Source organism: Micropterus salmoides, unplaced genomic scaffold (assembly GCF_014851395.1).
Source record: "Micropterus salmoides isolate LMB-PRFRI ecotype aquatic unplaced genomic scaffold, ASM1485139v1 Ms_hic_scaffold_7, whole genome shotgun sequence".
NCBI classification, from domain to species: domain Eukaryota; kingdom Metazoa; phylum Chordata; class Actinopteri; order Centrarchiformes; family Centrarchidae; genus Micropterus; species Micropterus salmoides.
Window position 1 is genome coordinate 27,279,824 of NW_024044459.1, and position 144,179 is coordinate 27,424,002.

The window sequence follows — 144,179 nt, forward strand, 5'->3', positions numbered from 1 at the left end:
AAAAAAACAATGTATAGCCTGTTCTAGCGATGACATTTATTACCTAAAATTCCAGACTTCATATTCAAATTGTAGGATAATATGATTCTGACTGCTGTGACACGATATCTACTGCCTAACAGTTAGGATTTTCTTTAATCTGAATGATGTAAATCGTTGCAAAACCTTTGAATACTCAAATAGGCTACAGCATGCATGGACAAAGAGCTCTCTGGTGGACAAACAATAGAGGAGATTCAGAAGTAGCTAGTATACTGAGGAGGTGATACTTTAGAATCGAGACGGCTGGCTCATAAGAGAATGACACGGGCTGTGCGAAAACTAATAAGCAAAAAGTCTTCTGCCCAGTTTGTAAAAAACCCAATGACGCAGCGCTGACATTTAGGCTACAATTGCTCAGGCTGTCTCCTCGGTGTCCGTGCACGCGCTCAGTTGTGCCAAGGACGAGCGCGCGCAGGCAAGTGCAGTGAGCTTAGAGAAATATACAATTATCACATCATTGAAAATAGAAGACAGACATTACCATTTAAGTCTCTCTCTCTCTTTTACAAAACTGCATTTACTGTGTGATCTTCACAGAGAAAGCTTGTTCTGAATCAAACGTTCTAACTTACCTCCAATTTTACAAAATCCAACGGTGCTGCTGCAGTGACTTCGTGATTGGTTGCGTGCGGCCTTTCTATCAAGTTGATGGGATGTTTTCCAGGAGGGCAAACTTTCTGCAATCAGCCACAGCAAATGCAGTCCCTATAGGCTACTCCCCTCGTTATTGAACCTTGCTCTTAAACTGTTCGTGGCTCAACACCAGTGGTCAGGCTGGCTCACATAAAGATATTCAAAGCCACAGGAGGCTGTTACCCCACCTACACTGGGCTCCTCGATCTAAATAGTAATATTTAGCCTACTTATCATTTATTCTAAAATATTAGAATATTAAGTTACTTAGGCTACAAGGTGCTCCCTTGGAGCTTTAACTGTCCACTCATCGTCTCGGTTGTATTTCACACGTTTTCTTCACCAGGATACACACACCTTCGTTTACCTTTCAAAAAATGGAAATAAACAAGCATAAATGATTAGTAAAGTGTGTGTACGGTTTTTCTAAAGACAAAACCAATCCAATATTCTTCCAATAAGATATTCTTTATTTTCGTTTTTAATGTGAGGTTTTTTTTATAGGAAGGGGTCGAGAAAGGTGGTATGAAGTAGATAACTTAACAGAATTTAACCTCATACTCTTTCGATTGGTGGAAGTAACCTTCTCACTAAAAAGAAGGTTAACTCATTCGTTAACATCATTACTTTCTGGGAAACTTAGACATCCAACATATCACATGAGCTCTTTATTCACCTTTATTTATTAAAACCACTATATTCTTGACCACAGTCTGTACAGGTCCAGAGTCTCTAATGGGGGATGGAGAGGCAAGCGGTCCGCTGTTCATTTGAATCATGTATAGGAGAGACATAATTTATACACACCGGATATTCTCCTTGTTCCTGTTGATTAATTGAGTTAGTTGCACGTATAATGGATCTGTTTTTAGTGGTAACAGAGCCACCAGGCCGCCGGTTCGAGTCACAGAAAAACAACAGTTTTTTACATTCCAAACAGATGAGACGATGTGGTTGAAAACAGAGACAAACTAAACGAGACAGTTTTCTTTATTAATGTTTTTTTTATTTTTTATTTCTAGGCCGCATCAAAATGCGGAGATGTGGAGATGTAATGTAACATAGCCTAATACACCGGCTAAATATTAAATTTAAAACGAGGCAAGCAAAACAAACGTGTGCCCTAATGTTCTCATCAGAAATCATTTGTGAGGCATATTTTTCAAATTTTAGGCCACACATCACAGCCTACCATGCAGTTTGTAATAGGAACAGTCGAGCCTTGTCGGGCACTGAAAGCTGTATTAAGAAATTGGCGTAATGAAACACCTCCAAGTTAGGCGGCCAAGCTATTTTCAATAGCATAGCCTCCTTGTAGTTAAAGAGATGTGAGGTATCTCCAGCACAATGATGAACACTGTTTTTTCCTTATAGTAGGCTAATAGGTGACAGAATGACGTCGATAGCTTAAGTGCGTGTGTTCAAGCTTCCATGGTTTAAAAATATTTTCAGGCCTATTATTGTAAAACGAACAACAATTATTATCGCTCTGTTTTTATTTTATATTGCAGAGTGTCCTCTTTTTAAAAATAATCGGATCTTAATCAATACTGTTTGGACTGAAATGATCAGGGAGGAATATTCTTTCTCACACTGACACCAAAAACGTTCGTGGAGCACTTGGTAGAGTACACATGCTCATTTATGTCTGGTCGATCTACATGAACAGCTTTGGAGGCTGAGAATGAGGAGGGTGGAGGTTAGGGAGGTTTTGACTAGACGACTAAATGGTGACATCTAGTGTTGAATTTGGAGAATGTTGATGATGAAAACGTGGCCAGCCTCGCACGTGCTCCTGCTGGCGCCGCCACCACCATCTCCTCATACAAATGAAACGCGTGTAAAATTTCCGATACAATGCCTGTAGGCCTACATGCAAAGTATTACAAGACTAAGACAGTTGTCTTTTTGTTGAAAGCCTAAATTGCCACAGTCCGGTTACATAGGTAAAACGTGACTGACGTCCACAGATCCTTCAAAATGCGGTAATTATAGCCTCCAAGCCTAAACTGGAAAATGAAAGGATATTTCTGTGTCTGCTGAGGTGACTGCAGTGTTAAAACATCTTTTCCACCATTTTATTGGCTGTTAGTATGTGAGTTCAAACATGCTTTTCCGATTTTTAAAAAAGTCGACTGAGATTTTAATGTGCTTGTCCTTTCATATTTTCAGACCTGTTTTTATTTGCCTCCTATAGCGTCTAACAAGAGATTGATCAGACTCAAGCAACCTGTTTGCCAGTTCAAACGGTCACGTGTTTTGCATCAGTCTGACCTTTTCATTAAAGGTGAGAACTGCTGTCACAGCAGATTATTTCTGACAGATAATAAATTATATTGGTGTCCGCAGTGACTGTATCAGGCTTCTTCACCACAGGCTGCTGGAATTAACTATTTTAACTGAAGGCATTAAAACGGCTGGAAGCAGCAGAGGGACTTCCTGCAGTGCGGCCTAATTAAAACCTGCGAAAACTATAACCTAGAAGAATTCATAGCCTACTGCGGGAACATTGTCGAGACAAAAATGCTATAAACTATAAATGTATGAAACTCACTGTTTAGCAGCGCAGACACACATATCCCTATCTGAATATTGTAGTAATAGAGCAACTAAAATATACCGTTACAGCAATGTCATAGTAACTCTGAGTGAATCAGAGTATTACGGAGTGTTTTAAGAGTAATTATAAAATGCTCGTTTGCAGCCTGTGACCGTGAAAGGATTTCACTGGAATTATGATTTCCCTATCTTCGATTTTGTGCACATTCAGTAGCCTAAACAGTTGTAATGATAAAGTTGCGTTTTTTGTGTTTGTCTACAATTACATTTTGTCTGAGATTAAAAACACTCTCCAAAATGGGTTGAATCTAGGCCTACTTCTTTGAGGCAACGTAACACTAGTTTTTATTTCTGCTAATCGACTCCAATCTATAGACATGTGATAGTGAAATATATGTATGACTATTAACTTTGTTTTCAGATCGAAAATCTAACTCCCAAATTATAATGTAATAGGAATAATCGCAACAAACTCACAAAAGACAACCTGAGTTTGATTATGATATTTCGAAAGAATATGCATTGCCTCATTGTATTGCTTTTAAAATGTAGTAGGCCTGCATTTACAGGTAGGCTACTTTCAGCACAGGCGTCATAACACACCGTTTCTTTTCTTTTTAAAATATTGTAATTGATGGGATTGATTCAATTAAAAACAAAAAGCTGCTCCCCGAGTTTCTAAATATGTGTCCCGAACCTGAAATGATTAAAACGAAGAGACGATGTTTTTTCACTTCAAGCACTATTTATCTTCTGAAGACTCCGCCTAACACGAGGAAGCTTTGGTATGAATGGCACCTTTGGTGTGAGCCTGGACCTTCAAAACTGAAAAACAAATTACGATATTGCCTAATCCCATAAAAAACACGCATATTACATTATGTAAAAACAAGCAATAGGGGTGGCCTTTTTTAGGAAAACAGAAAAGCCTCAAACGGCTCGCTATCGAATTTCAAGATACAGGAAGTTTCTACAGGAAAACATCTTTTTGTTTTGCTTGCTTGGTTTTATCGCAATGTAAATGATAAGGTGCACTTAAAAGAAACACTTGATGATTTGTAGGTAAAGAAAGAAATATCAAAACGCGAGTGATGCTGTAGGTAGAAAGGAGATACATAATCAGGAGAAACACAAAGGCCTAACACCCTACGCGTCAAAATCCCAGTTGGGATTTTTTTAAAAGAGTCTAATTTTTATACCCAGTGTTTGAGTGCTGACAACTGCAATCACATCGTCATCTCTTAATAAATGTGTAACTGTTGTTACTGATTATTGTATTTTCAGAAGTAAAAAATGCGTCTTCCTCCTCCATTATAATTTAATACACTGTTCTTAACAGCTCTACCGCAATTTCTGTACGTCGGATATTTCCACCTCATTGTTGCTTTGGAACCGCAAAAAAAAAAAAGAAAGAACCAAACAAAAATTGTAGATTTTATTGAATTAGCTCTCCCTTTCTTTCTTTCTTTCTTTCTTTCTTTCTTTCTTTCTTTCTTTCTTTCTTTCTTTCTTTCTTTCAGGAATGAATGAGCACTGGAATAGGATAGACAGATGTGTTGTTAAGGGATTTTTTTCAAAATCACTCTGATTAGTAGGAGCAGGCCATTGTATTTGCATTGCTTATGAACATGTGTTTTTCCCTGTGATTTTAAGATCCATGTGTATTGTCTATTGCATAATGTATCAATGAGAAATATTATACCACTGTAATGTTAAGCATGATGAACCTTGGCTTTAAATGTCAAATAAATGTCTTCAGTATGAATACTTATGTTAAAATGTCACATTTAAAAAAATGTAAATGGAAAGAAACAAATGTGAAAATGATGCCACTGTCATTATTTCAATGTCATACAATTTATATTGTCTTAAAGTGAAGCTGCTATGGCACCATGCACTGACTTCCATTTGTGGAAGCTTTTCATGTTGATGTGGTTTTTCAAGTCAGCATTGTAACGTAACCACAGTTTAGAGACGCATGCAGAAACAAGTCAAACACAATGAAATCACACGAAGTCACATCCGAATAACTAAGAAAACCAGTAACTTTACTGAAATCTCTGCAAAATACAAATAGCCTTTCCCTCCAGCAGAGGAGACTTTTATTTCATCCCTATACGTTTTCACTACATACAGCTGAATCAAGTCCCTTGAGTTACAGAGATGTGGATTTAATTTAATACCATCTTAGTCTCAAGTGGCGACAAAGGCCAGCTTATGCCGCTGAAAGCCGCTCTTGCGTTCCAGAAAACATTAGTTCCAAACCTCCCCCACTTTCAGGTTTATACAAGCTACATGTGATACTACAGACTGACTTTTTAAGCATTGTAACATAATACTCTTTTTAAAAAGATCCTTTTCAGCCTTTGAATACAACTTAAATAAACCACAAACACGGTGGAGCAACAAAGAATCCCATGTGAATGTAGGGACCTTAAGCACTGGTATTACATGGTTATTACACATGGCTGTACAGGTGTATGGTCTCCCCTTTTCACTGCAAGTGACTTATCAAAACATCAGCTGAGGTACTGCTTGGGTAAATTTTGAGGTACCAACATTTAGCCTATTATAATAATGTAAAAGAACAACTGATCAACAGGTGATGCAAAAGAATGGCTTCAAATTTAACAAACACAAGAAGGAAAAAAACAAAGATCTAAAGTTTTCTCCATGGCTTTAGTTAATATTATTGTCAAACCTACAGAACTCAAAAGAATCATCAGGACATGTTGGCATGTTGGGCAAATGAGCAACAAAACAGGTACATTTTTGTTGTGGGTATTGACTATGCAGCTTGATATCTAAAGCTACATTTGACTGACTGAAATTGAAATGTGAAACCAATTGTACATTTGAGCAAATTCTTTTATTGTCTTATTTCAACGCTTGCAAAAACCATAAATGAATGTGAAAATAAAAGTTGAGTTTACAACACAGAAATGCCACTGGCTTTGGTTTCTCCACACTTATGCTGCCTGAAACATCATGTTTATTTTTTTTTCTCAACCTTTTTGTATTGAATTAAAAAAAAGAGAATAACACCATTATAGAGGCTCTGCCTCTGTTTGACTACACAGACTGTATACAGTAACAACATAGTGAACCTTCATGAAATATGCACATAGAACACTTAAGTGACAGCAGATATGGGAGTGGGAGGCAGAGAGATATGTGGCTAGTTTCATTGTTTAAAAAAGAGAAAATCAAAACAACAATTTATTTAAAATAAACAATTGTGCTTCTTTCAGACCAGCATGATCAATTTGTCCTTGCGTATCTGACGCTGAACCGTCAGGAACATGTGGCAAATGATGTGGAACCCTGTTTTGAAGAGTGGAACATGAGGAGTCACAAGACGGCACAGAATTAAATTAGGTTTGCAAATGATCAGGGATAATTATTAACAAAAATGTGTTCAACAAATGATATTCCATAAATATGATTAAAAAAAAAAAGTGTAGATTGGGTCATCTTGAACACAAGCTAACACTGTGGTGAAGATTTGAGATGGAGCAGAACACTGATTCCAAAACATATTTTATGAGATTATATTACTATATTAGATAATTAAGGTTAAGAATATAATATCTGATGCATTAAAATGCATCTAGACATGGATTGAGGGTCAATCATTTCACTCGTCAGAATGACAATCATGTGTCAACATTTATTTCTGTGTCATCCCCAGTTCCAGTCTCATGACATTTTCCACTAACAGGTTGTTTTTCAGCATTCTGGCCTGTCTTTCCTCCGTGACACAAACCCTGGCAATGCTTTCCAGCTGGTTTTTAAGGTTAGACTAAATACACCCCTGAACAGCAATGTTCAGGGCTCAAATTAAACAAACCAGACAACATGTGCAACTGCACATAGAAACTCCACTAAGAAACCAACAAAAATCATTAGTATATATTTATATATTAGAAAGCTATACACAAGCATGTTAATTTCACAGATTTTTTTTTTAAAGATTCTTAATATTACCATTATTATATATAATTAGAAATACACGTTTAAAAACAGACCTCTACAAAGATAAAACAGTTCAGCAAAGCATTGGATCTCAGTTTTTCATGGCTTAGGGCTTCGAAGCCCTGTCATTTCCCATCTGGGCGAACTATCCATCTCTTATTAGCAAAGCTATCAAAAAACACATTCTGGCTTATAGAAACTACAAAAAGCCACAAAAATGCTTTGCATTGTATTCCTTTCATATGAAAATAGAAGCAAGTGTATCGTACAATTGTTTTTAATTTTTTCCTTTTTTGATTATCAACATTGAATATTAATACTAGATCCAGAGTTTTCTTGATTACACTAACGTAGCTCTTAGATCAGAGGGTGGTCCTTGCTCAGCTCCATTCTTTAAGGGGAGCACTAAAATCATCAAGGGTTCCACACATTTAGCATTGGGTCTGCCTGTTTACCTGTACAATCCTTCAAATGTTGCATAATAGCTTTTCATTTAGTGAGTAAATAAATCTTGTAATGTCTGGCAACTTTTGACCCCTGCCCTTCCCCCCTTGACCTTCTATTTACATAAATACGTTGAACCTGCAACATGACATCATCTAATGTTAACACACATTTTTGCAAGGGAGAACTGCAGAGAAGGTATATAGCAATGAAACTGACACTGTACACATGTATTGTTTGTCCAACTCAAGTGCTAAGGTGTTTTTCCACTGGACACACTCACTCTCATGTTAATGTTTTTTTTCCTTTTTTTGTCTCTAGTCACTGATATATCGCTGAGGCAAAGTGTGAGTACGTTTTATGAAACAGAGTACCTGACTATTTTTTTTGTTTATTTGTTGATATGCATATATGTACACATACACACACGTGTAAAGATATATGCATACATGATTCTTTTTATCCACACACAATACAATTTATGCATAGTTCCCCAACAAAAATACCCCTATATCCCATCCCAACCGACACCCACCCTCCCAAACCCCCATTACAACACCCCACTGGTTTATATAATGTCAATATGTATAGCACACACACAATCAGCAAAAAGAAAAAGGAAAAGAAAAAAACGAAAAGAAAATTCAAACATATTTTTGAAAAGGGCTGTCCCTTTTCTTTCCTTCAGCGTTAAAGAGATAAAAGGAGAGAGGCCATGGGGTTGGTTGGTGAGTGACTCGTGATATCGAGTGAGAGGAGGAAGAGGAGGGAACGCCGCGTTGTCGGGGCTCAGGGCAACTCGGGGCACTGCCGGGGAGTGGTCAGAGCTATCATGTCGCCCATCCTTCTGACAGGCGCACCCGTTTGATGGAGGGGCTCTCGCGCTCGTCCAGGGCGGGCCGGGCCAGTCCCAGAGGTGAGTGGAACTCATTCCTGTGCTCATCACGGTCGCTGCCCTCATGGGAGCTGCTACAACTGCTCAGGCTATCAACAGGGGAGCGTCCCGAGTCCTGGCGGGACGAGGGGTTCTGGGGAGGTGGTATTCCGCCACCGTAGCCCCCCGGTGTGCTGCTGGTGCGATCTCTAGGAGGAGAAACAGGTTCGGACTTGATGTGCAGGCTTTGAGCAGAGGGCAGGGAGAGATTTGAACCCTGACATAAGTGAGAGCTAGAGCAATTTCTGTAGGAAGGAAAGGAAACGCAAGGGGTTACAGAGTTACAGAGCAAGAAGCAAAGTGATTCTGAAGTCAGTGTGTCACACGCAAACATGCATGAAAGCACGTATTTACACACACACACACACACACACATATACACACACACAGAGTCATATTCATGAAAACAGGGAGGGAGGTGTCACATTTGTGTTGGACCTTGCAAGTCAAGGTTGAAAACAGTGATAATTTATGTGTTACATCATGCATTTAACAACACCTCAAATTAAGTTCAATGCACTCACCCTAGCTGGCCAAGGGCTGAATGCTGCATGTTCTGAAGGTGTTGCTGTTGCCACCCGCTCATTGAGCCGAGGTGAAGGGAGCTGCCGCTGTTGAAGCCAGACAGGGAGGACAAGTCTGCACTGTTCAGGGAATACTCTGTGTACAAACACACAGGGGAAGGAGGAGAAGGATGTAGATTAAAGGTTGTTCAAAGAAGTTCAAACAAAGTTGCAAAGAGAATGCAGCTCGGAGGAATGCAGCTGTGATGTTACATGAATATTTTCCGTGTTTGTTGGTGTGACAATAGCACCCTCTGCTGTTAGACTGTTGAATAACACTTAAATCAGAAAGGAGGCTTCAAAAGCAACATGAAATGAGTCAAATAATAATTTTTACAGATGCACAACATCTCAAATAAAGCTTGATTTTTGTTTAAAGTTATTTAGGTACAGTACAGGTTACCTGAAAACATGTTGCATTATCTAAAACATATACAAAGTGATTACGGAGAATGAGCCTTAATGGACAAATGAGAATTTAATGTATAAAGATCACACAGTGCACACACTGTGGTACATACCGGTACCATAAGAAGTAGAGATGGCAGATGGGTAACCACCCATGCCTTGTCCTGGTAGAGTGGGAGTTGCTACTGATACCACTGGGGTGGCCAAGGACTGAGCAGACTGAGAGTTGTTTATTCTCTGGTTCTGTGACAGAGGAAGAGAAGACACAGAGAGCAAGAGAGAACATGAAATCAACTCCCAGACAAAACAAACAAAAAACTGCAATAGACCAAGAAAGTTTTTTTGGATTTTCTTTCTTTCACTCAACAGATGCTGAGAGAATGAATGTGGTGCCAACTTCTGAGGAAATTAATCACTTGACATGCGGCACGGCTGAACCCTGCCAACCCTATCATTTACCACCCTTACCGAGGGCCCACTGTCGCTATAGTAACATTGGTCTCCATGGCAACGCAGGGTAGCCACGGCAAGGGAGAGGCACTTTACTGTAGCAGAGGGGAGGGTTTGGCAGAAAATAATGGAGAGTTGATGCTAAATGAAAGTGTACTCTTTTGTTGCCCTTCATGTCTGCATTCTGAACGCAGCACAAGACTCTATAAGCAGGTACAAAGAGGAATTGAAGGAAGGGAGGAGTAAGATACACTTGGGTTGAGGCAGAAAAGAGGCCAGGCTGCTTTTACTCTGACACACCACTGGATGGCAATGTGTGCCCTTACAAAATGTAATGTAAGGCGTCGGAGTCTTCAGCAGAGTCAGCAACAATAAAGGTGAAAGTTACTCTGGAGTCCGGGCGCTAGCAAACTTAACGCAAATTAAGAGGTTAGACTCAGGTGACTGCAACGCTCTTACTTCTACAAGGCACATTATACTCCCAAGAATTACATTAATCTGTTTCTGATTAGAATATCTATCTAGGTTTATTTAGAGATGTTTTGATCTCTAAATTTGAGTGGCAGTCTGACTTACCAATAGCAGATCGACATCCTCAGACTGACGGCAATAAAAGGGGAGGGTAATAAATTAAAATTAGTGAGTGAGAGTGAGAATATAGAAGAAGGATCTAGGGATGGAGCTGCTGTTGGATTGAGCCAACCAAAACAGAGCTAATGTGAAAAGAAGATGCTAGTTACTATTGTAACTATACTAACTTAACACACCTCATCAGAAAGACAGGAGAAAGAAATATCGGGGCCAACATATGCACACAGACGCAGCAGAGGAAATATATCTGACAGTATATCAGACTCGGGCTAAAAGAAATTTAAAGAAGGGTGTTGGTTTAAGAAGCTGCCAAGGCGCATGAGAAAAATAACAATGTCATGTACCTAAAGTCAAGCTTATCACAAACATAACCTCATCAACCCAAGTCTGATATAAAGAGATGAAAGCAGCGGAGACGACATGAAAGGAAATAAACAATAGCAAACAAACCCGAGAGACCCCCCATTGATAGGAAGACATAGGCTACAGTAAGGAAAGGCGGAATGAAGACATGAAAAAAGGGATAGAAATATGACTCACGATGGAGGGCATGTTGTTCTTGGCGCCAGGGGGGATGAGCACACGTAGGTCAGGTTTGCGGTTGTTCATGCCTAAGTTCATGGGTGGGGGAGACTTAGCCTGCATGTTCTTGTTCATGCCACCGGGAGAGACCAGCAGACCTGGTGAGTTGCGGTGGTTGCCATATCCATTTCCTGAGAGCAAAGAAAGGTTGGGGAGAAAGAGGCAGAGAAACATTAAACATACAGATGTTCTTGAATGGTATTTGAACCAAAGAGCTAATTCTAAACCTGTTTCAAAAGTTTAATGAATCTTTAAAATCCTGCTGTCCATGACAGTGTAACCTAATGAAGAACTACAGGAATCCATTTTCACTTCCTGTGGTAGAAATTGTATTAGCTCACTATTCTGAAGAGACTTGTAAATTGTGTTTTAAGAAAGTGGTAGACACTAAAAAGAGTACTGTTTTTGTCTAGATGATCACCACTTTTTGCATGGTGGTGATTTGCTTGAGAGGACCTCACCCTCCACCTCAGTCGCTGTCAGTTAAGGCTACATGTGCCATGCAACAGCCAGTGAATCGTGTAAAAACATCTAATTACGGGTAGCAAGACCACAGAGGGATGGGACCCATCATTTGGCCATCAGAGCTAAACACGAGCGGTTCTTCGAGACAAAGACCCTGCCTCGGGGTTGCCACCAGATCTGCATTCCCCTAAGTACGGTGGGCCAAGTGCAGCACCCATTTCCTCCTCAAAAACCGGTGGGGCGGAATCCCAGCTACATCATTAAAAAAACTGAGAGTGGAGCATTCTCGCAAGCAACATAGTCTTTGTTTCTAACCCAATCCCGCAGGCTGTTTTTCCCCTTACTTCTCCTTCCTTCTTCCAAGGGGTAGAACACAGGGCACTGTGTGGACGTTCCCACTTGAAAGACGGGCAGGAATTATACGTTAGACATAAATGAATTTCCTAATCATATACTCCGGGGGAAAATGAGTCGCAGATGTCTTCCTGGGCAATTTCCCTCGCTGATCTTTGTTTAATTTGAGAGCGAGGTTTTTGTTGTTTGGAAATGAAAAGTCTCAAAAGCTCAATTTGAACAATCTGAAGAGTAAACGACCGCTAGCGGTGAGAGAAAATGAGGCTGTCTGACATAAAACGAGAAAAACAGTGTGGTGACTGCTAGTGTGTGTAAGTGTTTGTGCCTCTGCTGGCATGTGTGATGTATAAGCTTGCATAAGTTGATGTTAACAACATTGACTTTGTGTGTTATTGTATTTTTTGCTGCATACAATTGTTCATGTGCATGATTCTATATAAGCACCATTTTTCTGTCACATGACTGCTTATGCATGAGCCATGCATATGGATGCACATGTGTGTTTTGTATTGGACCCTCTTAGTTCCAGTGTCAATCTCACATTAGTAAAGAGGCAGCTGCCTCTTCAGTTTTCCCGCTCTCTCATTCTCATAGCTGGCCCTTTGTGAGATTGAGTGGGTGCATGTGGAGATAGATGAATGAGACCTCACACACACAAAACAGACATGCACACCACACACATACACGCACTTTAATAAATAACACAGCAGGAAGTACATCACTGTTTCTGTACAGATGAATAAAAAGAGACCGAGCCATACAGAGACATTAATACACACTTTGCTCAAGATGACATGGACTTCATCTTGGTGACAGTTAATCAGACATCTGTGTATTGCCACCCTGTGGAGATGGCTGCAGTCCAGTCAATTATCTGCTAGATGACTATGATCATGAAAGGCATAGGCCAGTCCTTAAGCACTTCAAAAGTAAAATCATTACGTAATTAAGCTAATGAAGCAAGCACTGTGACTCAAATCTTCCTATTCTGTAGCTTGATCACCCTGATTGTAGGACAGTTGCATTCAATAGCGACACATTGGCTGGGCTAATGTATCTGTCGAGGACACGACAGAGTTTATTTCTACTACCCTCCTCTAAGGCTACTTTGCACGGTCAAGCTGCAGCACTGGCTGGAATCGACCGTTTAGAAGAAGTGACAAAATTATATACAGCCCAGACAGGAGTAAGTTTTGCTGCTGTATAAAAATCACACATAGAGCACAAAATCTGATCTCGGATTCAGATAAGCTTTTTGCTATTTATGCGGTGCAGGGGGGCAGCTGAGTTCAAAGCTGAAGGATTGCAATCTGTCTCTATAGGTGCCATGGTAACAACTTAGTGCACTTTGAGATGCATGTGTTTTACAGGGCCCTCCCTGTGCTCATTCTCTCTCTCTCTCTCTCTCTCTCTCCCTCACTCTCTCTCACACACACAGAGAGACACACACACAAAAGAGAGGTGTGGTTAAACTCATGTACATTTTACTGTTACTGAACAAATTTCTGATGTCCTGTTGTGGTCTAACAGGCACGCTCCATTCTATTCCCCATACACACACACTCTTCCGTTGCGGTTTGGCCAAATGTGCATTCAACCCTGAATTCTCCAACTGAACTAAGGTGTCACACTCACACTTACAACTTGTACAGTTGGTATGCGGTGCTGCCAAGATTGAGACACATATTGTTTGATCTACTGAACCTGACTTGTTGTCGGTTCTTGTATGAATGCTTTTTAGCTTGTCTTTCTGTGTGATTTTGCCCAGACATGTCTTAAAGATGTACCTTGTTTGTAATTCATTTGAGGGAGTAATTGGTGTGTGATCAAGGTGAGAGGTGACAAGAGTGTCTCGTTAATTCGTTGGTGAGTAGAGTGCTGATCGGAGCGACAGCTACGTAATTGCACGAACGGAGGTTTTTACAAGCCAAGGCCTTGGTCCGGAGCTCCCTTCATCAGCTCTCTTTCACTCATGTTCTGTTTCTGTCCTCACCTTGCGCTCTCGCCTAGCCAGCAAAGGAGTTGACAGACTGAACACATACTGTATATAAATGAGCGAACATACACATGCACGTTCACACTTCCCACAGTATTTCCATAAAAGAGACATGATGACTCAGCCTTTCAGTAACATGCCCTATTTGCACCGGACTAGAATTACCTGGGGACCTTATGTGATCTAGACTTTACCCCCATGTCTGGATTTCATGCGGCGTATTTGCACAGGATAAAGAAAAAGTGTATGTTTCAATTAAATTTACAGGATGATCTCCAGATGTGAGTGAAACACATTGCATCTTCGTGCTTATGCAGCAATAAAAGGGAAGTCTAGTATTATACATGTTTGAAGTTCATGTAGTTAAAAGTCATGAAAACACTGTAGCTAGGTAACTAACAGGGAAAATGGACTTGTTCCCTTTTAAAAAGGGTGAATGATAGTGTGCTTATTGTAACTTCATAATTATTATAAATACAAAATACAAAAAAAAGTTACTTGCACGCTATGACATTTTTTAAAATGTCAGGTTGTGTCACAGTTAATAGTCAGAGCGATTAGAACATGTCCACTTTCAAAGTCATGAATACTACATCAGCAGGTTGTTCAAATGGACTACTCTCACAAGCATGAAAAACTTGAACCCATGGCACCACATAGGCTATAACTACATAAATCCACTGCATTTGCACTTATAAATCTATCTATTGTAAAATAAAAAATATATACAAGGCTGAGACAATTTACTGAGATGACAATTTAAGCTAAATCCATCCAAATGATCAGAAGACCCGTGCTTGGTGAAATATGGTAGGTAATCACCGGTGGCGTTATAACTTTACAGACTGAGCACATCGCAGATTCTTGCGGGATTAAGAAACAAACAACTTCTGCAATCCTTCAAAACTACAGTAAGGTACTCCAGGTATGCTAATTCCATGTGAATTGGGCTTTAAAAGCTGTCATTTTCTTTCTTTACACACAGATGGAACCATGACATCTGAGGCACAAAGGAGGTGTTTATGTGCATGTATGAACCACACACACACACACACACACACAGACTCCTCTTATGTCACTTAGTATACACCACTTAAGACACTCGTACACTGGCCAGACAGCTACTTGTACAATCATCTTATCAAAACTTACCGTGAAGAGAAGAGGAACATTAAAACAGTCTTTGTGGTGCCACAGTGGCTGGGCCACCTCACACTGAGTCACTTCGAGGAACATCATTAAAATGGCTGACCAAGTTCACAGAACACTTCCATCTGTGTTCCCCCACTGTTTCTTCTTTGCACACATGCTTCCACCATCAGTGGATATTCATCACTGGGGTTTCCCCCCCACACACTTTTTCTCTCTCCCCCTAGATGAGATTTAAGAGAGCCCTGAATGGAATCTTTTAGCTCCCACATGACTCTCTCTCCACGTCGTGTTTTTCGCTGCTGCTGAGCGACACACAGCTCTCACAGAGCGCCTCTGTTCCTTCGGCACGGTGACACAAAGCCTACATTTGAAGCATGCTCTGGAGCACGCCGTCGACGGAACACACGCCACAACAAATGGTCCTGTTGTGTGTGGGATGAGTTACCAGACAGAGAAACCAGGCATTGACCCCTTGTGATGGAGCCCTAGGGGCCAGACAAGGCTGCCCAGCTGTGCCCCACTGACCCCCCCAACTCTTCATTTTTACACTCTGCACTGTACGTCAAGGCTGTAAAATTTAACCCTTTAAAAGGGAGTCTCTTTGCCATAAACTTGGTCCTGACATGTCCTCAGGGCAAACCCATTGACACACAGAAGCCAGCACATAAGATTCCTTACACATGTTCCTCAAACATGGGTTACTCCACTCTCTATGGGATCATTATGGCCATTCCAAACATTGAATTAATTTGGTTGCAGACATATGATAGCAGTTACTGTGTAGCAAGTTTGTGTGACAAAACTGGGTTAATCCAAATATATGGATGATGTCATTTTGAATTTACGTCCAAGTCCAAGAGGTAGTAAAAATAAAGAAATGGCTCATCAAGCAGAGAAACAGAGAACATTTAACGGTACATTCAAAAGTCTAGCATCTTGTCTAGCAGCCTGTCAGTCAATCTCCTGCTGCTAAACCCAGGCAGGATGTATCACAGCCCCAGCACTGGGCAAACATTCCCAGGTGAAACTCTACAACCACTAACATCAACACATCATGGACAAAATCTCCTTCTTGGGTTTGGGTTACTATTAGTCATGGATTTTATGGCCCAGAGTGGGTGAGTGGGTGCCGTGTGTGTGTGTGTGTGTGTGTGTGTGTGTGTTTGTGTGTGTTAGCAGACAACTATGTGTGAGAAGAGGAGGCCATTCTTACCAGCACTGGTGCCTGCGCCAGTGGTGAGGTCAGCACCCATGAGGCCACCTGAAAGATGAAAGAGAGAGAAGAGCAAAAGAGAGAAAGCCATTAGAGGATAGACACCCACATAACATCCACTATGCTTCCTGTCTCTTACCTTGCTGGCCTTTCAGAAGCTACCTCAATTTAATCACAATCTGTGTGTGTGTGTGTCTATACATTATATGTGTACTGATTCCAGAAGTAATATTGCTTCCCACTCAAACCTTAACACTCTGAACAACTGGACACTGCAAGTGGATACCTTAAGCTGCTGTCCAAGAAAAATGAGACATTATTATTTTTAAGCCATGTGAGGTGGAAGAGTGGGAGGGTCTAGAGCGTGTGCGGTTTGGTGTGGATGCTGTGAGCGCCAAAACTCATATTTAGTTTGTGCTGGCGCTCCTAGCATCCAGTTGTAATGACAGGGTGAGGGTGTGGGCAGCAGCCTTCAGACCAGAGGGACAGAAAAAGGACTTTGGACAACAATAACAAACCAACAGGCCTGATTTGCTTATGTCACCAGCAACTCAATGCCTATACATAAGTCCAGACATCCCATGTGTAGAACCTCACACTAAATCATCGAGACCGTAGGCTGGAATATGATATTAAATCATCAACTTGCTTTGAACAAAATACTGAGCAGGCAATATGTGACTATACACCGGTGGGGGAAGACTTCAGATTCATTCACTGCTTTTGGAATATTATTATATATTGCGGGTAGCTGTCATACAATAAATCATGCATTTCATTTGTGTGTATATTAGCATGACAGACAGGAACACACAGGTGAGAAAATAGACAGATGGGATAACAGTGTGTACATGGGTGCATGAGTGCATGTGAGGCTCAGCCTGTGTTACCTGCACTGGGGGGTCTGTGAGTAACTCCGGGAGACATGCTGTTTCTCTGTAGGCCATGGTGTGCCAGTGGCAACAGGTTGTGGTTGCCTAGGGAACCACCAGGATGGCTGTAAATGAGATTGTTCTGGTTGCTAACAGGAATGGACACAGGCATATCATAGTTCGATGGGGGCACGGCCTGCTGAGAAAAAGAGCGAACAAGAGAGACACAGACACAAATTTGATTAGATTAAGGATACCGACAATTTCAGTGACTGAACAGACTAAAACAAAGCCCTCGAGTAAAGGAATGGACACAGACACAGAGAAAGAGACAATTCAGGGCCACTCCAGCAACACAGAGATATTTAAAATCCTTTGACTTTCTACAGTGTTACTCCAGAAGTAGTCAAAAGAAAAAAGCCAGAGACGACCAAGTTCAAAAGGACAAATGGACAACTATCAGTAGAATGCATAGATGAATGGTACAAAGATCTACTTCTTACAGCAAAGAAAACACAAAAACATAAAGGTTAAGCGCCTAGAAAACTTCTTTTAGAGTTACTCGGATTGTCCCCAAGATGATATGGGCTGCCATTACTTTGTTATTCAAGTTTGATCTAGCATAGGTAGGCTACTTTGGTGGCTCCCAATATCTTTCTGTAAATAATTCAGGTTTCATCCCTTACACTTTGTGACATTTGTAACTGTAAAGGCAAAAGGTTGACCTGAGGAGATCTTATCCAATAGTGGCAGCATTTATATTCCCTGATTCCTGTTTTATTACATTAATAAAGAAATTAGAAGGCAATGGTTTACTGAGGAAGCCAGTGGCATCCCACTATTCTAAAAGAGCTTAACATAATTCAGTCTGTCTTCACCTCAAACGTGTTACTAGCAAAAGTAGTCACATGGAGCTAATGCTAAGAGTTTAGAGGTGGTAGACTCAGATCGGTCTCATCAGGAACATGAGCAGAGGTAGTCTGCTGGCCCCAGGTGTCTAGTTTGTCATGTTTATTGTGTCACTTGGCAGAAAAGCTTAACCTTGGGAGTGCCCTGGAAGTGGTTGATCCAGCCTGTTAGCTTTAGGAAGTAGAAAATAGGGCCCTAAATTACTGCCATGTGTCTCAGAGCCATGGAGCAAGAGCATCAGGGGGATCATCAGCCTGAATTGCGTGGATATTGAAATGTACCCTAGCACTGCTTAGTCTTCTTCAATTTTCTCCTTTTTGCTAATGTTCTTTTTGCAGGCCAAATATTATTTCAAAGTACAAAGATGGTTACTTTAACCATATTTCATTGTGGGCCTCTGCACATTTCGCTTTTATTGCAACTTTACTCAGGAGTGGGCTAGCCAAAAGCTATGCATGCTTTCTTGTTTAACCAGTGAGGGGATGTCTCTGGTTCTGTTTTCTTTTTGAGACTTTCAGTAATTTCTTCCATCTCGGATTCCTTGTTGGAGCTTTTATACCTCATGACTTCTCTGTGCGGTGTTTTGTAAGAGCGAAGGGGCTGTCTCTGTGTGCACATTTGCGCGTATACACACCACATCACTGGGTGTAAGGGCCCCGTCTGTAAGCTGTCCTTTAAGCAGTGCCATCCTTCCTGTTTTCACTCATCTTCCTCCTCCACCTCTCCCCACAGTCCCCTCAACAGTCTCCTGCAATCCAGAGGCCCAGTGCTTGGCAGCCACCCTGACCACACACTGAACTGCCACTTGTTGAGCCTCCCCCCAACACCACCACCCCTGCTGTTCCACCCCCATCCCCACCCAGCTCCGATCCCAAACCCACTCCACCCCACCCCGCCACGCCACCCCAGCTCACCAACGCCTGCCTTGCTTCTAACCACATCTCCCCAGTCTCCGTTCAGCTTAGACACTACTGTTCTCCTCTGAATTATCTACCATGGAATTATCTCTTTCTCTGTAAGGCTAGATCGCTAACCATTCCAATATGTTGCTTTGTAAATGAAAGGCAGGCTCAGTTTACATAGAAAGCAGCCTTTATTTTGTGTTTTCTGGCAGCTGGTAATCGATTGAATTCTTCTGTAAAATGAACACTGTATGATATAAATCCAGCTGCTGACAGGTCTTGACCTATCTACGTCTATTAGCAAACATGCTGCCTTTAAATATTTCGGCTAGGAGAAGACATAATTGAGTTTTGTGAGCTATAGAGATATGCTCAAGCATTTTTGAATGTCTGCTGCTGTTTCATTGCCCCAGTGTCTGTCCTTGTTGTCGCGGGTGACTGAGCGGTGTGTTTTTGTGCAGGAAAAGGAAAAGCACATGCAGACCACACCTCCCCTGAGAGCCAGGCAAGGCATTATGGGTAACGGGTTCAAGGAGGGAACCCACTAAGGTTAAAATTTGTCATGAGAGAAAGTCTGCAATTACTATAGTGAAAATGCCTGCTAGTTATGGTTGCAGTTATGTCAAATTAGAGGACTGTTCCTCAGCTGTAAGCAAGCAAAATCAAAGAATTTTTTCATTGTAAGTACACAATATAATCTCACTCTAGTCTTACTCTCACTCTCACTTTGTGTATTTAGTTTAGTGATATACAATAGTGGTTAGCTGGGTTAGCGCAACAGTTACCGGCTAGTCAGCATTTTGTTAGCCTTCTGAGGGTGCGGCGTAGCGTCAACCCAGTACTTACAGATATCGTATGAGTTTTAATCATGTGATCAAACTCCTCGTTAATCTGTTTGTATTTCTCCTCAGTGCGTGGGGTGAGGGTGAGAGTAGACTCGAGCTCCGGGCTCTCGTCGCCTTTGTTCTCCTTCTTGCTCAATGCCTGCCAGGTCCCACAACCACAGAGACGGACGGATGGATGGACGGACGGAAACACAGGTGAAGGGATGTAGAGATGGGTGGTAGGAAGAGATGATGAAAACGAGGAGATGAGGTGGAAGTGACAGAAAGCATGGGGGGGGGAGAAAGAGAGGAAAGAAAGGTGAGAGGAAGGCTCTAGGTTCAACAAGAGGTACTTACACAAAGTCTCTGTCTGCTGATCATCAGATCAATATCCTCGTTTATTTTCCTGTACTTGTCCTCGGACTCGGGGCTGTGGCCGACCGAGTCGTCTGCGTCGGGGTCTGGGCTGTCACAGCCGTTTAGGCCCTTCTTTCTCAATGTCTGCAAACAGAGCAGTTGCACAAAATTGTTGAAGGGCTTTGGGGTAGGGATGGGGGTATGGTGATGAACTGTGAGGAGGCCCCTTTTAGAATTGATCCTGATAGAAGATGAAGTTTGGAAAACCATTTAGAGGTTTCCTTAACAGTGGCATTTCTTAATATATTTAAAATGAATAGACTTTCAATGAGTTTGTGTTTCAATGAGAAATTGCTCTACAAAAGATCTTTAACCTTTTCAGTGGATCATTTTGGCAGGCTCCATTCTAACCTCCATCAACATGGGGTAACACAAGGATACACTGGCTGCTTCGTGAACAAGTAAACATGCAGCTAAACATTCAAGATGGCACAAAGGTTTTAATCCCATCCAATAACAAGACATAAGAAATGATAAAAGTCTTGACAGAATGACAAATCATGGGACCTTAAAACCTCATAATTACACAGGAAAGGGAAATGTCATAAAAGTAAAACACATTTTACAACCATAATCATCAATGGGACATGAAATAGAATTAAAATACAGCTGAGGTGCTTGAGTTCATGACTCTGGTATATGTGCTATTAAATGTGGCAGTTTCTGTTTTGGCCACCTGATGGCCACCTGCCCCCATTAGAGTGGCCAGAAAACAGCAGGCAGGCGGAAAAGCACACTATCCACTGCTCACCACTCCCTCTGAGTGGAAGAGAGACACAGACAAAGAGAGCGTAAGAGCGAGAGAGAGAGCTGCTTCTGTCCTTTTTTAGATATTGTTGACAACCATAACAACAGGGATACTTTCAGAGCACATTACTGTGTGTGATAGCACGCAAGTATGTTTGCTTGAGCAAGTAGGCATGTACCGATAGGTGCTGTGTTCATTTGCCATGTAAAGTGAGAGACAAAGACCGAGCGGAAGAGAAGAAAAGTGCAGTAGCTGACAGTTAGAGATCTCATCAAAGACATCCCCTCCTCACCACCCCCCTTTCACTCTCTCCCCTCCTTCCCTCTCTCCTTCTGGCTTTAATAAAGGGAGATTAGTCTACAGGAGGAATATCTCAGGCCTGCTCCTGTCTGTGCAGTCGTCGCTTCACACCGCGCTCTCCTGCTTTCATCTGAAGCTCCATATCAGACAGACGTAATTAAATTTACTTTAGCACACCCTGTATTTGATGCTGATCAAGTGTGTGTGTCTCTATCTCTCTCTGTAAATGTTGTACTGTGTGTATGTGTCTACTGGTGTGAGTGTGTGTGTGTATGTGTGGGAGGGGGAAGAGGGGAATGAGTCTCTGTTTGTGTGTGCATGTGTGGGTGTGTGAGAGTGGGTGTTAGCGTCAAGAAAAAAGAAAGAGAGACTGAGCAGGAGAAAGGAGGAAGATGGATGCTAAGATAAGTTAATCTTAGTGAACTTCTTCCTCTCATTTGTTTGTCTCCGTCAGTACTCACTCACGGAAGAGATACAAGTGCTAGCTACTCCATCACAACCAGTAGCAGAAGTGACAGGGAGCGATCTGCCTGCTTAGAAAACAAATAACAATCGAGTCATCTCTCATGTCAGCACAACAAAGGGCTGTTTTGAGTGTGGTTTTAGTGAACTTAGAGGGCTTCTTTTGTGTGTGCGATAACTGTTTGATTCCTGAGGCGTCTCGTGGCGAGGCAGCTACTGTAAGCGTGTCAACATTTGCTGGCTCTCCTCTTCTCTCTCTGAATCCTCACTTGGCCCCTAGAGTGGAAATCTGGAATTCTGAATTTGAAAGCTTCTCTCACATCTTTGACAGTCTTCAGGAAATCACACCAAACAAATCAACCAAGGCGATGCAGGAGATCTGACTTCTAACAGACCTACAGTGAATCAGGCACTCTTGCTCTAACTGAGGTGGATGAGTCAAAAGAACAAAGGGGTTGCAGAGGTTTAGCATGCTGTCTTTTTTGGCAAAGGCGTGAGATGTAAAACTTTTGCTATTTCTTATGTGTAGTTTCATTCTGGTCTTAGCGATGCATCATATCGAACTGACAAGAGCTGAACCACTGGCCTTTTACTGCTCACATGAGAATGCACGCAAGGAAAAAAACAACTTTTCTTCCTACTTGCACAGATCTCCACCACCTACCACCACCAGCACAGAGTGCATGAGGGATTCACTTCCATTCTAGGAAGAATACCAGAGGGGTATTGCTAGGAGAGGAAAAAGCAAGGGCTGGGGTAAAGGTGACGCCCATATGAGGCAACTGAGCTGGTGGTCTAGCAGGGTATTGGGCAATAGTTGTGTTGGGTGTTGATGGGGTGCAGGGAGCCAGGGCCTGAGTGTTATATGACTTTAAAGCATGTGGCCCAGACTTAGCTTTCCAGCAGGGCTCAGCACATTGAGGGTGCGGTACAAGGGCAGTATGCCACTCATCCCAGTTATGCCCACCTGTTTAAAGACATCACACCTGTTGCCAAAGGCTGACACACAACCCAACAACCAATCAGATCTGTCGGAGTGCTCATATAGCCATAGAAGGGTCTCTCATTCTTGCGCTCTCCACCTCACCACCCTGCCGCCCTACTCTCGTCATCCTATATATTTCCCCCTTCTCTAATAGCCCATTGCTTTATCTGTGCCCTGAATGTGCTATGTATTTTATGGCTCTGCTCAATAGAGTCATCAGCTGCTGCTCCAAACAAGGCTTTAAGTTTTCAGTGACATCATCACCATATAAGACACATCAAAGACATATATTTCGAAATGACTGAGAATAATGATCATTGGTAGTAGAGCTGCTACCCTTATATTGAAAGAAGCAGGAGGATTGGTATGAAGAGCTGGCATGAAAATAGAGTCTTTGGGGAATATGCTAATAGGATGAGGATTAAACAAAAACACTTTGGTGCAGTTCACTTGTGCCAAGAATTGTATGCACAAAAGATTCACCCAAATTATCATTCTTATATTAAAATTATTCAATTTATATCACTTTTTATAAAGAAATGCTCATTATTATATTCTTACAAAATGAGTGCTGGCATTAAAGGAAAACATTTCATAGAGAATTATTTAAGTATATAGCTATATTGTTGCAGCTATTTACAAAAGTGACATTTTTCAGCATCCATTTATTAATGATTTTTTATCTTTTCAGAAAGTCAAACAGTTTATTTTGAAACTGAAAAGACTAAACAAAGTTAGCCTTACTCCCATTTTAGTTTAACACAAAAGAAAAAAAAAGTCAAAATGTGGACACACTGTTATGGGAGAAAACTGTTCATAAGAGAGATATATTGATGGAGAAATGGAGGAAGAGAGGAAAAAGCTACAAACTACTTCAATGTGAACTATCTCTGGGTATGCTACAGAGAGTGGGTACAGTATACTGTATGTGAGAGTTACAGAGAGGAAAGACTGCAAAAAAAGCTGTGTATGCTTGCTTGGCTCTGTGTCTTTCTCTGTGTCCCCTTTGGAGGCTTGCTCCTAATTAAACTCCTTCTTCATGATGCTCCCTCATGACTCGACTTGTCACAGGGCCTGTGTGAAGCAGGCACAGCATAGACACGGCGTCCTACATACTTAGACACCCGTCTCATCGGTACCCTTCAGCTCTGAACACTCAGCTAGGCTGGACCAGACCAGGGTGGGCCAGAGGACTACAGTGAGAAAGGCTAACCGAGGCAACCTAGGCTAGATTAAGACAATCAGAGGATAAGTGATGGGAGCTTGAATTACAAGGGAACTGTTTCACATTATCTCTTGCTTGGTTAGTACATCTACCAAAGATTTGAGTTCTCTGATGTTTGAATTGTAGGAACAACTCCAGCCTTATACAAATTTCATAGTTTGAGCTGTGGGTGATAACTGCATGTAGCTCTTCAAAAAAAACAAACTGTGGAGGATATTTGGGTGTGAATTCTGGGTGGCTCCAGGGGGTCTGCTAGGGACAGCTGACGCCTGCCCAGAGCTCCTACCATACCAGAATCCGTCTGCTCGGCATTCTGCCACCCTGCTCACCCTCTCTATCCGTCTTTCTGCCCCCGTCTTTCTGTCTCAGTCTGCTGCTCAGTCTGTCTCTGTCTCCCTACCTCTGTCCTCTTCCTCTCATTTTTGCAATACTACCACTTCTCAGCAGAAGCTTAGGCAAAACATTGTTGGCTTGATGGGCATTGTTATCATCTTTATATCACGGGACTCAGGCTAGTTGATGGGTTGTGTTTGCAAAGAGCTTCATTGCTGACCATTCCCCTCTGCAGTTATCTTGGCAGTGGCTGAAGGGTCCGACACATTCAATATTGTGTTTATGGCTATTGGCGACAGCCAGGCCAGTGAATGTTTCTCAATGTCTTCAAACCAATGGCTGACAGCAGCAGTGCAAAAACCCTCTACAAAAACAGCCAGTTTATAATAGGCCTTTTATATCTTTGCCAACACTCTATGGTCTTCCGAATACACATACTATTGTAAGCAAAACCAAGACTTATGAAAGAAGATAGTATAGTACCAGGGCACAAAGAGTGTTCCCCAATAAATGCAGCAGTTTATGGTTTTGCATTATATTTCAGCAGTCGATGGAAAACAAGTCACTGACAGACGAGCACAATATAAAAGCATTAATAACTGTGCCACTTATGGTTAATCATGTTTTCTGTGCTGTTAAAATATAATAAAATGGTAGTGAAATAAACAGCTTTGCCTGGCAGGGTCTTAGCCTCTGTTTGTCACAATGTTAAAAACACTAGAGAACATATTGATTCACTCTGACTCTTAGAGATACTCCTTGAAGACATGACAGTATGTAAATTGTACAGATCTGTCTTCAGAAATTTGTGTACGTATGTGTATAGATTGATTGTGACCATAGGGTGCACCTACAGTATGCACTACAGTCTTATCAGTATCTGGTTTAGGACACAAAACTGAATCACAATGGAATTTAAAAGGATTCCCAAATAATCTTCAAGAAAAAGTGTAAAAGTTAAATAAGTTTTTTGAATTCACACAATATACACAATTCTGACTGGAATAAAGAAGGGTTAACCTAAAAACACAAGTACATTTTCTTTGAGTGGTCTTTACACTAACTTACAAACCCAAGATTTAGATCATGATTGTTTTAGGGGAAAAGAGTGTCAAAAAGAGAAAAACCACTGGGTAACAGAGAGCTTACTTGCGTTTACAAATTGACAAACTCAATTTTGTCAGAGAAGATTGGTAAGAAGCAATGTGGCTCACTGTCAGTAAAGGGTGAGGCAATGGGGAGAAGTGTTGTCCCTTTCCATCACAAATAACAAGATGGACTGGTCATGAAGTGGACCCGCTTTGGATTCCCAAGATCCCCCAGCACCACTGCACAATAAGCACACTCAGGGTGGCCTTGCTGGCGGCAGGGATGGGGTAATAGTATGTTTGAGATGTGCTCTCATTCTCCTTACTTGTATTTCTTTTTCTGTCTGTCTGGCTCATTTTTACTTGCTCTCGTTTTTGTCTCTCCCCCTCACTCTCTCTGTCTCTCTCGCTCACTCTTTCTTTCTCTCTGCTTTTCAGAGTGGAGGGAACATCAGAGGGATCAGGCTGGCTTAGCTTATTGGAAGCAGATGGCAGACCAAAGGCAAGAAGGCCACAGTTTCATGAAGCGTGGTTTGAACATGCCAGGACCATGTCGAGGGGCATGCCCATGGATGATGGCTACATAGTGTGTGTGAGTGTGTGTATGTGTCTGGGTGAGCATGTGGGGGTAGATGGTTGATTTTGTAGGTTACCTATCTAAGGAATGGGACCCTCAACTCACAGTCTGTCCCTGCCTGTTTTTTGCAGTCCTCATCTGTGCATCCCTATGCACTGGTTGAGACAGCGTCAATGACATTTCAATTATTTGGTGGCTTTGAAGCCCCTTACTCCTGGTGCCTTGCTGCACTATAATCAGGAATCAAAGGCTGGTGTCTGGGATCCATCATCCCTGGGCAAAATGATCGTGCGTTCAGTAATAACGCAGGCTAACTATGTAATTACTAGCTGTCTAGGGATTAATAGATTGACTAAACACTAAAAAAGGGAGTGAGAAGTAGAGCAAAAAATAAAGACTGTGTTAAGAGTAAGTGAGAGAGACAGAAAGCGAGACAGTAAGGGTACTGTGCGCAACAAGGTTCCACATTTCTCCAAACTGTGGCATTGCGATGGTGCATGTGCTAAAATCACCATTAATAAGAGCCCACTGTAGACGAGAGCCCACTCACAGACAGATAGTCTTAGCTAGCCAGTACACAGCACAATACCAGATGGTGCAGTGTTTCCCATATGGAATAGACAAACACTAAGCACATGTCAGAATCCAACACTGTTTGCTACAGCAGCATCCCGGCCCTGGGAACAAAGTGGTCATTCAGCCTAGTCACTACACTGTATAATTACCCAGATAGACATTATGAGACACAATGCCAGCTCAGTGTAACTGGATAAAGAGGGCACTTATGTCTGCACCCTCAACCTACCCATCTTTCATCCTGTCTACACTCCAGTTGCATTAGAAGTCTCTATTCAAATGAGAGAAATAAGAATGTGTCTATATGTGTTTCTGTTTCAACATAAAAATCAATTTGCCATAGCTAAATTGTGTGAGGGAAAACACTCTCATACTTGCTTTATACAGTGTAATGCTAAATGAGCAGTTTACAGTATTTCCTGACACTATGTAATTGCACTATGACATTATCAATAAAGCCTTCAATTACATTCTTTAAGTTTTCATCAGATAATAACAGCCTCAGCAAAATTACTCCAGTTCTCTGAGGGTGGCTATGGGTAAAACTTTAAGTCCCCCTCCAGCTATCCTCTATTCCTTCATTGTCCCTCCACCAATCGTCACTTATCGTCTTTTGTCTCTCTGTCTCTTATCGCGTGGTGCCACTGCAGGAAAAGGGAGCCTGAGGGAGGCCTTGAGTAACAATGACCAGCCGGTTGACCTCTATACTGTGACCTTGAGTTTCCACACCCTGCCCAAAGCAGCAATCATGGCAGGGGAGGGGCTGCAGGCCATGGGGGGAGGCTCCAGGCAGGGCAGGGAATGCCATCTATAAAAATAGATCTTCATTATTCTGAATTTTCCACAAATAGTTTCAAAGAACAAGGCATCATTTCATCTTAATGGCTGGTGTGAATTGTTTTGGGCTGTGTAGTGGAAAAGCCTTGCCTTTTGGCAGCGTGGCTTCAGAAGTGGCCTGCCTTTTTCACCGCTCCACACCACAGGGACCACATATTGGCACATTTCAAACAGTCTATTTTTATAACCTCTTTTTGTTGTTGTGGTGTGAGTACCTCAGACTTCCGCTTCAGTATACTGACCTTAAAAAACACCTCTGACAGAGATCCAAGTGCTACTTAGTTTCTTGTCTGAGGTTCTGCTTTCCTAGGCAGCGGGCGTCTGATGTGGAATAAAATGCTCAGCCTTTAGGTCATATACATTATCTCTCATCTTGCTTTTAGCCCCTCTTAAAAAGTGGAAGAGGCATATAGTCTATAAAATAGAAACTCATTAAACTTGCTCTCTTTATGTATGTGGCTGGCGCCGCAGACAGATGTGTTCTAGTGTGCCAGCCTAAAACTTAGAGCAGACAGTGTTGAGTTGTGTGAGGAGGCTAAATTGGTTGTGTGAGGGTTACACCTCGCAGGGTTTGTCACTTGTATCATAGACAGACCTGCTAAAAAATATGTATTTAATACTACTGACATAGATATTATAACTTTCCACAAATGTGCTTTCACTGTAATAAAAACATATTTGAAAACAACCAGATAGAAAGTCTCTGTTTGGTAAAGTGTGTGTGACAAAAGAAAAGTGAATTAAATAATAGACTTCTTTATACAAGGGATCAAATGTTTACAGGCACCGCAGGGTCTCAGACCAATGGTCTTATGCATGTGGTCGCTGAGGGCAACTCTTCACGGTCGATTCTCAGAAAGAGAGAGAGAGACGGAGGCTGAATGAATACCCTGACACTTTGCTTACTCACTCCTCGGTTTCAAAAACAACCCCCACCCACCCTTTTTAAAACACAAGGATGGGAGAGTGAAAGAGAGAGAGGGAACGAGAGAGAGAGATTCCATGCCTATTCTTCTACCCTCTCCCAGCAAGGACCGCCAGCTAGGCAGCTATTTTTAGCTTCACCACACACTATTTTTAGGCCACTACCAGTTTTTGAGGCATTTATTAGAAAAAGTGTACATCAAATAAAAGAGAATGATGGGAGTGGTGGTGCTTTATTTTGGCCATCTAACAAAATTGTTTTTATGTAGTGAGTTCAGTACATATTGCCAATCATATGGAAGTCTGAAGGAAATGTAGTGACTTAAAGTGGACACATTTAGAGGAAAATATGGACACATATTTCTCATGTTTTTGCTGTCTGCTTTTACCGCCCTTTTCTATACATTAGAACAAACTATTTCCTATTTGAAGCTTTAAGTCTAAACTGAAGAGGACAGAGAGGGGTGTATACAGGAAAACGAGGGAAACAAAGGCACGCATCTGTTGGCGGAATTCACAACACTTTGAACACTGGAAAGATGTTTCACATGTAATATGTGGTTGCTTGTTTATTTTTCCCACCAACCAAGCTTGTAACTCTGTGAAAGACTTCTAGAGCCAGTTTTACCGTTGTTGTTAACACTGTAAATAAACAATATGAAGGTGGAGGTGAAAAGTTATTGACAGTGGAACAATTTCTCTCGCCCGCTCTTCAACATGTAATTCATAAAACACCATATTAACTCACATCATTTTTGTGTTGTAGCATGTGCATGGAGTGTCATCAATGTCTTTGTTTCAACAAACTGCTATACTGTTAGCTTGCCAATGTCACAAGGTTAATTTACTTAGTCAGTCAAAGAAGCTTCGGACCTTAATCCTTAGCTCACAAGGAAAAATAAGCCATGTTGCCAATCTCTTCATCACTAGTAAACACTGAGGCACTGTGACAACCCCAGCCCTTACCTCCACCCCATGTTACACCACATGTACCCTTTCCAAAAAACTTAAAACGACTCCACACAAAATTACTGTGGACAACTGTAAGACAGGCGATATGATATGACTCCCTTATTTCTCTTGGATGCTGAGACATGTCAAAGTCGTAGAGGATAAATTAGTGAAGGCATTCAAGCAGGAGTAATTATACAGTATTTGAGAGCCATGAGAAGAAGTCATTCAGTGAGCCGATCAACACAGAAAACTCCTTAAGGCTAATGTTCTCCATGCTGTTTAGAAACCAAATAATCACATAGAATAGCACACATGCTGGAAAATATTTTCGCAAGAGCGAGGCAGAACATGAGCACACTGGCACTTCAGAGAGGGAGATCACATGTCCTGTTGACTTGCAAGAATATTATGAGAAAGCAGAGAAAAATTTGTTTAAATATATAAAGAAGGATATTTTTAGGTAAATGCCAAATTAGTAACAGTAATTAGAATGTGTGGAAAATCATGTTTTATTGCTAAGTGAAACATTGTGCAAGGCATGCAGTGGTATGGATATGCTACATTACTCGTTTTCTTTTTGCTATCTCCCAGACATACCCGCATGATTTACTTTTTCTTTATGTTTCTTCATTTACACCATCCCCACCCCCCTACTTTCCCTCCCTCCCTCTTTCCCTCTTTCCCTCTCTCCAGTGGTACTGTCACTGGGATGAAATCACACCTGTGCTTCTCACACATCTCGGCACACGGGTGAAACATACGCGGGGTGAAACATGGTGAGGGAGCTTTGCTGAATCTCATTAGCCAAGCGGGTAGTCATTAACAGAATGACCTTTGGAAATAATTACCAGCCTTCCTCCCTCCATCCCTCTTTCCCTCCCTCCTTCTCTTCTTGTACTCATCTATCCCTCTGTCCCTCCCCTCCCCCTTCTCATTCAATAGTTCCTTCTAGGTGAGGACAGAGGGAGAGAAAGAGAAAAGAAGGGGGAGAAATTAGTTGAGGATAGGTGGGGAGGCAAGTCCCTGCTGCTGCTGTTTAAGATTACGGGGTGAGCTGAACTTTCAGATTAGGTTAATCTGCTGGAAATGGGATTGGCCAACAGCCTTTCCTCTGGCATGTAGGCAAGCAGGCAGGCAGGTCAGCTCAGCACCAGGAGCCATGTGCTATTCCATGTGATACTTGAGCCAATGGCTTCAGAGTGTGCTGTGCTGGCTGAGGTCATCACAATGCCATCAGCTCTGCAGGGTTCAAGCCAATTGTCACCATGTATGTACACATGCATACACCCATGCTGTGAAGCACACACTTACACAGGCCAAACACACTTTTATGTGTGCGTGCGTGCGTGTGTGTGTGTATAGGCACAATAACTTATACTGTATAGGAACATACAGTACACACAAATATTATAGCACCCTCCTTCCACTCAGGTATATCCAGGCATTGAGGGGATATAAATCCCTATCACAGCTTACTCACTAACCCTTTAGTTGTTTCACAAACCTGCGTTCTGCATTTCAGGGGGGAAAACAAACATATTGTGGAACAGGGATTTGGCACAGCCCAAATGTGTTGTTGGATTTGGGGTTCAATCACAGCAACAACCAGCCAGTGCCGCTTAGGTTTGGGCTTGATCTGCAATAATCGGGAGGGGAAAGAAAGGACTCTTTCATGTGCTTTTGAAATTAACAACCCCCATACTAATATAATAACTAACCAATAACCAGCTCAAAATGATGATGTTGTTCTTAAGCAGGAACAAAGAGACAAAAAAGGAGAGATGGCTCTATTCTCTTGTCATTTCCCAACACCTCCCTACTCTAATGCCATTTACATGTCCAGGAAACCAGCCTGGCAGACATCAAGTATGGGAAATCTATCTGCATGTTTGACTGTTTTATCTGGAGCCAGCCACAGAGTAGACCTGCCAGGACAACACACTTGGAAACCGTTTGGACATTCAGTGATGGAAGATCTGCCTCAGTGTTTGCTTTCATCAAGCTACAGGAGTCTAGATGAGCTAAAATGTCTCCTTGAACAATTAGTAAGTCGATCTTACCACATGAGTAGCTGATAACACAGTGTAGTCTATGTTTTACAGACTCTTAGGGGGGGTCTCTGCCGGTTTAGATACCCCTGTGTGCTACCTAGGAATACGTGGGGTTTGGGATTAAATTGAAGCATTCAAAATATTAGAAAAACATGTCCTCAGTTTATTGTTATGGATTTCTGGGTGTCATGCATTGTGAATGTCACAATAATAGCTTGTAGCCATTTTGGTTAGCAGTGCTCCTTTTGTTTTACAACTTGTGCTCAGAGGAGGTTTAGCGTTGGTTTCTTGGTCTTTTGCTTTCACAGATATTTGTGGAAGTGTCTTTCCCAGCTGAGACTGTATAAAAGTGAGTCATCTAGACCTTCTCTACCACTCCTCTCTCTCTTTCTCTCTCTCTCTCTTTCTCTCTCTCTCTCTGTCTTTATTCATCCTTCTCTTTCTATCCCCCAAATTCTCTATTACATACATACATCCACTGACTCATGTAGATTTAACATAAAGCAAAAAAAAATCTTAGAGATTATGTATGTTCAATAAAAAACTGGATAAAAAAGAAAAACAGAGTAGAGTGAGGGAGAAAAAGAAAAAAGCCCTCCAGCCTCTTGTAAACATGCTGTAGCTAGAGAGGCTGTGCAACGCTCTCAGTGCCACTCTCTCAACAACGCTAATTATCTACCAAAGACATGCTAATTACATAGAGCTTTATTGCTAATGTAGCAGGCCTCTATGCCAGCCGCCCACACTCTGAGCTCTGCTCCCCTACCTCTGCCTCTCCTCCCACTACACCTTCAGGCACAGCAGCAACAGAGGGAGAGAGATGCGTGCATTTTGTATACTTCTAAAGACAAGAGCTTCCTACAAATTTTAAATTAAATATGTCACATATCAGATGTCATATTTAAGGTCTTATTATTCCTCGGTGGGTGAACCTAGATTTTGTCTACACCCCTAAATCTATCCGTTCATCTTGTTCTTGACCTCCTCCTCATCATCTCAACAGGAAGTCCGCTTCACTCCTGCCACCCCCGAAACTCAACCCACCCACGTTCCTGCACCTGTGACGTAGCCTAGCAGCGGCACACAAGTCTCGGCGGGAGAGATCCAACCCCCCATTCCCCTCGTTCCCCCTCCCCCTCCACACACCCTCCTCCCACCCATTCTAAACGTGCGAGTGTCAGCCCTGTGGCCAATCCCGTTAGCACGCTGCAGCTAAGGATGAAGGCCTCTTCAGATCGATTTCTCCCGCTGTGAGTTGCTCTAAGTCCTCCAGGGATCACAGTGTAGGTAGTGCTCCACAGCACTCTTCCCCCACTAGGCTCTTTAGCGTCTTCCCCTGACACGGCTGTTTACACGTTAGCCATCCTCTGCTCTCTAATGGAGACACAGTTAAAAAGAGAGCTTCAAAGAAGGGAGCTCTCGTCACAGGCACTTGCTGAAACATGTGACAACTCTCTTCATGTGTTGAGCTGGGCCGGGATAATACATTATAGAGTATGCAGTGGCTGAAGGGCTTAGTGCATACAGGATATCAGTGCTATAGGAACACTAGGAATATGAGTGGATGCTAAATGGGTTAATGTAAATGATATAATGCATAGAGGATTATTTTTAAACCTTCTGATATACTTTGATATGATTAATTTGCACAAAATATGGCAGTTCATATGGATTTCAAAACTAAAGACTCAAACTAAGCTTTAGGGACACAGCATACATTTTAACACCTTTAATGATTATTAAATGTGTTACAGTTGCACAACATATTATAACTATGACAAAACTGATTTCATTTAAAAAAAAAAATAATTTAAACTTACAAAGTTACAGCCCCAGACACACCACTTATTTAAAGGTTCAATAATATGAATTATAGGCAGGGAAGAGCACATACTGCATTGTAAAAAAAAGAAAAAGAAAAAAGAAGCTGTTATGCTGTGTCTGGTGGATTTATTTGTGCTTCTATACTGTCCACGGTAATGCACCCAGTCCATTCTCTTCGTTTTCATCATTAAGGTTAGCTATATGTTGAGTGCTGTATCACTTGATGTATGGACTATATTAACACAGTACATATCTGACTGCACCAAACGGAAATGGTGATGGAACAAAAGCAATAATGACAACAGCATATAAATGTGTAAATTCAAACGTTTTGTAATCAGGTGCAGTGTACCAATAGCAGGAGTGTTCCCGGTGGGCCTGTCCACCCATGGGTGGGCAACAAGTGAAGGGACACTTGAAAATATATTAACATAGGTAAGTTTGTGCTAAAGGTAGCCTATACATTTGTTACATTTCACTGACAATTGCAAGCTTAAGTGTAACAAATGAACATCATGCTGCCATCAGGTTCTTGTTGAATTACAAACTGAGCATGCACAAACAATAAAAACAATTATGGAAACAGTTGAGGTTTTCTATGACCTCTAAACTGACAAATAATTTACATGTTGTGTCTACCATACCATCTATATTGAAAACACTTCTACAAATAATATTAATTCTACATATTTCTTAAACTAGGCTGTGTATTCTCTATCATGAAACACAAACAACATGTATGTATGACAACTAGAATTGTCTAGTTAATGTAATGTTGCTTGAATGAAAAATGGCACAAACAACATGTATGTATGACAACTAGAATTGTCTAGTTAATGTAATGTTGCTTGAATGAAAAATGGCTGGAATCTTGATTAGCATATTTATCACAATATCTTCTTTATAATGCTTTAAAGAATCCATATAACAAGCAGAAAAATAATATTTAATATACTGCATGTGACATTTTAATGAAAGATATTATTTATTCAACATTACTTTGTGGGACAGGTGCAGATTAATCAGCAAGCATGCTGTGAGTGGAAATGTGTGTGAGGAAGAGAAAGCGATAAACTCTGCATGAATGCATGCACGTCTGTGTGTGTGGCCCACCAGGTTTGTCAGAGCTACTGTGTGAATGTTGCTTAACAGGTTCACATTGAGAGCTTAAGGATCCTGGAGGGTGCCAGCATCATTTCCCGGTTTGTCTACCTGCCTACTGGCTGGCCTGACAGCGCTGTTAAACATTGCATTGAGCCACACTAACAACATGTGTCCATAGCAAGTCAGATAAACATCCTCGTCTAAGAGGCACATCAATGGTGACAAGACACCAAGGGCAGGGGCTGGTGATTACACACCACAGGGGACAGTCTGGATGGTCTGGATCAATGATAGGCTACCACTTCTATGTCTACACAGAACACAAGGAAGCAATTTAAATAAACAAATTTTCTTGAAATGAATGTTATGCTTGAGTTTTAAAATACCTTTCTTAAAAGTGATTGATTTTGGGACTGAACCCTTGGGGAAGAAACTATAGGAGCAATTATTTCTTACTCTATGTTAGATGTGAAGACCAAAAGAGAGAAGTAAGGGTTGCTGAATGAGTCACAAATGCTGTAACCATCTGTCTGCTTGTACGTTTCTGTGTGTTTGCATGAGCGTGCATGTGTGTGTGCACGCGTGTGCTCCCGCGCATCTGTGCGTGCATGCATGTGTGCCGTCTGTGTTTTCTTGTAACTTACCTCCACAATATCGGAGTTGGTCCTGCTCTCATGGGGCTCATTGTACTCGGTGTATTTAAGCAGGACCTTGTCCATGTCTGTGCTGGCATACTGGAATAGCTTGTTGGTGCTATTGAAGATGATCAGGGCAATCTCACAGTCACACAGCACACTCAGCTCATACGCCTTCTTCATCAGGCCAAACTTTCGCTTTGTAAATGTCACCTAGATAAAAGAAGGAGATAAAAACATTTGAGAATAATGACTAGCTGAGGTGAGAACAATGTATACATAATTCTTATTCACAGTGAGAGACTGAAGCTTTATGTGCACACATATAGAGTCACTTGAACTGAAACTGGCAGCCCTACAATCAAATCAACATTTATTTTCTGATTTGTAGTAATCATTTAATTATGGCAAAAAAATCCCCCACCCTCTACATCTTCATTCTGTAATGAGGAAATAAAATCTGACATAATAACTTTTCCTCTTTAAAATAAGTAGTTCTCAGGGATTAAAGGAAAGTGAAGTATGCTGAACAACCCTGACTGTAACAGTCCATCCACTATACCAGGAAAAAAGAAAAAAAAAAAGAAGCCGGGCTTACATTTAAGGAACTGAAAATACTCTGTCTCAGACAGATAACGGTAAAGAAGATCAGTTATTACTTGTACATCAAAGCACACAGAGCTTTATCACCGAACAGATGTCACATTAAATCGTCCCTTTCATATAGCCTAAATATGCTCGCTCTCTCACTCCTGCTTTTACACAAAATAAATACACATACCTATAACTATTAATCAAAAAAATAGCTGAGGCATACTATTTTCTCACTGCGACATTAACACACATTGTTCAGTTGTTGTGTTGCCCAATTAACCGCCTCTCATAGTGAATAACAAGCCATTGATATAAATAACGGATGGGTTCCCTGACTGCGCTTGTAGCTGTTTGCGAGTGCTCAAATAGTGACAGTGCACTCAAATTAAACCACAGAAATTGTCTCCTCTAATGGGGCCTTCTCTCTCGCAGCTCGCAAGTGAATGTGTGTATGTGTGTTTGTGTGCATGTGTGTGTGTGTGTGTGTGTGAGGCCCAAGTCTGGTACCTTTAATAATACACGCATACAAGTGCCCACATTGTCAAAATAGAACAGCCTCTATTCCTCTATTGTTTGGATCAAAACTAGAGCAGTGAAAGTGAGTTAATTCCAGTGAGCTGCACCTGGTTTCTTTTCCAAGCCATGTGTGTAAGCTCTTTGGTTGTATGGGAAAAAAGAGAAAATGTGCCACTGCCAGCTTCCCTCTCTGTGCAACACCGCTTTTTTTCTGTATTGAACTTTCTTTATTCTTCTGTGACTGTGTGTATTATTTACATTGGAGATCTGTATTGACAAATCTTCTTACAGAGAGGAAATACTGCCAGAACTGTGCCCATCTGGTAGCTAATGATCTTAGTTTGTTGATTAATTGCATGTTTGTCTATTCTCTTCTGACACTTAAATGCGCCAAAAATTACAGAATAAAAAACTCCAAACAAACATGTTCTGAATACAATAGTAAAGACTGTGGGCTATAAAGCTCTTACAAAGAAGGCCTTTAAAAATAGATCTATGTGTGTGGTAGATAAGGGCAATGCATGAATAGATTTACGGATTAAATCTATCATGCATTGCCCTTCACATTTTCTCTTTACAACTCTGAGGTCTGAAAGAGGAGATAGGGTTGAATGGATATTGATAGATAGTTTTGGATTTCCTGAAATGATATCTCCCAGGATGCACCAGGGAAACTGAATATCAAACTATCCCTCACCTCCACCCTATCTTTCTCTCTGTCTCCCTCTCTACAGAGAGTGGGTAAAACCTTGTATGAACTGACGTATCCTGGACCAGCTTCCCCACCTAAAAGTTTTCCAGTGACGTCATCGTGTCACAGTGAGCTGGCTGTCAGACTACAGAGGCTGAAACCAGAGACACAGCATTCTAACTCCTTACAAACCGGTGTGTGCAATGTCAGGTTCTGTACCTTGGCACAAACACTCATCTGATTCACCAATGGCATAAGGAGAAAAAGCTCCCCTGGGCTCTAAATATCATGCTGACATTTACACAGTCACACTGAAATGGGAAAAAAACATTCATTCTTAACACTGTATGATCAAAAGTTATCTTGTGACAATAAGATTAATTGTCATTTCCAACCCACTCTGAGCTGTGCCGACCAAAACTGAAAGGTACCCTGAAGAGGTCTGCCAGCTTGGTACAAATCGTACATGAGCGAGTAAATAAGACAATAGGACTGTAGGACATAAGGTCAAAGCGGACTATTCAGAAACAGGACATGTAGAGTGTTGTCTTCCCCTGGTGTTTCGATGCAAGGGTCACCGAGAGCAAATGCAGGACACAGCTAGCTGCCGGCCCAGCTCCGTTATCACCCACTCACTCAGTCACACACTCTGCTGGGGCCATTAATGTTTCAAAAGGTGGCACGTGGCACACACAGTGGGCTGGGAGTCCCAGAGGTCCATATCTGCTAGCCTCAAAGGGGAGGTCCACATGCTGGCTCAGAACGGTCACATATTTGTGGACCACTCACACGCATCAGCACAACCACACACACACATTCATACACAGAAGTGTAAGGTATAACAAGCAACTTGGAAGACACTCATTCGATGTTCTCATTTCAAAATGTAAAGATGAAAAAAACAGAATCCAATCAAAGTCTTGAGCCTCACACTTTAAATGAGGAACTGTGCATGCATTTCCCACATATTATAATTCACACATAGACTGACTTTAACAACACCACAGGAAGAGAATGAGTGTGATTATGAAGAGCCTTAACTGACCAAACAATAACACCTACATAAATATCACACTGCACCCACATCTCAGTTTGACACGTACAAGCTACTACATCCAAATCACATATATTACTAATTTTACTATGCACATACATCCATAAAACACAGGCATATATACAGTGAATGCACGCTCCAACAAGTACACACACATATTTTGAAAGACAGTTGGCTTGCACATAAATGCTATCTTGATGATGAATTCTGGTGCACACATCATGTGGCATGTGCTCATTTGTACTGCATCTCAGCTTTGCATTTTTATATTCAGTATTTAAGTTCACTGCTTGAGGTTACTCTGTCGTGACTTCATGGCCTCACATGATGCCGTCATGTGACCCTTTTAGCGCACCAACATTCAGGCCGGTGATGTCACCAGTGGCCTTTCCTGTGCAAGCTCAAAACAGCTCTCTCAGCCCACACAGCCGTGGTAAACTAGTGCGCAGGACCTGTATTCAAGGAGCGCCTGCTCTGCACCCTGAGTGGTTATTTTAACCAGATGCTCTGAATGGCAGACACGATCTACAATCAGTTAAAGATGCCCTTGATGCCTTTATGAGAAGAAAGTTGTCCATTAGTAAAAAGGTTATAGTCTATGTTCATAAAATATCATGATAATGAACTAATTTTGTAAGCAGCACAGTAAATGAAAGATCTTTCAGTTTTAGTATGTGCCATTATTTCTAAAAGTTTGTGAGGGAACTAACAATTACTGTGCAGAAATCACAAATTTTATTTCTAATTTATACAGTGAATTACCTGAAACTCTGATGCTGGTGTGTAGCATTTGGATCAAGTTGGACAATATCTATCTATTTTTTTCACTGAATGAGGCCTCTGTGCTTGTTGTTAAACAAAAAAATATAATAAAAAAATAGTAAACCACCCGTATGTCAGTGTGGGTGGAATCTTTGTTTCCTTGGTCAGTGGGTGCTGTTAGACACATCATTATGTTAATAACAGAGAGCATGACATTACAGCAACTGTGTGTACTGGTAAAGGGGGGCGGCGTAAGTGTGTGAGCGTGAAAGCAACTGTGTTTTTTTTTTTTTTACATTTGGTAACCAGGGTGTGAAACATATCTTCACACACACAACAAGGAATATTTTGTGGACCATTTTTGGCGATTGTTGAGGTAAAGGCTAAATTATGGCCTAATGGGATACTTTACTTTCAAACTGTCATCTTAAACATCTAGGACAGTCTCTGTGTGTTCTTATGAAGTGGTTAGAGGCAACGATTCTCAACTTATCACAGATACTTCCCCATAAAAATATGTAACACATGTTAATCAGGACAAGTCTCAAATGTCAACCAACACTATGCATTCTGGCTCTGCATCTACAACTAAAAATCATTAAGAATTTTGGCCTGAATATCTCAAAGTTTCCTTGAATGTTTGTGCATGTAAACTTCCTGACTATGAACACTAAGCAAATCTGACAACAACAGCTTAACCCTCTAGAGATTACTCAATTATGAAAAAGCTCATGGCAACAATAAGAGATAGCACACGATTGTCCTTCAAATCCTTCTACTTATTATATATACACAAATACCTACTTATACACGTACAAGCATTTATTAGTATTACTCTCAAGTACTTTTATACATAATGGGCACTCACTCACAGGCATATGTATCATGAAAATGTATACTCATTGTGACACACAAGCCTTATTTGTTCACCCCTATCCTCCTCCGCAACCCCATCCCAAGAGAGATTCAGAAACATACACAAATGCATTCAGACACACACCCCTGTAAAAACCTAAACATGTTACCATCACATCCCCTTTCCGAGCACATGCTTCTCTTTAGTTAATTTTAATTTACACATTTTAAAACAATTTTGCCCTTTCTTTTTTTGATTCTACAATATATGTGTGTGCATTTATAAGTAGTTACGTGTATGTTATCACTAGAAAATGACCAGTAACAACACACATAACAACAATATTAATAAAATAATCAGTTCTTCTCTACACAATTGACATGTCAAATTTCCTCTGGCATAAAAGGAGAAAAATGCCCAGGATAAACAGAGGGACAAAAAAGAAAGGAGGGATAGTGGTTGATTCTGCTGCTTGGGTGAGAGGGAGGGGGAGGGAGGGGGCGGACGCACAGGAAGCACATTTGTATGCATTTCCTCTCATAACAGGAAGAGGCCAGTGGCTTCCCCTTCACAATGGCTTCGCTTCTGCTTCCCACCTCCTGCCTGCTTCCCTGGGGGAGGAGGAGGTGGAGGAAGAGGAGGAGTGGAGAGACAGGCACCAAAAACTGCTGGTTAGCAAACCAAACATGGCCATGTGGGGACACATATACACACAAGCGTGCACACACGTAGATGTCAGTCAGCTATGAAGCAGCACGATTGGTCTTGAGACAAACACTTATCCCATTGTCAGGGGCCAAGCAGGAAGACACGTGCTTATGAAAAAGGAATAAGAGGAGCCCAAGACCTGGGCCTGAACTCTGCTTCACAGCCAAAGAAGCTGTTAAGAGGGACATTATGACAAAAGAGCCTTTGTCCCACCTCTAATATATGCTATGCTCTTCTCTCTCAAAATCCCACTTACCATCCGTTTTCAGTGCACCTTTATTATACAGCAGGAACAGGAGGCAGCAAACATTTTTTATTTCAGTGTCTGAATTGAAAGTGTCCACTTTGAGTAGTTAAAAGCTAACCTGTGGAACTGATTGAGTGGTGTCTTAATTATGCCAATTTTAGTTATAGGGGTCTTAAAGTACATGCCAGTTTAGATTCTCCTTCTTACCAGAACTTGTAATTACATTTCAGAACAGCACTGTAATGGCTGGCTAGGCAACTTCTCTGTATGCTCCTGTTTATGCTGAAAACCCGCAACTGGAAAAAGTGGATGTTACATCGCAAGGCTCAAGTTAGTGGCCGGAATGACAAAAATAACCTTCTTGTCATTCATTTGAGGTGGATAAACTTTTGTCGTGGCACTGAGGCTGGGATTGTAAACTTAAGGCACATCGTTTTCACTTTTCATCAGCTTCCACAAAAAAAACAAAAAAACAGGAGCAGATTGGTTTAAACGAATTATCACACGGATATGTCCCCATGCATCTAATTGTTTTAGTGGTTTCTGCTGCAAGAAGACCCTATTAACCCCACTTTTCACTAAATGAAGTCTTCTTATTACGAGCACAGCTCAGAATTTGCTTCTAGAAATAAAGAGGGAAGAGAAATATGGAGAGTAAACATAAATGAGCTCATGAGCCACTCCCTCAAAATATTTTTTTTAAAAGCCAATCTAAAATAGCAATAAATTGCCAGTCTACAGATTATATGTCAACAAACAAATATTTATAATCTGATTTTTACAAATCATTTTGTATTAGACATTAGTCATAAAATGTCACTACTTTTTTAAAATTCAAAATACACCCTGATACCTAAAAAGACTTTGAAAGCCCAACATAATGAGCAGTATAGCGGACAAAGGAAATAAAAGAGAGGAAGCTAGACAAACCATTAAGACTTTCTAGTGAGTGAAAATTAGAGTGAGGTGAGAGAGCAAAATGAACCACGTGAAGAACATGTGAACGAGAAACGAAACAAGAAATAAGTTGAGAAGGATAAAGGAGAATAAAAATACAGCAGAAGGAAGGTGAGAGCTTAGTGAGCCCTTTTCAGGTAAGGTCTCGCAGCACTGAACATATGACAAAGAGGCGTGCCACTTGCTGTGGTAAAAGAAGGAGATGGTAGAAGGTGGGAAACAGGGAATTAGAGGAGGGGTGCAGGGGTGAGTAGCTACCCAGTGGGCCTCATTATTTTCCTGCTGTTAATTTCACTCGCACATTTTCTCACCCGAGTGCTGTTGATTGGAGAGAAGAATGCTTTGTCGTAGAAACAAAAAGACTCCTTTCTTTCAGCTGCAGTGCTGTAGTTAACATGGTGAGGGGAGAGAAGCAGCACATGTAGGCAAACATAAAAATATGTTGTTTTTTTTATCTTCTTCCAGCCAAGTACGTGTTAGTGCGACTGCTGTTTGTGGGAGTTGGGCGATCCTGTTGGTTTACTTCATGTCACTGATGACCTGATTCATGTTTAACCTTTGGCCCTGGGTCCCTTCCCCCTTGGAATCCACAACACACACACACACATACACATAGATTTACACAAACAAGTCATCCTAAATTAAGCCCAGTGAGTCTACTGGCTGGAGAGGTAACACTAATTAGAGCCAATTGCAGTAAATTAGTCGATCCCCAAGACCGACTCCGGAGAGATAGATGTGCTTTAGATGTGTACATGTGTTTACAACCATGCATTTATCTATGCTGCATAAACAAGACACTAAATACACCATTTAATTTGTGTGTCTGAGTGTATAATCTGCTATGTCTCAAATCTATGCCAGTGTGTGTATGCGCACACACACACACACACACACACCTGTGCAAGCATCTCATACTGTAGGTGTGTATGCCTATCTGTGTGTGTGTGTGTGTGCTAGTTGGGGCAAGAGAGACTGCTCTATGTCTGCAGCCCATGAGTTTATGGCACAGGGGGCTCTTTCATGTGCCCGAGGCTGGGAGAGGGTCTGAGTGGTCAGGGGGCTTGGAGCCAGGGCTCACACACTGCTGCCCAGTGTCCAGAGCTCTGGGCAGCCAGTCAACGCCAGGGAGGCCTGGCCCTTCTGCCCCTGCTCTGGGGAAGTGTTTTGGGGCCTGGGGGTGGCAGCCCAAAGTGGCCGCCCAAAGAGAACCAGGCCCTCTGCCCACTATCATACTGCCGCTGCAGGGAGGGCAGGGGTTGGGAGGCAGTGCAGCCCTGTAGGTGGAAAGGTAGCGTTGACAGCCACACAGAGTGGTGCCACTCCAAAGACCAAAGAGGACTGCAGTATGACGTGTGTATGTAGACATCAGCGGGAATGCTACATCCATCCATCCATCCATTGTTAACCGCTTATCCTGCATACAGGGTCGTGGGGGGCTGGAGCCAATCTCAGCTGACATCGGGCGAAAGGCGGGGTACACCCTGGACAGGTTACCAGTCCATCGCAGCGGGGAATGCTACAATAACTTAAAATTGCTCATTTGTACAGAGACAGGAATTGTACCATATCTGTTGGATATTCATAGTTTAACTAAATAACTGTCACTATCATTATATACTTCTGTGTACAAAATGCATATAGAAGACCGCAGAAGAGCTTTAAGAAGAAGGCAATACACTTTTTATAAGCAAACAGTAAAAGTATGTGAAATATGTAAGGTTTAAAGCAACTCTATACAAATTCCTCTGGTGTTTATTTGGCTTGGGCTCTGGGACATTTCCTCAAAAAGGAAGTGAAAATATGCAAAGCCAAAGCTTCCGTTTTTTCTGTTTTTTCTTTTAAGAAGAAAATTTAAGTTTCTGTGTCTGTCTCTGTCTTGTGATGTCCGCCTCTACAAAATGTGGTGATGTCATATATTTAGGCCGTAGGTTGAATGACACTGAATGCAATATGCTCTGCATGCATGTGGTGTTTTCCACATGACTTGATGACATAATTTCAGTAGGAATTGCTTTTCGACTGAAACGAGCAACTAAATAAGTAATCTATTTAGAGATCAAAACAACAAAATCCAGTGATATATTGATTTTCCTTTCCCTGAAGCCTTTCTCTCTCCTGCCTCTCCTTTCCTCGCTTCTCTTCTCTCTGTAAGTAAAGCCCGGATATCTCAGGCATCGATTTCCCTCAGGTGTCCTTCCTGTCTCCCTCTTTCCCTCCTTATCCGCAGGAGCCGGAGTGCCTGGTGCAACTGGCAGGCCCAGTCTAAGGTGGGATGAGAGAGAAGGACTGAGATAGGGTAAGGAACTGTGGGTGCTGCTGCAACACGATAGCTTTAGACCTCATCTAAAACTCTGTGACCTCCTCCTTGCTCTTCCTCTGTCTCTGTCTGTCTCTCTTTCAATAACAAATACATAAATCACAGTACACTGTACATAAATGCATACTGTTACTGTCTTTTAAATCTTTCTTCCCATGTATCTTTCTCACTCTCTCTTTTGTGCTGCAGCTTTGACTCTAAAGGCACCTTGTTTTTTAAATGAGCATGCTGTGTATCACAGAGAGTAAAATTATGATTACTGGATTTTTTTTTATCACAGGTACACTCATATTCTCACTCCCTTCTCACTATCATCTTGTTAAGCTGAGTCATGAGAGGGGTCACAATCTGATTCAATGACTTCTCCAGCATCATGAGCTTGAGCCTCTTTATGTCGCTTTACTCTGGACGAAAATGACTGTTTGATAAAGCGATAAAGATGTTGCCAAAGGAATGAAGCGGTCTTGTGTTCAGACGACGTGTGTGTGCCTGCGTGCATGTTTGACCTGTAATCCAGGGGCCACGTTAGAAGCGTATGGATCCAATTGGGCTGCCAGGAAGCTGACAAAGTGTCAGTGGTCAGTCGTGCCACAGGAAGTGATCAATTGTGGGCCTCGAGGACAGTGAGAGAGCTCTGTCTCTATCTATTTCCTGCCACAGACAGCAGTGTCTGCTTGAATCACGCCGTCCACCATTTATTATGTCTGCCTGAAGTATTGCCAGCTGTTGCTAAAAAGTGTGCAAGAATTCCATTGTTGTTAGGTTTGTTATTTGATTTAATTTTTTCAAGCTATGTACAGTATCACTTGTTAAAAATGTATCTCTTGTGCTATGCAGGGGAACGCTACAACACTCCCACTGTCACTAATTTATTATTTTATATTTATTATTGTCAAAAAATAATAATGATAATAAATAAAATACTGATTCAGTGTTTGTCTCCCAGGCTGCCCTTCATCTCCACCCTGTTGGCCCAGTCCAGTGTGTCACTTAAGACCCATCTCTGTTTGGTTGTTTTATGTTTTCTCCCACCCTGCCTCTCCAGTGCTACCACCCTCTGTCCGGTAATATTCCACTGCTAGCGAGCTAAACTGAGTGGCATGGTGTGAGAGGTTGGGTGTGTGAAGGGTGCTACAGTTGTGTGTAGGCCGCAGCCCTCAGAGTGTGTAGTGATATGCAGAATGGTTTTTGAGAATTACAAATGTTCTCATGCAAATCCCTTTTAGGAAAAATCCTCCTGGTGCCCACACACTGGTTTGTTACAAAAAACAAACCTGCCATTATAAGCCAATGGAGCTCTCCCACCCAAAGCAATATCCCCGCAAACACTTCTCTGGTGCCCAGTTCTCATATTGCCTAGACTCCCAGAAGACCTTCATTGTTGAGGACTATGTGGGGTGTAGGGTGTTTCTCCTTCCTCCCTCCTCCACCCCTCCTCTTCCCCACCCTCATACTCATCCATCCTCCCATCCCCCTGGGACTTACCTGTCTGTTGCGTTCATCCATAATCCGCGTGATCTGAATCTTTTTCCTCCCCATCGTCCCCGTCTCTTTCTTTCTCTCCTCTTTCTAAAGAACTTTATGCTTTCTTCACTCTCCTCTTTCTTCTTCTTTCTCTTCACTCTTCTGCTCTTTCTTAATCTGTCTTTTTTCTGCTTTCTATTTGTTCCAATCAAGTCAAAGATTCCAGCATCCGTACCTGCAAGAAAGAAATGGAGAGGGGGAGGAGAGGATGAGCATTAAATGAAATGAAATATGGCAAAATACTGAGAGAAAAAAAAAAATAAAAGTGGCATCACGGCAGCCACAAGGGAGGGTGAAGAAAGACAAAGAATCTGTCAACAATGTTGTGAGAACCGCTGTGTTTTTCACTGTCGATATCATGCAAATCAGTTTGTGCATTTTTTTCCCAAGCACAGACTATGAGAGGAGACAGCGCTGTCAGGATCTCGCTTCGTTCACAGAGAGTTTGACAGTGTTTTGGAAGTGCCGCTAACTTAAACGCTCTAATCACCAACACTGTAACATTACCTCCAGAGTGAGAAATACATTTTGTTTCTTCCCACGAACTGCACTGTATTGACAGTGGAACTGCAAGACACAGCTTTTTCTACTCTATCTGCAGCTCATCTCCAAAATGGCAGACATGAGTTGCAGGATAGAATACAGATGTAAAATCAAGCTCAGTCACGTCTTGTTCTGACAAAACAAGCCAAAAAACTAAAGAAGAAAAAGGGCCAAAAGAGATCTTTTGAAACCTGGTAAAAGGACATTTCTTGGAGACAGAAATCAAACAAAATTCCAACATGAACTTAATCCAGCTGGAGATGTTACATGTCCAGGAGTGCATCTGAAGAGCATCTGAATAAATGCACTTGCGTTTGCTTATGTGTGCATGGTTGAGGGTGTGTGTACCCGTGTTTGAGGAGAGGAGGCCAGCAGCTGATGAGCTGGACTGCTTGTGCAAAAAAGAAAGCTGCGCTCCAAAAAGTTTGCGTGAGTGAGTGACTGTGTGTCCGTGTGTGCGTACACATGTGTGTGTGTATGTTCTTGTGTGAGTTTGGCTAAGCCAGAGCTCCAGTGCATCTCTCCAGAGTGCTAAAGTAGGCCAACCCAATCTATCTCAGGGAGGAGCAGAAGAACTGTTGTTGTGTTTTCTTTTGACAGTAGAGGTGATAACGTCCCTCGTTATGCAAATGAGCATCCCATTATTTAAGCTCAGTGCAATGCAGGGGAGCTGTCAGCGCCGTCACATAAAAAAAAATCCTCCATCTACCCTGCCTTTTTTTCTCTACTTTCCCCTTCTTCTCTCTTCTCTCCTTTCTGAACCAGATTTCCGGCACCTGGCAGCACAAGCATCAGACATTGATGTGGAAGATGACACCGCTTCACCAAAAGACATGTCAGTCTCAGTCTCTCTCTCTATCATTCTCTCTTCTCACTTACACCCTTGCTCTCTTCCTCACTCTCTCATATTCTCTCCTTTGCACAACTCCCGCACACATACATGCACATTGTAATGCACTTGCTTTCCCCTTCTTTCCTTTTTTTTAAATTTTCCCTAACCTGAATCCATGTATTTATTGAGTAACATGCATGAGAAAGCACAAGAAAGCTCTAAACCCCTGAGGTGAGCGCAGCACATTGCCATGCACTTGACCTCTTTGTGCTAGAGAGTAGGACATTGATAATGAAAGCGCTTAATAGGGACATTCTGGCATACTGTGGCTCTTAGTGACAGACCAAGGCCTGTTGCAGTAGAACATAACTGTATTTCTTTTCATTTGCAACAGAAATTACAGGTGGTGTACTACCTGATTGGTTCTTTCAAAATCAATAGTACAGTAGTGTTTAGTTTAGTTAAGGCCAAGACTAGCATAATGATGTGGGCCTTCAGAGTGCATATGTATAACACATATTTAGTAAAGATATTACATTTTTAAAGAGTAACACTTATTATTCTGTATATTATAAAATTCTCTGCAAAAACGCCCATTGCACAAAGATGGAAAACAAAATGAGACAATACAATTTGAACAATGATGAAATGCATGACAAAAAACTTGATGGTTTAGAATACGCCCACTTATGGAAGAAATGAGATACAAACATAAATGCATCATTTGGCAGTTAGGACAACAGCCGGACTGCACCATCATAATAATAACAAGATCTAAAATAACTGTGGCAGCTCTGAAGAGGCTATCCAAAACATTTTAGCATTGCTGTGCGCAAACACACCCATCCATAGACAGAAAAACAAAGAGCTGCCCTCTGGTAGAAAACAAAGAAGGATGTTGTCAGACAAACTAGGATTACAAGCCAACACCAAGGCGCTTGGCACAAGACAGCCAGACAAGGATATCAATCAAGTCGGCGTACCTCAATCACAGGCTGACAGCATCATCCCCTCCCAGTCTTTGTATTCGACACTACCCAGCCCGGGCATTGCTCCAAACAAGGAGGCGTTGCCCTCTGTGATCCCTGCCTCCTGGCCTCCACCTCCTCCTTGTTCCTCCCACAACCCACTGAGCAGAACTGAACCTCTCAATGTCAACAGCCGCTGGGGCAACACCTTAGGCCTTACGTAACATTAATGCTAAAACTAAGACCGTGTCCTGAACATTTAATCCCTGCTTTTGGCACTTAGAACCAGCCAATGCTCCCTGAGGTGAGGCTCTGCTGCCACTTAGCCCCGTGTCGGTGCGTCCCCACCTCAGCCAAACCCCCTTCCCCATCCCTTCTCACTATTGCCTCCTCTACCTCCTCCTACACAACGACGCAAGTTCCCTTCCCTCCATCCCTACATCTCCCCCCCACTTTTCATCACACCCGCCCCCGTCCCACATGAGTGCCAGGCAGCTCCTGGATAAGAACCGAGTACCCACCTCCTCATCGGGCTCCCTTCCCTCTCCTTCCATCTCCTTCTCTCGTGGTGGATAGAGCATCACTTAACTTAACAGATTACCACTGAATCACTCAATCCAATTTAGCCTCATGACGCCAAGACAGTGAAATGGAAGGAAATGCAGGAAACAAGCACTGCTTAGTGAATATGGTCAAGTGGCACAGGGCAGTAATCCTCAGCAGGAATTTTTTGCAGCAGACTGACAATGACACCTGACCTTGAGAGGGCAAATGAGGTGAGAAAGTAACAAGAGAAAAAATTAAGACACAGTGAGGCTGAAGAAAGAACTAACAAGCTTGCACGCACTAAGCCACTTCATTAATCCCAAAAGTCTGGCGTAGGGAAAGAGGGAATGGACTGTGGAAAATGGAGAATACACAAAAGGGTTTCTTCTTCTTCTTTTCTCTCTGGATTCTGACAAATGGAATGCCTGCATTCACACCAGCCTGGTAACTGGAAGGAGGCCGGAGCAGGCGACTGCTAAGGTCAGAGAGCGTGCTTGCACCAAGCAGACAGAGGGACAACGGTTGCTCGTCTGCTTGTTTTATATTGCAGGTCCCAAGTCACTGCGCTTTGAGTTGGCGAGGTGACAATGAAAGAGAAGGAGAATGGTGAGAGGAAAACAGAGAAATGGAGAGAAGAGAGGGAAATGGAGTGAAGCATAAAGAGGGATCTTTTGAACAGTCACCAGGCCTCTCCAGGGGGAGGGGAAGAGCTGTACCCACGACCCTCCCATCTGTTAAGCAGACGGACGGAGAGAGAGAGAGAGAGAGAGAGGGATGAAGGTTGGGGGAGGATGGGAGAGATGGAGAGGGAGCAGCAATTCAGCACATAGATCTAATGAGCATTCTCTTTTCCTGTGTGTCTCAGAAGTGGAGCTGAGAGGACGATGAGAACATATACACTCAGTGCACCACAAGCTTGATTCTAGGTCGCCTCTCTCCCAAGTGTTTAGTCACTAAAAACTAATATACAGCACATGGTGCTTTTTCACATTGTAATAGACGGTCTGTAGGGTGCTTGTTAATGTGGCTTTGTTATTGAGGACAGGCACTGAAGATGACTCCTTTGAATCAATGGGGCGACAAAAAGAGGAACTTTACCTTGACTCATTCTCTGGACTAATTTTTCACTTTGAAAGACAGCTACACAGTTGAGAAGACACGTACACAAACCCTAGTTCCAAGAACAAATGTTGCAGCCAATTATCTTATTAGATTTCTGCATTCAGAGAATTGTGAGGGAACATGTTAAAAATGAAACTTGCACTCCTATAAATGCAGCGTGTGTACAATTCTGCTGAGGCTGATGTTCTCGAATCCTAATTCTACACGTTATAGCAAATTGGGGAAGGTGATTTATCATGACAGGATTGGCGATGTTTTTCCAAGAAACCCCACCTCGGCAGCACAGCCTCGGCCCATGGTACATCTGCAACACATTTGGTAATAGCATGTGTCCTGAAAAAAAAAAAATATATATATATATATATATATATAAAACGCCAGTATCCCCTATCCTCCTAGGAAATGTGGTTGTGAGGATTTGAAATAACATATTACACTGCAGTAAGTAAACCTTTTAGGAGGTGTATGGTACATTAAATAAACGCTCTCTCTTTTTAAATAAACTCCCATTTCCTTGAAGAGGAGGACGAAAAAAAGCGCTTTAATATGGTTTTCCAAATACAATCTGAATGTCAGTACACACTCAGTGCTCCATTTTTACTTGAGCATTTCTGTCATGTAGAAGATTTTTTTCCTCGAGAACATTAAAGTTTTTTTTCAGATGTGTAGATTTTTGGAGGTTTCTTCTTTGTGTTTTTGATGTAGCTATTGACGCGTGTGCCGGTATAAATGTGGATGTGTTTGTGAGCACATTTTTGTGTGTTTGTGCTTTATTTGGAAATAGTGGTGCACAGCACTTTATCTCCTGTCAGGATGGATGGAGATATACCAGCAGAAATGAGAGGAGGGGAAGGATCAAGCAAAGGAGCGAGACGATGGCCAGGCAGGATGGGTACAGAAAAAAATGTGTATCAGGTCTCATTGTGCCTCTAATGTCATTATAGGCAGTGACTCCTCTATGTGGCACGCCACACTCCCCATCTGTCAGAGCGAGATAGGCAGGGTGACGAATGGCTATCACTGCTACTTCCCTCAACCCCCACCACCCCCACCCCCCATGTCTGTATCTTTTTTGAGTGCTGGGGGAGAAGAGTGACCTAAACCTGGGCGGTAGCCCACACGTAGGTGGGACTCTATGGCTCTGAATTGCAGCAGATATTAGTGCTAATTTAACATGTTAGCAGCTAAAGAGATTAGCAACATGTACATCTGGGGATTAGAGTGATAGTGGTAGATCATCTTATAATTTTCATTCCTTTTTTCCCCCAGTGAGTGTTCTAGCTAAACTTGAATTTGAGAGGCTGTAGTGTGTATTTGTTCTTATGTGTGTGTCGGAGGATATGTCCTCAACCTGTCTCTCTCTATTAGCTCATGATTTAGTTGGATCATTAGTGAGACAGAGACGGTTTCACATGTATTCTATTTTCAATCTCTCTGTGCATTAGAACTGAGACACCTGTCTATTGATGAGGAGGAGAGTGAGCCAATAGCCTGTGGTTGGCACAAGTTTTACACACTCTGTCAAGCAATCGTAAGTGTGATTGACATTATAGAACAAAGGTATATTGTTATAAGTAGCAGCTTAACTGCTACAAGATGAGTGCTCAATTTCTCACCAACCGCAGTTCAACCAATTTCTCTACTTAAAACTTCATACTCTAACTTTAAAATTAATTGATTTTCATCCTAATGAGACTCTGCCAGCACTGTTTCCCCTCTTATCCTTCAATCCAACAGCTCTGCCCCGGGGTCTTGGAGGACAGAAAGACAGGAAACACACACACACACACACACACACACACACAAGACAGCCAAACGGAAGGATGTGACATCAGCAGGCACAGACAATCAAAGGTGGTAAAGGTGCTTCCTTCCCTAAATCGTTTCACAGAGCATAAATTGGGAATCAAAATCCAACATCAGATGAGTGCAAATAAACACAAGCAATATGCTTTCTGAAAGTGAAATACTTGAGGAAACTTTTTTGCTTTGTGTGGCCAAGGGCCCATATACTTTTAATCAAAAGGAAAAAAACTTAACTTAAAAATCTTAAATCAATGAAGCAACACACGTCACTGACTGTGGAACTAGGTTGAAATTAAAAGTACGAAATAATTCAATTAGTTTATTTTGCTTGATTATAAAACTGTATTACATTTAGAATAAATTTAAGATATTAGTATTTATTAAGAATACTTTGGGTAAATACATCCCTGATATCGGAGTGGCAAAATTTGAGATCATAATATTTACATTCAGTATTTTTTTATACCTTTTACTGCCAGTTAATTCATCACCTTAGCTGCACTAGCTATCCATCAAAACAGCAATCAAACTGACATAGACCGAAAACTTCTAAACTAAACTACATTGCTTCCATTAAAAGAGCAATTAGGGAATATTCACCTGTTTTGGAAATACATAAGAAATAGAAGCACTTCTGCAGGAAATATGATGTGTCTAAAATGACTTATGACTCTTAATTTAAAATGGAATGTAAATTATACAAAATTAACCCAAATATTAATATCAGATGTTCAGCATTTCAGTTTTTGTGTATTTTCTCACTCCGCCGCTATGGCATTTCATTATGGGTCAAAAGAAAATACATTTTCTACCAAGCGTCCTGTCGGAATGCAGCTTTATTTTCAATCAAAAGATTACACCTATTTAATGTCATGGATAAAAATCTCTTTCTGATAGTAAGGACAAATTTAATATGATTAATTCAGGTATGTACTTTTAGATTAAGAGACTGTGTTGTTTATGAAGAGTTTTGTACTGCAGTGTGATCCTATCAAGTGGTAATGAGTGGATAGAAATGGAGGTAAAAGAGTACGAAGCCCTGGCCTTCGTTTGGGCAGCTGCACATCTCACTCAGCACCAGCAAACTAGGGGCCTTGGGTAATCAGAGGCGCAATGGAGACAGGTAACCATCCGTCAGAGCCAGCAAGGAGACAGGTGAAAGCCATCTTTCCATAGCCCATTGCTGACTTCCCCAAGGACAAAATGACTTGACACAATGCGTCAACCCCCCTCTTTGAAAGGAGGCCAAGGGCTATAAAGCCACAGCTGCCAGGCCAAAGACAGACCAGCAAGTGGGCACACGTGAGAGTGAGGCAAAGCTAGATAGACAGGGATAGCGATGAAGAGTAGCTGTCGTGGTTAAAAAGGCATTCCCTGACGATTGTCAACAGCTTTGTGTTGTGACAGTGGCTTATAGCCATGAGTGATAAACAAATAAACTTAGAGGACCACAATGACAAACATGCCCCACACATACCCTTGTGCCAAGATGGAAAAAATGGTATCAGAAAAAAAGAAGAAGAAAAGAAAAAGGAGAAGCATAGGCGAGCCACAATGTGGCGAGGCCCCGGAAAGGCTAGAATGAATCACCATTTAGTGCATTCAGTCTTTCCATGGCATGAGCATAAGGAGGGGCATTGGACGCATTCAAGTATAAAGTAGAGATAGAAAAGATGATAGAGGAAAGAATCAGCGTAATAGAGGTGACACAGTCCAAGGTGGAAACACAGTGAAGCTTGGGAAAAAATAAAAGGTATAGAAATTGTTTTGAATATTGAAGTGGTGCAGACTGTGGTGATACACACATCTGATGTTTAAACACAAATAACTTCACTAAAGTTTCACTATATTACATTCTGCCAGAGTTTATTTCACTTCTTCCTCTCTTTCTCTCTCTCTTTCCAGTCCCCTTTCTCTCTCTCTCTCTCTCTCTCTCCAGTCATTCTAAAGTCATTTACAAAGCTCAGCCGCAGGTCATGTTTTCCAGTGAGTTTAAACCACTGTCTCAATTCACATGTTGCCCTGTGCACCGCAGGACCCAGGTGTAGCCAACGCCTGACACTGAAGTGACAGGAACAGAAAATGAACACACAAATGTACATGAATGATCACACACTCACAAGTGTACTTCTGGATTCAGAGATAATTCATCATCTGCTTATCTACTGTATTCATAAAACAACACTGTAATGAACCGATGCACTGGAATTGCAGTATGAACCCTTCAATGAGTGTACCCAGCCCCCACAGGAACAGCCGGGAGTCATGTCACTAAGAACACAAAGCACTGACATATTCACCCAATTATGTTCCCTGCCAAGTATGACAATGTCTCAGGATGTTAGCAGTGTTCTCCAGTGGGGGGAGAAGGGCAGGGAGTGTGTGTATGTATGTGTGTTTATGTCAGAGGTTTGAAAATGAGGCTAAGGGCTCGTTGCTGCATGGGCCACACTTACTTATGTTCAAGCACAGTAAACTTCCCAGCAGTCGTGAGGCCCGACGGCCCCTGCTCCTGCCCCTCCCCCTTCCCATACTGTATCAACACCAAAAATCATGGTTAAGACGATCCGCTGATGATTTCATCACACCCCCACCCTTTAGTCTTTCTCTTTGCCACAGCATTCTAATCACCCTAATTAAAAGCTTTGTTCATTTAGAAATCTCTGATGACAATTTGTTTCACTCTACCCTACAGCAGTGGTGGCTGTGAAGAGAGGAGAATTAAATTTGATCTTCTGACAGCAATTATTAAATGCTCCCTCCTGGCCTCAATTAAGGCCTGCAGGCTAGCGCTAACATGGCTAACCCTCATGCAACCACGAAATGCCGGCGCACTTCCTTTTTCTTCACCCTCTTTATTTTTTCACTCTTTTCAGCATGCGCGTGTGTATCTGTGTGTCTGTCAACTCGGTGGGTATGGAAATGCATGCTTGCTTGTAGGTCATTATCTGTTTTGCATATTGCTGATGGGAAGAGGTAAATAAAATTATTTCGTTTTTTGACTGTTTGTTGTAACTAAGTCAGCATGTGGGTACGGGCAGATCTACGGGGAAGTTGTGGAATTTACTATTTTTCGTTGTCTGGCTTCATCAGCAAATTTGGATCCCACAATGATACAGTTACGTGAAGTGATTATTTTTTAAGTTGTGACTATGACAAGTGGTGACTGAACAGAGTGTTCAGTGTGCAGAGGGCCTCAACTTATACATAAAAATCAATAAACAAGACCCTTTTAATCATAATTAGCATAACTTTGTATTTGAGGCACATGTATCTTCATGGCTGTGTACATGCTTTAAAGGGACAACATTAATCCTTAAAAAGGAAAAAAACTACTAATTGTAAATAGTTAAAACTCTAAAGAACACTTCCTCTCCTTGTCATTGTGACACTCCAACAGCATTATGTGTCATGGTCACAGCCTTGCTGAGCTGAAGGGAGAGCCACAGCACTGCTTTGAGTCTATGCACAGTGTGTGGGTAATTTGCAGAGAAGTAGAAGGTTGCACACTTCAACATGGATGTCCTTCATAAATTCGACCTTCTGTTTTTTTTTTTTTTTCTTTCTCCGGTCCCTGTGCTCTGCTAGGAAACCGAGTAACCTAGATCGTAGAGTAGTGAGAGAGAAAGAGAGAGACAGAAAGGAGAGACAGAGAAAGAGAGACTGAGCAGAAGAAGCAGTAGGACAGATTGAAGGGAGACAGAGTCAGACTTTGACACCATTCCAACCCACCCAACACTAAAAACCCCTGCTAGGATGATGTCAGGTTCACTTTTTTTTCTGGTTACCACAAGCTGATTGTGCTGATTATTGGTGAGTGTTGTTTCCCTGTTGATGCTGTGCATCATTAAACAGAGATTGTTACTGTTAGTGTTTGTTTAAGCAAGGCTGGTATAATGTTTCCAGGCACTGTCTCTTCACCAAACCCACACACGCAACCCCACACACACATAGATACACAGTGTAAACTTAAGGGTCTGTGCCTAAAGTGTAATTCATCTGCAGTTTTTCACATTGTATGATGAATACAGCTAGTTTAGGAGATATTACCTAATTTAATTGTCCTACTTGCACTAATGCAAATGTATGTTGGCCCATGTGAGTTAATTTTTTCAGAGCCGATGCTGCCTTAATGATGTTATCACTATGTTGTGTTATTGTCGCGTTGAATGAAGATGTGCAATGTAATTTAGTGCATCAAAGCGTCGGTGTGATCCATTATCCAACTTGTACAATGAAAATTGAATAAGAAAGTCTAAAACCGGAAACAGAGACAGCTCGCCTTCAAAATAAAATGTCCGTCAATTTAAGGATAGCTTAAATTTGTAAATAAACCAATAGCTTAGCCTTAATATTGAACAAAATTCATAACTGTTGTATTCCTGCCACTTAACCATACATTATTTTTCACTAGCAAGAACCACAATCAACAGATATGATTAAATGATTTATTGATAAACATAAATAATAAACAGAAAGATGCTTGCAGTTGCTGAATAGACATTCGAAAGCGTTGTGGGGAAGCTACGATAAGGAAATCCACCGTAGCGCCCGGGCACGACGGACCCCCATATAACCCTATGGAGAGGAAGAAGGAGATGAGGAGACTGGACAGAGAAAGGGGTGGGCGGGAGGGGTGTTGAATGCGAGAGCGAAGAAGAGGACGTGTGTTGTGTGGGTATTTATGGAAATGCCGGGAGTGACGTCACTGATGTGTGGTCCCGCTCCTGAAACTCTGCTGGTAGCACCACTTATTATATTGTCAGTATTATATTGTCAGTAGGCCTACTGGAATTATAGAGTGCTATGATTCATGCCTATGTAACATTAATGATTTATCAATTTATTTAATTGATTAAGACTACTTAATCTGTGATTTTGGGTGAACGTGAAAGGCTATAGCCTACATAGTGTTACGATGTGATGAGTCTGACTGTTGAAAAGAGTTGATTTATCTCCAACTTTGACTTAATTGTGCAGGTCTGTTATCGTGGCAATAACACTACTACTCTATCCTCGAAATGCAGAAACAAGATTAACAGAAGCGGCCACTCAGATCAAACACTGTATATGCTCCTGTTTATTTAACATAATATATAACTATATGTTTACATTTATATTAAACGTGACTGACCTTAATTTAAATAGCGTTTTCAAAACCAGTTGTACCTGCATTACGAGTTGTAACATTATTTTATAGCCTTTAACGTTCACCCAAAGTAACAGATTAAGTAGATTTAATCAAATAAATAAATTGATGAATAGGTTATACAAATGAATGATTACTTTGGCTTGAATCACAGCACTCTATAATAGCCTAATTCCAGTGTTTGAACCAATTGACAATTTAATTAAAATAATGTGGTATAGCCCAATAATAATAACTAATATGACAATTATGAATTTTGTTCTATATTAAGGCTAAGCTATTTGTTTATTTATTAAGTTTAGCTATCCTTAAATTGACTTTTAAAACACGGACATTTTATTTTGAAGGCGAGCGGTCTCTGTTTCCGGTTTTAGACTTTCTTGTTCAATTTTCATTGTACAAGTTGGATAATGGAACAAGCCAATGCTTTGATGTGCTAAATTACATTGCACATCTTCATTCAATGCGACAATAACACAGCATAGTTCTAACATCGTTTAAGCAGCATTGGCCCTGGAAAAATGAACTCACATGGGGTCAACATACATTTGCATTAGTGCAAGTAGGACAATGAAATTAGGTAATATCCCCTAAACTGGCATTTTTAATCATACAATGGTAACAACTGCAGATGAATTATACTTCACGCATGGACCCTTAAGACAGAAGTTTTATGCATTGCATCTATAATTTACATACTCTTGTGCTTTCTTTGAAGTCAAATTTGGGGGCCTTCAAACACAACAAAAGCAAATAAAATCAAAAATGGAATATGTATTGAAAATGTGTCCAATGAAAGACTGACATAGCGTATTCAAGGGTTTGAAAATTTTAAATCTACTTCAGTAGTGCTTTCCTGTTTCCGGAGGAGAGCTGTTGGTGGGGTGCATGAGGCGAAAGGTTGTATGGATTGTGGAGGGTGTGTTGCGGCATACGGTACCTACAGATCAGCCTCTGTTTAGGGGAGTGGCCCCACCAAGGCCAGAGCTGGGCCAGACCCAGTCCAAGCCTCTCATTAGTCACCGGCTGGGTGCCGCGCTCCTTTTTGGAGTGGTTAAGGGGGAACCGACGAGGGTCTGGCAGTTCCACTGTACTCCACTCCCAGCACCATCACAACCCGACCTCATCAAAGCGAGCGCTCGTAATTTGTCACAGAAAGCAGCCAATTAACATATGTTAGGGGAGGAGGGACGACGAGAATAAGGGAGGAGAGGAGGGGAGGGCGAGTGAAAAAAGATAGTGTATGATTAAAGAGTCTGCACAGCTGCACAAAATCAAGATGGCAAAGAGAGGTTTGAAAGAGACCTCAGACCGAGTAATCTGATAAAGCTTACTGTTACTTAACCCCCATAAGCAAGAGCTGGAGAGGGAGAAGGAGAGAGGGGGAGAATGAAATAATAGAGACAAACAAATATTAAATTACTACTGTGAAGCTACAAGCTTTGGCAGAGTGCCTCTGCTCTCAATATGTGGCTACAGTGAAGGCCACTGTATCACATGGAGATGACCCCTCTTGCCAAAGCACTGCTGTTTGACCATGCTCTATTTTTAGCGCAGCGCTCACCATTGTGCTTAATGTAGTTCAGTTTATGCTAAAATCTGCCTTATTTTAAACTTTATTTTATCCCAAAATTTGAATGCATGGTGCACCACAGCAATTTAGCTCCCTTTCTCATAAAACAAAAGGTGCTTTTTCATTTTTCATTCATTTTTCTGTCACAAAGTCTCAGACAAGTTGCTTACATTCTGACTTGTTTGTTTGCTTTCAAATTCATGTTCCTCATGGTTGGTTTTTAACATGCTGTGTGTGGTTATTTATGCATGTGTGCACGCCTGTTTGTGACTGTGTGTCTGCACGCGTGTGTGTGCATTTATATGTCTGTTATTGTTGATGTTGTTGTTGTAGGAACATCTTGTGAAGTGAGTTGTGTGATATTTTGCCTTGTTGTTGGATACGGTGGCAGGCTGAATGCATTAGCAGTGCACGCCGATGCCATTCTGTGTTCTGTCGTCTCAGCCACCTCTGCCTTGTCTCTCTACAGCGACTGATCACACGGGCTGACAAGCAAGTTTGGGTCTTCGTCTGCCGCACCATCCTTCGCTACGTGGGCTTCGACTCTTTCAGCGAGCAAAATAAGAGAGGCGGGGAGGAAGCTTTAAACACATGTGAGTGATTTTGGAACTGTACGTCAAGTTGTGGGGAAATCCCCCGAACAAAAAGGCAGCAAACTTGAACAACAATTCTATTTCATTATTATTAATACAGTTATTTGAAAATAAACATTATCCTATTTATTATTTTTTATTATTGTTATTATTATCAAGGGAAAGAAAATGGAAAGCAGAACCACAAATGGCCAACAGAAAAGCATACCCTACACTATATATATAAATCATGACTGTTTCTTTTTTCCTCCTCTTCCTCTCTCTTGCACTCTTATCCGTGCCATCAAGCATCAATCGTTATTTATTTATTTTTCCTATTTGGGAAGTAAAGGGCTAGAGTGGAGGAGCGGAGGAGTGAAGGAGTGGGGGATGGAGGGATGGCGGACAGAGGGGGCGGCGGCGAGTTGTGTTTGGTTCACAAGGCTCGCTGCTTGCTTGAATTTTTCTCGTCTGTGTTGCGAGCTGGTGGTTCAGTGAAGGACCTGGCTGCCTGGAGTTCCCCCCCTCCACTCAAATCCCTCTGCTGCGCACACAGCTGCACCGTTCACATAACCTCGCCTGCCCCCTCCTACTCCCCCCCAGCTAATGATAGCAGAGCACGTCCCCTCCATAAGGCAACAGCTTTTTCCACTTCATGTACACACACACATATACACAAACTTGGCGCACACGCACACAAGAGCATCGGACACACGCACAGATAGTGGGCACAACATATCCCCTTTCCTTCTCTTGGTTCCTTCCCTTCATTTTTTCTCATATCATTCAATTTCTTCCCCTTCTTTTCACCCTGAGAGAAATCCCCTGGCCTTATGACCCAAGCAAGGCCTGAGAACGTTACCCCCCACCCAACCACACACACACACACACACATACACACATTAAACCCACCCCTCCTACTCCAAACTCCCTGTTTTCTCCCTCTGTACAACCCTGCACAGCAAGTGACCTGCATCACAGCTGTGTGTGGGAATTTGTATGGGTGGGTGTGTTTGTGGGAGTGTTGAGTGTGTGAATGTATGTATTTGCACATACCTGCGTAGTCAGTGTTCACACCGCATATACTGAATGTACATTGCTACATAACTGTATTTTGTACTTTAACTTAATGTATGTGTGTGTGTGTGTGTGTGTGTGTATGTGTGTGTGTCTGTTTCTATGTAAGCAGAGGAGGAGGGAGGTGAGGGCAGCTCTGGGCTTCTGCTGCGCCTACTGTGCATTATCCCAAATAAACAACTCATTACACGTGTACTTAACCAAGGGGAGCTGGCGAGCAGTGGAAGCTAATCCCTGTTATCGTTCCCAGCGTTTCTCTTCCGATTAGGCTACAGGGAAGAGGAGCCCAAGAAGGTAGGCTGCTTAGTGCAGGAGGAGGAAGAGTGAGGAGGAGGCGAGAGGGAGAGAAGAAGAAAGAAAAGCATTTCAACTTCCCACAAGTGCCTTTCTTACTTATAGTATCCCTTTTCATTCCATCTTTCTCTCTCACTCTCCCGCTACCCTCTTGCCTTCTCTCCTTCCTTTTCCCTGTGGATTTTGCACCGCTCTTCCTTGTTTTCGACCATCTCTCAGAACTGGGTCATCGACAGACTGTGCGGCAGCATTTTGAAGAACATGGGAGGGAAAAAAAGTGTGTTCTTTCTATGAGAACAATTCAAGGCTTCTTTAACAAGTAGCCCGCTTATCAAATTAAGCTGTCAAAAGCACATTAATAACAGGCAGCACAATTCCCTTCACAGAGAAAAGGGGGGAAAAAGAATGATTTCTCTTTCAGCGTGTAACGAGACAGTCCATCCAAGGGCAGTAAAGCTTTTCAAAGATTTCTCTCTCCATCTCTCTTTCTATTTCTCTCCTTTTGGTCCCACTGCCAATATGATTATGGGCGCCCTATTATGAGGGGCCAAGATGTAGAGTGGCACTCATCTAGAGAGTCAACAATATCTCGGGCTAGGTTGCAGGAGGGATAATGCTCATGTCTGCTAGAATTACAGGCTTAATATGTACTGTTTCTACTAGACAGACTCAACCACTTGTGCTGGATGACAGTTAATAAGATGGTTAGATAGAAGAATATGATGCCGGGATAACAGGTATAACCATCATCATCACCAACAAGTCATCCGCCCATATTAAAAATGATCTGGATAATCTCGACCTTTTCAGAAATAAATAACTATTAGATGGTAAAGTATAAGCAGGTTATAATACTCCGACTCTCAAACATCTCTAACATCATTATCAGTAAAGCAATAGTTTGTTCACACATTCTTTTTTTTCAATTGAGTGCTTCATCATTCCAAAACTCTCATTACACTCAAAAATGTGGAGGCAGATCATCCCGTAAGAAAGTGAGAGCAGAATGTGAGGAAAACTGTGTACAGCAGTAAGGCAAAGAGAGAAAGTTAACACTCTCAGTGCTGTTCACATGGCATATGCCTGAGATGCAGAAATGAAATTAACAAGACACCTCGGCATAAAGATGGCAGAGGAGAGAAAGCCACCCTATGACCTTACACTCAGAGACTAACTGTCTAAAAAACACAGTTCTCATTTTGAAGACATTCTTTTGTGTTGCCATCTTGACAGTCATCTTAAAGCCTTATACTCGGCACAGTATTTGTAAAAAGAAATTAACTTGTAGTTTTTTTTAATCCTTACTTTACAAGATCTGACAGTGCGCTAGGCTGCTCATGCTGGATTGCAAGCCCTTTTGTGTTTTACTCCAGAGACTGATTTTCTCACACCCTCAATTTGAGTCCCATCCTGTTCGCCGACCCCCGAGGGAGGTGCTCTGCCGTAGTCTGGAGTGGGCCGGCGGTGGATGGATGTGACGTGGAGGCAGTAGGACTCTGCTGGAGGGAGGCCGGAGCCACAACAGGTATCCCCCACACTTCCTCAGTTATTTATAAAATCATGAGTCCAGCACAGGGCCAAAAATAAGACGGAGGCCATTTATATCCCAAATAATAAAGGCGGCTCACTCCTGAAACCACACACTTAAATGCTCACACACAAACACACACACACACACCAGGAGCAGAAAAAATCCATCTGTACCTTACAAAAATTAACAACAGACACTAACAAAGTAAAAACTCCTCACTTAGACAATGAAACCATCTCTGTCCTCTGACTGAGCATGCTCAAATGTGCACATCCACACACACGCTCACACATCCACAGCAGACAAAAGTCAATATCAAGGCTGAGCTATTTCTGTAGAGAACACTATTTAGGAAGTGTGGGCCGGGTGCCAGCATTCTCCTCCGTATCGTCTGAGCGTCATTGCACTGCTGCTGTTATACAAACTTACCTCTTTCCTCTCTCACCCAGTCCTCACCCTTTCCACCCGACCCCCTGTTCCATTGTCAGTGCTCTCTCTCCCTCTGTGTGTTTCTCTTATACACACATAAGGTTATTTGTTTTTCCACTGGGTCGAACCACAGTGCCAGGTGAAAGCATCTATTGGCAGGATAAAGAGAGTGGCTGGTGTGAGATCACAAGGCCCCACTCTGCCCAGCAAACCTTGAAGTGAAGCGCCGGGCTGGAGTTTCAAACAAAGTGCCCCCTCATTCATTATACATGCAACTGCACTGAAAATCTCCTTCCGCAACACCATCTCTTCTCCTCTCTCTCTCTCTCTCTCACTCTCTTTTTCTCTATCTTCATCCCTATCTCCTCACATCGTCCCTCTCCCTTTTCTCTCGTTTTTTTCCAGACAGAGCATCCATAAAGTATGAATAAAATTAATGACATCACGAGCTGCACTTTGGAAGAGCCACTGTAGGAAAAAAGCCATACATCAGGGTGCAGAAGGAGCTGAAAATAATGTAAAAAAAAAAAAAAAAGTAAGAAAGAAAGAAAAGAAAAATTGACAGAGAAAAGGGGGGTGGGGGGGGGGTTGCTTCACCCTTCTCCATCCTTAGGGCACCTCATATTGCTGTATGTGTTATTAAATTTGATTTCAGATACTTTTAAAAGTTTGGACACAATTTTTTTTTTCTTTCTTTTTCAAATATCTTTATGACGTGCCAACAGCCCTCTTTTTTTTCTATATTTCTTTGTCCTGACTTCTTCTTTTGGTCAGCTAAGTAATGTAAGTGATTAAAACAGCCCTGTGCTGCGCATTCTTTTACAGACTGGCCTTTGGTGTGGGAATGGCACAGATGACAGTGGAAAGGAACACTGGTGTGGACTTTGGCAAGACACCACCTGGTTGAGCTGTGTGCTCTGCGGAAGAGGGAGAGCAGTGAGCGAGGTTTCTTATATAGCTGTTTCTCGACTTAGACGGTGTTAACAGCATTTTCAACAGCACGGTCCCCTTGGAGTTGAGCAGCGAACCTCCTGATGTTACAGACTTTGCCCAAACAGACTCTGTGGTGAAAAATAAGCATTGTATTTAAGACAGTAATATTGTTCCTTAGAGCAAAAAAAAGAGATATATTTATCAATCCTGCTGCCTATTATTGGCAATTTAGTGTGACACTGTTTCATTACAAGAGCAACATCACACAAAAGTCTGACTGGGTAAAATCTGAGATCTTATTACCCTGAATCCAGTGTGAACACAAGATCTGCTAAAAATATGCGATAGCAAAGTGAAGCTCAGCAGCAGCATGGATGGGGAGTAGTGGCAGCAGCAGTGCAGATTGTGGCAGCCGAGTGAACAGGGGTTTCAGATGGATGTGAGCTTGTGTGAGGCCAAGGCACAGAGCTACCTCTGTGCGTCTCACCGGACTAGGCTGCAGAATGACTCGGCTACGTTGCAGTCATGACAAAGATAAATTACAGCCACTGAAAAACATTTCTACATTTTTTCTCATTCCCTCCCCTTCTCCACAGCTCTTTTATTTTTTTTTGCCATTGGGTGTAGTCCAAATGTTTGCCACACTAAAGGGAGATGGTGGAGGTGGGAGAGGTGGGGGTTGCCCCTCACCATTCACAGGTCAGGTACTGTGTTTTATGATGGAACATGCTCTCTGTCGCCAGATTTATGCACATGGACAGCAAACACCTCCCACAAACCAACCTCTGAAACTCACTAAAAAGGATTCCCAGTTAATTCTGGATTTACCGCACAACATGTTTAGAGCAGGTATTACAGATATACACTGTATGTAGTATTACAGGCTAGGCTGCCTGGATCCTGTGATAATAAAAAATACAGGAAGGCAACTAAAGTGGTGGTGGGGAAGTTAATAAACTAATTTATGAATGTCTTAACTCTCATTTAACTCACATTTTAACATTTAAGTCTTGACGCAGAGCCATTCAGCCTGATCTGAACCATCCAATGTTTAGACAAAGAAGTCCAACCTCTGCTCGACTCTAAATGTTTCTCTTTGTCTTATCATTCAGTCCTCTGCTCCATGCACTCCTCCAGCCTTCTCGCCTCCCAGGACTCTCTCCCTGTGCAAATATTTCAGGGAGCAGGCCTCAAGTATGGTGAGGTGTTTTGGGTGTCTCTTTAGGTGGGCTGCAGCTGACGATATGATTGTGTGGTCAGCACTGCTTAGCACAGACCACCCAGCAGGCAGCTGCTGCTATAATGACCTATAGGCCAGCCAGGAAACAGGAAACAGGAAGAAGAAGGCAGGACATCCTGTTCATCTAGATCAGTGTGTTAAACATGACATCACGAAAGCATCATTCTTTAATGAAAAATACCTGATCAGAGGCCAAATATTCTGTTGCTCTGCCCTTAAGTCACCTCAGCTCAAATACATTTCTATCTACGTTCTCTCTCTGTGTGTGTCTTTCTCTGTCTTTCTGTGCATCTGTCTCAGTTTGTCTTTTCAGCACTCACACTGACACTGTTTTCCAGACTGCTCCATCATCCCAGACATCAAATCCTACCCTCTTCAGTGTGAGAATAAAGAAGAAAAAAAAATACACGCATTTCCATTTGAATATACACCAGCAACAACCTCACAAACCTCAGACAAAAAAAAACAAAAACACAAAAGCACAAACATTCCGCCGCGCAAACAGACGGAGACACAAACTTGGACGCACGCACACACACCTCCCAGACACACAGCACATACTGACAGACAGACACACAAAGAAACAGCAAACACAAAGCACAGCACAGCCAAAAGTCTACTTTATGCAGAAATATTCTAAAGTGTGTTTTACAATACAATTAAACATCAAAGGCTGATATATTCCTCTGTGATCTTTAACACCCCAGTGAACAAACCCCATACACCCCCATCCACTTACAGCATACAGAGAAAGTTGCTGAACGTCACCGCTAATTACTAGATAGAGACAGGAGAAGACTTTGCATCATTATGCAAAAACCAGAACATATTAAAATATATACATTCAATCCACCATAAACCATTCAAGGACTGTGTTATTTACTTTAGATTATTATCTTTTAAGTTTTGTGAGTAATTGCAGCTCTTTTGAAGATATACAGACAGTGCTCCTAAGCAAAGAAATACTTGGGTAAACATTTCCAACATGCACAACAGTTAGGACAATGAAAGGGGGATCTGTTCAAAATGAGTAAATAAACACATGGTGAGGTTGAGCCCTGCACTTTTCATTAATATTATCAAAAATATATGAAAAACGAAAAAGAGACTTTTCCTCCCATGTAGCAAAATAAGGAACACCTGCTCTGTGCAATAAACAAGAATACAACAAGCCCCTGAGTTATTATAAAACTTAAGTGTTTTCATCTGCTTATAAACAGACAAGAAAAAGTTATTCTAAGCAAATGGCTTATCATTTCCACATTATTTGTGTCAGATACGTTTGCTAAAAAGAAGGTTTATTTTTTATTCTATCACATTTGGATTTTAGGTGTTCTCTGTAGCAGTTATTTGACAGTACATAAACCAAAATATACTGCATTATTTACAGGATATACAGTGGTGTCTCTTGACGGTTTAAGATATTATGCTCCGTTTATATGAGGTAAATATGAGTCTCTACAATTGACTCTTATATTACCTTCTCGTTTGAGCCAAAGGGCATGAAGTCCAATTACAGTACTTCAATATCGAGCTGCAGATCTTGCCAACCTGCAATCTGCAAATGAGAGTTTTACTGATGTTTAACTGAGCAAACTCTGCAAACCCCTTCCAAAATATTTGAAACCATTAGTGAAAAAAAACTTTAAAGCATAGCAAAAGGGGCTATTAAATTATTTGCTTAAACATAAATGCTTCTGATGTTTCCGTTAAGAATAATGTTTTCATAAATCTGGTTTTCCATAAGTAGGAAATCTTGAAATGTGCCTTCTGTACAGTATTAAATGTCTATGCTCAGGGGTAGTACAGTGACACACTTTACTCCTTTTTAAAAAAAAAGATACAAGTTTGATACCACAGATTACACGGAGAAGTATTCACACATTAATGGGAATGAAACTAGACATTTATGATTAAAGATTGAACAGTCGATCCTATGCTGATTTTGTCTGAGCACGTTTAAAACACATGGCAAAGCCCTAACCATGGCACACAATGTGTCCCTTCCCTTCACTTAACTAAAGCTTTACTGAGCCCCTGGTGTACAGCAAAGTGCCCTGACAATCGGCTCAATGCCCTGGCCAATCACAGGGACACGTGACCTTCTAATCCCTCTCTGTGAGAAGGGTAAGAGTGTGTTGTCACTGTTGGTTTTGTGAATCAGCGCCCAAAATCCCAAATGATTTGTCAAGAGGGAGAGGTCTTAAGAGAATAAGAGAAACAAAAGTAGCGCAGGCCAGATAGTGTGGGTGTCGGTGTGTGCATGTGTGTGTGTGTGTGTGTGTGTGTGTGTGTGTGTAACAGAAAGACAGACAGAGAAAGGAGGCAGACCGTGCTTTTGTCTATGCATTTGTGTGTGTGGTTGCGTGTGGTTGCAAATGTGTGTGCGTGTGTGTGTGCGTGTGTTTGTAAAGGGTCTCTGAGATTACAGAGCTTGGCTGACAGAGTCCTCTGTGTGTAATCGTGGGTCCACATGCGAGCGCTCACCTTCCTCTGAGCGGATTAACCTAACGCTAAATCCCAAGAGAGCAACAGGCCAGACAGGCCAAACAGAACAACTTCATTGACGATGGGCAAAAGAGGGAAGGCCATCATTTTATATATACATATATCTCTCTCTATATATAAATATAAATATATATATATATATATATATATATATATATATATATATATATATATAACATCATAAAGGATTATAAAAACTAATGGCTAGGCACAGGACACTATACGTCCTCTTAAAATGAATATATATGTATGCCAAGTGTTGCATTGACTTTTTATAAGCTGTATCTTTGTGAAATTCAATCAAGCCGTAGTGTTTGCAATACGCTTTTCACAGAGTCACAAATTGGGTTGATATGCTGTAGTAGACATCAACACTCTCACTTAAATAAAGTACTTTTCAAGATTGCCTTCAAAATATTTCTCTAATAAGCTGTATTTCAAATTGAATAGCTCTTGTAGATCTCAAAATGTGCTGTCAATATTATTAGTTTTGTTAATTTTCTGAAACTGCAGCTATCTCTAAATTAATAGTATTTTATAATAGCATTTTATAACTAAAATTACTTTTTTAGATTTACTTTTTAATGCTTATATTAATGAGCATGAGTTAAATGCACAAAGCCCAGTCAGTTCCACAGTCGGTCAAATTAACATGTGTTCTGTGGTAATTTTATATTTTATAACCATCCTTTGTTCATCTGCACATTTCATTAATGGGCCTAATAGCCACACTTAAAGTACAAGGAAAACAAATTCAATTTTATTCATTATTCAAGTTATAACCTGCGAAAGTTGCCACAGGTTAATTATGGTGTCATTATTAATCCTCTCACTGCAACAGGTTCGACTGAGCCACAGGAGACTGAACTAAACTCACCTTATAAATATATCATTCTCGCTGTAGAGAGAGAAGTCTAAACAATCAAAATCACACAGTCGCAGAGAAGAAATTATGATTCAGCCTGAATACGCCAAACCTTCTCTAAAATACTGAATTACAATATGTTACCATTGTAACTCTCTGGTCTGCATGAATTAACGTTTAAACAAGTCTGACAAACTGTGTTCTCCTCTGGTTTGGAAATTATTAATGTTTACATTCTTTTTCTAATATATTTATATAAATTGCATTTGTACATGTTATCTTTATTTGATGTTTAATAAGACAGGGTAATTGTGATCATTAGTGCACATCAGTTTGTTTAGTATATTTAAACAACTGGTAAAGAATTATAAATAACCACAAAGTAAGGCCATCTTATGTGTAGTGAGTTTACCTACATGCTGTTGCCTTACTGAAGCAAATTATCTGAAATTGAATAAATAAAAACTTCTGAATTGCATGTATTTTTTTTCCCATTGTCTTAGACTGGGTGTTTAAACTTTCTTATCATATTATTTATTTAAATTGTATACCTCAGTTAGATAAACATTACATTAAAAACTAGTGTAACTTTTTATCTGCCATCGCATAGCGCAGAAGAACATACTGTATTATGTTATATTAAGGAGGGCAGCCTATTCAGTAGCTGTGGCTTTGGGGCTGTGCGCCTGCATGTGGACATGAGAAAGCTACACAAGGTCGACACAACTGTAACACTACCTTATGCACGCGACAGACCTTGACTCTCTTAATAGACCATAAACAGCTACCTATTTGATGTCAGACTGTAATTATAAGACATAGTTGTCACCGGCATAAGTCGATCAGGATCACAACAAATCAATAAACGCAGTTACTGTACTTTGTTGAGGAAGCAGCGCGCATCAAAATAGACCCACAAGTTTCCTTCTGGAAGATTAAAAATAAAGATCATATGATGCAACGTGTCTTGTGGATGTTTGCGAGTGAGTGGCAAGTGGTGTGAGCGCAGAACTTACTTTATTTCGTATGAAATCTTGTCCGGATGAAGTGTAAGATACAACAAGCGGTCCGCCGGTTGTTCGGTCCGGCCGATTGACAGGAAGGTTGAAGCCGCTGCTTGATGGGGACGGACTTCGTCAAGACGCACTTAAAATCCAGGAGCGCAACTTAGCAGAGGACGTCGCCGGGAGGAAAAAAGTAACCTACAGTACGTGGTTGGAGTCTCTATAATGTCAGAGAAAACTACTCTCTCTCCCTCTCTTTCCCCCTCTCTCTCTATCACACACTCTCTCTCTCTCCGTCTCTCTCTCTTTCTCTCTCTCTCTGATCGGACAGTGTGTGCGCAGGAAGCGGCAAGGACGCTTCGCCTGGTTTCTCTGCGAGGTGCCGGTGAGCGGAGAGGGTCCGGGTGTAGCGATGTAGCGGCGATGGCTGAGGTGGTGCTGGTGTACAGCTGGACGTCTGGAGCTTGCTGGTGAGGTTGAGAGGCTGTTTCTGTTCCTTCCCACAATCCCGACCGAGTCTTTCCCCAAACCCTCTCCTCTCCCAGAGCGAGGAGAAATAATCGATTTTTTCTCTTTTTTTTTTTTTTTTTTGACTCCTGAAAGGGGGCGGGCTCACATTTCCCAACTCTACTTTAATGAAAGAGGCACGGCTCATAATGCTTTATTATCGCGCCAGCCCCGTCAGAGTGGACGCACAATTAACTGCCCAGTGAGGACCACTAGAGGAAGATGATGGGGAATGTGTGCTTTAACTAATGAGCCAATGGAGAGCACGTTAAGTATTTGCAGCCGACTTTAGACAGTTAAATCTCAGTCTCCAAAGTTGGTGTTTTTGTTGTGCAAGACTCCGTTTTTGCCTGTTGTTGCATGCATGTCACATCAAATGGTAAGAATATGTTAAAACATAAGTCAGACATCCTCAAAAACCATCAACAGCATATAGCCTACAGCAAATCTCATGAAAGTGTTTGTCACTTGTTTCAGGAGTATTTTTTATTTTTTTTTAGAAATACTGAATATGCTTACATTGGAAAAAGACAGAAAAGGCAAATCTCTCCACTCAAGAAAATTTAGTATTAGAAAAAAGTTTGCTCTTAAGACTAAATTAATTATTTCTAAGATTAAGGAAATTTTGATTTAAAGATTCATTATTCCATTATGTTGAATGACATGATATTCTTCCTCCATGTGATGACACTTGAAAGGATCAACTCATACATCTTCTTCAGTAATCCCAAATATCATTCACTCTTCAGCATATTTCCTCCATGTCTGTGCAACATTTGCTGCCTTCTCTCTCGGCCGCTACAAACTTTCCACCTCCCGCACACCGCCAATCATTCTCCAGGACCCAGCTATCTCCTACAGATAAGCTCTGACACAGACAGTAAGCATGGGGGAATTACCAAGCCTTTATCCATCCAACCAAATGATTTCAAAACATCCACTCTATTAGTGTGAAGATAACAATTAGAACAGCAAGTTTACCACTTCAGATAAGACACAGACAGGCAGCGCAATGGCTTTCTGTGTTGAGATGTATTCCTGATAGGCCCTGTAATACTGCGGCTCTATTATATTCACATTATATGGGTGCTGTATCAGTTTGAAGATTTTTAATGGTTGTCTTGAATGAAGCCCGTGACACTCTAATGCAGCATCAGGTCTCACTCTTGAGTTTTCTTCAGTTCGTCCTCAGAAAAAGAAAATATATAATCCTGGGCTTTGATTAACTTGGGTGTTTGAAAGTCCTTTCGCGATAGTTTTGGCTGGTCAAAGTTTTATATACAGCGGAAAATCTTTACCATTTCCATACTAAAAAATTAAAGCACAGTGTTTGCCCCTTCCTTTTTTTTTTCTTGTCAGGGTAAAAACAGTTTGCCTCTTTTGTGGAATTTTTATCATGTCATCACCTTCATTTTATTGGAAGTGGGGTATATCCACTTTTACTGAAATTATTAGACTAATACCACTTAATACACCTTTTTGTCAAAATGCAGACAGTGAAGCATTTTCCCTTACGAGCTTAACTTTGCAGTAGCCACATGCCTGTCACTACAGACTGCGTGAAGTGTAAGTGGACACCAAGCAGCACCCTAATCTTTCCCTTCCTTTGAAGTTCACCTGTGAAGCATGAGCCATGTATGCAGCCAACCACCCAGTCAGTCAGTCAGGGTAGGAAATGGCAGGACATGAAATCAGTTAATAAATAAATCAGGCTGGCTAATCTGCTTGACGGGCGGACATTACAGCGTGTAACTGAAGCCGCTGGTGTCCGATGACTCGGGATACCACCTTCACATCACCTGACCTTTTAATCTTTAATAGCAATTCCTCTGGCCCCCAGACCTTCATAATAATCAATAAGGTGTAGTCTGTTAGACACAGTGGGTTCATAAAGGCAACATGGCAGATATCAATGGCATCACATGTATAAAAGATACAGATTCCACACTCTTAACAGACACAATTTCACTAATTCTCAGACTTCTGAGCATGTGCTAATGGCAACTGCATTAAATATGTCACCTACATATGGACACATATTGGTGTGGGCATGATCGTACATACCACGTTCAATGTTCCTTCGCCTGCTGTCTTGCGTGCCCTCAGTCTCGTAGCTTTCTATGCTGTCTGTCAGCGATTCATCGGAGAGGTCCTTTCAGTGTAATGCTTGAGGTTGTCTTTGGTTGGCACCTGGGAGGAGAGGTAACACAGGGAAGCATGAGGAGGAGAAGAGAGAGTGAAATGGTAATTGTTTGCATGAATGTGCATGCACCTTACACATAGTGAGCGGGATCCATGTTAACATCTACAGTATGTGTGTGTGCATGTGTATGTGTGTTTGTGTGTTTAATGGCTATATGAAATTTAAAGAAATAAATGGGGTTGGAGGTGGATTGGATATATTTGAATGGTGAAAAATCATTAAACAAGGCAAACACTGGCTTATGCATATTCATAAATGACTGTCTGACTTGTCTACAGAGAAAAACTTATAGTATATGCTCACACATTAATTGCAAAGAAAGGAAGAGCCTGTATATTTTGCTGTTGAGAGTACCAAATGGGGGTCTGCGGCTAAATCTGAATATGGTAGAAACAGCTCAAAGCTTTAAAGCCAGATTATTGTTACATTGAATTCATTCACAGTGTCATATTATGCCTTTTACTTAGGTACACAATAAGTGCGTACAAACAAGCTGAGTGTGTTGTGGGTTGAATATTGTAAGTTGTGGCATTTGTGTTATCTGGAGCCAAAGTATTTTCCTCTTAAAGCTAGGCTAGGCAATGTTTTTTTATATATTTGTTGAAATTGTCTTTACATCCCGACAGCAATCAATAAATAAATCAATCAATAAATGTTCTGCCACAGCCAATCATTTCATTCCCTACCAGCCTGTCTATCCACCTTCCTGCGTGCACTCTGCCTGTGCACCCATTGCGCATGAAAATGTGTTTTGCGGGAGTGGCTTTCGAGGGAGGCCTCCCACAAAACAATCAAGCTGTCTCTTGCTATTTTCTATAACGTTCCCTACCCCAGCTTTAATTAAAACCAACTAAAGATTATTAGTTGCATGCAATCCCCGAACTTGTGTTTTGATGTGTGTGTGTGAGGTTGGGGGGGGGTTGACAGTCTCATCCTGGTGGAGAAAAATCAACAGTTTTCCAAAACAATTATGTAATTTCAAATATGTCACAGTCTGTATACACACACTTTAGGCTTTTGGGTAAATGCAATTTCGTGAGGTTTGGCATCAGCTGTGCATAAAAAGAGAAGAAGGGAAACTACGACTGCATGTTAAGTCAAACACATAAGTGCGGTTTGCTGATATTGATCTTGCTTGGATTGTTTCTTAAGCCTCTCCTGGCAATCACTTCACAGCATGTGTCACACACACCACACACATGCACATAGCTCGCCTGAAAATGTGTGGTTTTTTGTAACGGAGGGAGAAAGAAAGGAATGCCTCTCTCAAGCAAAAGATAAACACAAACACATTTCCAGGGCAAACAGGAACAGCCCGGGCTCAGTGCAATCTGTTGTCGATCATGTACACGTGAAAACACAATCTGCCTGTCACAGTAGATGATGTTGTCAAGCACTCTGCCTCACTGCTCTTGAGAATTAGCCAGCTATTGCGGAAGCACTACGAGGCACATGGAGTATTTGTTGTATGTCAGATATGTCTGAGGATGCCTCCATCATTATTTGGTATTTACGGCTTTCAGTCATTCTTTCTGTGTTGGTTCCCTAATGAATTTGAAAGACATTTAGTGTTTTGACACTAGATTGATGCTACATGATGTGACGACCAAACTCTTCACAGGGGGTACAGAAAGACCTGCAGGCCGTTTTTACTCATAAGCTCAGCTGGGAATCTATAGATCTTACTTCTGCACTTGTGTGTATGTAGGTGTCTGTGTTTCTTAAGGGTAGACTTATATAGATGTTTGAGGGGCAGTCACAATACACGATTTTAGACTGAAGTCTCAGTACATCATGCTGATATTTAATTAGAATATTATGAATGAATATATAAACATTTCCTCTGAAATGTAATTGAAGACAGGATGGAAAAGCCTCTGAAAAAGCCATCATGTATGATTAAATTCTGCTCCACATATTTAGTTGTAGGAGATATTGGGGAAAATTACACAAGCCTGAAGAAATTAACTAAGCAGTAAAATGAAGAAATAATTCAAAAAGAGTAACAAGTAAGGCATTTATAAAATGATATCTGGATATCCTGCACGTCCTCATACCTAAACGACAGAATAGGTTGTTTGATGACTCCCAAGATGACATATATTAACGTTCCCCAAAACAACATGACCAATGGAGAGTACCAACTAAAGGCGTACCGAACCTTTGTTTTCATGGTTTGGTTAGGTTTGGTTAGGTTCAGGCACCAAAACTTGATTTAGATTTAGGAAAAGATCATGGTTTGGGTTAAAATAAGTAAGTCACATTAGTAAGTCACATGATGCAACTTACCAAGTCAACAGTGACTTTTGGTTTCACACGGGGAACAAATGGGCCTAGGTGAAAGCCCTGTGTCTGACCCATCCATCCATCCGGGTCCAGCATGGACTTTGGCGCTCTTTATACTACCTCACCTGACTTCCTCCTTTGCTCCTATCACAATTGCTAAGGCCTCTAGAGGTCGTGGCCTAACAATAAACTTAAGTGTGGGTTGTAATTAGCTGCTTGCACAGACGATCTATACGGACATATTTTTGGGGAGGACGGTCTGGATAAATCTGTTAATGTGTAATCTGCAAGTGTTAGTGTCATGCAAGCTTGCACTAGGGGTGTGCCATGAGATCTTGCGATATTAACGTGATAGTGACGATTTTGACTCACATTATCAGCATGTCAGTATCAGCATGAAGAGTGTACAACATTGTCACTGTTTCTGCACCACAGTCCATTATAAACCACATAATAGATAAAGTTTATACAAGCGAAACATGTTAAATCTCTCTGACCCTCACCAAAACTGCCCGCCAGCAATAATATCTGGCCAGCGGTGCTTCGACAGAGGCAAAAAATATAGTGATGATAGTGGTGCTGAAATAGATCCCAGTCTTGAATGCATTTTAATATTACGTCTTATATTCTCACCCACGATCTAATGGTTGAAAAGATTGCTCTGATGCACAACTTATTTGCCGACCACTGATGTATTATTACTTCTTCTTCTTCTTCAAATGTACGTATTCTACATGTTGATGAGTGTCTACACTGCCTGAATTCTACCAGAAGTTGAACAAGACGAACGTAGTGATGAAATGCGCTCTGTAGCGCTATTTGGCCCTTTTCAGCTACTGTAGAAACATGACAGCGCAATGTGGTGACGTCCATGGAAGGTTGTGCCCGTGGTTATGTAGATAGAAATGGCTCATTCTAAGGTAATAAAAACATAACGGTTCATTATGTAAGGTCTTCATACACCATTGAAAATATAATTATGGATCTTATATTGCATTTCTGTCAATGGATCCTCGGAAACATTACACACTGGACCTTCAAAAAAAATTAAACACACTTAAAATTCATCTTACATATATTTTTTGTTCATGTTAACAGATGAATATTGTACAGGACTTGATCCACCTGAACATCTGGGCTCTGTTGTCAGGGAAAACATACCTGCTTTAGAAGTCATCTCACACTCTGCAGACAAGATGAGAGACATTTCCCTGCCAATCTGCTCCTGGTATTTTATGTAAGTCATCCAAAGCGTTATATTACACATGATTTGGAGCTCCTTATTAATAAGGTTTATAATGAAACTCAGAGGGCAATATCATCAGTAATTATAGTAGCAGGAATTGTACCATTGTACAGTATAATTAAGGGAGCAAAGGTGAGAAAACCACATTTAATTAACTGAAATCATATGTCCTCATATTACAAAATAATAAAATAACAAATTTCATGCTCCTGAGGAAGTATTTATTTGTACATTCAAATTAGCTTTTGCAATATAAAGGTGACATTCCCCTTCCTAAATTTAGATCGCCTGCAATATTACCTGTATAATTCTACCATTGACAGAAAGCAGTATGTTCAAACTGTTTTTGAAACACGTATAGATTATACATACCAGAGCCTTGTGGCAATTGCTTTTGCAAAATTTGTTAAATGTAAATGTAACATTTTTTTATTTACATGTGTTTTATGTGAAGTATTGCACTTGAATGACAACTTATTACATTCATTTGCTTTGGTCACCTGTAATTCTTGTAGTTTTCTCCAGGAAGAAATTAGCAAAGCAATATTTATATGAAAAAAAGTTCTATCTGCTTATCATTAGCTGTTCTGTTCCATAATAGTATGACTAATTTTTCACTGAAACCATTCAGAGCCTTATTTTCAATAACACAGTTTTCTGTGTAGCTTTGATGTTAACTCTGTTTGGACAGCATGAAATTCACTGCACCAGTGCATGCATTTCCTTGTCCTTAGTAGTTCAGTTAGTTCAGTTTCAGAACAGCACCCTGTTGGCTCAAAATCCAACTTGAATGCAATAATAACAAAGTCAGAAGTCCTCTGAAACTGTAATAGCCACATAACGACCCCCTACCGTGCAGTGTCATATGAGAGACAGCACTGGTGATTTGCATGTGTCGTGTTTAACCAACAGTTTTCTGTCTGTACACCTTTTATGCATTATGGATGAGGCACAAGCTGAACAACAAGCTCTCCCTTTGTTCTGCCTGATGCTCCAGTTACATCATAGGAAAAGCCCCATGGTCCTGTGACTGCGCCGACTGGCTGAGACACAGTGCCGCTGGGTGAGTTGTTGATCAGGCCTGTTGCTTCTTCACTTTGTTGCACTATCTACTATATGTGTAAATGTAGATATGGCCACATACACAGCTACAAACACATAAAAAACATCCAAATAACATTTGGATATTTAAAACCCAAAGAGCAGCTGTTGACTACACATGTTATTTGATTATTCAGGCTTGAGATCTGCAAATTAATTAACTTGATGAATCTGTCCAGACGGCTTACTAATTTTACAATCAAAATTATTTAATGTCATGTATGTCATAAATGTACACATGGCAGGTGTCATCAGTACGCCACCTGCTACATCTGAAAAGTACGTTTTGTCTACAGAGGTGCATTCATACAATCTGTGTAATGAAATGTGCTGCCTGCAGGGGAGCTCTGCATCCTTCTCAGCACAGAATAGATTGGTTTATCACACAGGATAACTGGAGGAATGCCCCATACAAAGTTTAACCAGTATTTTTTAACCTTAGATTATTTTAATTTAGTGGAAAGTGTAATAACAGTTTCATTTAGAGGAATCATATAACATTTAAGCAAAGTAATTTTATTTTTACAGAATTAACTGTCAGTAATTATTATCCCACATGCAAACATTTGAATTATATTCATTTTTTTATTCTAATCCCTGACACTGGCACTTCTCTCCCCCCTCTTATAGCTGTAGCAAGTGTAATTGCCAGACTTTATGCCTGTATATAACGGGCTCAAAGTTCCCTTTGTCTCCACTAGATTGCTTCATGTGAGGGGAAAAAAAGAAACTCACTTTCTGCTAATGATTTTTCCTCCCTTTGAATGGTTGGAAAGTAATTCCCAATGAACTGCTCCAACACAGGCACAGTTATTTCATTGTTCTCGCTGCCCTTTCTCTAATTGTGCCCATAAAGGGGAGATGGTGATGTTACATTTTTTAAATTCTGTTTAAAGGGTGTCCACTGGTGTTTCTTGAAGTGGTGCAAAAGCTGTGTCTGCAGCATTAATAGTGTTAAATATACAGAAATGGAATGAATCCTAAGTCTGAGCTACTTCTATTATCAACATGTGAATATGTTTAAATAAACACAGAACTATATCATAAGGTAAACTTAATTTAATCAAAGTTTGGTTTTGAGTTGCATATTTTTATAATCCTCCCCAGAAAAATTACAGTATTGGTTGTTTGTTTAAAGGCCTAAAATGACTCTAAAGTTCCATTTACCTGACAAGGACCTCTTGTGGCCATGCAAATTCAGACTCTCGTTGGTTTAGGAGCAAAAGTGGCATTAGCATGAGGTTATGTAACGTGGCTTTGACATGGGAGACCGCTGTTTATTTCCCATTGGTTTCTTTTAACCATGACCACAATAGTTCCCTAAACTTAACTGATAGTTCTTTTTAAACAACCTCTTTCCCCAACTTTAAGTAGGTTGTGTGACTATCTTAACCATAGTGGTGGCATGTTGCCCTGCTAATAGTGGAACCAGGTCCACCATTTCTATAGCTGAAGTAAGCAGTGCTAGATCAGTAGCTTTTTAAAAAGAAATAGATGTAGACAAGTATTTCTGTAGTTTCTTCAACAGCACAAGATCACAGTTTTAAAATTTTACTATTTACTTTTTTATTCTTTTACTTATTTGATCACTATTTTTCTGAAAATGTGTTTGACTGACGTGGGCCTAAACAGTAATAGTGTAATACATGTATCTATCGCACAAAATCCTACAGTCATCTCTGTTTCATATTCCCATAGTAACCACTGCACAGCAGAAGTCCCTCCTGCAGCTGTTGACCTCAGCCAATTCCCTTGACAATTGAAGATCACTCAGCATGGCTATGCAACTTCTCCCACACTCTCAACAAGCAGCTGATAGCATCTCACTGTGAAGAAAAGCAAGTGAAGCGGAATATATTGTGTGTCTAAATGAGGGTTCCCCAGCTCTAATGTGTGATAGCGAGGCCTAGCGACCATCAGGCTAGGCCTATGTTACACGTTGGAGCTCGGCAGACGAGCGGCAGCGTCTAAAGCTCTTTGTGCCTCCAGGATCACCCCGACTCATTCTTATTCAGACATGATCAGAGGGGAGGCAGGCAACTGAGATTAGCTGCAGATCAAAGGAGCTGCCTCGCGCCAGCACTCGTGTTTTGTAGATTTAGGCATCCCCAGCGAACAGGCGTTGTATGGTGGCGGCAGAGCGTCATACTGTTTTCTGGCCTCGACAGTGCTCGGGGGGGTAAATGGAAAGAGAGCTTTCATACAGGAGACTGGACTGCTGCTGGAAATCTTCCAGAATTAAATAATAAAGACAATAGAGAATGAAAGGAAAAATAAGAGCATAATGAGTATGCTGTTACTGTAAGCCATTTCAGTGGAACAAAGATTTACTTTCCATGCCATTGCAATTGAAACTGCTTCCATATGTGTAATAGGTCTTGGTTCAGTGATAATTTGTTTTAAAATGAAATACACTTTCTACAGTAACATATCATAGGTAACTCAAGACCATCTGGATCAGTGGTGCCCACCAAATAACCATGGAAACTGACTACTACCCTAACTTCTGCTATAGATTCTGTCAGCGGCTGTAAAAGAATAAACAAACAGCAAAGTACCTCTATGCTGTATCTTAACCTTTCAATTAATTTACACAGAAACAGCTTTTGAATTATGAATGACTTTTTAATGTGTCACAATCCTAACCTTGAATAAAATTTGATTTCTATTATATTCACATTTCAGACATTACCAGTGAAGATAAACAAACATCCCCCTAGCATTCATACCGCATAAAGAAAAACAACAATGTAACTAATAGCAGTGAGTGTGAAGGTGAAATGACAGGATGAGGAGAATTTCAAAGACAGAGAGGCAACTGCGTAAGAGTGCTCGCCACCCTACAGAGAAAGAAAACAACGCACTTCCTCAACTCTGCTGACCATCAAAGCCGTGGAATTCAGGGGCAGAAAAGCTAATAAGTGAGGACTGAGCGGTTCCTGTAAACTGGGTCAAAGTTAATACCAAGAGGACAGTCTCCCCAGGTATCAAATAAGGGACGTGAATGCATGTCTACTTCTATACATCTATACATCTTTTTTTACCTGTGAATTTTCTCTATTTTAGATTGTCACAGTTTGCTCAGAAACTTTGCTCAGAAAAGAAGGAAGTGTTTACATTTTTATCATTAGTGTTAATTAGTAGTTGTGATCGCAGGTTGTCCAATGAGATTCAAAATAAAATCTGAAATGTTAAAATATATATAACATGTGAGCATATCAAACTCAGGAATAATTTTACTTCTCCTCTTATTTTATCCAACAGCTACAGTTGAATCAAATGTTGATGGAAAATATCCAACAGTTATTCACTGCTCATTAAAATCAAACAAAGCCTTTGCTTTGGTATGAAATTCCATTTGGTTGTTTTGGGACAAGTGCCCTATAGTAGCTTTTCTTATGTCTCCTGTGAAGCCATTTGGTTAGGAATACACCCGTTCTGTTCATTTAATATGACGAAAGTTTCTCCTTTGTTTTTAAAAGTTTGCCCAATATGTCTAACTTTAACAGCAAACTGTGTGACACATATTGCTACTGAAGTGTGTATTTGCCTCTTAGGTAGCTACCTCAAGGGAATGAGTCATTTCTAAAGCAAACAGCATGTTGAGGCCATGCTCTTTTCTCTCACTGATAATTCCAGATTGCACAATGAGATGTTCTAAGCAATTACCCTTAAAAGTACCAGTAACCTAAACTGACTGTGAAGAATTAGAAACAGAGAAACTACGCAATAGAACTTCCCACTTTAGTGACTTTTAGTGAAACCATTTGTCTTACCATAGAGAAATAAAAATGTAGACTATTTAAACTTAAACACACCTCAATCAGCTATTCCACAAGAGCTCCAGTGAGGTGGTTGGCACCAGCTGGTACCTGACTCCTCCTTCAGTAGTGTTAGAACCCCTCTCGTGTCTTTTTACTTTGTGAGGAGCAGGAAAAACTCAAAGTAAACACCAATTTATTGTATCGTCTGGCCTTGTTAACACTGGCATATTCTTTTCTGTATTGGGCTCCATGACAAAGACATCATTCACTAAATCAAGCAAGGGTATAATGAAACAATTAGGGATCAGCACTTCAAAATGCATTTCAGAACGGTTCAAACTGAGCAGCTCAAATATCAAAATTATGGCTTAATCTGTTAAACACGTCATGACCCACTGTGCACAGTTTGAAATTGTGAGAGACAGGTTTTCCACTTGCAGCATGAGATCCAGAGGAGAGGGAAAAAGGGAAGGGAATAGGTGTACTGTGAAAACTCACCCTTGCCGTTTCTCTGCTTCCCCAGGAAGTTACACCCAGCAGCACCCGCTAAGGCCCAGCTCAATCAGACAGTTAAAAAAATAATTTAAAAAGTAAGGAAAAGAAAGGAGATAGTGGACAAAAAGAAAACAAAAAAATACCGACAAATATTGCCTAAAATAAATGTCCTGCATGTGATAAAGCCAGACCAGCTGGCTTTGAATAGAAACCCCCAATTTGGGTTGTGTGTTTGCCCCTGATCTCGGTCTGAAGTGACACCAGGTCTGGTTCTTTCCAAACACCCCCCACCACCCCTACCCTTCTCTCTCAGCTGAATCCACCTGTCCCCATCACTCCTGGTAAATTTAGCCTTCTGAGGGATCAGTGAATGACCCCCCTCACCCCCACCCTAAACACACATACACACACACACACACACACACACACCACAGACCTTTGTCAGCACTTGTATATAGGCCCTGGATTATTGCCCCCCCCCCCTCAGAATGCTGCCATCTTCACAGTGGCAAAAAAAAGACACCCCTCCCCTTTTTTCTCCTTCACACTTCACAAGTCTAAACTGTCCAGACAACATTCTAATTAGTTGTATGTTCTTTTGAAACAGAGCTGTTACAGGTGGAGTTAAATATCCCATACTTTGCACAAACGTTCAATTTGTTTCTATAACCTCTCTGTAAACATTTACCATACTGTATTACAAGGGCCAGATCTGTAAGATTTTTATCATGGAAAATCCTAGATTAAGAGCTCATATAAAATGTTATTTCTTGAATTTGACGGCCTAGGGTATCCCAGCTGCAAAACATTAAATCAACTTTGCTATATGAAATACTGTTACCCCTTTCATAACCAACATCAGTGAAATGTTATGTGAATCATAAATAAATTATCCAATGGAAGAGATTAGCAGGCATTGATAGCATCTTGTCAAATGTCAAAATACCAGGTGCAATGGTATACACCTATAATTTGGTAATTATAAGCTCATTTAACTAAGTACATCTATGACTAAAATCCACCTACAGTTATACACTGCTCAGGAAATGTCATTTCTTCATTAATACCTGATAAAAATCATGCATCTCCATCCAAGAGAAAAGTTTTGAGTTTCCCTAAGCTGCTGGCACCTTGACTGAAAGCCATTTCTCCTTCTAAATGATACATTCAGTAGAATGTAAGTATCAACAAGCTTAAATCGTAATATCCGCTGTGACTGTTTTCACATTTGCAGAGTTTTGCAGGGGTGGAACAGGGCTAATTGTATTTTTATAAGGTATTTTCCAGTCAGGTTCTTATACCTGATGCCAAGATCTTATGTAGATAATGACACTGAATGATACACCCAAATTAGTGTTTTATATATCCCTCCTAAATCAACCAATTAATGTGGAGATTGATGATATAAAGGAAAGATGAGCAGAATATAGATTGGTATTTTCCCAGAATACATCCAAAAGAGGAAATCCACTGTAAGAGGAGATAAAACAGTGGTGTTCCCTTGATGATAGGCATTCACACTCTTCTGACAGTGAAATATATTTTGTATCGATCCAGGAGTATTGTTTACATGTTTCTGGGCACAGATAATGAAATAATTTGGTTTTTTTTGGAAATTTCCGTCACCATCACTACCTGTACACCTATACATTGAGGGATCAGTGTCTGCTCTGTCTGGTATTTGTGACGACCTCGTGGGCAGGAATTCAGTGATTTTTTTGTGTGGCGGTGGGGGTGGGGAATGGTTGATGGATGTCGGTGGGAGTTCATTTAATTATGACATCCCTAGATGAGGGAGGGATTCAGTGTCTTGATCAAAGTAACTTTAACATGGTGACATTATTTGTGCTGTACCCACAAAGCCAACATATTGCCTTTGATACCACCGAGCCTGAACAATCTACAACCATTTGCATGTACACACACATCCACATTGTGCTGGGTTCGCTTATTGGCTTGTGTATTTTGGCTAAAGACTTCCTTTGAGTATGCTGACTTGCCAGTAGGGGCCTTGTGAGAGGGTATTTTAGCGCTTCCTTTCTTGTTAATGGGGCTGTTGAGGGACTAAGTTGAGGGACAGAGGACTAAAGCCTGGCTGTCTTTTTATGAGTGTGGCAGGGTCAAGAAGGAGAAAAACAGAGAGCAGCATGGCAGTTTGTGCCACACTGTCGACCACAAGAACCAGCAAGGCTACAGTCAGTAAACTTTAAGAGTACATCCTGTCCTAATCAAATGAGGACTAGCCAGTCCACATAAGCGTTTCCACCAAGTAGTCCAGTCCAGTTCAGTTCCTTACAAATTAGAACGGGTATCTTCGCATTTCCATTGGCTAAGTTCTGGATGGTACCAATGGAACCACTCCATTCTGTTCCATTTTTTTTTAGAAACACTGCAGTCCGTTGATTGGTCAACAGAATCCTCACGTCTCGCGTAACAACTCAATGGACAAACCAGCCATTTGTAAATATCCCATCGACTGCAATGGAGATTAAAAAGTCTTTTCAAATTATTTTTATTTAATTCTGAAAATGCCAGTGTAACTGCTCCCGAGTTGTACTGCAAGGTCCTGACTCAAACCCGCAGCCTCAGGTACAGGAGACGAACATGCTAGCTAGGAGGCTAAATCCATGGGCACTAGCATCATTTGCTACGGCATCTCTTGAGGCGTCAAGGGGTGAGGTTTACTCACTGCACAGCCTAGCTGGCTACCGTTTCAACAGACACATATTGAGAAGAAAGAACACGAAACATCCAGTGTCCTCCATTGTGTTCCAGTGTTCCTTTGTTTACTCTGTCGCGTTTGATATGATGTCAGGCTATTTATGTGTTGCTCTGTCTACATCAACTTAAATGTCTGTGGTGGAAACGCATCTATGATTAGGTACATGCAGGTAAAGGTTAGGTACAGGTTTCAAAGATACTAACCCGAAATATTTGGCGGACACTATACACTCTTTGGTTTGGGTGGAATGATTTTGTGTAGCCTATGTATTTATGTTCATGCATGTTCATTTTAAATATGGAATTCACTCATTAGTGCACATATGTGTGATCTTGTGCATATTAGTGTGTGTGACCGGGGGGTGAGGCCGTGTGTCCGTGCTGTGGCTCACAACACTGTGGGCTATGCCAGTGGTGAAACACAAAGTGTTCTGTCAGCTGAGAGGTGACAGGCGCTCAACAGGAAACGTGGCATGGCGTCTCCTCTGAAAACTCCTTTCACTGTGTTTTATTTTCTCTCTATTTTTCTGTTGCTTTATCATTAAATCATCAACAGAAAATTAAAGTAATTATTGTAATGAACCCACTGACAGGTTTATGTAACTCTGGGTGGATTTATGAGTGCTTTTATAACAACTCTACAGTAGTCTGGGGCAACCCTATAGTCTGGCTTGGAGCTGCTGATAATGAGAATCACTTGTAAGAGTTCATGTGTCCGTTGTAAATTTATTTTAAATAATAATAATGCAGAATACTGTGTTAGAAGTAATGCTTTTTGACTCATATTTGTCTGTGTGTGTGTGTGTGTGTGTGTGTGTGTGTGATTAAACCGTTTCTTTTTCTGCCAACAGTGCACTGCATGGCGTGAGCTGACTTCAGCGTGTCTGCCCAGCCCTCTGCTCCACACAAGGTCGCTCTGTGTGTGTTCGGCCTCGGAGAATGAGGGGAGGCCGCGGCGCACAATCACCACTAAGCACATACCTTTCTGCCCCACAGCCCCACCAGCCCAGACACAAACCTAGGGGCTGTATGTTTATCAAGCGTCTCAGGGTAAGACTGCTGGTTTAGGACCTCTGCTCGGGACACTTTAACCATCATTTTCATCACGAATCACTCTCAATGAAAAGGATTTAAAGCGCTGACTTTAAATCAGCACTCAAATCTGATATGCTTGATAAATACCAGCTGAGGCCTTAACCCAACCCGGACCACAGCAGATTAACAAGGTTTGACCGAACCAGTCCTCTGGAGCTCTATCCTGATGAGCTCTGTTGGTTTTATAAGAGGCCCCCTGTGACAGGATCTGATAAAACACAGCAGGAGGAGGGTTTGAAAGAGAGCTGGAGAGTACAAGAGAGAAAGATTGAGAAAGACAAGGACAATGAGAGACTGAGAGAGTGCAAGAGTGAGAGCGAGTACACACCTCAATCCAAAAACAATATTTAGACTGAAACCTTACCCTCTCCATCTGGCTCTTTTGAAGGGTGGATTTTGACTGGTGCCATGGCTAACTCTTTATTCCACACTGCTCCTTCTGTAGGTCCGCTGTGACATTGTTCCTGAAGGACAGTTGTACAGGAAATAAATGTAGTGCATGACAAAGTAAATTCTATGACTACTATCAGGCATTTAGAATTTTATCACACACTGTGCATAATTTCTAATTGAAATACTGTAAATTAATTACAGGTAAAATGCAGGCAATGTATCGCATATATGCAGAACTTATATTTTCTGAACTTATAAGAGTATTCCTTTCCACTCTTCCTCTCTTCCCATACTGTGATTCAAACTATGGCCTAAGGCACCATCTTTAAAGTGAAGGGCGGTCCATTTGAAACTTCAGCCCCATATCTGCAATTTAGGGGAATCGTCAAAGATATTAGTAAAAGAGTAAGAAAGGGCAAAAATAGGATGACTTCCTGATTAGCCACATCCTTTAAGCTTTCACAAGTAGATTGGACCAAACTCACAATATCAAAAATGAGCATTTGATTAATATTCATGCTTTAGGTTTTAATCATTGACGTTGGATACAGTGCAACCACATCATTCAATTAAATCTCAATGCTGTAACTCACATTTTCTCCTCATATTGCTCTTTGAGTGTTTTAACCCCTGAGTAAACCTCCATGACAGATGTATTGACTTGAAAGCCAATAGGAACTGAGACAGTGATGAACTCGTGATGCCTTTTGAACCCAACTTAACTACATACTGTACCATATTCAGTAATGCCATATTAACTCAATATATGATCACAACTTCCTTTGAAAGTATGCCAAGCAAGAAATTGCCTATTAGTGTAATTTTTTTTTAAACTAAGGCTATATTTAGCATCTGCGCATAAGGAATTTATCCTTAGCTTGTTGAATGAGAGCATTAAAAACTGCATTTCACTGTGTATCTTTGAAATCTAAGTAAGATAACGTAGCACTGTTTGGAAAATCATTAGCGGTATTAATTAATGGACTGTGCATTGTTACATAATTCTACCATTCATATTATATTGCTCATATGTAAACATATAAAATTCTGCCCAATACACTGTACAATGTAATGCTGTATAATTTTTTGGAAATGTATTGTGAAAAAAATTGATGTAATGATCTGAATCAACATTTTATTTATGTTTATTCGCTTTGACTGAGGAGAAACTAAATCATTGGTGATGTCTCTGTGTGTATCATGTCATCTATGGGTTATTGACATCCTTTAAGGGGAAATTATTTGCTTTCTTTATTGCTCCTTATTACACACCCAGCAGTAAATTCACACTCTCACATTTTCCAACCTGTGGTATTTTGTAAGTGATATATCACTTGGATAGCTCATTTTCAATGTCTCTTAAGTACGGGTTCAGCTAGTAAACCACAAATTAATTAATCACCATCAACAGCCAAGGTTTTTATTGTTTTCCCTGTCTATTTCTTTTGATACACAGTATTTGATCCTTTCATACAGTTCGAATTACCGAGGTCTGAAGTCTTAAGTCTTATGTAGTCTGGTGTGTATAAGAAGAAAAATATCTGAGATTTTGCTTTTGTAAATATATTTACTATTTACTGACTTCAGCATGGCTCTGGGGTCCAGTGATTTACAAATAAGGCAATAGCATACACAAGTATGATTTTCTTGTGTAGAAGTGAATTAAGGGACACATTCAAGATATTGGTAGTAATTTACAGATGTAATTTTATGTTGATAAGTCAGAATGAGATATAATACAATGTCTATTCTTGTTTTGTACAACCCTCGCAGCATTGCCAGTAATGTACATTTCAATTAACTATTGTCGCAATTTGTAGTGAGTAAGGATGAGGATCGTTAATTTTTATTGATATTGATACCCTTATTGAGACTGCTTAACGATCGGATTCTTTATCGATACCACTATCGATACTTTACTATTATTTAGTGATGGTTATTTGGTAAGACCAGACCCAACGGGCATGAGGTAGGCCTGCACGGTATGAGGAAAATATTCAATGTGCGATAACGTTATATATTGACATGACATATCACTTGCGATAAATAAACATATATTGAAGTGTACATATTAACTGCCTGGTTGTTTTTAATGTAATATTTTAAATACAGCTAAATGTTGTTTCTAGACAACAGCAAAGTAACTCAATAACTTTATCTGACATCACAAGTATTGAGTGACGTTTTTGAAAGAATAACATCAGTCTGTATAAGTTGCTCCTCCTCTCTCGCTGGCTGCAGGTAACGTTACCAGGTGGAAGGAGGAGCGGCTGGTTTGTCTCTCTGTTTGAGTTTTTAAGACTACAGACCAGTCTGTTCACCAGACAGACAGCTTTCTATTTAACGTTAGCTTGTTTTTAACATTTGGCTAATGCCAAGCTAGTGTTAGCTGTGCTTGTATAAAACATACAGGATGAGATACTGAGGACAGAGATGATTTAATTAACCATTTCTACATGTTTAACGTTACCTTACAGACAGGTGCATTGATAAAGTATTGTCTTTTTACTTGCGAAGGTTTTATTGCACGTACTTACAGTGACGATTGTAGCTGTCGTCAACTAACGTTACAGTAGTTTGGAGCTAACTTACCCCTCACTGGATTACCTCGCGACGGCGCAGCCTCTCGCCCTGCTGCAAGTGTGTGTGTGTGTGTGTGTAGGAGCCGACAGAGTGCAGGCAGAGACTGCAACCTGATGATTTTAAGATCCATTGCGTTTTAAATTAAATCAAATTTGACGCTCGAGACATAATGTTACATCATAGGACCCGCAAGTCTCGATAGCAGTATCGATACGCTCGAACCTTATTGATTTTCAGGTTTTGAGAAATTTTGGATCCCCATCCCTAGTAGTGAGTGATACCTGGGCAACTGTATGACGGCTGAAGTATAATTGCAGGAATAAGTATGTGAACCCTTTGGAGCTACTTGGATTTCGGCATAAATTGTCACAACAATAGACAAACACAGTCTGCTAAAACTAATACTGCACAAATAATTATATGTTTTCATGTTTTTAGTGAACACACTGTGTAAACATTCACAGTGCAGGCTGGAAAAAGTATGTGAACCCTTGCATTTAGTAACTGGTTGATCCTCCTTTGGCAGCAAACTTTTCCTGTAGTTGCAGAACACACCTGAACAATGGTACGTAGGAATTTTGAACCATTCCTCTTTACAAAACTGTTTCAGGTTAGCAATATTCTTGAGATGTCTGGTTTGAATCGCTCTCTTGAGGTCATGTCATGTCAATTGGATGGAGGTCAGGACTCCACTCCAGAAGGTGTATTATCTTCTGCTGAAGCCATCCTTTGTTGTGCTTTGGGTCGTTGTCCTGTTGCATCACCCATCTTCTGTTGAGCTTCAGTTGGTGGACAGATGGTCTTACGTTCTTCTGTAAATTTTGTGATAAACTTTGGAATTAATTTTTCCTTCGATGATAGCAACGCTACCAGGCGTGAGGCAGTGAAGCAGCCCCAAACCATGACTCCCCCTCCACCATACTTCAGTATGCTGTTCCTTTTTTCCTCCACATATAGGGTTGTGTGTTCCTTCCAAAGAACTCAACTTTGGTTTCATTTGCCCTCAGAATATTTTGCCAGCAGTCATGTGGAACATCCAGGAGCTCTTTTGCAAACTTTAGACATGCATAGTAGGGGTAAACCAGGGCGAAAGTAACATGGGACGAAAGTAACAAGGTGATTTTCTCAGAGCCCTGACTGCAATTGCAGTCCAAGCTTTGACAGCACCTTCAGCACGCAACCCTTGATGGAGCTGCCAAATATCGCATGATTTTGTCATCATTTCCTGCAGCCGTCTTCGGAAAACTGTTTTCGAGCAGTGCAAGTAAATTTCTGAAGCGCGACTCTTTTTAGAATTACAAGTTGTGTCTCTCGTTTCATGTGTCACACTAATGATTAATCTACAGGTTATTTAGTGCTATAACACACCCTGAAATTTGCCCTGTCAGAGTTAAATAAATAATTCAGTATAAAAATAAATCGTGTTTATATGTCAGGAGTTCCTGACCTGTGTTTCTTTTGTCCCGCTGCTAATGTGGTGACTTTTCTGTGTTGCCGCATGTTTATGTCATATTATACCAACAGAATATACCAATAGCGTGGTTCAGAAAGACAGAGGTCTGATTCAGCCAGATGTTTGAGAAAGCGTTTCTGGACATCTATTAGAAACATTAGTCTCATGCCATATGCCATGCGCTTTGTTCAGATAATGCAGGAGGAGGGCACAGATAATTGGGGAGAAGACTAGACCACAGGTACAGATCACATTATTAAGTCTTCTCCTTGGACTAGGAGAGGAAGCTGCATGCTTATATTAAGAGAGCAGCTGATATTTATTTTGGCCTGACTCCTAAGGAGGTCAGTGTAGTAGGTGTCAGTAAAAAGAACTCAAAATGCAGATCACTTATACTGTTCTTACTGAAACAAATTCATTTAAAAATGTGAAATTTGTATAGGTCTGTTCTGTAAATAGCTTTTTAATTTTTATCTTTTTTTCACTGTTTCTGAAACTGCTACAACATGCAAATATCCCCAGTGCAGGATCAGTAAAGTCTTATTTTATTTTAATCATGTCAGGTTTGTAAACAATCTCCATCTAACCATTCCCCCCCTGTTTTAGGTGCACAGATTTGCATATTTATATTATATATTTATAATATATCCTTAATATAATATGAAATATTCTAGGACAAAGGATGATTGCAGTTACACATTAACAAGGTCACAGTCATGTTTATTTGTTAAATACAAGTGTAACACAAAAAATCTAGCTTGTATTGTTGTGTTACTTTTGACCCACCTGTGTTTTAATTTTGTCCCAGCTGACGGGGTCGAAAGTAACAATGTGCCACTTATGTTTAAAGTGAAATTATAGGGAAGTCGTTCTACATTTGTACAAAATACCACCTAATATTGATAGACCACACCTGTGAGTTAGTGACCACAGCAAAAATATATCTCTGTCTTTTATCTTTGTCTTTTAAAATCAGGTTTTTCTTAAAAAAAACGGTACTTTTGCCCCTGCTCTCCCCTATTTGTTTAATGGTTTACGTATTGTGGAGTCCTAAACAGAGATGTTTGCATGTTTCAAAGATTTCTGTAAGTCTTCAGCTGACACTGTAGGATCCTTCTTAACATCACTGTCCATTCTGCACTGTGTTCGTGCAGTCATCACTGCTGGAAAGACACTCACAGGGAGAGTAGCACTGATAGTAGTAGTAGTTGTAGACTGATGAACATCAAGGCTTTAAGAACAATTCTTAATCTTAGGTCTTCTGAGAGCTCTTTTGTTCAAGGCATGATTCACATCCGGCAATGCTTCATGAGAATAGCAAAATAAAATTTGTGTGTGTTTTTTAGAGGGCAGGGCAGCCCTAACGAACACCTCCAAACTTGTGTCATTGATTGGACTCCGTGTTTGCTGACTCCTGACTCCACTTAGCTTTTGGAGAAGTCATTAGCATAGGGGTTCACATACTTTTTTAAAGTTTAAGCTGTTTGTGTATTGTTGTGACTTGGAAGAAGATCAGATGACATTTATGACCAATTTATGCAGGTAATTCCAAAAGGTTAACATACTTTTTCCTGCAACTTTTTATTCATACTTTGCTGGACCCTATGATGACAAACGAGTGTTACACTTGCTTATGTCAAATGAATGACATGAGAGAGTACAGTGAAACACCCATGGCTTGCAGATCACAGCAGACCAAAGCCTGAGGGAGTAAAGTGCTTTGGTGCCCAGGGAAAACAAAGTCTCAGGCCAGAGGTTTAGGGTGTTGCCTGGCTCTTCTGTCAACTGCATTTAACATGACAGAACACAACTCTGACTCAGACCACATAGATAGAAAACCTCTGACTATGTCAGGGGAAAAAGGGATATATCAGTTGTTTCATTGTGGCATATTCTGTATGACTGCCACGCATGCAATGGAGTTGAAGTCATAATTTGGTTTAAAAAATACAGAAAGAATTTTAGTTTTGTTTCTGTATTTCTCTTAGAAAATGAGAGAAAAATAACCCTAAGAGCTTAATCTACACACAGACATACATTACACTACATGAAAAAAATATTTAATGTAATCTTAGTTGTTCAAGATTAAATTACTTCCCTTGGCTATGTGTTGCTAGAGATATCCTTAAATTCATTGTGACTATTGGTTCAGACATAATAGAAACTTGTAATTCCTAACTGGGTTTAATGATGGTTTAACATTACAGAGGTTGACTAGTTATTCCGACCTGTACTACAGAGTGATTACTTGTGCTTGTTCTAGCTCTGATTCTACTCAGAATTGATTTTCTCTCATTTCAAATGTCCAGAACTAACTCCCCTTGTGTAGAACCACTAAGGGGTAAAAGTGTTTTGAAAGGGCAGCTCTGGGTCGTGTTTAGTTTCTGGTAGAATTTCAAGAAAATCATTGTTCAAATGTTCTGTACAAAAGAACCCCACCTATACAAATGGTAACAATGAACGTGAATTGATTGACAGAATATACTGTATATATTATCATTATACACTCAGGTTCACTAGAATGTGGTAAGAATCTATATTTTTTAAATCACTCTTTGATTTTTATTGTTGTGGTGAGCTATGTTGATTTTATATGCAATTTTCTCTCAGAAAGTGAGAAAAATATAACCTAAAGACCTTTGTCTGCACACACACATACAGACATACAGTTCATTAAAAATAATCTTTAATGAATTTATTAATTGTTCAAGATTACTAAATTGCTTCCCATGGCTGTATGCTGCTAGAGATACACTTAATTCATTATCACTATACATCGGTTTGACTATATCTTTGTTTTATAAAAAGTAAAAATTTAAAAGGAAAAAAAACTTTGTTTGAAGGGCATTGTTAGACACAATCTAAAATTGCATACAACTAAATAAGGTGGGCCATCCCTGTCAGGCCATGTCTTCCCTCCATCGTTGCATCTTCATCTGTTTTATATTTATATTTCTGATTTATATCTCAGAGCACAGTGTGATATTTCTTAAATTAGCATCTTCATTAAAAGGTGTCTTGTTTCTTCCATTAGATGCTGTCATGGTGGCAGTGCTGTAATCTGTCTGATCTAAATCCTCTCTGCTTTGTGGTGGCTCTGAGTAAGGAACTCCGCAGGGCTTATGCGCATGCCTGCCAGCCATATCACACGCACATTCACGCAGACACACATAGACGTTTATTCAGAGCACAAAACCCATACGCAGTGACAAACGCACATATACATATACACTGACAGTGTAGGCATAGGTTTGCAGAAAGAAACCGTGAGCGAGACTTGTCATCCACCTGTCAGGAGCAGTAATCATTCAAGTGTTTCTCTCTGTGGCCTGTGCCACACGCCCTGCCATGTTGAGCACTGGAGAATGATCATTTAAATGTCTCCCAATCAGCCCTTTTACCATCTTCAATTACACCTTTCCACCCTTACATTTGTATAATTTTCTAATCTAGCCGAGGCGTGGGGCTGTCAAATGTGCCAGAGAAAGCAGCAAAGCACCGCCAAAGACTGACAGATGGATCCACCAAGATGGAGAGGCATGTCTCTGGATCTTCCATATGCCCTGGCACTGCTGGTGGATTATAGTCACATCCGGCTGGATTTTCACTGTCATTATTGGAAGTACTAGTGGTTGTTTTCTCTCTGTTGACTATCGTGTATTTCTTTATACAATCAAAGTAAAGCGGAAATATAAGCTTTCTGGAGGAACTAGGCTCAGGATGAAAAATAGCATGTTGTCAATTTGTACTGAAAGTGAATAGAAAATGGTTTGGCATTACACAGGTTGACTAGTTATTCCGACCTACAGTAAGTACTACAGAGTGACTTGTGCTTGCAGTAGCTCTGATTCTACTCAGAATTGATTTTCTGTCATTTCACACATCCAGAACTTACTCCCTTTGTGTAGAGCTACTAAGGGGTAAAAGCATTTTGAAAGGGCAGCTCTTGGTTGAGCTTAGTTTCTGGTAGTGCTGTCCTGAGTAGAGCATAACCCATTACAGTGTTTTTGGTGCCCAACTGCCCACCACTCTCCTAACTGAAAAAAGTAACTACAGTAAAAGGACAGTGAAAGGAGCAGGGCACCCGATGCTTTCTGTCTTTTATTCTTTCATTTCTGGAACTAAAAATTAATTGAGACATATATTGCACGACAAGATATTTTATAGCCATATTTTCTCTTTTTCTCAGTTTCACTGGTATTTAAATGTACATACAGTATCCTGTATGTGTAATTATTATATATTTAAATAAGTAGAACACACAAGTCTCTTATGACTTATGTCTTTAGTAGTTACCTGGAAAAAGTTAAACTTTCAGATGCATCATTAGGAGGAAAGAAATTGTAATCAGTGTGATTGCCTGGCAATGACAATGTAAATACCATTTTAAATGCTTCAGAACAGGACAGAAATCGGAGATCATTTTCAAAGATTGGTCAAACACACACACACACACACACACACACACATACAGACTGATTAGTTAATGCAGCTTTGTTATGAACAAATGTGATGCTTCAATTCTGCTGGCAAATCAAACAGCTGTGGCTTGTGGTTTTCGACTCATTAGCATAGATCTAAGAGATCTGTTAAAATGGAACATATGTCCTTGGTTTTGACTCAAATACCTGATCCAGTCCATCAGCTCTCAGAGTGAGTCAGAGCCAAGGCCAGCACATGAAGATGCATTTATCTGCTCTAAATCTGTGAATAGAGAATTATACAAAAGGTTGCATTCTGATGGGAAAAAGGCAGCAATTGCTATGAAACAAATATCTGCAATATAATATCTGCATATTGCATAATAATGCATGTGTAATAAATAAGACATGTAATGAGCCTCCATAAAGCTTGAAGGCTTGAGGCATTGTGAGCATAATTATCCATTGCTCATGATTTTTGTGAGATACAGCAAAGATATCGGCATGTTCCCTAGAGTATGCTTTGCATTTAGATGTGGAACCATTGGTGCAATATGAGTCAAGGAGGAAGGCAGAGGGCTTTCATGGGGTGTCTGTAAGTCCCGCCATGCAGTTTTCCTACTGAATAAGAAACAAAGCTCAATGCAAATATGTCTCTGTCTTCTCCAAGCAGTGTCCGCCGTGGTCTCAAAGTTTTGATCACAGGCTCTTGTATCCAGATTGACAAATGGTATCCCAGGCATATCCTTAAGACTGAACTAAATTTATTTAGTACTACCCACTGCTTACATTTCATACACAGAGAAGAGAAAAAGGAAGGAAAGCAAGTATATAGTGTTGTATCCATATGTGTCAAAACATACCAGATATAAAATTTGACATAATAATCATCCAACACTCTTATGTATTGTTGATAAGCCTTTAGCAAAAAAAACAAGCTAAGTTAGACACATTCTATGTAAACATGAACAACTGGAATCTACATCAATCTGTCATATCAAACAAATAAATAAATAACTATGAGCAATTGCATTTTTAGAACTTGCAATTTTATCATTTATTTTGTGCTATCAAGGTGTTAAGACAGTGTGTCATAATCACCATTTGGCTGTTGTTTTCCCTCGATAGTAAACATCAGAGGGCAACTGTAGCTACAGCAATTTACGAACTTAATGTCTGCTTCTTGTAAACATGTTGTTTTTTCTTTTATTCAGGGGGGTCTGTGTATCCTTCTGAAAGTTGATGGCATCCACTGATCCAGCTTTCAGTTTCTCCCTCTAGAGCAGGTTTTGGCTGCAGCTTTACTACACAGTTGTGAAAATTTTAAAAGACAAACGGGTGGTCTCATCATCAGAAGTCTCCATGTTATATTTAGCGTCATTTCTCACAAGCAGTTTGATATTGCTGAGTGACAGGCATAATTTCTGTGTTTTGGTTAAAAGTAAACAAAATAACTGGGGATATCTTTACCTTTGGCTCAAAGTAAAAGGCATACTAGCAATGAATAAATGGAAATAGTAATTTGTTAACAACACAAATTTTCAACAGCTATATGAACTGCATCTATGGCCTACAAACACAAACACTGCCTATGGCCATTTTGCACAAAGCCTATCACTTCATTAATCTCATCCTAATAAAAAAAATTTATCACAGTATTTCTGTCCTCAAATCTTGTGGGTTATGTCATAAATAATGGTTCCTGTCATAAGTCTTCCGTGTTGAACAGTTTTCTGTTTTAAGGACAAGTGGAGCTGTTCAGATTTTCCCAACTGGACTTCTGACAGACACTTACACAAACAGAAATGCAACACCTCTGCATCAGATTCCTCACCACGGCTGAAAGAAGAAGCGAGAGAGAGAGATTGAGAGTTGAGGGAAAAACAGACAGTGTACTAATACATACATATGGTTTATATATAGAAACTAATATAACCATGTTGTTACCTGTCTATTCAGAATTTACACTGAATCAGTGCGCTGATGAATATTTTTTTCTAATACTGTTTAAAACAGCCTCTGACTGGTGATGAATAAGAGTCATCTGTCAACACTATTTTCAGTCGCACTTTCCTGTGAGTATCAAAACTAAACTGGGCTTTCCTCTTAGAAACCAGGAGAGACAGCCGACACCAATCACACAATATAATCTTTATGTTCAAAGACAGCTGTTCTAAATCCTTAATTGAAAGTAGGAATCAAATGTACCATGAACACAAGCACACAGAAATGTGAAGTAATCCAATGGAGCTGTTTTATGTGTTAAGGCGTAGCGAGGTACTGTTATGCTTTTCCAATAATGTAAAATGACACTAAAACAGCAAAACCAATGTTGAACACTGACATGTGGAGGCTGAATATTGTTCTTTACATGAATTTTACATTGCAGGGTAGTCATAGTGACTCATCAAGCAACACGGTTTCCTGCTGTTTTGCACAAAACCTGTCAAGTGGTGATTTTTTTTTTATCCATATATTCCTGAGCTTAACTTGAATTTCAACTCATTTGCAAAATGAATCCATCCAATCAAAAAGTTTAATGTTTGACTATGTTTGTCCAGTTTTTTTAAACATAGATTTTGGCTTGTGGCAGACAGTTTCTCCGCCCACTACCATTCCTTCCTTCACATTTTAAGACAAGAAGTTGAGAAATGCCTGACTTCTAAAACACATCTTTGAGTAGTGAATTCATTGAAGCCATCCATTATGAGTGCACCAGAAAGGAAAGTCATATCACCTTTTAAAGTGAAATTTAATTTAGTGTGTGCAAAGAGGTAAAATTGCAGGTTTGCAACCATAGGAAAGTGCCGCATATGGCTGGCTAGCAAAACTTTTAGAATTTTTGCACAACCTGGTTAATCATCCCCAAACACACTGTTGTCTTACAACTACTCATCAGTGCCAGTTAATTGTATTTCGCTTTTTTTATTTTATTTTGATGAATCAATTTGTATCTACAATTTTACTATACTGAGTAGTAAAAATGGCTACCTATACCAACCACAAATTCTGTAACGTTTTGACAATGAGAAGATCCCATCCAATCGCTGCAGTATATCGTCTGCACAGATTGGATATACTGCTGTTGAATGCTGACAAATTAAATATCTCTGTCCAGTTATAACTCAACACAAATACTACCTTGTTGGAGATTATAAACTTTTCAGGGGATTAGGTTAGAGAGGTGTTAGATACATTTGCATCTCAAATCAAAGTTGAATCATATAGCTATGTTTATGGTATTATTAGAAACAAAAAGGTTCCAATAAAACAGTCTCAGACTTAAAAAGACTTTTCAAACAATTACATAGTTAAAACATGCATAATATTGTGAATACAGGGAAGAAAGAAGGGAGGTGCTGTTTGCAATTTGCACCCTGATACCAACCTTTTGTTGTTTTCAAATATAAATACAAACCACAAAACTTGTGGTTGACTAAGATTTTTTTGATATCTTGGATATTTTGGCCATTTTTGAACAATAATATACATTCTAAATAATGTGGGGATGCACTTCTAGTACAGTACAGTTGTGAGTAGGAACTTTAAAGCACCAGTTTTAAAGTATATTGGAGCTAAATGTGCAAATGTTTAACAGAGTAAATGCAAATAGCTCTGCATGTACATGCTTGATGTTGCTCATATAAAAGCTATATCACAAAACAAAACATGCTGCAAAATAAGCACACAAACAAATTAACATTCTGCACAAATTTAAAAAGCTGAAAGAGCAAAAGACTGGACGGAAATCATCTGCTAGTAATTGTCTCAGCAAAACGTCCTTCTTGAGCTGAAAAGCAAGGGTTTGGACCTCCGCTGCAGCTGATAAGGCTTTGTGTGGAGTTAGTTATTTTTTGGGGGAGTGGTGCAACCCGACTAAGAGACATTATTGATTCAAATTAATTAATCCACTTACAGAGGAAGGGGATTCTGTAGCTCTGCAGCGACTTAAATAGTCTACACAAATTAAACTGTAAATTTGTTGCCTTTAATGATATTCCCAAGTAATTGAATTGCAGGAATGCTTCAAAATATGTGGCATTAGCATGCAAAAACCATGTGTTTTAGCAATGGATAACCCAAATAAATTTGATATTAATTAATTTTTGATACGGTTCAAGCCTATTTAGCGTGATTGTAATTACCATCTCTGCAGTGAAGTAAAAGCATGTGGGTTTAGTGAGGAAGAGCAGATAAAGCTAATACAAATTCATGTTTCAGATGTTAGCAAATAATATACAGAAAAATGTATGTGAAAAGAGGGTTACTTGTGCATTTATCACTGAAGTACATAATTTCTAATTTATATAATAAGAATTACCAATGCAACATTCCAATATGTATTTTTTTAATAATTCCACCGCTGTGCACTTAAACTGCAAACCAGTATTTGAGGTGGCATTGCATGTTTTTAAAACTTTTTTATATATAAACTGAATTTGGTCTGGCATTAAAGTTATAGGTGTTCTGTATTGCTCCTGTTCCTCTTTTTTACTCCCTAATACATTGTGACAGCCGTACCACAGCATCCTTTGCTAATCCCAACAGGAAAAGCATAGATTAGACATTTTGTACCTGCACAGATGATTTTACATGCACTCCATGAGAACTGCCACTACCTATGCCAAAAATGAAAAAGTGAAAAAGAAAGATATGGTAGAAAAATAAGTACGACATAATTATCCCTTTCTAGTTTACTGAGTGAAGTTGTTGGGATAATAGATGCAGCGTTGTTCCTTACACATCTGTTTTCAATGACACATGCTACTTTTATATTTGTGTGTATGTGTTTGGCATTCTCCCGACTTGAGACAGGCAAGAGTACCTTCATGCCTTTGCTGTAATAGTTAAAAAACATCACTGTGTCTGCATCACAGATATTGTGGAACTTTCACTATATTGTTCAGCAACTTAAATTGTTTTAACTCTGCAATCTCAACAATTTACCTTGGATCATTAGTGACCAGGCACTTATATAATGCAGATTAAGCCATATATTAAAATAATACTGGTTGTAAACTTTTAAAAATGTTGGTAGTGTAGGTAGTGTATGGACCGCTCTACTGTTTTGCGGTCAAGCGTGCATGGACAGATCATTTCCAGTGTTTTTGTGGAAGTTTCTCAGCTGTTTCTGGGTGGAAAAAAGACTTTTAGATCATTCATCAGCTGTTATCGTGGCACCTCTTTCCTTTTCTGTAGGCATGGCCACTACAGCTAAATTCCAAGTTGTTAAGGAAAGTGCATCGCTTTGTACATGTTCTGGCTTCCCGAGTTGTAAATTTCATTAGGAAAACTACTTGCATGTTTAAAGTTGAGGCAGTTGAGGTAACTTTTTGAGGTTCCCTCACCAATCCTCACCAACATCTCTTGGGACTGCTACTGGGATCTTGACCGCTGTCACATTCAGAGCTTGTATCATCTAAGCCAGCTTTGTTATTCTCATGCTCCAGTTCTGCTTTTAAAAATTGTTTTATTCACAGGTATACCATCATTTCCAGAGCTGCTGTCATCAAAACCGTCCAATTTCAAAGCAACTGCCACTCTGAACTAAACCTGACACCCAGGTGCTGCACCATCATGTTACCGTGACAGCGAGCTAATATAAACAAACTTTTTCTTATCGACAACAGTACCATTATGAGGCCAAACAGGAAAACACATTACTCGCAATCACCTGCATCAAGCATAATGCAAATAAAAATGTAACACTCTTACATACCTCGGGTCTCTAGCAACCTTATAAACTTTTAGAGAAAAAAAAAGTTTTTTAAATTTTTGACAACAAAACGTTATTGTTAGAGAGTGCTGGGTCGCTAAAGACACAGGGGAATGCATTCAAGTGTTACAGCACCACTAAAATCTTTGTGTTTTACAATTCTCAAGTCTTCCTGCTACTATAGTTTCCATCAGCGCACCCTGTAAGAACAAGCACACACAGGATTGAATGTCCTGGGATTTCATATAGTTCCAATCCAGATCTATATAATGACACTGCATCTCAAGCCATGTACTGCACCTGCACTGATTCAAAAGAGCCTTATTGCCATGCCATTAAACAACTTGTATTCTTATTCAAATGACCATTTACTAAAATTAGACCTAACTCCTAGATAAATCAGTCATAATCATATAAAATCATTTGTGTGTTACTTTGATGGCACCAAAATCCCATCAAAACATTTACAAACTCATTGTTGATTGGTGAGATTTGGGTGTGTATTTGTGAATTAAAAAAGTGTGGTTCATATCTAAGTCCATTATGAATATTGGAATGATTTTCTATAATTTACCCTGCAGATGCTGTGTTTAACGTATTTTCGCCAGCTATGTTGAATCCCAGTTGACGGCATGCCATTACAGCAGACACAACAGGATGACCTCCCCCAGTCAAAGCTTAATCCCCACTTCTTTGAAAGGACCCTATGGTGAGGGTTAATGAAATGCAACTCCTCTCCAGCTCCCCAGTGAGTGGAAGAGGATCTTTCTGATTGAAAACTTCCTGGAGGTGTCTTGCTTGGTTTGTGAAACGTTGTAATTACTGCTGGGGGTCTCCTCCCGCTCTGTTTGCAGGGGGGCTGAGCAGCGTTTGCTCGCGCTCCAGGGTTCTCCCTCAGTTCAGCACACTTAGGCCTGTCTAATTAGAGTCTCTGCCACATCTCCGTACTGCTGTCTCCATGCGCAGCTGGGGACAACCTCCAAATCAAGTTGTGGCACACAAATGCTCGCAGAACGTCGGCCGGCGAGCAACAACAGGCGTCACTCTCAATGCGATGTGAACATTACCTCTTTCCCTCTCTCTCTCTCATTCATCCCCTCCCTTCTCCACTTCCTCCACCACCACCTCAGCCGTTCCCTTCCCACCACTTCCCTTGCTTTGTTTTCCCTGTTCTCTTCACCAAGCTCAAGCACAACGGCTACAAAGAGCCCCACATAGGAAGATGAGAGGGAGCAGAGAGTGAAGAGGGTTCAGATGCTGCACAGCGCTTGTGTGTTTGTACGTGTGTTTGTGTTTCCGTGTGTGAAAGTCTGAGAGTGTGAGGCGGCAGGAGATCGCCAGGGTAGTGAGAGTCGGTAGTACACCCAGAGGCACTGAGAAAGAACAGAGAGAACACTTGCCCCCCCATCAAGAGCAGTTGTTCAACCCCCCGAGGCGAGGTGATGCAGGGATGGGGGGGAGCAATGAAGGGCAGGGAGGTGGCAGGCAAAGCAACACTCGTCTGCTTTTCTCTTTCACCTGTTCACCTTTACAGTCTCTTCAAACTCTCCCCCACCCGTTCTTTATACCCAGTGGGTTCATGGAGACTGGTGGTGTAGATTCTTTTTTTTCACTTCCCCTTGTCTCTGATAAAGTTGAGAAAACACCAGCTGCCTGTATACTTGCAAATCTATAAGATACAAGTGGATGTGCTAATCTCTTGCACAGGTTAAATTCCCATGGATGTGTTGATGTGTGTGAGCACCAGTGTGTACATCTGTGCATTGAATTAACATTTGAAATACCTGTAAGTATTCTCCATTGCAATACAAATACACTTTTAGACTGTCCATTTGCTTTTTTATGGTTTGAGTATTTAATTTTACTATGTGGCCTTTGATTCTAGCTGGGGAAAGAGTTCTGTAGCTGCTGCTGTCGACCTCTCCTTCTAAACCCAGAGAGAGGAGGATGCTGTCCTACTCTCAGGCTTAGCGTGCTTGGTGTTCATTATGTATACTGCTTGTATGTTTTTATGTATGTATGCATGTGTTTGTTTGTGAGCGTATTTGTGTCTAATGAGGCTGTGCTTGTTTCGATCAAGTAGGAGGGGTGCATAAACATGGACGGCAACAACAGTGATTGAGTCACATACAATGAGGGATGAAACTGTGTGCATCATAAAGCATGAAGTGCCCTCTGGGACTCATTCACACACATGCTGTACGACACCCATATAGACTGTGCATCCCAATTTGGAAAAACAACACAAACCAAAGGAGGCATGTTTTGAAGAAGCCCTTGTTCAGATCATTTGGAGCAATGCACATGTATACATGTCTATGCATTTCTCTCTCTCTTAAATATATCCGCCAAAAAAATGAGAACAAGAGAGGCTGGGGGACCCAACAATACGATCCTGCACCTGGAGTGGAGGGAAGTGACCATATCTACCAAGTACACTCTCAGTTCTGCTCTGGCTTTTCTTCCATTTCTCTCTCCCTCTGTCTCCCGTGTTTGAGAACACACACCTGCAGCCAGCCTCTAACCACGCGCCATGCTTCAGTAATCTGCTGACTCCCTCTGATTTACAGCTTTATGTCTGGTGAGTAGCCAAAGAACTCTGGCTGCCTGGTAATTTGACACTGTACACCATTTATTAGATCCACTCGCCTAGACCATATACCATACCAAAAGGAGGGCATCAAACAACTTGTGTGTCATGACTGTTTTTTCTGACTGGAAGGCTTAGTGAATGTGTGATTTAAATGACAAGAACACTGAAAAATAACACTCTTTCATACTAACGGTAAAGTCTGTCCATAGGCAAACTTGAGAGAGTCGGCAGGGCCATAGCCAGGATTTTAGAAATACCGTGGTGAGTACTAGCCTGGCCAATTTTTAAGTGACCCTTTTTCAGTTCAGTTTCTTATTGCATTTAGAAGCCAGGCTACTAGACAGTTACTAGACTGAAATGATTCATTTTAAATTAGGTGGTTGCTACATCAACCAAAAATAGCATGCAGAATACAACGGCAGAGAGTGCTGGAAAATATTACTTAGAAAATTATAATTTCATTGAAATTTATTTCTTAAAAAACTAACTAACTAACTATATGCCACAGATTCAATGAAGTTGTGTAAAACTGTTGAAAAGACACATAGACCTAATATGTCTTTAAATTAAATATATACAATATACAATATAACACATTATATGCCCTTTAAAATAAGAAAGAAAAATGTAATACTGTAAATGTAATTCTTATTTCCAATAAAATAGAAAATAGAGGTATATCTCATTATTGATCAATGAATTATAATGGTCAATGAGGTATCACTGAAACGTTTTGGTAATAATCACTGGACACACAGCTGACTATCTGTGCCTCATTTTCTGTACATTTCCTGTCCGCAAAGATTCTGATTCATGAAGGCACAGTTTGAGAAAGCAAATGGAATCAGGAAATCTTGTCATTCCAAAATCTTCTACAACGCAATGACCCAGAAGAGACTGACTTCTCTCTCATCCATGCGAACGTATTTATTTTGGAGTGGGCTAACTTTGGAGTAGGCCATAATAGACAACGTGACTGCAGTGAGATAGGTTAGTTGTCTATTCAAAGCTGCAGCCGGGCAGTGTAACTGTAAGCTTGTTTCCCACAGTGAATATTTTCTGCCACTGAAAACGTCAAAGCAGAAACTCCTAATTGATTTTGTATGAAATAGTTTGGAAAGCATATAGGTTAATCATTTGTGAGCTCAGATCTTGAACTGAGTTGCTGCTACTGTTCCTTATAGTTACTTCTTAAATTATCTAAACGATTTGTATCATCCGTATTACCAATACTGTATTGGGAAAACCAGGCATGTGTGCTTTAAAGTGCAACCTGTTTTCAAACACAGTGTTGACTGATCTTGTAGTAAATGTATCATATATGTAGGTTACAATCCACTTGGCTAAGGAGTGAATAGAATGACAGGACCGTACAGTATTTGTGCAACATGTATGTCACATAATGTAACGAATTGCCCTAACAGACTTGTGAACTTTTGTTCACAGTACACCATGCAAGTTGTAGCAGACACTTTAAGGATAGACCAGACGTTTTCAACAATTGCACAGTTATATTTATATCAAAATAAAAAAATGGAAATAATTAGCAAGGTCGGGACCTTGGTAATGGCTTCGGTCATGAGGGTCAGTGCTTCCAATTGCCAGAATACAAACTTTTCTTGGATGGTTTTGTTTAAATGTTTTGCCATTCTGCAATTCTCTTTTTTCGTTATTAGCATCTAAGTAAATCACTGTTTTTAGTGATTTACTTAGATGCTAAGTTAATCATGTCAGACACATATACTTTGTCTCATGATTTTGTGCTGATGCATATGCAGACATATAAAGACAACTTCCAGGCTTCCAAGAACTGAATACAGGCTACCAAAAGAGACAGGCAAGAAAGGAGGTTGTTTGTTTAGTATTAGCATTGAGCCTAGCAAGCTAGCATTGCAATAGTTGCCCTGCTGATAAACTAAGCATTATTTCCTCCAGTTATTTTCTAATGTTACCAAAGATGAGAGACAAGGTGAGCTCATAAAGTTAACAGTTTGCACTGAAGGGAGATCTGCATCTACTATTACAAGTGCATACAACTTTCTAACACACTAAAATGTTTCATAAACTTAAGTCTTGGTAAGTTGTTATTTTTTAATGAAATACAGCAATCCTTCCTCACTGTGAAAAGCAAAATATAGCTTGTCTACATTTGTCTCCTTCACAGGGCAAAGCAGCAAAGGGAAATGTTTCATAATAAAAATATCACACACATTTGTTTAAATATGGTTGGCCTGTATGTGGTATTGTGGTATAAAATAGTTAATAACTGTATTATTAATACAATACTAATTACTAAAATTCAATAAGGATGCGTGTGTTTTGTTGTTATTCAATAATTTGTACATGATGCATGTATTAAGAGGAAAAGTTGGCCCATTGACATTGCATATGCAGAGGGCCCCAATTTGTGTGCTATACCCTTGATTTTGATACCAAACACTGTAGAGGCAACATGAAATAAAAGGAGACACAGGAGGGATGGTCCCTGACTTTACTCATGTGGGCAAAATCGCGATTACATGGTCAGGGCGTCCAAGCCACTGTCCTGCTTTTAATATTTTATTAAAATCATATGTTGAATCTTTATCAGTAATTAAAATAAAAATTTTAAAGAAATGGAACATATTGGTGTGTTGTTTTAATTTAAAGTGTTTTGGAACCTTTTGTAACACCAACAAAATCTTTAGTTTTCATGCGTTTTAAGTTGATCACACCTGATGACAGCAAATGTAACCTTTCACTAATATGCTTGATTGTATTAGAGTGATTAGAAAACATTTCAAATAAAATAACAAGAAGAAATTAAAAGTAAATGATTCATTTTTTGTCCAAACACAACTCCCACTTTGAGACCATAACGTGCTGCTTGGACTCTTCTCCCTCATGATTTCGCCAGTAGCCTAACATGTCATTAACACTGTCAAGAGAGCAGCTCTTAAAACTTGCTTGCTGTCTTGCTTTTTCCCTCCATGCTATTAGCCATGCGGATGGAGTTGTCATCAGTTTAGTCCTCGCCCTTGTTTTAACACATCTCCAGGGATCACAGCTTCTTGAGCAGACATTTACATTTACTCTTTTTATACATATTTCTTTTCCTCTTTAAACTTGTTTCTTGGCAGGTTGACCTGTCGAGAGGAAGCCCACGGTGCCTCACAGCCAGCCGACGCTGTTAGAACTGTGTTCAAGAATGCCTCCTTTGGTTTCAGCCTCTGGGGAGCTCAAAATACTCTAGAGAGCAGCTTTTCAATGTACGCCAAACTTGAGAATATAAAATATAATAACAAAAAATGAATTAAATAAAAAGCAAAAAAAACAACATGCCAATAAAATCATGACTCTAACAGTAACGAGTGGTCAGATTAGTAATAATGACTTTACAAATGAGCTCATTTGTTGATTTATCTGTTCTGATGAGACTGTGTGTTCTGGCAAGAACTGAACTGTATGCTTTCTATGAACAATAAATTACAAAGGGTCTAATGTAAAGCACATCTGGGGTAGTCCTTGATAAACAATGTAAGGCAACGACAGACTAAGAAGTCTATTGCAACAAGTCTGATATGTTAAACTGGCCTTAAGCTGATACTGATGTAAGTGCTGAGTTTCTCAAGGCTAGAGAAATGAAAATCAGTCATGGTTTGCCAAGAGGGAGTATCTCTATCGCCTTGTCCTCAAAAGCAAAGATAATTGCATGCAGGCGATCATGTGAGCGTTATCTGAAAAAAGAAAGACTTTTATGTACAGTGCTAGATGTCATACACACCACGCCACATATGCGCACATGTAAAACACATACATCTACCAACACATGCAAAATTGAAGCTTAACTAAGCAAGAAAATGTATGCTATTTGTTTATGTGTGTGCAAGACAGAAAGTGAGAGTGAAAGACAGAAGCAGACAAAGAGAGAACTGTATGGCCTCCCATCTCAAGGAGGGAGAGTGAAACAACTGAGAAAGCAAGAGGACGTGGGAGGCAAGCGGGTGGGTGAGGGGTGAAGGGGAGCCCATCTAAACTCATTTTGAAAATCAGAACTTCTTTTCTAAAGTCAGCATTTCAAATCAGAGCGTGTCCCCTCTCATTTAATGCATCATTTTGCGAAGTGATAAATTTGTGAATTAGACATACATCCTTTTTGCTTTTAAGATACTGGGCCTCATAAGGGAGGGAACAGTGTGGAGGATTTAAGAGCGTTTCGCCGTGTCAAACATTAAAACCCACAGGGAGAGCATCAGCACAATTAGACTGGGGTGAAGGGAAGAGAGAGAAAAATCCACAGACAAAATCAGGATCTTAAGAGCAGCGGCGTTATTCGTCTGTACAGTAACGTGGTTATCTGTCGCGGGTGATCCTTTTAAACGCTTCGTTTGCTGGGATAAAAGCAGAGCGGAGGAAATAAACTTAGTTCTGCCTCCAATCTGCAAATCCTTGGTGGTCATGGAAGATGATCCCAATTTGCTTCTGAGCAGCACTGTCAGATCTCACAATAATAAATAATTTAAGACTTTAAGCGGCAATTATGCTCGATAAATGTGGAAAGCCTGTAGACCACTGCTTGCTGTAGCCAGACGATGCTGAGGTTCCTGCAAAAATACACCAGTCGCTACTTATGTCATAGCCAATAAATCATGCAGAAAGGTTAATGAGAAAAGCTTGATTTAATATCAAGTACGTTCCCAGAACCTACTGCAATCTTTAAGTTTATATATTTTAAGGTCTATAAAAGTATTTATTCACCATTGATATGTTTGGCCTGGCAAAGCAATTATCAACACCTTTTCAGATTCTGAATTTGGTCCTGGAGATCCCAGGTTGTCTTTAACAATTCAACAAACATACTTACCATAGTTACCATTGTTGGAATTGCTTTTAAAGTGATTTTGAACTGATGACATGTTTCAGAGGCCTGCTACAGAAAATGATGCATTACTTCTGTTTTGGGTCTTAAAGACCCCATCTGTAAAACATGGTAAATTACAATGGATTTTCATTTGGCCTACCCTGTAACTGTGATTGGTGTTGACAGTATTTTGTAAGAATTTCCAGAATCCCGGATATTGGTATTATTTGGGTTTTCAGTTATAAGTCCATTTGCCCTGTCTAACTGACCCCATACATGAGTAATGTCACTATGAAAGAAAACATACTGAACATTTCTTTGTCTGTGAATAACTTTATGGCAAGACAAAAGGAACATCATTTTGTTTGTTGTTGTTCAATAAAACATCAGGTTTGGCGTAATAATGATTACTCATGTCACCTTCATCAAATGTGGATGCCCAATTTGTGCTGAACAGTTACCACTTCAGTACTTTTCTACATGTTGATTTGTATTTTTAAATATATATGAAGTTTAAAAAAAGATTACTTAATCTTAAGATTTACATAAAAGGGTGGAGTCTTCGAGGCAAATAGCAACGGACAATTCATATTAAAATCCATTCATTTTCAAATTATTTTCTTTTTTAATGGTGTGGTCCAAAGAACATCAGAAAATTGCAATTTCATAGTCCAAAGTGATGTCATCAAATTGCTCATCTTCTCCAATCAATAGACCAAACCTAAAAATATTCATAACACAAAGAAAGAAATCTTCACAAATGAAAAGCTGGTACTAGGAAATTTATGACATTTTTATTGAAATGGCAAACACAAATAGATTTAAAGAACGAATCAATTATCAAACTAGCTGCTGACCATTTTTCTGTTGATAGACTAATTTTACATTTAATTGATTTGTTTTTGTGAAAGAGAAGGTTTTGGTTGTGTGAGCCCAAGCCTAAGATCTCCTTTTTAATGTGCTCAAGGATTATTAAAGAAACTGACCTTTCGAACAACTTCATGCTTAATGGGATAATGAAGTGATGACGTTTTTTACCCAAAAGATCAAATCAATTTCACTGTGAAATCATAATTGATTGAAATTGAATTTTCTGATAGAAATTTATACTTCTTCTTCTTCTTAACTAGCACAGTATTGGCTTTCCTCCATCTCATCCATTCTGCCTTTCACTTTCTGACTCATTCAGAATTTTGAGCATCATTAGAATCGTGAATAATACCGTGCAAATACCGTACTGTGCCTAGCCAATCATGATCCTGTGAGTGAGTATCAGCTACAGCTCATAGAGAGGCTTTGTATCTAAAATTGCCAGGAGAAAACAAAAGCATCACATTTTGTGGTGCTGGTAATACTGTACTTGTGTACCAGTTTTGCCATCTATAATAACCCTTCATTTATAAGTTCAACAATATATATTCACTGGAATCATGCATGTATGATATCACCAATTTCAAAATCAGTCATAACAGATCATCAATGTGAGCCAAAAAAACACATTTCTACCTTTTATTCAATTCCTTCCAAGTATTCACTAAATATATTATATCTGGACAGACATGAATGTAAACTGCAACTCTACGGGTTGGTGGAAGCACAAAACTGATGAGCGGTTTTATGTTCTGTTTTGTTATGACTTTTGAAACACATCACTAACAGAGAAGTCACGTTTTTCACTTAAAGTTGGTGCTGATGAGCAAACTAGAGATGTCATTGATCTCAGATGATAATGAATGTAAATAAAGGTGTATTCACAGGCCTACCTACTGTATATTAATTATCTATGCAATGATGTACAATCTTTTGAAACTCCTTGAAAATGTGAAACATGCATCTTCAGATCATTACTATCCCAGTTTGGATTGTAACCAATAAACCAATCAGTCAAGCAAACAAAAAATAAAAACAATCTGAGCCAAGGCATGCAGGGCTGTCTGGTTTCACAAAGCCTGCTTTGGTTTGATTTCTCTCTATGGTGTGGTTTGTTCTCTCATGAGCTGTCTGCCTCTTCTGTAGCCCCATGTTTGTCTTTGTTTCTGCCAAAAGTATGCTAAATCATCAAGTCTCCTCCAACTTCCACAGCTGCTTAGGTGAGACACTAAATGTAGAACAATAATTACACAATTTAACAATAAAAGATGGTAAATTACTCTCTATTGCTTTACATGTTTGTGCATTTTCACAGTGCAATGTCATTTGATTAATATTTTTATAAACGTGGATGTGAAGCAAACCTCCCCCCAAATCATCATTAGTTCCTTTTCTGGGCAGAAAATAGTGCCAGCGCAGCATTTACATTTATTACTGACTGGGAGCATTTAATTCCAGGATGTGAGTTGTGAGGTCTGTAAAACAGCATGCTCATTTTCATTTTTAGGCTGGCGAAGTCTGCAGAGGGAAACAAAGCCAGAGAGCAGCAGAAAATGAGACTTTGGCACAGACTACTATTTACCTAGAAGAGTCACTGTGTCCATTTGGGTTAGATATTTTGGTGGCCACTGGAATCCAGTTTGTGAATACCTGCATTGAGCCAGTGGGGCAGGGGCAATGCTGTGAGACCACGGACAGGCAGGAGCCACTGGTCACCACAGTTTGAACATGGTGCCCTCATGCTGTTTGCTCCTCTGCCGCCTCCTCTCCTGTATGGCCACCACTGTGTTTGCTCATGCGTGGATATGAAATCGCAGCAAATATGATGTGACGTGTGGAGTGCCACCTTGCAGGAACAAAGATGTATGTTTATTTTATTATATGAAGCTTTTCTTCGTATGTTTTTCTTCTTGACAATCCTGCCATAAACATGAGACATGTGTCTACAAATGATTAATTATAAAGTTTGAGTGGTAATATATTTTAATTTGATTATAATGAATTTTAAATCATATCTTGTAGTGTAGTGTATAAACATTCTGGCTGTATGCCTTGAGACAAGTGGTGTCACATATAATCTTCATGCTGTTAATCAGATTTTTCAGATTCAAAACATCATTTAAAAATTCACATTTAATCAAATTGCCAAAGTGCAGAGTAAAAAGTAAATAATGCAAATAAATATAAACATCTATATGTCATGCAGTTTCCCCAAAATGTTCACCATCACTAACTAAAGACAGTTGGCATATTTTCAACCCAGAAATAGAGATTGAGTAGAGTATTGTAATTAATTTTAACAGTCCAATAGTTTATTTCAAAACAACTCTGTTATTTCAATGCATGCAAAAAAAAGCATCAAAGACAGTAATTGCTGCCAGCAAACAATGACTGTATCAACTGCAGACGTTGCACCAGTATCTTGCGCTAAAGGCCAACCCAAACGAGCATTGAGCCTGAGTATTCCTGGAATACCATGGATGTGGCCACAGGGGAATGAAGGGAGCGGAGACAAGAGGAGAGGACTAGTGTGTAGGGGTTTGAAAGAGAGATGAGGGGAAAAAGACAGAATTCCCAAAGACTTAATTCTCCTCTGTTCTCCTTTGAAGGCCAACAAGGTCTCTGCTTTCCCTGTTGTTAGTAAAGCTGGAATCCTGCAGTGAAAATTAGAGAAAAGAAATGGCATTATATGAAATGGCATTCTGACACTATGCACTGTCGACAGAATCTTTTAAAGTTAACAGGCCATATAATTCATCCACTAAAATATTAGTCCCTTTTCCACAGGCTTGGGTTAGTCATGGAGAGCTGGAAGGGCTGTTTGCTGTGATGTGTTGTGGTGGGGGCTGAAATAAGCTTATTATCAAATTTGACTCTGAAACTGCCTCATTTCTTGGATGCATGAAATGCCCTGTCTCTTCTGTGAGGGTGGCTGGTAATGCTGAGTGGCAGGTACTCCAGAACAGCGCCAGAGTCCAGTCTGTCGCCAAGGTGATGACGTTATGGCAACCAGCTGTCAAACGGCTGGATAACCGCCGTCGTCGACAAAGACGCTCACCAGAACCAGATGCTGCTAGCATTTCCACCAATTAGGAGTCAGGAGCTGGGTGCCTGTCGAAGGAGAAGGAGGCCAACAGAGAGCAGAGGAACAACACCATCACTGTCAGACATAGTGCTACGACCACTGAGGAACAACAGAGCTGCGGTAGAAGAAAAAACAGAGGAAAGGAACAGAAAAATACAGAATGTAAAAGAGAAAATGAATTCCAGTGACGGTTGCCCTGGGTTACAAATTAATTGGGGAACTTTATCAACTTGTTCCATTAATGAAAGTGAAGAAGGGAACAAATTAGGAAAAGCAAAAATTGCCACATCGGCTCACTGTTGTTTGTGATTTGTATTCCTCTCTTCTTTTCATCTGACATTTGACACTATGATAGATAGAAGTTGATAGACATACAGACGGACAGACAGACAGACAGACAGACAGACAGACAGAAAGAAAGAAAGAAAGAAAGAAAGAAATCATTGCTATCAGCAGTGTGGAGTTAGGAGAACATTGAAGTAATGAGAGCCAACAACAGGAAGAGACTTGTAGTCTGGCTTTTTGCACAGCATCGTAACAGCAGCATCTGAACATGAAGAGCTCTGTTGTCTAGTCAAGCTTGTTCTGAATGGAGAGTAATTTCATGTCCTTGTATAAAAGTATACCCTATTGTTTGAGAATTAAGCACAGCGTATAGGCCTGTAATTATACCTCCACAATAGCGGGTTTTCAGAAAAGAGCTGGAAATAGCATTGGAGGGTTCCGGTCTGAGCTTCGAAGTACAGCTACTAACAGGCTGACAGACTGTAAAATGGCAGAGAGCAGAGAATAGAATCAGAGACTACTATCGTTTTACTGCTTGTGGATTGGAGGGGCCGCTGCCATTGTCCAGTAACTTCCTGATTTGCACTGTGGTGCATGGTTTATAAATGTGGGTACAGTGCTATGAAAGCTATTGTTAAAGGCGAGACTATTGTAAAGAACATTGAGAGGCGAGGACATCAGGAAGAGAAAGAGAGAAAAGTAAATAAGATATAAGAGGACTCAAGAGGAGGCAATTAAACAAGGAACAGAAACAAAATGCAGAGAGTCCAAATAAGATGTTTTACCAGACCCCCTCCATAGCCATTTCGCATCCTGAAATAACATCATGCTTTTACCCCAATTTCATAAGTGAGCAGCCTGGCATGGTGCCTAAGTACCCAGCAAATAGAGGGAATAATATCATTATATCATATACAATAGGGAAATCCCAGTGGTGAGCAGACTGCATGAGCAGCTGTCTGATAGAGACAGTAGGCTTGTGCACGTCTGTGTGTCTGCGTGTGTGTGCATGTACTTTAAAAAAGCGTGGAAAGAAGTGTACAGTAGTTTTGCATGTGTGTGTGCGTATTAGCGTCATCATTGACTTTGGCTTTATAGCAAGCTCCCGGGCAGTGCTTTACCTGGGACCTAATCAGTCAGTGAGCCTCACTACCTCCCGGGACTGCCCAGCTGGAGGGGCGTGTGTGTGTGTGGAAGAAAGAAAGAGAGAGAGAGTGAGGGTGAGAGGAAGTCTAAAGGGGGGCTGCAGACGGCTGTGCCGAACAGAACAGCCTTCTGGGAGCCAGTTCAACCCCGCCTTCTCATTTTCAGTGCCCACGGCTCTCTCTGACTGGCCACAGTCAAGGTGATCTTCGTCCAGTACACACCTCCACAGGTACACACACAGACACAGACATGCACAGACAACACAATTGTTCAGAAATATTACAATAGCATACAGATAGATTGACATGTCACTGTTAATACTGATACATAAGAGGTCAATCAAACTGTCATGGACTCATTCACGCCCACCCATACCGCACACATCGAAACACAGACGGCACAAAATTGCTGAATGGTGACAAATAAGGTCATATAATTTCTTTCCATAGCCAAATCTGGTTTGCACCCAAATTTTGAGGGAAATAACCTGCACAAATTAATCAGCCATCAGTGTAACTCCTAACTGTTTCTGACAGTATTTGCAGGACATGGCAGCCTTTGTCTGGAGCTGGGAGTGCTAAGTGTGGCCAGGCGGTCTTACTCAATGAGGAGATGCTGGATGTCAGCCACGCTGAGCTTCAACAGCCCCTTGGGCCTCCGTCCCTGGGGTGAGCACGGGTTCAGGGAGAAACCACGCACCAGTCAACTGCCAGTCCACAAGCCTCCAAATGGCCAACCTCCACCTGGAGAATCACTTTGAATGTAGAAAAAGAGGCGACGAGGTGGAGAGATGGAGACCAGGGAGAAGAAGGATGGTGAGGAGGAGAGGAAACATAACGGGTTGCCATGACAAGGAAGCAGGGGAATAAAAAACAAACAGAGGCGGGTGGCACCGGGGTTGTCAGCAGTGAGAGCAGTGACAGCTTCCCTGGCATGCCTGGCACCCTCTGTTGCAGAAGTCTGGTGGACAGAGAAACTCAGACTCCTCTCTTCTCCTCCATTTACAATGTACAATTGTAAGTCCCACATCATACCACAGTTCTTTCTTGTTTTCATTGAAACTTAAGCTTCTCAGTCTCCTGTCTAATATAAACTGTGTTTTGTGGTACTGTACCTATCCCAACTAATCCTTCATAGTCATGGTCCACTGGTTGTGACAGGAAGACCACCTGTGGCCAGGCAGACTGTGACCTAAATGGAGCTTATGGCAAGTCAGCTATAGCGTGTGTGTGTGTGTGTGTGTGTGTGTGTGTGTGTGTGTGTGTGTGTGTGTGTTGTGTGTGCGTGTGTGCGTGTGTGTGTGTGTGTGTGTGTGTGTGTGTGTGTGTGTGTGTTTGCGTGTGCGTGTGTGTGTGTGTGTGTGTGTGTGTGTGTGTGTGTGTGTGTGTGTGTGTGTGTGTGTTTGTGTGTGTGTGTGTGTGTGTGTGTGTGTGTGTGTGTGTGTGTGTGTGTGTGTTTGTGTGTATCTGTGAATTTGTGTGTAGTCTATTATTGTTTCATAGCACAATGTATGTATGCATGTGTAATGTGTGTATGTAAATTAGATTTTCTGTAGATCACTCTCTCTATCAAATCTGTTCTCCCAGCTCACAGATGGGTCTGCCGGATAATGTTGGAAAGACAATAACTGCTGAGGACGAGCCGACATACTGTGGAGGACCTGGCAAAGGAAAGCTGGCTATCTGTAATGGGGGAAAACAAAGATGATATAAGATTTATTGAACCAACACTGCAGAGCAAATGAACAACAAATGAACAGAGCTCAGTGAAGGATAAAATAACACAGTGGAGAGGAGGCGTCCACAAACAGCAGTAAAAGCAGACCTGTATCGATCTGGAGCAGTGAGCCTGCCAGCTACTGCTACCTTCCTCTTTCCAGGAAGACTCTGCACATACAGGATAGACCTTAAGGCATCTCATTGTACCCTGTTTGTTTGTGTGTGTGTGTGTGTGTGTGTGTGTGTGTGTGTGTGTGTGTGTTTGTGTGTATGTGTGTATGCACAAGTTAAAGAATGTGTACATGTATTGCCCTCAGTCTGTGATCTCCGAACTCTCTGGGAGAGTCAGGATCTCTTTTAGTTTACAGATATGTAATGTACACAGCTCAAAGGATGAACCTATACAGCGTATTATATGAATGTAATAGCAGTCACTCCCAAGCATTTTGTCCATAATGAATAGCCATCACTGGACAGGCCTGCACAATATTGGTTGACACACAGTATAAACTGGATTGCTTATGAATTAAGTGGAAGTGGGTTGAAATGTCACAGTGACTCAGTTAACCACCTGGAATATATGACACCACGTCTCCTCTGGTGAAGACAGGACATCCCTAGAATGGGGGAACTAGGTCAAGGCTGAAATATTCATGGTGTAGACTTTATCACACACACCCATTGGTACACACATGACCACACACACATTCACACTGGAACAGAACTGGGAGCTGCCAGCCTGTTGCTGGGGTGCAGAGCTGAGCTGGGACAGCTAAGCTTCCTGGTTTGTGTGTGTGTGTGTGTGTGTGTGGGTGTGTGTGCACGTGTGTGTGCGTGTGTGCGTGCGTGCGTGTGTGTGTGTGTGTGTTAACTGTCCTTATGTACTTTATGTGTAGCTTTGACAATATTGTTGCTAGACATTCATGCCAATAAAGCAAATTTGAATTTGTAATTTGTGTGTGCGTGTGTGTGTGTCTAACTTATGCTACCTTTGGGGTCACATTTCAGACTAAAGACCAGTTGACTGGGGATGGCTTGTCCAATTGGGACAAAGCTGTGGTTTAGGGGTTAGGCAAGTAATGGTTAAGGATAAGTCTCCAAGAAATTAATAAGTCTATGTAAAGTTACATAGTTAGTTTTAGTAAATCTGTGTGTGTGTTTGTGTGTTTGTGTGTGTGTGTGTGTGTGTGTGTGTGAACGCGTGTAGTGTGATCTGTTGTCAGGAGATAAGGTGACAGCAACTGGGTACACCGACATATCCATTTTGAGTCTGCTTGCTAAGGTATGGTCTCCAACTTGGCCCACATACGACAGAGCCCGAGGTTATTTACATGTCTTTGCCAGGTCGATGTTCGTATGCATAGTGAGGGTTAGGGTCAAGTTTAAGCCTTAAATATAAATATTAGTTTTAATCATCAAATGTTACTATTAAACTTACTTCTGAGGTTTTTCTATTTTTGAATATTAGAGGGGAGGTATATGTCAAAATATTAATGACGTTGTGGAGGGCCTAGATTTTGTTTTTATTTTTTATGTGAAACATAAAACATCCTTCACTACTGACTTTCCCCATTAATGAGTTCCGTAATTAGGTTTTCTCTTATGTTGCAACCCTACTTTCTTAGACAGTTGAAATTTTGGACAGTTGCTATCTCAACGAAGAGCAAACATGGCTCTTTAAAAAGTGAACTCTCTCCTGCATGTAGACTGCTGCTGTTCCAGTGTCCCCGCCTGTGAGGATGATGCCATGTCACAGAAATACTTCCCATGGTCACTGTGCGGTATTTTGTCAAAGACTGAATGCATATTGTGCAATTTAAAAGCAATTCACAGGGTGGACAGAAATGGACAAATTGTTAAATATGACAGGTTTTTAAAAAAGTTATATATATACATATATAAATAGAGAGAGAGTGAGACAGAGAGAGAGAAGTGGAATACAAAAGACAGTACAACTTTTTAGTATCTTAAGGTGAGTGGTAACTTTCACAAGAAATACCCGCACATTATACAGTATAATGCAATGTAACACATTTTAATAAGACTAGAGTTGTTTCTCCCACGCATGTTATGGTTTCTCTATGAATCCCTCACAGTATGTCAATCAGTAGCAATTAAAATGCATTTATGTGGAAGATACCAAATGTGTAAATTCTATATGTTACTATATACAGAAAATTTTTGCATAAATAAATGGCAATGGCTGAAATATTCCATTCTGAGCCCATAGTTATAACAAGGCATAATAATAATAATAATAATAATAACAATAATTTGTTTGTTATGTTGTTTTTGATTATAATTAAGTCACCAGTCATTGTTAAGTGTTAAAAATAACATATCATGGGTACATGTTTGTCTATACTATCACTTTTGCCTATAACTATAATAAGAAAGTGGGTTTGCAACAAAGTTTGAATCAACACCATCTACTGTGCCACCACATCCTTACATTATGCAGTAAGATTTTTAAACATCTTGTTGTTTCACCTCGCCTGGTGTTCAATATGTTCAACACTGTAAACAGATGTTACTGCTATACAGGAATAAAGTTTGTGCTTCCCAAATGCCACAGTGGAACAGAAAGAATCAGACTCAGCACTGTTCCTACCTCTGCTTTACACCCGACATGCATACATGCCACACACACACACACACACACACACTCACACACACAGTGAGAACACAGCCCCGGCACAGCGGCACAAACAAACACACTAAAAATACAAACTACGCATATCCAAACACTCTCACTCCTTAATGAGCTAGCACTTTTAAGAAAAGACTCCGCCACAACTCTATACCACACACTGATACCTTGAGGAGAACTCACGATCGGAAGAGACGAACAGAAGAAAAGAAGCACTCTGGGATATGAAAGAGGAAGAGAAAAAGAGGAGGTGAGAGGAGAAATCAAAAAGCGCCTGGAGAGAGGGAGAAGAGCAGGAAGAGGAAAGTGTTGCACCTCGCTCCTCATATCTCTAAGGAAGATGATAGAGGGGATAGGAAGGGGGGGAGCTGGAGTGGAGGGTGTCTGGGTGGAGGCGGGGGAGGGGTTGCTGTGTTGGTGGAGGAGGGGTGGTATGCTGTCGCTCTCGGCAAACAAGCGGGTGAGTAAATAGACTCATGGGCGCAAGGGGTGGTGAAGGTAGGTGAGGCAAGGGGGTGGGGGGTGGATGGGTGCACAGATGCTGTTGTGCTGGGGGAAACTCAGCTGTTAGGGCTCCATCTAGAGACCCAGGCCCTATATGTTGATGAGACTGGGGTATCTGTCTTGTTTACACACACACCGCCTGGCCCTCGATCCACCCACCCACCACCCCGCCTCCACTCCTTGCATCGCTCTCCCATCAGCACTTCCCCCTGCTGTCTTCAAACATCCCTAACAACCCTCGTCTCCATCCCTTCTCTCACCCACCGTCTTCCCCAGCCCTGCAGGCCCTTAACTTCACCCCCTCCTCTCTCTCTCTGTCTTCTGTGTCTGTCTGTCTCTCTCTCCCTCACTCCCTCGTTTCACTCCCCTCCTCCGTTCATATCCCTTGGGTCTGTGCACTGCTGCTCGGCTGATGAGGGGGAGGATATCGCTGCCAGTGCTTTGATCCTATGAAAGCTGATATCCAGAACAGAGCTGCAGATCCTGCCACTGGGCACCCTGGCATTTGAACGACATGGCTCTGTGTAAAGCCTCAGTGAGAGGGCCATTCCCCTATAGCCTGCCAGCTGGGAACATTAAGTCTAGACAGGTGGAGCTGGTTTGTGTAGAGCCGATCATACCTGAGATGATGCATGGTGAACATAGCAAACTGTGCAACATGCTATTCGAGTTAGTACCAACTAATTTGCTTTATACATAATTTTGTCAATGTGAGTGTAAGTATGATGTTTAGTCATGTTATCATCATAATAGTGTACTATTGTACTACTGTAATAGTTTTTTCTGATTTACACTATGGCGTATGTAACGTTTTGATGACAATGATTGAAAATGCACAAGGCTTCACTTTTTCAATATGTCATATTAATTTCAACAGTATTAAGTTATACATTGCAAGAGATTGGCAAAGGACTCACAGTTATGTTTTTACTGTTTGTACTATAATTTGTTGACAGACCGTGTAATTGTGATGCAGAAAAGGGGAAAAAAGGACTGACTGGACAGCACGACGGTAGAAATGACAAAATTAGAAATGTAAGCATGTGAAACACTTCTTAGGCTGATGTTCCAGGAGACAAATTCCCATCCACATCACAATGGAAATCTTCATCAATTATAGTAAGGAGACATTTACAAAAAAAGTCTAATAGACATGTATAGAAAATATGATAGATATGACAGATATCTCTCTCTCTCTCTCTCTCTCTCTCTCTACATATATATATATATACATACATACAAACACATATACATCTGGTGGCATATATTATATACATTGCACTACTGACTGCTCACTGTGTATTGTTACTGTTCAGTGTTTAATGATATTGTGTGTATCGAGTGAATGGTCTGAGGGCTGTGTTGCTACTGTAGCATGTTGTGATTTCTTGTTGTCTATTCTTATTTTGTTTATGCACCATGGTCTGTACGAATTTCATTCATCTGCATACTTGAATGTATAGAATGACAATAAAGTTTGACTTTATTTAACTTTGATTTTGACAACGTGTTCAAACATTTTGCATGTAGTGACATATGTAGTGAACTTGTACCTAGATGTTTTGGGGGGTAAGACTATTCAACAGAGACTGGTAGAAAAACTCTAATACAATGCATGCAAAAAAAAATTAAGAAGATGATTTGTGCTGACAAAATTGTTACAATCTAATCACTTTAATGAAATGCTCACAAAACTTTGAGGTCTAAACGTAAAGTTCCTTATTGTCACTGACAATGAATTTAAGTGCACTTACACTGAAATGAAAGATAAACTGTATGTTTTGTAAAAAAAAATTGCATGAGAGACTATGTTAACAGACAACTGGGTGATATATAATTACCCTCTTTGCAAGTTATCCAGTATCTGTTTAGTGTGATTCAAAACAACAACAAACTATAGAAAAACCACACTGGGATCACTACTACTGTTCCCCTAACTATCCAATTGCCCAACTCCAGGGCATCGTATCTACGTTCAAGATTGGCAGGGTTTGTATACACAACCCTGCTTTCTTTTTATGTTTTATGTTTCCCTAATCTAATTATAGGGGGCCATTTTCTTTGTTGTAGTTTAAACTGATTTTACGACCGTTAGATTTCTTCTGCGGCTTGGGCGTCCACTCCCACCCTAAACTTCTCTAAATACTGCAGAGTGCTGATCAGGCAGCTTGAGACATAATGTTAACTGAGGAATGTGCAGCCTGCTTAATTACAGAAAGCCCCATGAAGAACACAGCGCCTTGCGCCTAGCTCACTCCAAAAGCAGTTTCTGTTATTTTTCTCAGTAACAGGCGAGTGATTTTTCTATTTTGTTTTACAAGTACAACCAAAGGAAGTAAATGGGTGCTTATGGCAATAGATAAAAGATAACACTGCCCAGTAGCGTCAGGAAATGAAAACTAGGAATATTTGTCAGGGGAAATAAAAATTTGGAATAAGCTTATGAAGTAGTCTTTGTGGCACATTTTAGATCAGGACACAGACATTATCTATTGAATTTACTCAAATCCACATGTGGGAAACACTGAACTAAAATAAACTTTAGTGGAATGACACACAATAATTATATATTAAAAGAGTGTAATGGAAAATATTCAGCTTTCGACAGACTTCTATAAGTGTCTAGCTGGTTACATCAAAGCAATTGTGAAGAAAATAAACAATTAGCCATGGACTGGGAATATGTTCATAAATAATGGATTTCTTTTCTCTCTTAGAAAATAAGTTCTGCAATGAGTAACCTTATATAGATCTAAAAGTTTCATGCTGCGAATTGACACACAAGATATTAGCCTTTCCCCCACAGGCCACCACAAGGGGAGAATAAAAGAATGCCAATGACATTTGTGAATAACCAAACAGCCACTGAAAATGTAGGAGCAACATATGTAACAGCATTAAATGTGGTGATATAATTGAGAAAGGAAGAAAACTGCTAATACAAAGGAAAAAGAAAGAGGAATAAAAAGGAAAATTAATTTGCATTTCTTATTAAAAGTTCTTTGTATAATGTATGGTCATATTTTTGTCTTTTTTCCTGCTGCTTCGTGTTTCTGGGAGACCATTTTCTTAATTTCCAGGATTCATCAAGGCAAGATTTCAATTTATAATGTAAGTCCAACCCCCATTTAGTCCTGCAATCATAAGTGCAAATGCACACAAACACACACAAACCTCTGAGCTACATTTACTGCAGGTTATCGTAGTGTTCAGTGGGGGATGGGGAAAAGAAAGCAAAGGAAAAAAGTTTCCCAGCTGTCCATCACTGAGCTATCAGAGTGCTATCTGTGCCAGACGCCCACCATCCTCACCAGCGATACTGAGACAGCATCCAGGACCTCAGGACGCCGCGGGAAACACAGCAGGACACCAAGAGAGGTGTGACAACGTCACTGGATACAGCAGGCGCAGACCACTGAACACACATGTGCGCACACACACACACATATAGTACACGCATGGCCACACAATGGATACACATATTCATGCACACATACAGACACTCCGAAGGGAGACACAAAGACAAGCACAGACACCATCTGATATTGCAAAACTGTCACACTGTCACGCCTACGCAAAACAGACGCTAGGAATAGCGACAGATATCTGTGATGGCATATACGGGAATTAATTAAAGTTATTTAGAAAAACAATAAACTACAGTGTATCAAAGCTGTAAGGTACAGATTGTGAAAACTTATTTACCCCATTTTTCTAGAGCATGTAGAACCTTTCTTGGCATAGTTGGTGTCAGTACAGTACATTTTACACAAAAAAATAAATAAAAAATAAAAAGGAAAGAGTTACAGATTTTCTCACTCGCTTAGGTACATTTCTCAAATCATCCTTAACATTTGCAAAACAGTAAGTGCATTTCTCAAAACATATCGAACAAACAGCACAACACAGTGGATTACCTGCAAAAACCCGTAACTTGCTCAAAATCCTTATTCTATCTCTCAAAAGCAAATCTTTATGTCAGTGAACATGTCAGTGCCATCAGAAGTTCTTGTGTCATTGTTTATGAACAAGATAGTCAATATGTTTAGTCATGTTATCAATATAACAGTGTACTCAGTAAGTGTTTTCTGATTTGAACTGTGGCTAACATTTTGATGACAATGCTGCACTTTTTCAATATGTCATATCAATTTCAACAGGATAAATTTATACATTGCAAGAGACTGGACAGGATTCACAGTTATGTTTTTACTGTTTGTTCTGCAATTTGTTGACAAAGCCTGTCATTGTGATGCAGAAAAGAAAAAGAAAGGACTGTTATATAGCACTGCATAGCACAATGGAAGAAATTACAAAATTAGAAATGTAAGCATGTGAAACACTCCTTAGGCTGATGTTCCTGTCTGTCACGTCACAGATTCTTATCCACATCACAATGGCATATATTATCTATATTGCACTATTCACAGCTCACTGTGTAATGTTACTGTTATTGTGTGTATCGAATGAATGGTCTGAGGGCTGCGTTGCTACTGTAGTATATTGTGATTTCTTGTTGTCTATTCTTATTTTGTTTATGCACCATGGTCTGTACGAAACAACATCTCGTTCATTTGTATACTTGAATGTGGAGAATGACAATAAAGTTTGACTTTATTTAATAAAGTTTGATTTTGATGTGTTCAGACTTATGCAATGAACTTGTGCCTAGATGTTTTTGGGGTTAAGATTATTTAACAGAGACTGTATAATACATTGTGATCATCAAGACATAAGCAAATAATAATGTAGGAAGCAGCAGACAGTTGTACATAATCATTTGCTTCAATGTGCCAAAGCATTTGCAGTATGTTCAAAACAATGAGAAATTGCTTTTATGATGTGCATATGTGATGAGATGATGTTGAGGTTAAACAAGTAGTTTTGAGAATTTCAATTCTGATCTGAGAAATGTACTAAAGTGAGTACATAGCAGAGATAAAACTTACTTTTTAGATTACTTTTATTCTTAAAGTATGTTAAAAAGAGACATAAAGCTAGAAAGAGGGACGACAAAATGAAAGAAATGAAAGGCAGAGACTCGTTCAAGCCACCCGTGTCCTGCCAGTATTGCACCACAAGAAGAAGAAGAGGAAAACAGAGACATTGAGTCCAAAAATCACTTGGAAAAGAAACAGCTACTGCATGTTGTTCAATATTTGGAAGACTTGGTGACTGTCTGCTCAAATATTGCCCCGTGGCTGTTGGGCTTGAGAGAGAAACAGAGTGGCAGTGAGACTGACAGTGAGATCTCTGTCAGTAGCCAACACTCTGTTTATCCGTCTGTCTGTCTGTCTGTTTATCTGACTGTCAAATTATCCCTCTCAGCAAACAGCTCACCATGAGCTGAATGTAAATAACACGGTCAGTGTTGGTCACGTGAGCCAGCTGGTTGGGCTCCTCTTTGGTCAGCTGAGCCGTCACACTGGCCACGTTAAAAAGAAACACACTTTGTTATAGTTGAAGTGGTAAACTGATTTTGTGTTCAAATGAGCAAGTGAGCAAGCTGTTTTTGTGATATGATTGGTGATATGTTGTTTGTATTGCATAATAGGGGTGAATTTAACTTACAGGTACATTTCTTGTAGTAAACTGTGTGTAAGTAAGGTATGTAAACATTGTATACAGTATAACAAGTATATCATGTACAAAACGATGCAAAAGTATTTTAATATTCATGGTGTTGGTGTGTGTGTGTGTGTGTGTGTGTGTGTGTGTGTGTGTGTGTGTGTGTGTGTGTGTTTTCCTTCTTTTCAATGCTTGATCTCACCTGAACATTACAGGCCTGCTTGTCTGCCATTTTCCCTCAAGCCACAGTGTATACAACCAATTACACAGGTTAGCCTTGTGAGTGACAGAAGCTTTCATTAAAATCAGATCATCCTGGATGAAAATATCCTCTGCTGAAAATCTCGATTCCATGCGGATTATACAGCAAATTTACAGCAGCTAGACATAAACAGACACATATCTGTGCATTGATTCATGAATATCCTCATCGTTGTCAAAATGATCTCTCTTTACATCAAAAAACCTACACCGATGTCTCTCTCGTCAGCTTTTGAGATAAATGGTTTCAATACACAACATGCCAGAATCCATTATGAACGATTTGAATGATTGACATGGATTAAATGCACAGGTTGTATCAAAAGAACTTAACGTCAGTTAAAATGTTTGGCAAAATGTGTAAACTAGGGCTAGATTATTTTTATTCTTTTAATAATACAGTCCCCGTCTACATATTGAGCATTTGCTCGAGCATAACATTTACTTTCATTTAGCTTCAAGAATAGTTGCTAAGGACCTTTAACTGTATACTGACCAAATGCCTTCCTCACTCAAAGCCATATAGTCTTGAATTGTCACTCTTTGTTTTAGTCACTGCCTCCAACATGTTAAGTGAGAAATACACAGGCAGAGGTTTTGACATGTGGAAACAGACACCCTATGTACTTCCCTAACAAAACGTCTCCCAGTCGCCTTAAAAGCCAAGGAGTTTCTATCCATGGCAGCTGTCCTCTTGGTTTACTTACAGTAGGTGTATAAGCCAAACCTCTCGAGGTCCAGGCACACACCGCACGCCAGAAAGCAAAGCAACTATCATATAGGGTGCCATTGACATCATTAAAGTTGCTTTTTTTTTAAATGGGGTACTAGAAAAGTGTTTCACAAATGCAGTTTGAGAATGGCATGAATGATTCATAATGCAGTTGTTCAATATTCATTTGAGAGCCAATATCCAGCCGAGATGATAACTGAGACATCACTTTTGGAAAACTCTTATATATCACTAAACAATATCACTCAACAATAACTGTAGGAACTGTGATTTGAACAAAGAGTGCCTTTGTGTAATTAAAATATGGTGCTATAATACACTTGTCACAATGACAAAAGACAGAAGTCAGCACTCTAACAGAAGGGAAAACTCAATTTCACATTTCTCTGTAGATTTCCATGCAAGCCGCACAAAAATGACACATTCACTTCATTTAAGCATTATCGACTCTCACAGGATCCTCCAAACTAATGAACAAAATTATACAGTCTGCTTGACTCTGCTAAGAGGCAGACAGAGAGATGGTCAGAGAAGGTGAAAGGAGAGAATGAAGCATAGCAGCAGTCAAGAAGACAGACGTTTGACTGAGGCCTGAGTCCTGATGCCACCCAGAACGCATGCCAGTGTGCTGAAAAGGGGCAGAGAGAGAGAGAGGGTCCAGCTTCCGACCACTTCACAGGAATGAGCAGGATGTTTGGACACAGCTCTGTACTTCACAAACACCACTGGAGCCTAAATCCTCCACTGCCACTATGTCAAGGCCAACGTACAGTATTGGCCCAGACAAAATATATGGATGTCTGTGTGCTGGACTCCGTAGCTATCTATGTGCATCAACAGACCTCTATTTACCAGTGAGACTAACGGCAGGCTTGTCTGTCAGTGTCTGTGCATGATTATGTTTGATTATGTGTCTCGATGTGTATATATTAATGAAATAGAGATTTTGTATGTGTTGGTATGCCCTCGCGTATGTGTGTGGGTATGTGTCTGCATACGTTTATTTGTGTGTATGTGTGTATATGATAGAGGAAGAGAAAGGTGGCGTGTGGAAAACTAGTCTTGCTCAGAGCTGCTGCAGTCTGAACCTGTGTGGCTGCCAAAGAAAACTGTGGTCGGAAGAGTCTGCTAATAGAGCATGAGGCATGTCACCTGAAACTAGAATCATCTGAAACCTAGAAACCACAGCAGGCAGGCATCTCCGTGGTCCTCTATTAAAGGACCGCCAGAGGCCCTGGGTGCGTGCCACCCTCCCACCGGGGTCCTCCCATTAGCTAGGCCTCTTCCGTTCGCGTGCCCAGCTGCACCATGGGACATCTAGTTGTGTTAGATGCGCTATTAACGCCTGTTCCAAGGTCTGAGCTCACCTTACTGCAGTTTCCCCAGCAAGAGCCACCATGAGGGGTAGGTGATATATATATTTATATACTCACATTCATACTACAGATTTACATTAATGTGCATACAAAAGCATATGAACACATGTGAACCAACACTTTTACTTGCACTTTCACATGCTCATACAAGCAATCAAGACATTCTCAAACTTTCAGGCTTCTACACCAACCCATTCTCGTTCCCAACTTCTCATATTTGGATGCTTTGTCAACACCCTTGGCATAGGTTTTTAGCGCCCTGGATACCCTTTAGCCTTGTTGTTGCACATGTAAGGCTCCACAGTGTAGTTAGAAAGAATAAATATGCAATGTCTGCTGAAGTTGGCAATAATACATATGCGCCTGATTCGACTTTTAAAATAAAACTATATAATTTGTTAATGTGAAACAGCACGTGGCTAACGTTAACCATACAATTTGGTTAGGTTTAGGCAACAGAAGTACTTGGTTAGGTGTAGGAAATGAACATGGGTTTAAATAAATACATTACTTACATGACATAACTAAAAGGAATGTTGTTTTACTTTGGAAACAAACAACAGTCTCCGGGGTGAAAGTCCAGTTTCTGACCCTCCTCAACCATCCCATTACTTGGACTTTTCTGTTATTTATACTAGACTTACTTTCAGCGTTGAACTGGGAAACTGAAGGCTTCCATGTGTGTTGGTACCAGATGCCGAAGGAGGTGACAAAGCATAGCTATTTAACGCCCTGGGAATGAGATCGGGCTGTCTACATGTATAGATTTTATAATATACATGTCTGTGTGTGGAGCTAGGTCTGACCGAAATCAGATGTCTTTAAGAAACAACAGTGTCTTTGTTTGAAGGCCAGGCACCTATAGCGTAAAGGACATTGTACCTATTCATTCACACAGCCTACCCAGCTTCTTTCACTCATCAGAGTCAGATTTATTTCAGCAATCATATAACTTTAGCCTTTAGCTGGAGAGCTCTATGTAGTTCGAAAGTAATAATTCAGATGAAAAGGACAAGCTAGTTCACTGTCAGTGGGCTGTAAAATCAAAAGCTGTCACATCAAAGTGACATTTTTTCAGTAGCTGTTCAACAAATCAAGAATTGCAATCAGTCTTTATCTTGCAGAGTGAATATTGTAACTTCAAAGATTTGTTTTGTCATACATTGTCAGTTGATCAGTTGAGGACCTCCAAAGTTGCTATAGTTTTGACAATAGAAATTATAATTTTCTTAGCCTTCTATCAACACATAGGAATCACACCTTTCTAGGCAGGACTTCTTAAAGGCAAGAATGCACACATCTCATCTTAGCACAGGTGCAATAAAATGTATCCCCGCTGCAAGACTAGCAATTTGGTGACAGGCTGTGGGTGGCGGGGAAGACGAATCGTGTCAATGGCGGCCATTAAAAAGGACCACACACTCTCCAGTCACTGGCGAGGCATGATGGATGATTATCTCAAGGTGTGACAGGTGCTGCAATGGTGGGGGAGCTCTCACTATCCTTCCCTTTCTGCCCCCCTCTCTCTGTATTTCTCTGCTTCTCTCAGCGTATCTTGGTCAATGCTTTAACACCCCACTAACATGACTCTATTGACACACTCCAGATAGCGTCTGGTGGCTAATGAGTATCTGAGTGCCCCTCTCCCTTTCTCTCTCCCTCTCTCTTTTCTCTTTTTCTTTCTCTCCCTGCTCCTCATCTCCCTGTTATCCTCTTTTCACTGTCAGAGCAGTACAGTCTGGCCTATCTCACACACAAACCCATTAGAGCTTGGCTGGTTTCACACACACAAGCATACGTACACACTTTACACAAAACACACAAACATATAGCAAAACCCATTTGCATTGAAATAAAAAATACATAATTCGTACATTAATATCGACTATCCCCATATAATGTTCCTTAAAATCTGTAATAGTAAACCTAATTAATTTTTTGCTAATCAGGAATGTATTTTCATTTACTCACCCCAAAGTTTGTGAGAGCTGTTTTTCTGGTTCACTCACAAACCAGGAAGTTTGTGCAGTCCCTGACATCTGACCCCAGACAAGAATAAATCACAATGTACTATATCTTCCCCAGTGACAGGGAGACAGGGGAGTTTCCCAAATGGAAAATTAAAATATTTAGGACGCACAAGGATAACAACTCCCAGTTTCGAACAAATATGACTGGGTCATTAGTATTTACTTTACCATTTACCATTTCCGTTTGCACTGTCATATCTGAGCAATGGTAACTCCACTGAGTGGTTTATCACGTGATGGTGGTGGTCTGGCAAAGCAGAGGAAAGGGCATTTGCTTGGATTAGAGGCTTTGTCAAAGAGCATAAAACAACTTTTCTTGGCATAATTTTGTGTTGCCTTTTTACTACTCAGGAAAATTCTCAACTCAATTTCAAATTATGGTGCTGTTCATTGATGCTATTAAACAGATTCCTTATAGTTTGGTGATGGGTCCAGCTTCCACTTTGATCAGTGGATGTTTAAATAACTTATATTAAATAAAAAAATACACAATCACAATATTTCAGCTGGCTTCTATGAGGCTTAAAGAGATTACTGCATTTGAATTGTGTACATTTAAATTTTCAGTGCACCACTGAGCCAGAGAAACCAGTACCATTAAACAAATGATTTGTTAATTGTTTCAGACACTGAATTTTTATGGCTCTACATAAAATTAAATATTGAGTATTGAATTTTTATTATTAGCAATTTTAAGTGCAATTTCAAGATCAGTTGTCCAAAATCAAATTTGCATTTCTTAATTCATATTGAAGAAGGATTTCAGAGCCCTGAGTGTCGACTGGAAGGTAGCCATCTCCTCAGAAACTGCCAACAGTGGGCACACAGTCTTTGGTCATGTGGCACAGAGCCTTGTTCATTTTCTCTGCCAATAATCAAGACACATTCTCCTCACTTGGTGAAAGAGTTGCAAATCTAGTCATTTGTGTTACACTCCCAAACATCTAATCTCACACCTTCAGCTTGAACAGCATAGGTCTGGTAAAATTTAAACTGGTCAAATTTTGCCAGGGCAGTAATCACAACTTGTAGTTTCTGCAGTTGGAAGCTAACAAGACAAAATAACTTTGAGCAATTTTAGCTTCAAAGTTAAAACTTTTGTGTTGATTAATCCCTTGTGTGGACAGTCACAGTACCTTTCCACTGCCAAGATCTTTTTCTGTATCTAAACATACTGATGCGTATTGACATGCTTATACCTTACCTTATACCGTGCCACATACAAAATGGATACAGGCAGGATGGGACAAATTGTGATCCTTTTTGCTCTTTTTTGACCAGTTATTACTGTAATAAAGAGTGAGGGAAAATATATGTAATGTTTTAAGTGATCACACACGCCTGTGTACTGAATTACAGTGAAATGAGTGAATGAATGACCTGATTACCAAGTGAAATTATTTATGATACATTTATGGTTGAAGTGTAACAAATGTGGGTTATTCAATGTTTTTTTCAAATGTGGGTTATTCAATGCTTTTACACTTACACATTGATGCACAACTGTTCACGTTCATTGTAAATCCACAATGTTTCTGAATGTTCCTTTTACAGGGGTCTGTAAATGTCATATCAATAACTACACCACCAATATCAGTTTTCAGTTGTTGTCAGTCTGAAGTTTAAAGTTGCACTGAAATAAACAAATAAATCTAACCTCTAATTATACAGCAAAAATTTGAAGTAATTGCAATGCCCTATTTTGAAAAAAAAAAAAAATAATGTAGAAATATAAAAACAGCCAATTAACATGAAGAAAAGACCAAAAATAACACAAATAAATACAATACGTTCATTAGTCAATGTTGAATAATGGCTTTTAAGAAAAGGAAAGTGTTAATCCCTAGACAATAAGATCCTTCTGATACCTTCATTAAAGACTTCTTCCCTGCACTGTATGCTAATGAGATGTCTTAGTCATATTATTATTTGGAAAGAGAATATTTTAATTTTTCCATCTCCTAAATCTCATGAACAAGAACAGGATGTATTTTAGATTAAGATAGATAGATAGATAGATAGATAGATAGATAGATAGATAGATAGATAGATAGATAGATAGATAGATAGATAGATAGATCATTGTGCTTTTAGTTACCAGTAAAAAAAAAAACAAGTGGTAAAATAGACACTGCTCCGTGACTATAGCTAGCTGGATTTAAGCCATGAGGACAGACTGTGAAATAAGCAGGGCCCCCCATTCCCCACCCTACCCTTCCCTCTGGGCTGATGATATCTTCCTCACTATATCAATTTCACTGTTACTGCCCAAATTTCCAGGCTCTGTGAAATGGTCCAAATAGCGTTACAAATGGTGAGAGATAAAAGGGTTAAACTAATTGCAGTTAGATAGTAATAAAAGTGATTCTTTTTATTCTATGTCTACTATGCAAGACTGTCTGCACTATATCCTCAATAATACCCAAGCTGATTAAACTTTTTCCCTCGTCTATTTCATTATTAAACGAAACATAGCCTATAAGACACACTGCTATTGCCTATCTCAAAAGACAGAGAATTCGACATGCTAATTTTGAATTATCACACTTACAGTAGCACCATATATTCAAAAGATGCATGCCCACAACTATCTATCTTATTCTCTAGTTAAGTCCTATTGTGTTCTTGGGTTTTTAAATCAATTCCAGAGCCACAGACTTATGTATTTCCATTCAAACTGCACAATATGCTGACATAGCTTTGATATTTTTGTGGATTCAGACATTTTTATGGTGTTTTATCCTAGGTCTTTGTTTAAAGTAGTCAGTCAAATGTCAAAGACAATATTGGAAATGATGGCTGTCATCAAACTCTGCTCATCACTGATTGAGACTCAAACTACAAAAAAACAGCAAGCTGTGTGGCTTGTAGCTCAGAATTTACTTTGTGACAAGTGAGTTTCTGCTCATATGTTTTTAATGCTGTAGAAACAAATGGTGGTGAAAGGAATTTGTAGTGCTGTTAATTTAAATCACTGCACCCAGATTGGTAATTGCCAAAAAGTTGTCTAGCTACCTGACAGGCAAATATTTTGTTTGAAATATATGTTTGTTTGTTTTTATTAAACATGTACTGTATCAAGATTATTTACAACCAGATGTGAGTGACAGGCGGGCCGGTTGGTCTTTGGGCAAACAAAGCCTTAGTAACCTGCCCCACACACTGTGCCAGTGTCAGTGTTTATGTAATGCTGGGCAAAAATCCATTATGTCAAAACTCATTTCCTGCACAAGAAAACTAAACAGGAGAAAATGGTGAATATTGCACTTTGAAAAATTGATTCTGCTTCCTGGACCTCCTCTGAGTAATGAGCTCGAGAGAGACGCGGCTGGGTACTGTTTAGATAACATGCAGGTAGTACACAATGTCTGCACAGTACTCATTAGTGTTGGTGAGAACAAAATATTACATATGACCACTGAGTTAGCTATGGATAGTACTGCAAAAACACCTTTTTCCTTTTGTTGGGTTTCGAATGTCTATATTAGCATTTGGTCTTTTTGACTAATTACAGTATTTTATCCCAGCCTTGCATTGTTCTGATGATATTGAAGTTTGCGTCTAAATATCATTCCCACAACAAAGGAGCTGTCACATTGCAAACATTTCAGGAACTTACCCACCTCAAATAAACTTTTCGATAGTTCCCCCAAACAGAACTAATGACCTTGAAAGGAGAGCAAATTAGCAAACATACAGAGCCATCTGTGTGCCCCGCAGGCAGGCGAATTATTCTGTCTTTGCCAAGGTAGTGTAATGAAGCTCGTACATTTTACATGCAAATCTCTGCCTAATCTTACTCCTCTCCCTGCCAATGTCTCCACCAAATAAATATATAAAACCCAATTATGATTTAATTAATAGAAATCTACCGTTCCGTGGAATTGCTACTTTGGCTGGGTCGACTCTGGGACTTGGGCATATTAGTTGCACCGTTAAACCACTATGTGGCTTCACAGTGAAGCCTCATCAGCTCTCGTTCTTCAAGCCGGCCCCCCAGGCAGTATTGGAGGCATCCTAAGGTCTAAGCACCACAAATGCACCGACCCTTACAGTAGAAGAAAGACAAACCGCTGGGATTCTGCTGTCCTTCTTGCTTGATTCCCCTCTTGTTCTCTTTCTATTGCAGTACAAAAAATATTTGAAGTCATAATCGCTATAGTGACCTCCAGAGAGCTCTTGTTCTGCATTGCTATATGTGTGTGCGTGTGTGTGTGTGTGTTTCCGCCCCCTCATTCTCTGTCAGGATGAAATAAGCAGACATGCTTCATTAGCCTCTCAATGGCAAGGTGTTATTAGAGCAACCAAAATCCAAGAGACACTGTTTTTTGCCTCTTACCCTACCACAGGACAGCAGCTTCACAGCCACACACACACGTACACACACATTTGCACACACACATACATGTACACACAGCAATTTAAAACTTTGCTTTTATATCCAGAGTCACTCAGCTCAAGTGAAGCCAACCCCGGTTCAAAGTGCCTATTTCAATCTACATGACTCATTCATTCAATCAGGTGCTAGATAGGCGGCTCAACCAGACCTCCATGGTTTCCACCTTATATGAGTCAATCAGTCATTTGTTTTCAGGTTTTTGACAACATAAATGTGACTCAGATTAACCCAGGTCCCCCCTTTTGCAACTAACGCACACACATGAGTGCTGTTAAGATGCAGTAAAAGAACAAACACACACATTAACACACATTTTTGACACTCACACAAGCACATGTGAATGTACACAAGATAGTTGTTACACACCAAATCATCAGACACACACAAACACACAAAGTTTATCCTGGATAAATATTATCTGTTCTCTGGAAGTCATCCACTAAGTGCCCTGGATCTGGCTGCTCCTGCGTCCCTACTGATAGGAGGCCATACACAAGCTTAGCACCACTGAGCTGGCCTCTGCCATGCCAGTCAAGTGTCTGCCCATACAAGGACATGCCTTTGCACCCTGTACCCCTGTCCTGTCCTGTCCTCCACCCTGCTCTGGCCTGACCTGGCTACCCTCTGCCCTGCATCCTAAATTACTGCATTTCCCTGCAGGCAGTGAGAAGGAGATGATGGCCAGTGAATAAGGTAGAAGCCTGGAAGGAAGGATAACTGCACTACAGGAAAGCACACTATTGTCTACATCTGAAATCTTTAGTTTGTGTCACTGTGAGATGCATAAAATCCTGACACTTTGTGTTGGAGGATTGGATTCTTTTCTGTCAGACGGTATAAGCTTTGACTTTAGAAAGGCTCATGTGCCGTTCTTGATATCTGCTACTGTCTCCTCTGGTAAACAGCATGTAGACAGTAAGACAAAGACTCACACGCTTGTTCTTCCTTTTGTCTCACTCTGAATTTTTCACCCTCTTTGACAGTCTGACATTCCCTCTCAGCTTTCTCTTGTTCATGTTTTCCCTCTTTAACTCACACTAGGTGTCTAACCTGCCTTTCATTCTCCCTGTCTGTCTGCTCCCTCCTTCCCTCTCTTCCCTCTCTTCCCTCTGTCTCAAGTAAGGGATCCAATGACTGATACGGAGTGATTTTCACGGGACGGCGGGGATCGCAGAACAGCTATCAGGGCCTTTCAATCTCTCTGCTGTGGAGGGCGATAGCAGGATCCTAATGGGCCTGTTCTATCAGCAAGCGGCTGGTCCCTGCTCTGGAAGGAGACAAGGGGAAAGAGAGGGAGACAAAGCAAGAGAGAGAGAGAGAGAGAGAGAGTGTGTGTGTTGTGTGTGTGTGAGACTGATCATTCTGACGCCTCCATCTGATAGCACTGGAGAGGTCCCCTGTCAAATGATAGAGCACAGGCTCCTCTCTCCCTCTCTGTTTCTCTTTCTGGATTTCTTTTTCCATTCAGTTCTTTCTTTATTTCTCTTTTTTTCTGCCCATATCTTTGCCATTCTCAAATGACCATATTCATTCTCGTGTGTTCACTGTCCTTTTCTCTTTCTTCTATATTCTTCAATCAAGCTTCAGTTAAGGGACATTTCACTGAACACATATCACATTCACAATACGATGCTTTAATTGGCTGTAATTTCGAGAGAGTAAAAACCTAAAATCATCTTACTGTCTAATTCACCATTACACCTTTGCCATTTTAAGTGGAATGCTGTAAATTTACAAACATGCTATCTGTATCCCCTCCACAGCACCAAGGCAGCCACTTATCCCCCATAAACACCTACCACCCACTCTTTCTCTTCTCACTTTGGAGCAATTATTAGGAGCTAATAGATTTGCAGTGTTGCCATTGGGTGATCCAATTACTAGGATCTCCATTAGCAATTAACTTCTAGCTAAAAATAACAATAATGCCAATTACATGCACACTTAATCACATAATCAGCATATTCTGTCACTACACAGTTATTGTGATTACCTCTATGTTTCATGAATTGCCTTGCCAGAGGGACGAGAGCACACATCAATGACAATTTTGATTACATGCGAATTACAAATGCAACATCGTATGCTAGGGTAATGAGTGGGCCAGAGAGGCCATTCTCTGGTTCCTAAATTGATTTCTGTGGATGACAAAAGAGGATGGGTTTTGGGTTTTGTAAGTGGATGGACTGTAAATTAATTGTGAGCACTAAGCTGACAAATGTTCATAGACAATCAAGCAATATTTTCATATTTCTGTGATTTGGGTTAGCTACTCACATTCCCAGTCTGTTCATAAAATGTGCTTTTATTCTTGCCAGAATTTGGGATACAAGATGGATGGGAGAATAGCACCCATACTATACAAGAAAAGTTGAAAGCTCCAGTTGTTATAGAGGCAGTCAACTATTATCTTACTGTTTATGACATAAAAAGAGATGGTGGCCAAGCTTTTATTTAGTTCAAAGTGCACAGTAGCCAAAATGCAGCAGTTAACAAATACTTTCACCTAAAATGAAATGTTTAGTCTAAACAAAGATAAAGTTCATGTCTACATCATACAGGCTTGGCACACTGTAATATTTTCACTGTAAACATGCCGTAGGTCTTCTCAACAATAGCTGAAGTAGACATGATTTGTTTGAGCTCCAAAAAGGGCAAGAAATACAGTTTTAATAGCTTGATGGCTCTGATATGTGCCCCTGTTTCCCTATTTGTCCTGAACCTTGCCATTGGCCTTGTAACTCTTTTGTTTGTGTATTTTATTTAACATAGTTAACTGCATACTTTGTGAATTTTACTTTTCTACTCTTGGATGGCAGTCTCTAGCACCTCCTGTGGGCTTACCTACTCCCACTTGCACACACCAACAATCACACACATACACAGGGGACATCGAGTTATGATGCCTTTTATGGGATTGGATGGATGCGCGGATGGATGTACAGACTAGAAACTAAACACCACAGTCATTCTCAAATGCTAAGAAGCTTGCTGGTCACTGTGTGTCTGAGATTCTGTGTTATATTGTGTGAAGCTGAGTTGGAATGAAAAACTGTATGCCCTCCTAGATGTGTGTACATCTGTCCGGAAAGTGTCTCTCTCCACAAGCCACTGTATGTATAAGCAGAAGCCCTGCAGGCCCCCCTGTGGGGATTCTGGGAGTGAGCTTGGTGTGTCTACATGGTGTCTGGTGTCTCTGCAGTAAAGACCAACAGGTGAGTTCTATTGTTAGTGCCTGCAGTGTACTGTATTAATGGAAGAAGATTGCACAACCATACACGGCTACAAGCATTTGTGCAAGTGAGTGTGTGAGTGCACGTAAGCCAAAATCACATCCTCCACCACTTTTCTATCCTTCTTCTTCTCGTCTCATTAAAGGGGTGTGATCACCGCACGCAAAGCAGACGCCATGTCCGCCATGTCCGCTCCTGTTTTTGGCTTCTTACTCATCTCTGCCCTGGGATCAAAACATAGTCAACCAGGACCAAAAACTTTTCCTTGCCAAAGTCTGGCCTTTGATTAAGGTTCAGCTTTGGATAGCATGTGAGGGATGATTATGAAAGATTCAAGCCTTCAATAAGCAACTGGGATAAAACCTTTGGGAATGTTTATCATCTGCTTTCGAAATGTGGAGGTATGGGGGAAAGCATTCCTGGTGGCAGGGTTTGAATTCCTCCACCCAGACTTGCGTAAAACCAGACCAGCCTGATGGTTGCATCTGTCCTAGAGGTCAAACTCTTTGTAGGTCATGCTGGAATGCAAGTGTGTGACACATGCACAGAGGTGATTTAATGTAAAATAATTTACCCTTTCTCTTGTTTGTTTAAAAAATATACCCACAAATGGACATATTTTCTAAACAAACAAGCAATACTTGTGTTTTTCATGTCACTGCATAAACTGTGCAGTAAACACTGCATTTTCTGTGTAATTACCCTATGATGCCATGCTATTATGCAAATATACTGGTTTGTATTTGAATGAGTGTTTCCTTCTTTCTGTGAAAAGTATGCTTTGTTCATGAGCCATTAGAGCTGGTGGGTGTACTGTGGTAAGTGCCAGTGATCCAGGTCAGGAAAGTGGGATGGGAGACAAACGAGGAAGCCGACACTGCCGGAGTAGGTGAGGTGGCAGTGGGCTAGAAGTTGGTGTGAGAGGACAGAAGAGAGCTGGAGGCTGCAGCATGGCACTATATTTGGGGTAGTAAGATGGTGTGGTGTGGTGGCAATATACAGCAAGAAAGAAAGAGAGAGAGAGAGAGAGAGAGAGAGAGAGAGCCTGTATCAGAACAAGTTCACTGGGTATATTCCCTCTGTAAATAGTAATAGAGCTGTGGTGGCCTGGCTCTCTGGTCCAGTCAACTTTCCTCTCTCTCTGTGTCTCTCTCTCATCATTGACATGTGCTGTCTGCTTGGGACACACTCCATCATTCAAAGAGTAGTTTATTAATAGTCCCTGAGCAAACAGAGTCAAGTCTAAAAGTTTCCAAAGGGCTGTGCCACAGGCTAGAGTTTCATAATGGGATAATAACATGTATGGATTATTACACATCCTCTTTATTTATCTGTAATAATATTAGCCTCAGCTAAGAAATGTCAGTCATTATGAGTGGCAGCTTGTAACACTTTATGGTTTGTCAGCTTGGAAATGTTCGATTTGTTTCATAGCAGAGGAATGAACACTGAGATTGTGATGATTCAGTTTTGGATGCCCTGCCAAGCTGAGAAGAATGGGAGTATTTAGTAATGACTCTAATAAGGCAGGGGCATTTGTTGTGGTTATTAGATCTCAATCACCTTATCCATCTGCTCTGGAATCACCACTTGCACTAAGCTGATACAGGTTAAATGGGGAAGGAGAAACCATCAAAAGAATTTTGCATTTGCGAGAAAACGGTAGGTTTGCTTCACCTCATATATTTTTGGCATTTTGGCCTGTAAATAATTTGCACGCTCCTATTTTAAATGAAAAGCCTTTCCGCGCACACGTCATGCCGTGTGCATGTTTGTGTGAAGTAATGGCAGTTATTAGGTCTGCATCATTTGAAAGCCCAGCTATAGATATATGAACAAAAAACAGCTTAATAAAATGTCTGTTACTAAAATGTCTGCAGCACCTGTGGCAGACATAATATGCTCTCAGGCAAAGTTATTCTTTGAGGTGGAAGAAATTTTCCCTAGGACGGCTGATTTTCATTGAACTCCGTTGTCTTGATAACTTACTCATGTGGAGTGATGTCTGAGAATAAGAGAAGGTCATAAAAAAGGAAACATAAAGCAAGGTAAGACACAGTAGTTCCCACATGTTCCAGACAAGAAGGCGCTCCTCCATCTTGTCAAACCCACATTCAAAAACACATCAGACATCAAAGGCTGTCTGTTTACATCTGAAGAAAGGCAACTGTATTGTCACATCTCTTCCTTTGACCCTGATCATGATCTTTACCACAGAATGAAGGCGGCAGACCACTCTTTCTCCAGCCACCTCAGGGCTGACCGCTGCCCCCACCCAGACAAACTAGATAATCCCATGAGTGCTGGCTGGATGACTGAGCCAAAGAATGAAACACGCAAGTCCCAGAGGAAGCCTGCTTTCCCTGGGTGGAAGTTTTGGACTGACCTCTTGGGGCTGAGCTTATCATGGATCCAGTTTAGACTGGAAGTGCTCTTTGTGAAGTCTAGGATCCAAAGACTCTGATCCACAACTTTCCCTTTGTGACCATTATGCTAACAACACTGACCACTATGACTGGTGGAGAGCACAGATGGAGAGTGATTCTGCAATATATCAGTTCAGTATCATTACATTGGAATTACTGTGCAGACTTCAACTTCCATGTAAAAGTCATGACATGGAAACACAGGCCACATTGTCCACTTGGCTTTCGATTTCCTGTCGACATACACATGATAACCTGCAATTATTGCTTTCACATGATCTTGAAAGGGAATGGGACAATGATACAATCCCAACAACCTTAAAAGTTAGTTTTGGCATGGTTGTGTTGTAGTTTGTGGTTCACAGTCAGGTTGTAGACATAGTGGGTTAATAATTTAAATATACACATGATCTAAACCATACTGAGAGAAGAAAATGTCCTTTTTCTTTTTTACTAATTTGTGTCCATTTCAAAATCCTGTCTTTTATGGAAAACCTCCATCTAAGAAACATAATAAGACCACTGCTTGCTATACTGGAACATATGTACCTCTATGTTAAAAGAGTCAGGAAATTTGAAGGCTAGCTAAGTGTGCTTTGAGTTGAGAGTTTATTGTCGACAGCAAGCCAGCAAACACGATTGAGGTTTTGCTTTTTTTTTCTGAAACGGGGGCAAGCAGCTCTGTCGTTGTCTGACCACAGGAATCTGACCATCTATGCCGGCCTCTCTAATGTGGCCCGCCACCACAACCTCATGCATTCCAGAGCGCACAAACATGTTGACCAAACGGGACTCATCAATCCAGATTATTCCAGCACCCAGCTCTTAAACATCCACACTGTTTTCCACTTGTTCCCTTTCACCAAACCACCTGCCCAGCAGGCCAATATGGTTCTCATTAAGCTGACATCATTCTCAACACCACACTTCCTTAAGCCATGCTTCATTATTTTCCAGTAAACGTTTAGAGTGATCAGCCTATAATTTGAGGCCTAAACAAAAATACAAAACAAACTCCAAAGTCAAAGAGTAAGAACAATTTGTTTTTCATTTAATTATGTCACATTGTATTAATAATGCTGTGTGAATAAACTTGAACCTTTCTTGACTGTGCACCGATTTAGTTTTTGTTTCAAACAATGTAATAAAATGCTCTGGACTGAAACACCAGATGCCTTATGCATTGTCAGAACAAGTTTATCCTGTGCAGACGATAGTTTGCACTACAACTAATGGAAATATGTCAACAATGATGCTGATTAAGGTTGCTGGATAGGGTCATCCTTCTTATATCAATCAAGTAAATTCTATTTATATAGCCCAATATCAAAAATCAATTTGTGTCAGGGGGGTTTACAATCTGTACAGTATACAACACCCTCTGTCCTTAGACCGTTGATTTGAATGAGGAATATGGATGGATCCCTATCCCATGATGGACTATGACTATAACTATGATCTGGATGACTTAGAATCTTCACAGACAGTATATACAATCATGATTAAAATATAGATAAATGTAAATGTAAAACATTAGAGGAGAGGATTAATCCAGTGTTGCCCAATAAATAGGATCTGAGTCACACACCTCTCCACCATAGAGGCCTGCAGAGATTGGCAGCTTATAGGGCACCAAAACAACATCAGCACAGAGTTTGAGAAATGCTGTTAGAATCAAAACGTTGTTGAGCCTGTCTCATCGGCAGGATAAGCATGCTTGTGTTACGGTAAGACATTCATTGAGACTGAGACCAATCTGCTGGAAGCAAAATGGTAACAGATATGAGGCCTGAAGAATAGAAAGATAAGTATTAATTGAAAGATGCAAAAAGAGTTTACAGCTTAGATTTAAAGGCCTCAACAGACTGTCTGATGTCAGCAGGATGATTATTGCAGAGAAATGGGGCTTGATAGGAAAAGGCCCTGCAGGCAGCTGTTTTAACTCTGAGGACACAGGTTCTGAGAGCACTAGACGGGACATTTAATGAAATCAGAGAGATACGAAGGGCCGACCCCATTCACAATTGTCATCAGAAGCCAATGAGGTAAAGCTAAAACTGGTGAAATGTTGTCAAATTTTCTGGTTTTAGTTAAGATACTAGCAGCAGCATTCTGAACCATTTGAAGACTTTTAGTAATAGGCCAGAAAACAAAATGTTACAGTAATCCAATCTAGATGAAACAAAGACATGAATTAGGATCTCTACATCAGCCAAGGACAGAAAAGACCTAATTTTAGCTATGTTGCGTAGGTGGAAAAAGGCGAGTCAGTGAGCGTCAGGATCCTGTGATGACTCTCACATCAGAGTGTCTGAGTTCCAGAATTCCCATTCTTCTTTCAATTTGATAGCTAATCAATGAAGTGCCTGGAGGAGGACCAGCTGAGTTCAGACTAAAGGATCCTAATTGAATCTGACAATAATTTTCACATATTTCTCTTGCTCTGTCTCAGATGCCATTAGCGACATCACTGTGATAATAGTTGCCATGACAGCATGAGCAATGCTCATTAATGACCTGGCTGGTGGTAATGTTCTGGGCCATATTTCCCGTTCTGCCTTCTCTTTATTCTTTTTTTCTTTTAAAACCCTTTCTTTTTAAGTTTATGCAAAGGCTTTTCATCACACAAACACTTGGGAAACAATACTTTAATCAGGAAAGCATACAAATGGAATTGTTTGTAAAATCTTGTATTATTCTCCTATAAAAAGAACACAGTTTGGTTTTTTTTCTGGGTTGAACAGAGTGCAAAAATGTTTGAAGTCTTCATGTACAGTAAAATTACTTAAAACAAGGTGTCTTGGGATAAATTTTTACCATTGATATAATCCAACAACCACAGTCACCACAGCAAAGTGGCTCATGTGGACAAAAGGCCTCAATATGGATTCTATTCATATGCTCTGAACGCAACAGAGCAAAGTCAATGCAAAACAAACATCTGTTGTGGACAGGGCTGTGTTTTCAGTGTGGTCTGGAGCTGCTTAACAAGAGTCGTGGACAATTTCCCAAGAGGCATGGAAGGACAAACACCTCCTTTTTTACTAAGGACAAACGTTTCTGGAAGGCAATGTGTCCGTCTGCGCTCACTGTAAACACGAGGGTGTCAGGAACCAATGTCACATGCGACTGGTGGGGGACTTCCGGCATTAAGGGCCAAGAAGGCAACCACAGAGGCACTCTGTGGAAAGAAGCCAACAGCTGTACTCAGACACACAAACATGCACATTTGCACGTACAATACACACATGCACACATGCAAGCTGCAATTGTGCAAGTCAAATATCCAAAACGGTACTAATAAGAGAGCTATAAGAAATTAAGCTTGATCTATTGTATGGATTTAAAGTAATCTTTCACTGAGCAGTTACATTATCAGTGCTTGTAACAGTGTGCTGTCAGTAAAAAGCAATTACATCTGCAGAATTAGGGAACTGAGAATATCTGTAACTGTCCGTCCTTCATGACATCCCAGCATTTGGAGACCAAAACTTTTAAACTGAGATCGACACCCTGGAAATAGCAAATACACAGAATCTCATATTGAATGGAATCTAGTGTTTAAACAAAGCACAGTATACAGAAAGTACATGCCACACCCTGCACTTTAAAGGTATGTATACAGTTTGCCAATGACTAACAGGTTGGAACTTGAAAACATTTAAAAAGAAAGGCTTTGAACCACATTTCAAATTCAAGTGTAAGTAGTGGCAAAATACACAAGCACTCTTAATGGAAAAGCTCATAAAGGAGGCATGCAAATAAGAGAAGATTGGAGATCTCTTGCTGCTTGAGTGGATGCACGTTTGAACCCCTTTGTTACGGCAGAGAAAGAAATGAAAAACATTTTGAAGTTGGCTGACAGATTCCATTGGTCCTGGGGCTGTTTGACGTGCCGCATCCTGGCATATTAAGGTTAAGGCAAGGTAGATGGAATCTATCAGAGCTTGACTCGTTGCCTCATCAGATGGAACAAGCAGCTGCAGGGCATTCCTTGTCTCGGTCTTGTCATTACACACATGCGTTCATGTATGTGTGCAGCCGTACATTCATTCACATACACACACACACACACACACACACACACAGAAACATGCACTATGTACTCACTGTGATTTTGTATGCATGTCTGTAAACATATAACACAATAAAATGCGCATTACTCATGCTATTTTCCATCCACAGGACATGCAGCAAGAGAATTATCAAAAGGATCTAGGAAATCCTGTGTGTTAAATATGCTAAAGATACAATACCAATTAATCACCACTGCACCCAACAGCAGGAATCCATTAAAACATAGCAAAACACAAAGAACTTATATTTTAAAATGTAATTTCAGATCCCAATTCCATGGCAAGTTTATGTTTAAGTGCTTCATCACTGGGTTTTACCATATCCTCATTTGCATCATCACCACACATGCTGTAGTAGATAATGACAATATACTGATAAAAGACCCATAGGTTCTGTTTCTGTTTAAGAGGATGTGAGACAGGAAGTGCACATGTAAGGGAAGCTACCGCAGACGATGTGTCCAGTATGCTTGACTGAGATAAAAATAAAAAGTAAAAACAAAATAAAATCAAGACATTTTTAAAAAGAATACATTATTGTATGTGTTTATACTGAATTGCAAAATCCCCATTCCCCAGTTCATAGTTAAGCATGCAATGTGCACTGAACACACATAAGAATCAGGCTGGCCGCTGCTGATGTCTGCTGCATCTCAGGAAGTTAAGTGTTTCAACACTTCTGTCTTCTTGCAGAGCAGCTGGACAGACAGTCAGCACTGACAGGGGCTTTCCAACACACTCAAACCTTATGAACACTTGTAGGTTCAGATTGAAAACCAGACAGACAGACAAACAAACATTCACAAACTCTCTGCCCACCCCACCACAACCTCCCACGTTACAAAGAACACACTTCCGCTTTCTGTGTAGGCTTTGTTACCACTAATACCCAATACACCACCACCAACGCTCATACATAGGCCACCAATACCACTCATTGAATAAAATTGACAAATATTATTTGCTGTTGCTTGATGTGATTATGATGATAGATTTTAACAAAATGTACCTTTTTTGTGAACGGCATGCTAGTCTGATGTAGACCAATGTTTAAGTTTGTCTGAAGGGCCTTTTGTCTTGACTGGTTGTAGTACACAACTGCTACAACTGTGCATGTTGAAAGAATAAGGGCGACAGTGAAGTAAAGGTTTACTTTGCTGCAGTCATTGAAGTTTGTGTGAATAAAGATCTGCCCATTATCACATCTTGAGAGTAGTTTGGGAGAAGCTGAAATTTGTTGGTGCTAAGTGTAAACAGGCGTTTATAGGTTTAACAGTGCTGCTCAGACAGAAATGGCAGAAATGTCGTAACAGAGACTACATGACTTGTATTGACTGTAGTCAATGGAGAATTCAAAGATCAAAAATTCAATTAAGAAACTTTTTAGAAACTATTAGGCTACCTCCTGCTATCTTTCTTTCTCTGAAATGATGCTAAAATTAATATTTTTTTAAATGTTATTAATATTTTTCTATGGATAACTTCTTTGAACACATCCACATTATAATTATACATATTTCCAACAGAAAACCTCATGCGCTATATTTGTACAGTAGTAAATGCTTGAACTGAATTATAATGCATTATAATCATTCTTGTTTATTATTATCATTATCTAATGTCATTATCTAACTAACTAATGAACTTTTCTATTAGATTTAAGATTTGCATTTGCACTTTTCAAATTTCCTGTTTGTAATGTTGCAAAACTATGATATTGTACTGACAATGCAATTAATGCCGTTATCTGGTAGTTAAATGTCTCATCAGCAGCATCTGTGCATTTTAAGTGCCTGGCCACATGCATTTATATCATGATAGCAACTAAGCAAACTTCACTAAGACTTATATAGTCAGGAAAGCATAGCAGCAAGTCTAACAAAACGCATTCACAAAGAATATACACATCCCATTTTAACTGTCTTTTGTTTAAGTGAGCAAATTCAATATCAGGGCTAAGACAGGAGCACAGTCAGTTAATTATGTCTAATAAATCTTGGTCCAAATTGCCCTCCAGGGGTGGAAACGGCTGCCGGGGGATGGAGGAACCGAAGTGGCACTTTGGTATTTGTTATTCTACCTTTAACAGATTACGCACGCTGACTTGTCATCCCTCATTGGGTTGGGCAAGTGAAGTGAAGGGAGAACATCAACAAGCCGTCGGACACTGCTTTTGTTTACCGCACTGTAGCCTGGGGGTAACGCGCACTAATCAGCATCCAACAAAATGCTCTGTAATTGGCCATGTTTACTCTGTTTTAGCATGATTGCATGCCTGATTGGATTGTTTTATCCCATTTGAGGAAAAAGGGTCTCCCTCTTTTTGTGTATGAGTTAGTGTGTACATGGGTCTGTGTGTGTGTGTGTGTGTGTGTGTGTGTGTGTGTGTGTGTGTGTGTGTGTGTGTGCGTGTGTGCGTGTGTGCGTGTGTGCGTGTGTGCGTGTGTGTGTGTGTGTGCGTGTGTGCGTGTGTGTGTGTGTGTGTGTGTGTGGATTTATGTGTGGTGCCACAGGGTTACAGGTGAGGTGGTGAAAAAGTTTTTGTTTGTTTGTTTGTTTTTTTTTCAGGGCTATTTTTTACCATCAACTCCCTGGATTACAAGGAACCTGAAAATAACATTTGGAAGTTTGGGATTGGAGGTATTTGGTTCCCTTTAACTCAAATTTTTATACTGACAATGACAAAAAAAAATTTAACAGGTTCCTTTTTTCTCCTTCTTTATAACCACCTCCTCCGTTCAACTTTATGCTAAATATGTCATGCTGACCACAGAAATGTATCTGAAATGTAAAGAAGAAGAAGAAATATTCCCTCATAAGTATGGTGAGGTTTCAGGCACACATATGCAGATCATGCAGACTCTGAGGTCTGTCCCCTACAGAAGGTTCCCAGAACACTCAACTCTTTGTGCAACAGTATGTAAAACGAAACTTGATAAATGTTCACCATATACAGTGGATTATTGGTGTTCAGGTTTGGGGTTAAAACTCTGTTGAGAGACAGCTATGTGCCGTGTCCAACCATGTTTTTGTTGAAGTTAAAAACAAAGCTGTGGTTATGTTCAGAATCAAAAATTCAAGAGTTTAGTGGACCTAGCAGTAAGTTGTCATCCTGACGGACTCCCCACAGGACTACAATGAAATATAGTGATTTTTGCTAAGCTTACATTCAGCCAATGAAGGGAAATTACCTGAATGTGAATTTTGAAGTAAAACTTTCTTTTAGACCCGCCCTTGTCTACTGTATGTGTAAAATCTGACCTTCACATACTGAGCAGTGTGTTGAAAGTAAACTTTCCTCTGGGATAAAATTCAGGATAAGCTAATTGCTGGTCTCAGAAAACAGATAGAAAGCAGTAGCACCACATCTCCAGAGAGTTTCAAACATATTGGTTCACAAGGGGTTCTGAATGTTTTCCTCCTAACACCCGGTTTCCAGCCAAACTGATATGTGTCTTCGGGGTATTTTTCATACTGTCTGTTAACGCTGCATTTGAGAGACGCCTGAGTGAAAACAACTTGAACTGCACCTTTCCAGAGGCTGTCAAATGTTTGAATTGGGAGCCATGAAGGTGGATAGGTGGGGTTTAACTCAGATGGGATTTTGCCATGAGGTAAATTGGCAACAAACCAATGATGGAGAGATGTCATGGATAAGATTTAGAGGTTGGTTTTAGGGGTGCAGTGAGTAACCTAGACAGATTCTTACAGATCTTGAGAGGGACATAACTGCAGCGGTTCTGAACCAAGAGAGCTCAAAATCGGATCAATGAGTAACTTGAGGCCTACAATATAGACAAAAATAGACTGTTGGTATCATCTGTGTTGTGAAAACTGTTGCTAGTTTTGGTGGTGATTGTACTGTATTGCCTTGTTTGTATTTATTGTAAAAAAACAAACAAAAAAAAACATAGTTAGCTAATCTGTTGTACGTGAATGAGGATTGACATATACCGTCAAACGAATTTAATATAACTAATTAAGCATTCACATCTTAATTCAGACATAATGAGGGCATGGAAATTATTTGACAATGAAACCAATAATGTACACTCATGCAGTGCATGCTTATTTAAATAAAAACTTATGAAGTGGGCAATGAAGAGGATTGTTGCTAAGTAGCCCATGAAGAATATGTACACTCATTATTCAAACTAACCCCATCCAAGTGTCTCTCTGCATCTGCTGTATGGCTGCGGTGTAATTGGGTTGTTACTTAAAACAGGAATTATTTCTACTCTGCTTTTCCCTCTGTTGTTTTTATTGACCCCCC

General features: G+C 40.5%; 1 protein-coding gene and 1 long non-coding RNA gene across 13 annotated transcripts; one reads left to right on the forward strand and one right to left on the reverse strand.

Annotated features, from left to right (window-relative positions):
* Window positions 1–5,310: 5,310 nt before the first annotated feature.
* On the reverse strand, window positions 5,311–83,986 carry mef2cb (myocyte enhancer factor 2cb). 11 transcript variants are annotated; one of them, XM_038703604.1, is made up of 11 exons: window positions 83,912–83,986; window positions 70,701–70,826; window positions 45,099–45,312; window positions 34,918–35,121; window positions 20,226–20,369; window positions 17,252–17,432; window positions 16,362–16,409; window positions 11,140–11,312; window positions 9,672–9,801; window positions 9,112–9,247; window positions 5,311–8,832 (listed from the first exon to the last, which is right to left on the reverse strand). In XM_038703604.1, exons 3-11 carry the CDS (start codon window positions 45,150–45,152, stop codon window positions 8,484–8,486), a joined length of 1,419 nt encoding a protein of 472 aa, XP_038559532.1. In that variant the 5' UTR covers window positions 45,153–45,312; window positions 70,701–70,826; window positions 83,912–83,986; the 3' UTR covers window positions 5,311–8,483. The 11 variants fall into 11 exon arrangements, with proteins under 11 accessions (XP_038559532.1, XP_038559530.1, XP_038559539.1 ...); XM_038703602.1 differs by lacking the exon at window positions 83,912–83,986 and adding an exon at window positions 79,735–79,984; XM_038703611.1 differs by lacking the exons at window positions 70,701–70,826; window positions 83,912–83,986 and adding exons at window positions 19,891–20,028; window positions 68,142–68,779 and having other exon boundaries at window positions 17,252–17,429; window positions 20,310–20,369.
* On the forward strand, window positions 68,476–85,819 carry LOC119891761. 2 transcript variants are annotated; one of them, XR_005442482.1, is made up of 4 exons: window positions 68,476–68,599; window positions 74,224–74,362; window positions 75,369–75,434; window positions 83,304–85,819. It is a non-coding gene; the product is annotated as an uncharacterized LOC119891761 (long non-coding RNA). The 2 variants fall into 2 exon arrangements; XR_005442483.1 differs by lacking the exon at window positions 83,304–85,819 and adding an exon at window positions 77,171–79,149.
* The last annotated feature ends 58,360 nt before the right edge of the window (window positions 85,820–144,179 follow it).

Excerpts from the sequence above, each read along its gene's own strand:
- mef2cb (XM_038703611.1), bottom strand. The coding sequence starts at position 45,152 with ATGGGGAGGAAAAAGATTCAGATCACGCGGATTATGGATGAACGCAAC. Across the intron at positions 35,122-45,098 it reads TGGATGAACGCAACAGACAG|GTGACATTTACAAAGCGAAA; the intron begins GTAAGTCCCAGG and ends TCTTTTATCTAG. Across the intron at positions 17,430-19,890 it reads TTAAAACTCATACGATATCT|GCCGTGCCCCCATCGAACTA; the intron begins GTAAGTACTGGG and ends TTTTCTCAGCAG.